This window comes from Lygodium microphyllum, chromosome 8, assembly GCF_053477565.2.
Source record: "Lygodium microphyllum isolate KBCC chromosome 8, Lygodium_microphyllum_v1.1.10, whole genome shotgun sequence".
In the NCBI taxonomy this organism is placed as follows: domain Eukaryota; kingdom Viridiplantae; phylum Streptophyta; class Polypodiopsida; order Schizaeales; family Lygodiaceae; genus Lygodium; species Lygodium microphyllum.
Window position 1 is genome coordinate 122123794 of NC_141142.1, and position 144179 is coordinate 122267972.

Below are 144179 nucleotides of genomic sequence, written 5' to 3' on the forward strand. Positions count from 1 at the left end.
AAATTACATGGCACAACATATAGAATTTGAGCAAGGAGTAGAGAACACACAACAAATATGAGAAGAACCACATTTGCTTTAATTTCAAATGAATTGATACAAAGATGGCTTTGTCCACCCATGTGCTTATACTCTGAAACTTAGATGGTGATTCAGGTAGATAATAGGTGAAGAGCTTAGGGGTAGTTGGAAGAACTCTAATTAGGTAAAAGATAAATTGATGATGGCTTTAGAGGGGTCTCCCTTTTATAGCCCGAGAAGGCAATCTAGTTAGTGTGTCCAACCATATTATGAATCTTCCCTAGTTAACAAAGGAATATTCCCTTTACCATTAGGTTGAGGGTACTGCCTCTATACCCCTCTCAGGGGGTTCCTTGGTCCCCTCTCAAACCCCTTAGCTAGGGACCACTTCTGCAACCCTTGGACCCCAAAATAGCAGTCCTTGATAACTCCCACACCTTGCAACTCAATGCATTGTGCCTTGATTTTCTACCAACATAATTTCTCTATCTAACCCAAAGGCTAGATCTACAAAGGTCACCTTTTTGCCATCCACTCACATAGATCTCATCTAACATAAAAGCCATGACCCACCCAATGTCTATGCTCACACATGGCTTCTCCTCATAATGGGTTCCTTACAATTTAGAGCACCATGGATCATTGGTGGTGCGTTACGATGGTGAGTATTGAACATATCTAATAGCCCCCTCAATGTCCACCCATAGGTGAGTGAGCTACATTCTTGGCCAAATGCCCAATCTCTCTAAAGATGAATTCAAAGGAGATCCCTCATAAGAGATTTTTTGAAGATTTTTACTCATTGTCCTTTGTTGTCGGCTCTACTATCCCATCCTTGATCAAGTATACACTGGGTCTCAATGTTTTTGATGTATACATGAAAATTTGGATTTTTGGCAATGGCAATTCAACTCTGATTGTTACATCTTAGAATTGTTGGATCTTCATCTTGTAGTCCCATATGCCATAAGATCCTCCTTAACCATATTGCTTCACATGTAGCAAAGCAAGCTACCTTGTACTCTGCTTCAGTAGAAGAAAATGCCACATTTGGTTGCTTCTTATTGATCAAAGAGAATATTCCTAAACCTAAAGGGAAACAATATCCATAAATTGATTTCCTAGAATTACTGTTGCCTACCCAATCCAACAAGTTTGGAATTTCAAACTCAGAGCTCAAAGCCTTTCGAGTCTAATAGATCATATCTTTATAGTCACTTGTAATAACAGGGTTATCCATATATATGACAATTACTATAGACTTTTCACCATCCTTGTAAATGTACAAGCTAGCATGTGAGGCACATCTTTTGAAATTCAAGCATAAAATAAAATTATATATCTATTGGTTCCTTGCTCTAGGGTCTTATTTTATCCCATACAATGTCTTCTTTGGCTTACAAAATTTGTTCCCATATTGGGGACCATAAACACTGGTGGCTGAGCCATGTACACCTCCTCTTTGAGTTCACCATTCAAGAACACTAATTTAACATCCATTCGGTAAACTAGCCACTTCTTATGAGAAGCCACTCCAAGTACTATGCAAATAGTAGTCGTTCTAATAGTTGGAGCAAATGATTCTTGAAAATCAAGTCCTTCAACTTGTGAAAATCCTTGTGCAACTATTCTAGCTTTGTACTTTTCTAATTTTCCATGAGCATTATAGTTTACCTTCTAGACCCACTTGATGCCAATAATCTTCCTCTTTTCTAGCCAATCCACTAGCTCCCAAGTATCATTCTTTATTATGCTACCATACTCAGCTTGCATAGTTGCTCTCCATGCTACATCAGCAAGTGCTTCTTCAAGTTTGTTGGTCCCTTTACTTATTTCATAATCTTAACCATCAAGGCCATATTGACTATGTGAGCAAAAGCCTTTCTTTGCTTCTCTATTCTCAGAGACCTCCTTATTCCATTTCCCTTTTTCTCAACTATGGTAGGTATAGATCTACTACGATCTTAGAGCTGCTTTACCCATCACAGCAATAGATTTTCTAGTGGTGTGATTGTAGGTTGATGAATGTGGGAGCTTACGCTCAACTACTAAGACCCACAAACTATTTATTATTCAAGTGATTTAAGCCAAGTGCAATGGCTATCTCTCACGTAATTGTACACACTGTCACACATATGAGTGTAGTGAGCTTACCTCCATGCCAATCGAGTTGCCTCATCCCTCAAGTACTCCAGTAGCTTCGCAATCCAAGTGCAAGCTTCAAGTAAGCTCGATCCTCAAGCTCCAAGCTCCATGCTCCATTTCCACGTGTGTGAGATAAGAAAAGGGAATAGAAGAAGAAGAAGAAGAAGAGAGGAGAAGATGGAGAGCTTCTCCACCACCATACCTCACCCTCACACACTCACTCCCTCATGCTTCCTCTCTCAAGTAGAAGCTAAAGCAAGCAAGAACAAGAAGAAGAAGAGAAGAGGAGAGCTAGTTTTGCCACACACAAGAATGAAATTCTCTATTCACTTTTGGCTTTTATACATCTCTTTTAAGCACCCACCTCTTTTCTACATGACCGGCCATTTTAGCCTAGGTCATCTTTTTCTATTCCCTTCTATTTACATTATGGCTTCACCCATGCCCGTCTACTCTTTATAAATTGCATAAGAGGGAGGGTGGCACTCTTTTACAAAGTTTTAGGAACACCTTTGCTTTTTCAAATGCGTCTCTTCCATTTTTGCACTTGCTTTGGGTTTTTAAGGTGTCTTTGTGCTTTTGGCCCTTTTCCCTTTTATTTTTGCTGTCATGCTGTCACAACACGTAGGGTTGAAGGTCACCACATGGGTTTGGTAAGAGAAGAATGTATGGGGGATCTAGAGCTTAGACTCTAGAGATGGTAGAGATAAGAGAAGGGTTGAAGGTTTCAAGCCAAGTTCTTGAAGATAAGTGACAGCAAGGTGAAGGTAGATTCAAGGAGAGGAGTAGACGGAAGAGAAGGGATTCGAAGAGATTGAAGATGTAGAAGAATACTTCAAAAAAGAATTAGAAAATATAAAAGAATACTAATAGAAATAAAGCCTGCTAGTTTCTTTCAGCATTATGAGAAAATATAACTCTAATAGACAAAAAAGTGTACAAAATAATACCTTCTACTCAGATCACCAATCTGATCCTTTCAATGGCTCCAAAAGGGGTGTTAAACACCAGGACACCTGGTAGAATCCTGCTAGATCACTCATTCTTCATCTCCCACTTTCGGAGTGCTGTTCATTGCTTGAAAACGGTAATCGTGTGTCGCACGATTTCGCTAATCTCTGTTTACATAAAATCCTCTCAAATTAGCTAAAAGCTACATGCTTTCTTTTACATGTCATCCTAATCTAAAAGTTGTCTATAGTTTTGTAGATTTTTTTACAAGAGATAATATCTAGAATATTAAAAATTGACTAAAATCTAATATTTTTGAACCATGGACACTAACACAAATGTCTAAAATGGCATTGGCTCTCTAAATCTAAAAGGAACCCACACTCTAGATTTTTTTACATGGTGTGCATGTAGTGGCACAACAACACCATCCTTTTCCGCTTTGCCTTGTATTTTAAAGTTTTATTTTTCTTCCTTATTTTATTTTTTGTCTTTCTTGCACTAGGGTTAACATTACCCCATGCTCGTAGTTGACTATCAGTCCCATGGTAGCACTTGTGGGCTTTGTTGATGAGGGCTCGAGTGGTTGAAGGATTGTCATGGAGGTCGATGATGGGGCCTCATGGGGGTTGGACATGGAGAAGAAGCATATCAAAATGTTTGAGGTTGTGGAGGCTGAGAGTGGATTAAGTGGGTGATAGGGCCTTCGAGGTCAATGGATTGTCGTGGTTGGTCAAATTTTCCTGAAAAGGAAGAGAATGTGCAATGTTGCTTAGGGGGTGTGTTTAACTTGCTGTGTAGTACATTGTGTCTATACCACTAGAGCTCGGAGTTGGTTCTCAAACCACAAGCAAGTCTAGGGTATTGTTCCAACCTTGAGGACCCAATTCTTGTAAAGGGGAGATATAGTGGGCACAACTTAAGGAGCCATGTCTAACCATAGGTGAGTGTAACCTCCCTAGGTGTGTCCTGCCCTTGATGACCCCTAAGTGTGGAGTGGGGGAAAAAAGGGCTAGGGGGTTAGGCATGGAGCAAGTTGCCCAAGGCCATCAGATGCACCTAACTTGAGAGTCCCTAGGTACAGTGATTGTAGCATTCTGATGTTATAGTGGACCCCATTCATTCTTTCCCTTTTTCTTCATTTTCTCTTTTCTTTTCCTTTTATTTTATTTTCTTCTTCTTCTCTTTTTTTTGTTTTCTTTTTCCTTTTCTGTTTTTTTCTTTTTCTTTTGGTACAAGTAGGAGGAGACAAGCTAGATGTCATCCTCATGTTCTTAAGGAGCTTCACGTTGTAGGGACCTAGGGGATTTGCTAAGGAATGTAGGGCTTAGCATGTAGCCCTTCTTATTAATCCTTACATTGAGTGGGGTAGTAGGAAGGAAAGGATGATTACATTTCGAGAACCTACTATCACTCATATATTCCAAGAGACTCATGCAAAATGCTGACAAGAGAGCAACCCTTAACATTTAGGTAAGTAATTGCACAATTGTCTATCCCTAAATTGATGTCAAAATAGAGTGGTGGCATGCACTCTTCTTGTGGTGCTAGCTTCTATTTTAATAGGATTCACAAGAGACAAAGATAATTACAAGTGGTAAGGAAGACATGATCAGGGTATACTATGAACTCATCTAGGAAGAGGGTGATGGAAGGTCGGAGGTCTTGAGCTCCAAAAACAAGGCACTCTTCAAAGCTAGAGGCATTGACGTTACAGATCAAAGGGAAGTTGTACCTTCCATGCTTTCCTTGGTCAAAATCCACATCATGGTGGCTCGAGTAAGCCATGTAGATGGGGTCATCTCTTTTGTATGCTAGCATGCTGGCAAAAGAGGATCCATGCCTCAGATCTTCTTCTTGGCCTTATACTTCTATTGATGGAGGTGGGGATGGGGCTCTATTTAGCAAATCGATTTTTGGGGTCATCCAAGGGCTCCAAATTTAGGGCATTTCTCTGTTGATGGTTCCTCTTGGGTGGTCGTGATCGGTTGTTCTTGTTGTTCTTGGCCTCTAACTCCCAACTGCTCCAATTCTTCTCTAGAGAGCCCTTCTTGCAAAAGAATTTACATTTGTTGCTCCAAGCTTGGGCTTGAGCTAGTTTTGGGGGTGTGATCTTGGAGCCCATACTTTAAGGCTCTTTGTGTGATTTCTAGCTTCTTCTTTAGGCATTCTATGTTTTCCTCATCTCATGTATGAGTCACATGAAGCACCATGTTTAGGAAGGCTTGTTGTTGGACTTCTAGCCCCACCTCCATTGCCTCATCCCTTGCCTCTACCATGATCCTTCCACTTTCTACTAGCACGATGCATTCTGCCAGGTCTTTGACCCTTCCAATATTTTTCTCTTCCTAAGCTTTGGCCTTCTCCTCCATCCTTCCTTGATTGTCTCCTAGCTCTCTTGATAGCATTGCCATTACTTGTTCTTGTTCTTTGCAGGTGTCAAGCATTTTTTCTTTGTCCTTTTTATGGCGGGCCAACTCTTTTTGTAGTCTTTCCTGCCCTTGGAGAGCTTCAAGAAGCTGATTCTCTACCTCTATCATATTTTTGGTTGACTTCTTATCCTTTTGGGCCTTAATCTCCTACAATTCCTTGAGCAGTAGTTCTTTTGGCTCCTCTCTCTGTGGTATTGTGCATGAGCTTGAGTTTTCACTATTTTCAGCTCCTTTGTGAGCTCATCTGTGGTTGTCTTCAGTTGCTCAATGACCTCTTCCATGTCCTTTTGTCCCTGCATGAGAGTGGAGAATTATGTTTCCAAGTTGGTTTCGTCCTCTATCTTCTCCAAGCGGGGGCTTCTCAACCTATGCCCTAATCAAAGTTCCTATGTTCCTTGTTATTCTTTTCTCACCTCCATCTCCTTCTTTGCTTCTAATCTTTCTTCAGGTCATTCAGCTACCTCTGATATATAATCATATATTTAGTCTTTTTTAGTTGATAGGCAGTGAACTTGGGGGGGGGGGGGGGTTACTCATAAATATATGTATATATAATGTGAGTTCAAAATAAGGGATTTTTAAAACACCATTTTTATATATTTTTTACACACAGAAGGGTGTCACATAAAGGGGTTACTTACAGATTGAATAGAAAAGGGTTGTGCTTTATTCAAGAGAAAATTATAGATTAGGATATTTATAAATAGTCCTTGAATGCATGTTATATAAAGGATATATATATATAGTGAACCCCTCGAGGCAGCGAATGCCTCTTTTTTTAAATCTCTAGCTCTGCTATGGTGGCCTTTCTTTCCTCTTTCATCTTCTCTAGCTATCCTTGGAGATTGTGTACATATGCATCATACTGAGTTGATAATGGAAAGGCTAGCAACATGGACATCGTTGATGTGTCCACCTTGGGTTTCTTGGGGTCCTTCCATGACTTAGTGTCCCCTCCCCTATAGCTAGCCTCTTTGTCCCTAACACAATATCTTCACCATTGGTGGTCACTAGGCCTAACTGCATTGAGCTCAGCAAGTACTGCACCCACGCCATCACGTTGCTTTGGTCCACTTGGACTCTTGAGGTCTCTTAAATGGCGGCAGGTCACCATTTCTAGGCCCTCAAGCTCTGTTACTATGTAGTTTCTTTCTAGATAAGAGTTTCGACTAGAAAAAGGAAAGCATCAGGGAGGTCCAGGTTATCATGCTCCTTATCATCGCTCTAAGAGATTTGAATAGATGATTCTCCAGGACATGGGAGCAACTAGGCTTGGTAACTAGTTTGAAATCAGACTCTTGAAATAGAGGGAGCCATCTCATCATTCCCTTCATATCTGCTTTGTTCATCAAGAAGATGACAAGGCCTCATGATCCACATAGAATTTAAAATGCGTCAACAATAGGCAGTGTTAAAACTTCTCCAAGGCAAACACCATTGCTAGGCACTCAAACTCTGTTAACTATAGGTATTTCCTTTCTCGATCAGTTACTTTTTGGCTTGCATAATAGATAGGTTGACCCAACTTTGAGGAGATTTTCTGGCATAAGATTGTACCTAGGCCTTCGACTGATGCATCAATGTGCACATGGAACTCCTTCTTTCAATCAGGTGATTGCAGGATAGGTGCTTCAATAAGACACTGCTTTCGAGTATTGAATGCTTTGTCACAATCATCTATCCACAAAAACTCTACATCTTTGCTCAAAAGCTTATGCAAGTGGGCTAGCTTTGCTGCAAAGTGTGCAACCAACCTTCTATAATAGCCCACATGGCCAAGGAATCCCCTCAGTTGTTTGAGGTTGGTTGGCATTGTTAGAGCTGCAGTCTTCTCAATCTTAGTAGAATCTATTGCTATCCCTTGTGCAAAGACAATGTTGCCTAGAGTAACTCCCGATGAGACTCCAAAGATGCATTTGTCAAGGTTGAGAGAGATCCCATACTCTCGACATCCTTCAAAGCACTGCTCCAGATGTCCCCAATGCTCACGGCTTCGACTATAGATACAGATTTCATCTAGGTATACCTCAATGAAATCATGCAAATGGTTTTGGAATATGCAGTTATCATCACTCGTTGGAAGGTAGTAGAAGCATTACAGAGCCCAAACAACATCACTCTATAAGCATAGGCTCCCCATTCTGTTGTAAAAGTTGTTTTGGATTGATCGTCCTCTGGGATCTCGACTTGGTTGTATCCACTAAATCCATCCAAGAGGGAATATAGTTCATGACCAACCAATGTGTCCAATAGTTGGTTTGTGAAAGGGATAGAGAAATGATCCTTCTTTGTCTTGGAGTTCATATTTTGGAAGTCCACACATATTCCTAGCTTTCCATTCTTCTTGGGTATTACCACGATGGGCAAAACCCATTCACTATTGGCCACTGGATAGATAAACTCAACTTCAAGGAGATTCAACAATTCGACTTTTACAAAGGCAGAATAATTTGGATTCATACATCTTTGACTTTGCCTCACAAGCTTGGAATCAGGCTCTAGGTAGATGTAGTATTAACATATCGTGGGATCAATCCCCTTCAGATCTTTGTAAGACCATGCAAACATGTCCAAATTCTCTTTTAGAAGGTCATGCAAGACCAACAGTTCTTCTTCTCAAAGATCAATACCCACCTTCAGGTGACATTTAGTACTATCTGTATCCACAAATGTTAATTGCTTTTCACCTTCCACTTCACAGATGAAGGTCCCAAGGACTACTTCTGGGGGTATAAATCCGCTCCTTCAAGGGAGTGCTCTCCTCTTCTGATGCTCCACTGGAATTGACTTTTTCTTTTAGTGGGGATTGATCCTACTCCTCAGGAAGATGAAAGGATATTAGGGTTGTTTTGGATTTGGTTTGGAAATTAGTTGCCTGTAGCTTGAGGATTCATCTTCTGAAGATGCATCTAGGAACGTCACACAACAGGAACCTTCAGAGTCCTACTTGGACTGCAAGAATGGTAGATGTTAGCAAGGTGCATTGTCATAAGATTTGTTTTTCTTAATACATTTCTTATTATATTTTGCATATGTTGTGCTTCATTCACTAGTCCAAAGGGGTACCTAAGTCACTTTTTCTAACAGCATGGGAACTTCTACTTCTGAGGCTTCTGGAACTTCTTCCTCATCTGTGCCTTCTGCAAGTAGGATAGATTCTTCCAATACACTATTATAATCTTCTTCTGCAATGTCATCATCGTCCTCCCTAGACTGTGTCTCCACCTCTGTAGGAGCTTTGTAAAAAAAGAACAAATTATATGGGGTATCCTCTACCTCTTCTTCTACATTTGTCTCTATTTTGTCTCTGGCTCTGGCTTTGACCTTACATCTATCTCTATCTCTGCTACAACCATGTAACAGGGAGAACAAAATATCCATGCCTCTATCTCACTGCTAGAGGTGATTTCAAAAGTCATTTTGAGTTCAAGTAGGAGTTATTCACCCATTGAAAAAGACTTTGCTTCTTGTGGGAATTGACTTACAGTGCCCACTGTCAGGGATTGTGCCTCTCTTTTCTTAGAAAAGATCTGTTTAACAACTTCTTTGTCTCCTAATGTTCCATTCATTATTTTGTTGAAAGAATCTATTAAGACCTCAATGGAAGTGGACCCATTGCCTTTTTGTGATCCATACAACTTCAGCACCACTTTGTCGTTGAGATGGCAAGCTCAACACGTGCAGACATTGATGATGGATCGCCTGGTTAGATGGGTCCGCACGTTTACACTTAGCACATTGGTGGTCATTATGACACTCACATGGCCACTGACTTATCACTTATTATATTTTGGTTGTTACACCTACCTACAGAGCTGGTAAAGATGTAGTACCAGTCGATTAGTGTAGCCAATTATGCATTGTTTGACTTAGAAGGCCACTTTCCTTTATGTTGTATCTTATCTATACTTTGTGTACAATGTATAGTATGTGGAAGAAGAAGAAAAATCAGGAAGAATACGTTTTGGCCTCCATCTCTCTTCTTGTGTTCTTGGGTGAGCTCCCTCGTGTGTATACAGTGTGTGTTTGGCATAGCAGCTCAAGCAAGTCTCCCACCACACGATTCTTGACATGATATCAGAGCCGCACCACTAAGAGAATCTGATTTTGAAGGCTGAAGTGAAGGAGAAGAAGCAAGGTTTGAGCAAGCAAGCAACGGGTAAGAAGCTCTCCCATTCTTCCATTCTCTCTCTTGGATAGTGACTAGGGAGGCTTGTAATTTGGTGTGCAAGCATAGCAATATATATTCTGTAGATAAACCCCTTTAGCAGGGTAGAGTGAAAATATCAGATTGCTGTGAGATTTGGTGTGCAAGCATAGCACTATATATTCTATAGATAAACCCCTTTAGCACTTATCGCAGTTATTTTGGGCGTTTGAGGCCATTTTGGGCCCCATTTTAAAGGTTGCAGACATCAGTTTTAGGCTACACTATGATTTTGGCTATGTTGACCGAAAGTGGGTGTACAAGTTATAGATTTTGAATCTGTAATTTTTGAGGTGTTTGCAGGAAGCAAACATAAGTTCTATCTGCAAACAAGTTGCATATTACATGAACTATTGAGCAATCAGTGAAAAAGGTTGCTTGGTGTATTGCTGTGCACGTGTTGTGAAAGATTGGAGAAGACTAGCTTGCTGTGTTGTATCCTTGTTTGTGATAATGGCAAAGAACAGTGAAAATCCCATTATTGAGAAGCTCGACAAGAACAACTACCCTTCATGGAAGTTCCGTGTGACGAACTTCCTCATTGGAAAGGGCCTTTATAAGTTTCTTTCAGGTGAAGTAAAGGAGCCAGAGCTAGCTATCCCTCCAATTGCAGATGAATTAAAAGCATGGAATGTGAAAGACAAAAAGGTGATGTACTGGTTATCTACAGTCATTGATAATACAATGTTGGAACATATCAGGAATGCAGAGACTTCACATGCAGCTTAGACAATTTTTGATAACATGTTTTCAATAAATACAAAGGCATGAAAGATTCAACTCAAGCAAGAGTTGAATGCCTTGAAGAAAGGAAAAATGTATGTCAATGAGTATGTGTTGAAGGTGAGGAGCATTGCAGATGCTTTAGCAGCGACGATTGATGTAATGCTTGATGATGATGATTTGATTTCATCCACTTTGAGTGGCCTTAACAATGAGAAGGCATGGAAATCATTTGTTACTTCAGTATATGTATGAAGCCATTTTCAGATTTTGATGAGATGATCTCTCTCATGATTACCGAAGAGATCAATATGCAGGGTGATTCGTCTGAAAGAAATGTTGAACAGGTCCAAGCATTTTACTCAGGTTCAAGAAGGGGACATGGTACATCCTCTTTGAGAGGCCATGGTATGGGACGTGCTCCTGATAACCAACAAAACAAGTTCAATCAGCAATTTGGTAACATGCAAGTTTCAGGAGGCCAAGGAAACTTTAGAGGCAAGGGGAACTCTAGAGAAAGAGGTGGATGGCAGAATACAGGTTTTGGAAATTTTGCTATTGTTTGCCATTATTGTGGCAAAATAGGTCATATTGTAGCCAATTGTTATGCTAAGAAGGATGATATTCACAGTGGTAAATTGCAGCAAGGAAACTATGCATTGTCTTTACGACAGAATGAAGACAAAAATGAGTGTCTGTTTGTTATGCAACATATGATGAATGTAGTTATAGGAAAAGGGACACATGATTATGTATGGTATGTCGATTCAGGTGCATCTAATCATATGACTAGTCATGTTGAATGGTTTGGAGAGATACAGGACTTACAAAATCCAGGTTATGTGCAGGCAGGTGATGATTCATACCACCCAATTTCACACATTAAAAAGGTTCCCTTGTCCTTGTATGATGGCCAGACAAAGACAGATGTATTTGTAATGTCCCCGTGCCCATAGGAACCCCCCCTTTCTTTTCTTTTTTTTCAAAAATTTTTTCCCTCTCCCTCCCCCCCGACAGTCGTCGGGGAGAGAGAGAGAGGGAGTGAAGTAGGGAAAGGGGGGTGCATGCCACCCAGGTGGCGGCGTATAGCTGCGCCCCCCCTTTAAAAGGCCACCCTCCTCCTCCTCGTCGACAAAGTCCCCCCCCGGTCAAAGACAGGCACTCCGTTTGCATGGTGATCGCGGCCCCTATGCGTCTGTTAGAAAGAGTCCCCCCTATTCATTGTCAGCTACGCCCTTTTCCCCCGTGAGCAGTGTGAAGGGAAGGAGGAGGGAGAGAGAGGAGGAGAAGAGGGAGAAGAGGAGGAGAAGAGAATAAGTGAAGAAGAAGGAGAGAGGAAGAAGGAGTGGGAGAGAGAAGGGAAGAAGAGTGAGAAGGAGAGAAGGAGGAAAGGGAAAAAGAAAGAAGAGAAAGAAGAAGAGAGAGAAGAGGGAAGAGAGAGAAGAGTGAGAGAGAAGAGAAGAAGAAGAGGAGGGAGAAGAGAAGGAGAAAAGAAGAAGAAGAGAAGTAGTGAGAGAGAAGGAGAAGAAGAAGAGAAGATGGAGAAGAGGAGGAAAAGAGGTAGAAGAGTAGGAGAAGAGGAAGAGAAGAGGAAGAAGAATAGGAAGAGAGAGAGTAGGAGAAGAAGGGAAAAGAAGAAGAAGAGGAAGGAGAGAAGGAGAGAGAAGAAGAGAAGAAGAAGAAGAATAGGAAGAGAGAGAGTAGGAGAAGAAAAGAAGAAAGGAAGAAGAAGAGAGAGTTAGAGATTATCTCCAGCCAAGGCGATTTTCAAAGTCACAAACACTATCGGACTTTCATCTCCCTCATCGGATTGGTGACCACTTGCGAGTCGCCCTTGAACAAAGCCACCACATCAACGACCCAGAGTGAAGGATCGTGTATGCAAGATGGCTCCAGAGAGAAATCTTACTAAGAGTACTAGCGCGGAAGCCAGGCCGAAGATAGAAATGCAAGTGGAGTTGCAATCAACCCTAACATCTCGTCACCGTCTCCACATCCAAGTGAACCGTAAAACTCGAAAGGAACTTCTATCCTCCATTGTACGCATAATTTAGTCTATAAGAATGATTTATTACATGAAATGAAAGGAATTTCTAATCTATTCCCGCATAGGATATGCAAATTTATTAAGGCTTAGTACGAGTCATATAAGGTTCAATTGAGGTTATGACATAGATTGCATCCTAAATAAGTTTATAATCAATATCAAAACTACTCTATTAAATATCTAAGTTGTCCTACACTATGATGTATCCATTTAGGAATCTAATACATACTTAAGAAATTTCCTATGACACAATAGTTGTTGTGATATGTGTTTACCTTTGCAAACACCCGCACAAGGTGGATACACTAGGGTCTAGAGGTTATCAATGCATTAACTTCTCATTGCATATCACTTTAATGGGGCTAATAGAGTGGAAAGGTGATAAGAGTGGCTATTGCATTGGTATGATCCAAGTGCATGAGGAGTGAATTTGACTAGAAAAATTCTGCATAGTAGCACACTTAAAGATAAAAGGTTAGAAGATGTTGCATTTACTTAAAGTTGATGTCCAACTGATGACCAACAAGGAGGGTTTATTGCCATACCTTGAAAACTTAAGATCCCAACTCCAAGGACTTAGTCGTTTCTTTCCAACAAAGGGTTGTCCATTAAAGGCTCTATGGTTGTGAAACTCAATGAACTAAACAATTGTCAAGTAAGTCGCAACTGTCGAGGGCCGTGTAAGACAAAAGGACCTAGAAGGAACTTGTTAAATGGACCCTACAATGCCCTAACCCAAGGGGGAGAGCGAACTTTAGGATAGTTGATTTATGCTAAGCATGTTGCTCAGAACTGTTGAAATGGTTTTAACAAAGGTTGGTCTTGTTCGAGATGGATTGTTGACCCAAGTTATGCTTGGTTGTTTGGAAAGGTTGTAAAAGTGTTTTGATACATCCAAGTTAAATTCTGATTGTGCATGCAATGGGATTGTGATGCCTTGAAATAAGAGGTTGTGCATTCAATTGTTTGTTGATGTGGTTTTGGATGCTAAACCAAGTTGTTTGTGATTGATGATTGCATGATCAGGTCTGAGATGACTGATTTCCATGGAAATAAAAGGGATGTTTTCCCTAGTAATGGTTATTAAGCTGGTTGCTTCAACTGTGGTTGATTTCCTAAAGGGATAATTAAGGAAGGATGGTGCTCGCTACCCCCTGCAAACCACTAAACCCTAACCGATGGGGGTTATGAATCCGCGTCAGGAATGTGGATCAAACCCGTTGCGAGAGGTCTCTCCGTGGAAATCACTTGGCGTAGGAGGATGCTTGGGTGCCAGTGGGGGCTCTGGCTGTAAATCCCAATGCCTCCGGGCCCTACAAAAGTGTTCAATGTGACTCGAGATGGGAACTCGAGGTCTTGATACTAGTTACAAGGCAGAATCTTGGAAGGATAAACCTTCGGGTTTTATTGCCAGAAGACGGAAGGATTTTTCTGCGGAGGCAAAAAGGAGCACTTAATTCTCCTATATGAGCAGGAGACACACATTAATTCAAAGATAAGTTAAGAAAGTGTTTGATCTTGTTTTATCTTGTCTTCATGTCTGTGGCCTAAATTACGTAAAGGAACCTGTGACTAACGAGTTAATTAAGAAAGTTGCTTTTATGTGTCAAGCATAACGTGGTAGGTAATTAGATAACTAAAACAACCCTCGAGGGAAGCGTGGTGGATGTGACCAATGGGCCTATCCTATGGAAGGGTGGTCTCGGTTAGCCGAGAGCTTTCGTCGAAGGAGATGTTAATAGTAAATGTTAGGAAAAAGTCGTTCTATGACCTTAGACAATGTTGACTAGGAAACCGGACGTTAGGTCGATCCTAGTGGGAATAGCTGGATAAGTTCCATTGCGGGGCAAACTCGAGAGACCCTAGTTGGCAAACCTTGTGTCATTCCTTGGTAGTGCCGGGCAGCGTCTTCTAGATATATCTCTTGATGGATTGCTAAGACGTGTCCCGCGATTTGAGGAGCATGCACATTATAGTATTACATGTGCCATCAACCACAAAGAATCTAGTGTCTGTTGGCCAAATGGTAGAGCAAGGGTTGCTGGTCTAATTCAATGCAAAAGGTTGTTTTGTAGAAGACTTTAGCGATAAGTGCAGGTTGGTCACAAAAGGAAGTAGAGTTGGCTGCATGTTCACTTTAGATGCTGGAATTCCTGCAATGGATAGTGCAATGTATGCTAAAGGAAAAGGAGTAGTTGCAAATATTGAAATATGGCATAAATGTATTGGACATGCAAATGTGCAAAGGTTGAAATTAATGCAGACTTGAGGATTGGTTACAGGGTTGCCTTCTTTTAGAGTTGCAGAATTGCATAAAGTCTGTGAAGCATGCCAATTTGGTAAGTAGGCAAGACAACCCTTCTCGCATGACAGAGAAGTTAATAGAAAAATACTTGATGTAGTACATACAAATGTTTGGGGGCCTACACAGAATGTATCTCTTGGTGGCAGCAAATACTTTGTCACATTTATTGATGACTGTTCAAGGAAGTTATGGATATACTTCATGAAGGAAAAGAGTGATGTGTTTGAGCACTTCAAATCTTTTAAGACAGCTGTTGAAACAGAAATAAGCTTAAAAGTAAAGTGCTTGAGATCAAATGGAGGGGGAGAGTACCTCTCTAATGAGTTTAGTGGCTTCTTGAGGACCCATGGGATAAAGAGGCAATTTACTTGCAGGTATACTCCACAGCAAAATGGGGTTGCAGAAAGAAAAAATAGGCATATTACAAAAGTTGCACGGGCATTAATGGCTGAAAAGAATATACCCAAACATTTTTTGTATGAGGCTGCCCATACTGCTGTCTATATTATGAACAGAACTCCCACAGCCAACAGTTCATGGGATGACTCCTGAAGAGTGCTTTACTAGCAAGAAGCCCGATGTATCGCACTTGAAGGTATTTGGATGTGTTGCATATGTTCATGTGCCAAATGAGTTACGGAAGAAGCTTGATCCAAAGGTTAAAAAATGTATTTTTATTGGATACTTTTTAAAGCAGAAAAGGTATCGTTGTTATAACCCTCTCACAGGTGAGTTCAGAGTGAGCAGGGATGTTATCTTTGATGAGATGGGTAGCTGGTATGCACCTGATGGTGATGTATTAGATGATGATAATGATCAGGATAGCTATATGCAGAAAGAAAAATAAGAATTACGGAGTCTTGGTGGACCAGAAACATCATCCGGTACTATACCTATAGTGAGCCCTTGGTCTAGGAGACTAAGGAGTACCCCCTCATCTTCAGGTGGATCTATAAGTATTGCAGGGAAGGACAAAGAAAAGAAGAAAGTGTTGGATGGTAATGATGCATCTACCAGTCATTTGGGATTTGATAGAGATTCCAATGGTTCAAAGAGTTTGGATGATGAGCTTGGTATTCCTTTAGTCAGGACACCAGGTGTACAGAGAGCTCATAGTAATATAAAGGCTCCATTGAGTGATCCAGTGGTACGCAGATCTAGTAGGGTCAGATACCCTATTAAAAGATTTGGTTTTAAAGGTTATGCAGCTTACCATTATGCTTATATGGTGAAACTAGTTGCAGATGTTGAGCCCACTTGTTTTGAGGATGTTGTTGATCATGCTCATTGGGATGCAGCAATGAATGAGGAGATGGCTGCATTAGAAGCCAATAAGACTTGGGATTTGGTACCCTAAGGGTAAGAAAGCTATTGGCTATAAGTAGGTTTACAAAGTCAAGCATAATGCAGATGGTTCAATTAGCAAGTATAAAGCTAGGCTGGTTGTTGCAAAAGGCTATATTCAAACATATGGCATAGATTATAAAGAGACATTTAGTCCAGTTGCTAGGATGGCAACTGTTAGATGTGTGATTTCTTTGGCAGTAGCCAAAGGTTGGAGTTTGCAACAAATGGATGTTAAGAATGCCTTCTTGTATGGTAAATTGCAAAGAAGAAGTGTATATGGAGCAGTTAGCAGGTTATGAGGATTTAGAGCATTCCACATATGTGTGCAGGTTAAAAAAAGGCACTCTACGGGCTAAAGCAAGCACCTAGAGCATGGTCTGACAAGATTGGAGAGTATCTTGTCAATATTGGATTTTGTATTTTTTATGCTGATCACTCACTTTATGTGAGAAAGGGAGATACAAGTTTGGTCATCATAGTCATCTATGTGGATGACTTGATTATTACAGGTGACAATGACAATGGGATTGCTGAAGTTAAGGACTTCTTGAAGAAGAAGTTTGAGATGAAAGATTTGGGTGAGCTGAGATACTTTCTTAATATTGAGGTGATCAGATGTGATGATGGTATATGGCTATCCCAAAGGCAGTATGGCTTGGATATGTTATCCAAGTATGGTATGACAGCATATAAGCGTGTTTCAGTACCATTGGAGCAAAATGTGAAGTTGAGCGCCGACGTTGGGGATGAGATAGAAGACCCTACTATATTCAAGATGATAGTAGGGAGTTTGATTTACATGACTATCACAAGACCAGACTTGAGCTATGATGTTGGCCTTGTCAGTCAGTTTATGCAGATGCCTAGAAAGCCTTATTTGGATGTAGTTAGACGTATATTGAGGTATGTGAAGTCCACTTTACATTATGGAATTTTTTTATGAGGCACGTAAGGACATGCAGGTCTTTGGATACACAGATACAAATTGGGCTAGTAGTATGCTAGGAATCCAATGTTCCATGCTAGGACAAAACACATTGAGGTGCAATACCACTTTGTGAGAGAGAAGGTACTTGTAGGAGAGATTGACTTGGTATATGTCAACACATAGGATCAGATAGCTGACATTTTCACAAAGGCATTGGGTGCAGAGAAGCTTCGAAAGTTCTAAAGTTTACTTGGAGTTGCAGAGATAGAATTGAGCTTGAGAGGGAGTGTTGAGATGGCAATCTCAATACGTGCGGACATTGATGATGGACCACCTGGCTAGATGGGTCCTCACGTCTACACTTAGCACATTGGTGGTCATTATGATACTCTCATGGCCACTCACTTGTCACTTATTATATTTAGGTTGTTACACCTACCTACAGCTAGCAAAGATATAGTGCTAGTTGATTAGTGTAGTTGGTTATGCACTAATTGACTTAGAAGGCCACTTTTCTTTATATCGTATCTTATCTATACTTTGTATACATTGTATAGTGTGTGGAAGAAGAAGAAAAATCAGCAAGAAAACGTTTTGGCCTCCATCTCTCTTCTTGTGTTCTTGGGTGAGCTTCCTCTTGTGTATACAGTGTGTGTTTGGCACAGCAGCTCAAGCAAGTCCCCCATCACGCAATTCTTGATATTTGTTGGGCCCTCTGCCTAGGGTTAGGGTTCCTTTGAACCAATCTTTCTGTACCCTTGCTTCAGAAAGCCATGGTCTTCCTAGCAATAGAGGGTATGAGGTCCTATAGGAATTTGGTTTTACCACCAAATAGGTCATCCCAATAGTCTCTTCCTAGCTGTAAGGGTTGTCTTCTTCACATATGAGAGAATGCCTAAAGGCTTAATTTTGCTTTGGTCTGCCCATCTGATAAGCCACTACATAGGCTGTATTCCTTGCAAGCATAAATCCTTCATTGTCACATCCATCATTATATTCACTGATGAACCTCCATCAATCAATGTGTCTACTATAAAGCATCCTTCAATACACACATCAATCTCTAGGATCCAAGAAGAATTAGCCACATCCACCTCTTTCACAAGCTCTGGGGCTTTGTGTGACTTATGGAGAGTGGTAGGAGAAATCATTAGGTCTCTTCTTCTGGTTAGTATGCTTTTGAATTTCTTTCAACAGCTGGGAGACAACATCAACAACTGCCTAAATGTTGTCAAGATTGTGGGAGAGAAGCAAGGAGTCTCACTTGTAGCTTTCTTGCTTGCACAATGGGGGAATACACACAGAGGTGGAGGCTGAAAATAGTTTTCCTCTTCTTAGTTGTGTAAGCCAAAAGAACTCTATTACAAAGAAATAAAAGAACCCTATATATGGGTCTCAAACCAAACTCAACTAACTAAGGTGGCATACTAACTGAGCCACGAACTAGAGTAGATAAGGATAGCTATCATGTAGCTATTATTCATGGGCGGTGTACCAACCGCGTCTGCAACTGACAAGTTAGTGACATAAATGCACAACGGTCACCCTGGCATATCACAAGTGAAGCTCGATATCTCAACACTCCCCCTCGAGCTCAATCCCAATTCCTGCACACCAAGCAGGTCTCTAAACTTGCGCAGCTTCTCTCCGCCCAATGCCTTCGTGAATATGTCAGCTACCTGATCCTCTGTATTGACATAAACTAGATCAATAAGACCTAGTAAAACCCTCTCCCGCACATAAGCACTGTTTGATTTATGAATTACAAATTAAATAAATATTTATACTTCAGGTTGAAGGCCTGAAGGGAGAGGCAGCTTCGGTTACCCCCGACTGCCTGCCTGACCCTAACCAAGGGGGTTGTTGACCGCTGTCGAAGGGTTTTCGAAAGCAAAGTCGCGACAACAGAGGTTCTTGAGAAATTCCAAGATAGAAGATTAATCAAGTGAGATCAACCTATGTAACAATAAACTCCAAACTCTTCATATTGAATGCAAAGATTGTTGATTTAATATGCATCTATTCAATAAACTTGTTGTTCTTAGCCTGAAGAGCTATTGAATCCAAGCACCACTCGTTCCAGTAATCAAAGGCCAGTTTCTGAGCAGCAGTTATTTGACTCTGCACAAGTATGACATTCACTATGGTACTACTTTATTGCTGGATTCCATGACTCTGCTGAAGATGTGGACTTTATTACCATGGGCAACTAGTAATATAAAGGCTTCTTTAATCCCAAGTGTTTTTCTTGCCTTGTAGAACTCTTCAGATGTAAGAATTTCTCTCTACTGTCTAGATACCATTCGGAAACAAGGATCGTACTTAATAAATGAAACCCGCATGAGACATAGCTATGCTAAATCATTTGGAAGGCCTGGAATCAAAACTCCAGATTGAGTTGTTTCTTCTATGCACAAAGACTCTGATGAAGAAAACCAATTCCACTGACAATTGGAAGGATCATACGGGTATGGTTAATCCCAATTTGTAGCTCTTGTAGACGAGTTCCACTCTAGATTAAGAGGGGTAATTGGACACTCCTCACATGGAACAGAATCAGTTGAGGGAAATCTAGACCAGGCATCCTGGGGAAGATAGCCAGGAATGGACTCTGAAAGAGAAGGACTACAGGGAGATATTGAGCCGTCTCCAAATGAAGCACCAGATCCTGTCATATAAGACTTCTCAGAATCAAAGGATTGTCCCACTAAGTTTGATGGAAACCTTTCCAGAACTGGGGTACATGGAGAGACATCAGATAAGATGGCAGAATTTTCTCACAAATTTCAAAAAAGGAGGTTATTGTGCTTATAACTTCACTAAAACCAGAACTTGTAGGTGTAATAACCGTAATTTCTCCTTGTTCTGAGCCAAAGCTTGAATAGCTTCTATCTAGCTTGGCAAAGTTAAACCCTTCATTTTCATCGTCTGACGCATCTGAATTGAGGTCTGGCATAGTGTTCTTGCACCACAAGCTCGTGCATTCTGGCCTCAGTTTGTCAGTTTTTTTAATTCTATGCTCGATTCGACAAGCAACAGCTGTGATGTCACTAGGCGAGGGGTACGCAAGGGTATGCTTGAGTGCTACATGGCCATTCCCAGGCTCCACAGTCCCTGCGCTTCTGCTTCCCAATCTACAGGGCTTCCCAAGTTCCCAGTATCTTCCAATAAAATCATCAGCATCAACATGATAGTTTCTATATTTGTCGTTGTTTGCCTCACATGATCATGATTGTTATTCATCTGAATGTAGACGTTTGCCTTGTGGGCTGCATGTTAAGACCAGAGAAGCTTCATATGGAGCTGGATGTGTACAGGAAGAGCACTTGAACAAGTCCTTCTTGTGAATGGGCTGCAAGAGATCAGAGAAGCCTTATATGGGCTCGTTGTCTGTAGGAAGAGCCCTCCTACGAGACCAACTACTGTTTGCCGCCATAGCTGAGCTCTTTAGATGCATGGATTCCTACACTGGTATGACAGGCTCATCCGACCCCCACTGATGGTCACTAGTAGTAAAAGTATCAGCCCCATCAAACAAAAGGAAAGTGATCCTCCTATTCCTCCTCTGCTTGAAACTCCTAGCTTTTTTTTCTCCCTTCATCTCAATTAAGCCTCTTTCCCCCCAAAAATCCCCTTTCAAAAATAGTCCTTCCTCAATAGCATCTAAGCAAATTAAAGGGTGCTGTATATATATATATATATATATATATATATATATATATATTTGCTCTCTTTTCTACTTGTTGTCTTATAAACTTCAAAGTTTGTCGTGCCTCACCAAAGGGCTCTAGTTTGTCAGTTCTATGAAGAGAAATACTCCATGCCCTGTGAAAATTTGCAATATCTAAAGCCCACTTTTTGGCGTAGTCAAGGAGCTCTTCTGATGGCACAATGGCATCGATAAGGCCCAATTCAAGAGCCTCTTCAGTAGAGATAGACTTTGAGGTCAGGATCATATCCATGGCTTTTGACAAAACCAACTAATCAGGGTAGACGTTGAGTGCCTCCAGCACCTGGAATGACCCCAAGTTGAAGTTCAGGCAAGGCAAGCTGTGACTTGGGAGCTGCAATTCGCCCATGGCAGGACATGGCTAGCTCTAAGCCTCCACCAAGCAAAATAAAGATGCAAACATAACAACTAAGTATGTACAAAAAATCAACTCCCACACACACAACTTTTGGGTGGATTTCACACCTCGAATGCACAGCAATATGACATCCACCCCCTCTAACATTAGGGCCAAAAACGCTTCAAAAATGGCACTTGTAAGAAAGTGATTAAGTTGCTAATTAGTTGAGGTTTAGGAAGAATAAAACCTCTAAATTTGGTTGTCCAGATGTGATTAATGAGAGAATATTTGGTTCATTGAAGAGGTCGGCCATTAATTGCCCTCATCTTTTAATCCAGGTCAGGGGTCACCTTTTCGGCCGTTTATTGTCTTGGAACTCGAGAGATTTTGTATTTTCGAGATTTTCGTACGAACTTCGCATTTGTTTGCTCCCGCGTTTTCTTTCTATACACTATTCTCTTTTACCATTCCTTTTGCTGCACTTGCTTTCTATCACTGTGAGATTCTTGCTCGGTTCATTTGCTAGAATGTCTAGCAATACTACTTCAAATAACACAGGCGCAAGCACACATAAATACAAGCTATCTATTCAGCTAGATCCGACTTACACATCTTGGAGAAGTATACATCATCGAGTATTGATAGATGAGATTGAAGCCAACAGGTTGCGAACACAAGGAATGAAGCATATAGATTTGTGGGTGGATGGAAATATCTATCCCAGGGATCCTTCTACAGGTAAACCACCTCCTTTTTGAATGTCCATGACTATATAAGATATGCTGGAGAAGGTTATAATGGAATGCTTGGCTACTGTATGAGGTTATACTCTGCATCTTACACATATATAGCCCAAGTGCACGAAATGAAAAAAGCACTAGAAACTACACAAACAAAAATTTTAGAGTTGACAAGTCAGATTGATATTTTGAAAAATGTTAATAATTCATTGCAGAATAAGCTAATACGCTTGAGAGAAACTCCAGTAGGATTTAGAGAGAGGAAGAGACCGTTAAAAAATATAACCAGCTTGTGTGAGAGAGCAAAGAAAAGGAGACTAAATCTTACAAAGAAATATGTCTCTAACATATTAGGCATAAATATCCGAGAGAATGAGGAAAGAATCAAACTTTTGAAGGAAACCATGAATAAGAAAGACATTTTGAGGATTCTTAAGTCACCAGAAAATGTGGATTTGAGAGGTCCAACTCTGAGAGAGTTAGTGAAGGATTTAAAAGGCACAGTGAAAGCAAATGAAATCGTAGAGACATGCGATACTGTGGGTATAAGTCGAAAAGGTTACCGTGCTATCTCTGGATTATGGTTTAAAAATCTTAAACGCAATAGGGTAACTATATTTGGATTGCCCCGAGCCCTTGCAGTTTCCACTGCAAGAATTTCCATGAATCGCAAGATTCCACATGTTTTTGGAGATTACTTTCACATCGAAAGGTCTATGTCCTATGAAAAACAAAAAAAACAGGCAATTTTTTATTACAATGAGTTTAACAATATATGGGTTGATCTAAAAAAGGTGCAAATTGCAATGGTTCACATGTATAAAATCACAGTAGAAGAAAGTTATGGTGTTCTAAAGTTTGCCTTGAAGTTGGATGAAGCACAGATTCAAAAGGGACAGAAGATGGAAAGAATTAGCATTTGCCTCATGAACATGGCATTGGACCATGGCAATGGCGAGGGCAAAGCTCCATTGCATAAGATCCAATCCGAGATGGAGATTTGGTGGATTGGTGCAGCCCAGGTACCAATTGAAAATCATCAAACGTTGAAATGGTTGTTCAACCATACAGGTATTCCAAATATCATTAAGTCTCAAAGTGAAGGCGAAATGTTGGTAGTTGATGGGGTTGGTAAATTTAATGTGGAATGGCATATGAGTGCTGATTTGAAAACTATCAAATGTATGCTTGGAATATGTAATGGTGCAAATGCAAAATATCCTTGCATTTATTGCATGGAAAGTATTGGATCCAAAGATTGGAGTAGTTTGCGACCAATAAGAAGAGCCCCAAATAGAGACTCTATAGATTTGAGTAAATTTAAAAACATAGAAGACATCTGGGATCCCATTCTTTCCATCTCTCTTAAGAATGTTCATATTTGTACTTTGCATGCAGAGATTAGAATAATCGATAAGCTTCTCAGGTTGCATCTCGACTACGTATATTCCATTAAGCCATTATCTTTATCAGATGAGTGTATTGATAAATGCGAGGCATTGCTATCGAAAATGGGATTTCATGGGGGCCAAGTTCACTTAAGAAAGGATCCAATACTTTCAAGAAAAACAAGAGATATCTTGGCTGATGTCTCTATGGGAGGCTCAAAAGCTAGACGATTCTTAGGAAATCATTCAGGAAAGCAGGTGAATGTGGCTTGGGAGTGTTGGAGAGAGCTATGTGAGATCACAACAAATGTTGCAAGCACGCCGAGGCTTGCGTTTCTTAGAATGGAGGTCTGGATACACCTTGATGTTTTTCTGAAACTCCTCAGGCAACATAAGATAACATATACATATGCGGAAGAGTTCAAAAGATCAATCACAAAGCTTGTTCAGGCGATAAAAGAGGCATGGGGAGAAAAAGATATCACTTTTTATCTGGTAAAGTAATAATTATTTAATATCGGCTTATTTTGACAGGTTTTTCAATTGGTATAAAATTTGTGTTACTTTGTATTGCAGCATATTCTTCATATTCATGGACCTTTCTTTGTGGAGGAGCATGGCCCCTTAGCAACTTATAGCAACCAAGGCATGGAAAAATCCCACTATCAAGCACGCACAAGTTATTTTCGAAGCACGAGGCATGGGGGAGGAGTTACAAAAAGCAATGCTTTGGAGGAGCTATTCAACTGGTTTTTTCGACGACAACTTCAAAGAATGCAAATAAAAGACGGCAATGACACATGAGCAATCGCACTTTTATATATAAGAAAGAATATATACAAAGCTAGTTTTCCAAAACTCTCACATTCTCTTCCTCCTCAGGAATCTTTCCTCTATAACGTAGAAATTTTTTTCTCTTGTAGCCAGCTATAGATTTTACATCAGTTCTGTCTGCAGCTAAGGCGTAGGATGAAAACGCCAAAAAGTATCCTGCTCTAGAAGCAGAGTAACCTGGACCGTAGCCAAAAATCCTAATTGCTGCAGTCTTTTCCAAAAACATTATTTTGTGGGCATTATATTGTAATCCTGAGAAACCTAGAAGCCTTGTAAGAGCTTTAATACAAAGTATCGGCCATGCTGCGTCCTCTGAGAAACTACTATGAAGTACAAAAAAGGATTCAGGGTCAATCCTAGCCAAGTAGTGGCCGAGTGCAATGTCTTTGGTGGTGTTACTAGCAGCTCTCGATCCTTTGCCACGCCCCAAGAAGTTATCTGTATCGGCAATCTCCAACTGCAAATAAAAGCCATACTGAATGAGCATGAAATGTAAACCTACCAATGTGTAAAAGCAAATTCAAAATTATCTTACCACTTGATTTTCATCGTACTCCAATTTAAACGGATTCCATAAATTAATTGATGATGCTGTCTCATTGGTGTTAGTCAATTCTTTAACATATTCAGACTCTTCTCTTCCAAAATTGGAAATGCCGAGCTCGCTTTGAATGCGATCGAAGTCCTCATCAGTAATACTCAACTCCTTTTCAGCTTCTTTGGCCTTTTCAAAACAAAGAGAGAATGCCTCACCAGCATCAATAAACTTATCATCTAGAGTTTCTTTATCAAGTTTCAGAATCTCTTCCTTTGATTCATTTTCTATGTCAATTATCCCATTAGCAGCATCAGATGCCTCTGCAATAATTGCAAGACAATAATCTTCCCTGAGATTAAAAAGTTTTTGAATATCTGATAGTAAAATGTACTCCTTGTCCTTGAAAGGTATACATGGCAGGGAAGGAACAATATGGTGAAAACTCTCATCAGGTTGAGGGTTTGTATCTCCTTGGCTCTCCTCAATGATAGTCTCAGCTTTGAAGTGAGCAACATCCAAATTCTCAGCAATGGAAGCCTCAAAATCTGTATCTACAACCTCCTCTGTTTCCCTTTCATCTGCCAGATCATCCAACATGCAAAAGCTGGCACTCTTTGCTCCTTCCAACTGTTGCTCCTCAGCTTTCATAGGGTATTTGACAAGGATGAATATAATAAAAGCAGCAGATTTTCTCATCATCTTGCAGTTTTTGGAATGAGTGCAGCAAAATATGTCTGTTGAATGAAACCTCTCCATAGAGTGGGCCCTGGACTTCCTAGTAAATACTGCCTTTTCATTTCCTGTTGACCCAATGGGAATATGGACATAGTCAATTGTGCCAACTTCAACAGAAGGACCTGCAAGAGTTTCAAACTCCAAAAAGTCCTCCATAATATATTTTTCACAAGATTTCAGAACTTTGTCAAGTTCCCAATCAGGATTAAAAATATTTTTCACAACTCCATAGAATGAGAGATCCATTCCATTCTGAAGCATAAAATCAAGTAGCCTCTCTGATGGAGTGATATCAATGAGCTCTGATACTCCTTGACCTCTCACTACTGACGTTCGCTTCCCTGGAGATGTACTTGGCTTTCTCACACTGGTGGCAGAGGATGGAGAGGAAAAAGAATGCACAGGCTGATCAGCTGTTGATGCACTTGAGCCTTTTGAAAGCCTTCTTCTTTTACCAGTTCCTGAAGAAACCTTGGATTGTATGGGTTCAGACATGTTTCCAACTTCTGACGATACGGCGCGATAAGAGAGAAACGATTCAGACGGAAAGGCCCCCTCGCGCCGTATCGGTGATCCCAGTAAGAAGCGCAAGAGCCACAACAAAGGTGGTCACACAAGCTTCAGGAACGCTGAAAAAAGACTAGATCTACAAAACCTCCAAAACGAAGCGAAGAGAGGAAAGCGAAGAAAACCAACAGTCGCCCTCGCGCCGTATCAGCAATAGAAACAAAGGTCAGAAATCGAAAAAAGCCGTACAGATAAGAAACACACCCTTATGTAGGCGCGGATTATGCCACCTGGCAGTATCCGTTAGTGTCATACACGTGGCAGTAGCCGTTGGGCAACACGTGGCCGAAAACCACGTGGCGAACAAGTGGACCGGTCATTACTTGACACGTAGCATATGGACCATAAATGCAGATACGTGGCACAATCAGTATCGGACACGTGTCATGATTTACCTGGGTATATAAGTGGTCATTTGTCCGACGTGTACACTTTTCAATTCTCGAGCTCTTCGCTAGCAAAAAGAGGTGTGCCGATACGGAGCGAGGGCGTCCAAACGGTGAGCTCGTTTTCTCCTAATCACGCCGTATCGTCTTTTCATCTCCGATACGGAGCGAGGGCGTGCAAACGTGGTGGTTGTTTTCTCCTAATCGCGCCGTATCGTCTTCTCATCTCCGATACGGAGCGAGGGCGTGCAAACGGTGAGCTCGTTTTCTCCTAATCGCGCCGTATCGTCTTCTCATCTCCGATACGGAGCGAGGGCGTGCAAACGTGGTGGTCGTTTTCTCCTAATCGCGCCGTATCGTCTTCTCATCTCCGATACGGAGTGAGGGCGTGCAAACGTGGTAGTCGTTTTCTCCTAATCGCGCCGTATCGTCTTCTCATCTCCGATACGGAGCGAGGGCGTGCAAACGTTGTGGTCGTTTTCTCCTAATCGCGCCGTATCGGCTTGTCATCTCCAATACGGAGTGAGGGCGTCCAAACGGTGTGGTCGTTTTCTCCTTATCGCGCCGTATCGGCTTCTCATCTCCAATACGGAGCGAGGGCGTTGTTCCATTCTGCTCGCTTTGTTCATATCGCGCCATATCGGAATTGCTCATTTCGTCACTTTCCTCGCCAGTTTGTCTTTCAGTTTTTGTCCTTCTGGTTGTTATTTTACCTTTTCTGGATGGCAAGGACAAAGCAAACTGCAAGAAGAGTGTATATAGATGGGAAGGACAGTGGGGGTAGAAGAAAGTTAAAATTTGATGAATCTAAGGGGTTAGAAGAAGCTGGTCCATCACAGGCTCCAGAGCATTTTACAACAGAAATCCCTCCTACACCAGGTGTTGTCCTTACATCTTCCATAAATGTTTCTTCACCTGAAGTTGAGGAAGCAAAGGATGAGGCTAACCCTGTGAAAGATTCATTCCCTACAATGGTACCTGAGCCCACATCTACTGAAGCCACTGAACACCCCAAGCCACAGAAGAGGAAGAGGAAGTCCAGGTTCTTCTATATGCAAAGATGTTTCAGTGAGATCAGGAAAGCCCAGAGAGCTACACAGCATGTCATTCCAAAAGCTGCTTTTATAAGGGTGGTTAAAGAGATCTCTGATAGATTGTCTCAAGTGGCAACTGTCTCTGGTCTAAATAAGAAGTGGCAACTCTCAGCCATTCTTGCCCTGCAAGAGGCCGCAGAAGATTTTGTTATTGATTTCATGAACGACGCTTACATTGCTGCCGCCCATGCTCATAGGATCACCCTTATGAATAAAGATTTCAGCATCATTAGCAGAGTGAGGTATAGGTTTGACAAAGTCCTGAGGCCCTTGCCTTCCAATGATCAAAAAGCCTTTGAAATCCTTAACATTCCCCCAAAATTGTCTAGGAAAGAGAAAAAGCTAAATGTTGAAGATGTTAGTGACCTTTACCCTACAAGGGGTGCCACCCAGCAAGAGGCTTTCTTGAGTGAAAAAAATCAGGAGGTGTTTGAAACTGAAGACGATGTTTACAAGAGGAAAGCCGCATCACTTGCTCCCGTCAACAGCGAGAGGATGGGCAAAGTGGATGGGCAGATTCTTGTGAATGTTGCTGGGGAATCTGAGGAGGAATATCTTAGTATATCTCCCGAGGACAAGCCCATGTTGGAAAAAAGGGATCTCCAACTATCTGACTCCGTGGTATTTTGTTGCATAAGGTAAGGTTTTTTGTTGCATAAGTTAAGTCTTTTCAATTATATTTTGGATGAAATTGGTATTGAATAGCTTTTGCTATTATCTGCAGGGCATTGGTGTCCTCTCTCACTCTCGATATCCGAAGAACCATATACATTGTTGATCCACTTCTCTCTGTGGGTCTTTTTGCAAAATCTAGTTCTAATATTTCACCATTTTTTCGTAGCTTCGATAGTGTGAGAAATTACCACATCTTTTTCCCTTATGTAGAAAGGTATTTTTCTTTTACTGTAGAGGAGAATTTATGTTCATTTGCTTTCACCCTTCTACTCACCTCTTTTATGAATTTGCAGAGGGCATTGGAGTCTCATCTACATTAATTGTCTTTCAAGGAAAGTTATCTTTATGAATTCTCTCAGCGGTGTTCACGGTCAAGCACGAATGTATGTTGGAAGAAAATTACTTACTTTGATTTCTTTTATAAATAATATTTTGAACTTACAAAGCTTCCTTTTGCAGTCCTGGTAGACTCGTTTCTACATTTTTAGATACAACATACGAGGATCTTGCTGATCCTCAAAGGCCGTATACTTTTCTTCTACAAGAAGTTCCATTGCAAAGCGATGCGCATTCTTGTGGATGGAGAGTTATCTCAAACATTTGTAGAACAGTGGATTCAAAGCTGTTACAAATAGAAGGAGTGAATGTAAGTTTATTTCATTTGATGTTTGTGTAACCCTTATCATGATGTCTTTTCACTAACTTATAACATTTATTCTTACAGTGTAGAGACTATCCTGAATCATATGTTTGGTGGATAAGGGAGAGATGCATCGAGCTGATTCTAGACAAAGCAATCACACCGTATGATCCTGACTCCCCTCTTCCTCCCAAAACTTCAATGGCAAAGGGCACAAGCAAGGGAAAGGTCAAGGGAAAGGGTAAGGACAATGGCAATGGTAAAGACAAGGGCAAGGGAAAAGGCAATGGGACCACTGCTGCAGAGTCTAAGAAAAAAGGAATGCCAGTGCTCTTTCCTCTTAAATTTGATCCATCCCCTCTTAAGCCCCAAGAAAGGAGACTACCTGTAAAGGTCAAATTTTTTCAACAATCAAAGAAAGGCCCTGTGAGGAAAAATATCTTTGAAGAAATCGATAAAGAATGAAAATAGCAAACATAAGCATACACGAGCCATTTTATTTTGGCTTTGTACATTTTTATGCAATTTTTGTACCTCATTGTGTAATGAAAATTTTCACTTGTAAATCGAATGTAATGTACATTTTATACACGAGCCTTATTATTTTGGCCTTGTACATTTTAATGCAATTTTTATACCTCATTGTGTAATGAAAATTTTCACTTGTAAATCGGATGCAATGTACATTTTATTTATACACATTCGAAAGGCGACTTGCTTCACGATAGCTTATGAAGTTCCCATTAAAAAATATCTTAAGGACAGTCTGTTAAGATAAATTCCTGCCAAGTTTTCATTCTTAAGGTCCCAAACTCACAATTGTGGGAGACAAACAACTCGTACAAAAGAAAGAGCGCTCGGCTCTTTTACCAATTGTTACACCATTCACTTTGAACTTATATCTAGGGGATGTATTGTCTAGCAATTCCAAGGTATCCCTCACATCTTTCAGACTCCAATTGGAAGTAACACTCACCTTCTTTACTTCTTCATGCGGAAAAACGTGCACCACAAGTTTATATGTTGTGTTCTCTGTATCAGAATCCAAGGGAACCCAAATACCCAATCTTCGTTTGTATCGCCTGTAATCAAAGGCCAAAGCAAGATTTTGGCGAGGGATACTATAAGCCAAAGCCAAGGATTGAGGGCATGCACTGCACCTCAAGATATCACCTTTATGATCGCACTCTCTAGATTTCCAATGCGTCCCTATAGTGTTGTCCAAATCCTCTTTCAAAAAGTTTCTACTTAACCAGGATACCTTCGTTCTTTGTAAATTTGCTGTTTTGAAGCAAGCCACGAAGATATGGAGGGGTACAAACCATGATAAACGTATTCTTCGTGAGATCCTTCCAGCTGTCATGGACTTTTTAATATCCTGAGATATTTTGAATTTGAAACTCTGCACTGTTACCTTGTCAGGAATCTCCCAATTTAGAGATGAAAGACTTGGCAATGGCAAATCTTCGATATTCCCATACCTATCCACTTTAGAGGGAACCACATACTGTGCATAATATATAAAAACCTTGCATTCACTATAAAAAGACACAGTTTGATCGGCATAAATAATGTCTGCCAATACCTTATGAATGGCATGGAAAGTCCCACTTAGGCTTTCCGCAGGTTGCCATTCAATACTTGTTGACGGAAAGATATCTACAATGGCGAACTGTTTGTTAGAACTTGCATAAATGGAAAAGAATTATATACGTTATTCAACTTATAACTTACAATGTGTTTGTTGGGGAACACGTTCGTTTGGAGGCAAGTGCATATCCTTGGCCATGTAAACATGTTGCACCTTGACAAACCAGCCTTCGGGCATAATTTTGAAGGCAATGATACGCCCCTTCCAGTGATGTTTTATATCTTCTCGTTTTCTTCTTTTCACCTTATGGGAGCCCTTGCAAGATGGCAGCATGGTAACCCAATCATTTACAGCAAAGGTTTTGGGCTCAAAATTTCCATCTACTCCCTGGCTATAGACTGTGCAAGAGTGTATTAAACGAGAAGGGCGCCTGGAGGAAGCCATGAAAAGAATGAAAGCGCAGAGAAAGAAGCTCAAAGAGGGGTGAATGAACTAAAAAGTAGTGCCAAGGACCCAAATGAGTATGTATTGGGCGCCAAAAACAATATTGAAAGATCTCCCGACTTTCAAAAAACTCATTATTAATTTCATCACATCTCTGTCATGTATTTTGTCAGATTTGTAAGTAAATAACGTCTTTGGGACTCCAAAACATGTCAGACTTTAGGGGTTTTGGCTAAAAAAGAAGAGAGAATCACGAAATGGACTCCACTATCTCTAAAAAAGAGGAGACAAGAATACCATATTCTTGCACACGTGGCGAACTCTCTTTGGCCCTTTCCTTAATCCCGTGATTAACAAAAGTGCATTTTTTGAAGCGTTTTTGGCCCTAATGATCCTGCGCATCCTCCGGATGGGCCAACTACCCATGATCGTTATCATCAAGATCCACAAACAGATCAATCTCTTCATTGTGCATTCCCGGTATATCAACAAGATTATCTGTCATATCATCTGTCTCTTCCATTGGAGTTTCTTCTCGTTGCTCTTCTCTTGCAAATTCTTCCAATGCATAATGTTCATCATCTCTTTTCTTGAAAATCTTGATTCTTTTTCTTGCAATAGGCACTCTAAGCACTGTCCCATCCAATTCTTTCAACTCATATGTTGCATTATCAAAGACATGTCTGACTATGTACTGACTATGTACGGCCCAAACCATCTTTTCACCATCTTTCGAAGTGCAGTATACTGATTTTCAAGGCTGCTATCAAAGACTAATACCCAGTCTCCCTCTTCTATTGCTCTAGGCCGCAAGCGATGCCTGCTGTCAAACCTGTTCTTATTTCTTAGTCTAGCAACCTTCAACCTGTCAATAGCTAGCTGAATATCCTCTGGTCTTCTCTCCAACTGCCGAATTCGAAGAGCTAAAAGCTCCTCTCTTGTCAAATCCTCCTGCCAAGGTAAAACTGACCAAGCCAAAGCACAAGTCTCAGTCGACATAATCGATTTCTGACCATACATCAACTCTGCGGGCATATATCTTATGGTGACACTGTGAGTCGTACGATCAGCCCACAAAGCAAATGGTAGAAGTCTCGACCATTCTCCAATCCATCCTCTACATGCTTTGGCTAATGCTTTCACTATCAGCGGATGCCCTCTTTCACTCTTCCCATTTCCCTCTGGATTGTATGCTGTAGTTAGAGCCAAGTTGATTCCTAGTTGAGAGAAAAACTCCCTAGCTTCATCTGCATCCAATTCATCGCGATCCGCAGTGATCTTACCCACACAGCCATACCTGCAGAAAATTTCTTCCAATAAGAACTTACACACTGCACTAGTGGTCTTCGTTCTCAAAGATCTACCCTCAACATGATTGGTAAGATCCTCTCTAGCCAAAACAATATATCTCATCTGCCATAGACCCATAGGCATAGTAACCAAGTCAACTACCCACTTATAATGAATGCATAGCGAATAGGTCGGATGAAGCTCATCTCGATGACGCACTACCGAATACATCTGGTAGTCCCTGCAAGTCTCTACAAAGTGAGAAACATCTCTATACATGCTTTTCCACCAATATTTCTCCTTGATTTTCTCATAAGTAGCCCACACTCCTCTATGACCAGCCCAAGGACTCTCATGAAACTCCCTCATCACTTGTAAATGTGTCTCTCTATCGCAGACAACCCGCAAAGGTAATCCACCTCTTTTCTTCGGATGCTTCCAAAGAAATCCGTCCTTGAGAAAATAACCATAGGCTTTTCTTCTGATCTTCTTGAACTCTTCATCTGTCCATTCATCTCTTTTGCTTAGTGTACTAAGGTACTTGCCAATCTGCAACCAATCTCCAACATAGAGTTCTTCTATGAAAGCCACAATATCATAGACATGACAAACATGATCAACCATAGCGGCTGAAATTTCTGCATCATCCTCTTCTGCAAGTAGTATTTCCTCATCATCATATCTGGCTCTAGACAGCATATCTGCCACTAGATTATCCTTCCCAGCTATGTGTTTAAATTCTAGATTTAATGACTTGATGTATGCAATCCATCTCAGCATAGCTATATCCGGAGTAGAGCAACTCGTAATCATACCTATCAATGGCAAGCAATCTGTCTCCACCACAACTGAAGCTCCAATAAAGTACTCCTTGTCACATTTTAGAGCCGCAACAATCCCCAGTAACTCCCTCTTGATTTGCGAATATCTCCTCTGTCTCTCATTTAGGACTTTCGCCCCAAACCGAATAGCATACATGTTTCCATCTTCATCATCTTGACCCACAGCCCAACCTATGCCAATTGGACTAGTGTCAACTGTCAATACAATAGGCCTTTCGCAATTATAATCCGCTTTCCTAAGAGTAGGAGCAATCTGCAATAACTTCTTCAATTTCCCCATGGCTCTAGTGTGGCTCTCATCCCAATAGAATTAATGCCCCTTTCGAAGCAGCTGATATAAACAATCTACTATGTGTGCAAAATGAGGTATCCAAATCATATAAAACACACAAGCTCCAATGAATCTCCGTACCTCTGAAGTGGTAGAACAATACTCCGTAATCTTACTTATAGTATCCACCTTATCAGGTGAGGGTTTCCTGCCATAATATCCACACATATGTCCAACAATGACAACCTCATTCACTCCAAAAATAGATTTTTGGCCTGATAGTGTCAAGTTCACCTCTTCTAACTTGGCCAAAATCTTCTAACAGGCTGAAATATGATCAGCCACAAAGTATCTGCATCCTTGCTCATTTAGACTCTCATTCTTCTCTTCTTCTGCACACCCCTTAATGGGCACATCATCCAAGAAAGGCATGGTAAGCTGAGGTATGTAATCATGAAGGACCTTATGCATGGCATTCATCATATGCGCAACAGAATTAGTGGCACCTTGAGGCAAGGTACACATCCTGACAAGCCCAATAGGAGTTCTCATGGTGGTTATGTCCCTGCTTTCCAAAGCGAGCTGAAACTGATCATATCCCGAATACAAATCACCTAAAGAATAGATGGCACGTCCAGCAAATGCTTCTACAAACTCATCCACAACTGGACCTATACCAACATTCTTGATAGTAACTCTGTTTACTGGCTACATGTCCTGTATAATTGGAGAGTACCATTCTTCTTTGGAACCGTAAACCACTGTTTGAGTATGGTGTAGATGAAGGCTCAAGAATTCCCATCCTGATTTTCTCATTCAATAAATCAATCAGCTTTGGCAGGTGTGCCTTAGGCATTAGAATAGGTTGGAGGTTCCATGGAATATGAGGAATAGTAAATATCACCATAGGAGCAACAATATCCAGATTCACACATCTAATCTCATGCGAGAAAAAAGCAAACCCTCTTCCATGTCGCTCAAGCATCTCCTGAAAGCATTGCTTCTCTGTAGGTAGCAAGAAATGACCATTTCCAATTTTCAATTCAACAAGAGTCTCTACTGAAAATTTATGGCCTATATGCTCCGGATTCCTCAAAATTGGCTGTTTGGCAGCCCTCTCTATTTGCTGATCACTGTCAGGTGGAAGCGGTACAGCTACCGGCTTCACCTTCTTATCCACAGTCTTGTATTTCGTGTCAACCCTGGCTTCATTATGATCCTCTGGATTACTCAAATCTTGTTGTAAATCAGCAATTCTGCACTCCAATGGCTAAATATCCTCAGCCCTCTGCTCTATGGACTGCATAGGAATAGCCCTAAACTCTGGATGCTGAAATATTTCAGCAGTAAACTCTGTTGGCTGAAAGTTTTCAGCCCTCTATGTCTCTATAAGCTGATCATAATCAGCCGAAAACTCTATTTGCTGAATTTCTTCAGCACTCAATACTTTTTGCTGAATCACCTCAGTCTCTGACTCAATCTGTGACACAAAATCTGCAATTTCATGAAACATGTCCAGGGATTGCACTAATACATTACTGTGACAACTATGCATATCAGCTTTCAGCATATCTTCCATCTCTGTCGTCGTATCTGCACAAATCATACTGTCATACATCCCATCTATGTGCTCATCATCCTCCAAAATTCTTGCATTTTTCAAATTTTTCTCCTTCCTGCATATGTACTGCCTGGCAGCTCTAGGCAACTTAGAAGTCTTTTGATAGCTCATCGAACTGTTTGCTGAAATCCCAACAAAACTGGAGGAGAAAACACTGCTGCCAAGAGGCGAGAACTCCAATCTCCTCTACTCTGTACCACCGTCGTCTCGCGAAACAACGGTACCTAATGAAAACCCGAATCCCTCACAGTGGGCAAAGGTGCATCTCTAAGAGTATCCCTGTTTCTAACATGGTTCACCATGCCATCTTTACTACGAATCCGTGCATAAGCAGATCCATCATCCATTACCATTCCATGCACATCTCCATGATGAATGGTTGTCTAAGAATTATGGGATAAGAGCATGCATCTTGCACAAAGAAATGGAAATCCTCCTCTACATCTCCAATAGAAACCCTGACACTGGGACAGGCAGCATACAAATCACCTGCAGTGTTGTTGGCGGCTCTCATACGCCACCCATGCTCTACATCCATAGGCCATTTGTTACTTTCATAAACTCCACGAACTATGAGATTAATCTCTGAACCATGATCCACCAAAGCAACATAAGGCACCTGTTTCTCTCCAATTTTTACCATCGTTTCTGTAGTTTCCCTAGCCCAATGACTCCGCGAAAAGTGACTACGCGGTATTAAGACAGGTTCATCAGTTTCAACATAATGCATAGGCTGAACCCTCTTCTCTATATGTGGAAAAATAGAAGCATTCTCAACCATAACCTCATCCTCATCCTCATCCAACTCCCCAATCAAAACTCCCTGTGTATCAGTAGTAGGCAATGCATGTCTTTTCCTCTTCAGGACCTCTTAAAACTGATCTTGAAACTCTCTTTTCGAGATGCCCAAAACCTCAGAAATAGTAAAAGTCATGTCACTGCCAAGTATCTTATCATTAAAGATTTTCTTCATGTCTATTGATGTCTCAATATCGGACATCAATCTAAACCCTGGCTGCTTTCTCTTTCTAGGCTCTTGCCTTTTTTCTATCTTTCGAGCATCTTCCATCTGTCGTTCTGGCCCTGGTCTCAAAGACGGTCTTGCAGTAGGTGGAGTAACAAACTCACCCCCTCTAGTCTTTTTAGTTGCACTTGGATTTTCTTCATCCCTCTTATGCTTCTCCTCAACAAGTACATCTGCTCCATGAGACTTAGCCAAGTAGGCATAAATAGAGTACTTGTCAACAGGCGAATCCCAACCTGTCTCAGATCTGATGCTAGAGCCTGCACTAGTCAAAATAGTTTGCTGAATTTTTCCCTTGTTTGCTGTCTCCATAGCATAAGTCCATAATGCTGACTGATTCTCTAATCCCTTCTCAATCTAGACTCCATATGCAGAAGCATCTCCTCTAGCTGTCACATAAGAAGTACGTGCAGCCATGTCATCCACTAACTTCTTCATTCCACCTTTCCCAAAGTTGGTAGCAAGCGGAGCTCCTGTTTCAGTCAACCAAATCTTACCATCTTGTCCCCAAAATACCAAATTCTTCCTCCTTGCATCCTGAAAAGATTCACAATCCCTGCAATGCTGATGGTCTGTACTATCACACCAAATACATCTTCGATCTCTCCTAGGTGCACTAGGAGCACTCCTAGGTGCAGTAGGAGCACTAGAAGAAATAGTAGGTGCAGTCGAAGCAAACTGCTCTTTCAATTTTCCCACCAACTCCACTTTAACTGACTCTAGTGTCAAATCCGTTATGCCTTTGATTATGTCATCAAGAGAGGAAGACACCGATGGAGTGGATGGTTTTGGAGCAGAAGGAACTGGCATCGGTCGTGGAACAGGAGAAAAGGAGGAGTGGAAACAGTAGGCACTGGCATAGGCCAAGAAACTGGCTGAGGAGGAGAAGAAATAACAGGGATAGAAGCAGACATAGGAGCAGAAGACGGTGTCGGTGTCATAGAACCATTCTGTAGGCGGATCTTCCATATCCTCCTCTTGGTCAAAGTCGAGACTGCATCCTGGGCATCTTGCCAATCTGTTTTAAGTCCCATAGGCTTCGTGCAATCCTCAAGAAGCTCTCCCAATTCTTCCTGAAGAGCAGGATCTGTAACTTGCAAGAAAAGCTCAACTTTCTCAACATCCATTGCTCTTTGTTCAATGGCATCAAGCTGACTATACCTCTCTTCAAATTCTCGAATCAACTCTGAAGCAGCTAGACCTTTGTTTGACATGTAGACCCAGTCTCGGAATGACTGTCGTGTAGCCATCCCAAAGTCCTCAAGGAAATACTCTTCTTTCAGGGCCTTCTTAAAATCTTGCCAATGCGAATTTTGAATAAAAAGATCAGTCACTTTTGCCCTCAAGGCGGGTGTGACAAGACGAAGGAAATACTTACTCATAAGTCCAGCTGGAACTCCAAAAAACCCCATCTTGATCTCATATGTCTTCAAATATGCTGAAACATTACGGCCATCAAATAGTTTCTTCTCATTCTCAACTGCTTCAATCGCCTTAGTCGCACTAATTGCATTCTCCTGCTCCGAATATAGTTGCCTTTGCTGAGACAACTATTGTTGATGCAATTGCTGCTGCTGCTGCATATACAATTGTGTCTACTGATTTTGAAGCTGCGTATACATGGACATATTCTGCAAAATTTGTTTTAGATCATCCATTGAAGTACTTGAAGTAGCAGCTGAAGTAGAGGACGCAGCAAGAATCATAGAAGAGGCTGAAAATGATGTTGAAGTATCTCCCATCCTAAAATTTCTGCGACGCTTTCACGTCGGGTTCACCAAAGATGTCGAAGGGTTTTCGAAAGCAAAGTCGCAACCACAGAGGTTCTTGAGAAATTCCAAGATAGAAGATTAATCAAGGGAGATCAACCTATGCAACAGTAAACTCCAAACTCTTCATATTGAATGCAAAGATTGTTGATTTAATATGCATCTATTCAATAAACTTGCTGTTCTCAGCCTTAAGAGCTATTGAATCCAAGCACCACTGGTTCCAATAATCAAAGGCCAGTTTCTGAGCAGCAGTTATTTGACTCTACACAAGTATGACATTCACTATGGTACTACTTTATTGCTGGATTCCATGACTCTGCTGAAGATGTGGACTTTATTACCATGGACAACCAGTAATATAAAGGCTTCTTTAATCCCAAGTGTTTTTCTTGCCTTGTAGAACTCTTCAGATGTAAGAACTGCTCTCTACTGTCTAGATACCATTCGAAAACAAGGATCGTACTTAATAAATGAAACCCGCATGAGACATAGCTGTGCTAAATCATTTGGAAGGCCTGGAATCAAACCTCCTGATTGAGTTGTTTCTTCTGTGCACAAAGAATCTGATGAAGAAAACCAATTCCACTGACAATTGGAAGGATCATACGGGTATGGTTGATCCCAATTTGTAGCTCTTGTAGATGAGTTCCACTGTAGATTAAGAGGGGTAATTGGAAACTCCTCACATGGAACAGAATTAGTTGAGGGAAATCTAGACCAGGCATCCTGGGGAAGATAGCCAAGAATGGACTCTGAAAGAGAAGGACTACTGGGAGATATTGAGCCATCTCCAAATGAAGCACGAGATCCTGTCATATAAAACTTCTCAGAGTCAAAGGATTGTCCCACTGAGTTTGATAAAAACCTTTCCAGAACTGGGGTACATGGAGAGACATCAGATGAGATGGCAGAATTTTCTCACAAATTTCAGAAAAGGATGTTACTGTGCTTATAACTTCACTGAAACCAAAACTTGCAGGTGTAATAACCGTAATTTCTCCTTGTTCTGAGCCAAAGCTTGAATAGCTTCTATCTAGCTTGGCAAAGTTAAACCCTTCATTTTCATCGTCTCACGCATCTGAATTGAGGTCTGCGAGAGTGTTCTTGCACCACAAGCTCGTGCGTTCTGGCCTCTGTTTGTCAGTTTTTTTAATTCTCTGCTCGATTCAACATGCAGCAGCTGTGATGTCACTAGGCGAGGGGTACGCAAGGGTATGCTTGATTGCTACATGGCCATTCCCAGGCTCCATAGTCCCTGCGCTTCTGCTTCCCAATCTACAGGGCTTCCCAAGTTCCCAGTATCTTCTGATAAAACCATCAGCATCAACATGATAGTTTCTATATTTGTCACTGTTTGCCTCACATGATCATGATTGTTATTCATCTGAATATAGACGTTTGCCTTGTGGGCTGCATGTTAAGACCAGAGTGTTAGATATGATCAATGCCCCACCCTCATTAGGTGCTACCAATGATCCATGGTGCTCAAAGTTGTAAGGCCCCCATTATGAGGAGAAGCCAAGTGTGAGCCCGGACATTGGTGGAGTCCTGACTTGTATATCAGATGAGGTCTATGTGACCAGATGGCAAAAAGGTGACCATTGTGGGTCTAATCTTTGGGTTAGACAGAGTGGTTAAGTTGGTAGCAACTCGAGGCGCATTGCATCGAGTTACGGTGTAAGGGAGTTAAAAGGGGCCCCTATTGTGGGGTCCGAGGGCCGCGGGAGTTTAAAGGGGCCCGATGGTAAAGGGAATATTCCCTGGAATATTCCCTGGCCGACTAGTGGAGGCTCATATGATAGGTCGGTCGGCAGGCCGACCTAATGACCTTCGCAGGTTATAAAAGCTAAACCCCTTCGCAGCCATCACTCACGCATCTTTCACCCAGTCAGAGTTGTTGTTTGAGCTAGCCTTAAGCTCTTCACCTATCTTCTGTCTAGATCGCCATCTAAGCTTCACACAGTGGAAGCGCACGGGTGGACAGAGCCATCTTTGTATCAGTTGTTTGGAGTTAAAGAATTTACTGATTCTCCTCTTATCTGTTGTGTACTCTCTATCTCTTTCTCAGATTCTGTTTGCTGCGCCGTGTAATATTTTACATGGTATCAGAGCCCAGGGGGCTCTAGAGATCGGAGAGCGTGCAAGAGGCAAAGGCTTCAACAGCAAAGAGAAACTATGTCGACTCCGGGAAGCGGTTCTAGCGCATCAGGAAGCGGTGCAGGAGGTGGTGCTGCTATACCGGCTATTCAAACACTGAGGATTCGTCCACCAACCTTCAGCGAAGGCAAGTTAGATGGTACAAACTACACCTTGTGAAAGTTTAAAATTACAACTATCCTTGATTCTTATGAGCTTCTGGAGACTGTGCTGGGGACTGACGCAGAACCACAGCCTACTCTCGACCCATCAAATCCTAGTGTGACGATTCCTCCGAATGCAGATCTTCTACGAGCTTGGAAACGAAGGAATGCAGATGCATTGTGTGCCTTAGTTACAAGCTGTTTTGATAGTGTTTTGACTTTGATTCAGCATACAACCAAAGCGTCAGAAGCTTGGAATGTACTAAGGAGTCAGTATGAAACACGAAACCAAACAAGGATTCAAAACTTGGAGAATCAACTAGCAGCGGAGAAGTTTGCTGAAGGAGAGACGGTTGAAGCATTCATCACTCAGATTAAGAATCTGCGCGACCAGATGGCTGGTGTTGGGATACAAAAGACTAGCGAAGAGCTAGCTCGGAGGTGTCTTCGTATTTGTCCACAAAAGTTTGATGGACTAGTAACTGCCCTTAATACTCAGGTGAGACCTCAAGCTTTGACTTTTGAGGAGTTTTGTGCATTATTAATGGAGGAGGAGTTGAGGCTGAAAGCTCGAGAAGGAAGCAACAATGGAGATGCTACATTCTCTGCCAATGCAAAAGGCAAAGGTGTTTCCTCCACCAAAAATGATGGTGACAAAAAGAAGAAGGGCGGCAAGAAGAAGTTTCAAGGAGAGTGCTTCTACTGTAAGAAGAAAGGACATGCAATTGCAGATTGTCGTGTCAAGAAGGCAGATGAAAAGAATGGTACCCTTAAAAGTAAAGGGAATGAGACAGCGAATACGGCTGAAGCAGAGTTGGAATTATTCATGGCGATCATTGAGGAAGTGTGCTCCTCGACGCAAGAAGAATCTACCACTAACTCTTGGGTGTTGGATAGTGGCGCCTCCCGTCACATGACCAACAAGAAAGGTCTATACAGTTCTATGCAGCCTCTACAAGAATCCATCACTGTGACGATTGGAAATGATGCTAAATGCCCTGCTGCGGGCACAGGTACTATTTCTTTTGTTGCTGCAAATGGTGAAGTCAAAAAGCTTTCAAATGTGTTGTATGTTCCCGAAATTAGGAGAAATCTCTTATCAGTTTTGCTGCCATAACTGATCTTGGTCATGAAGTGAGGTTCAAGAAGACAGGTGCAGAAATTATTGATAGTGCTGGCACAATTGTTGGCAAAGGAGAAAGAAGGAACAACCTGTATGAGCTAAGTGCTCATACAGCCACCGCTGGAGTGGGCACAAGTAAGCTTTGGCATGAAAGGTTTGGACACATCGGATTTGCAGTATTGAAGGAGATGCAAAAGCAAGGTATGGTTGCTCACCTACCTACAATAACTGAATTGAAGGAACCATGTGAAGCTTGTATGATGGGCAAGCAACAGAGAAAGGCATTTCCACAAGAAAGCAAGAATAGAGCACAGGCTCCTCTAGAGTTGGTGCATGCTGACTTGTGTGGTAAGATGCCTACACAAGCCTTGGGGGGATCTTCTTATTTTATGTTGATTGTCGACGACTACAGTAGGAAGATGTGGGTGTACTTCCTTCGTGATAAGGCTCAAGCTTTTGGTAAGTTTAAAGAATGGCTAATACTTGTTGAGAATGAAACAGGGAAAAGTGTGAAGAAATTTAGAACAGATGGTGGTGGTGAGTTCAACTCAAAGGAGTTTGAAGGCTTTTGCAAGAGCAAAGGGATCAAGCGTTAATTGACGACGCCTCACACACCTCAGCAGAACGGTGTTGTGGAACGCAGGAATCGCACCATTGTGGAGATGGCAAGATGCATGCTAAAGGGCAAGGGATTGCCTAACCATTTTTGGGCTGAAGCTGTTAATACTGCAGTCTACATTCTAAATCGGAGCTATACAAAGGCTCTCAAGGGAAAAACACCTCATGAGGCTTACACTGGTAAGAAACCATCTGTCTCACATTTCAGAATTTTTGGATGTGAATGTTATGCACATGTTCCAGATGAGAAGAGAAACAAGTTACAACCAAAAAGCAGAAAATGTATCTTCTTGGGTTATAGTGATGAGCAGAAGGCTTACAAATTATATGACCAAGAGGCAAAGAAGATCATCGCGAGCCGTGATGTGGTGTTCAAGGAGGAGCTGCATACAGTGGAGGAGGAGAAGGCAAGTTCTTCCACTTTATCATCAAGCAAAGAAGTAGTCCACTATGAACCTGTCCCGAGAGCTATCCCTATCCTTAAGGAGGAGGAAGCATCATCTTTAGATGATGAGGAAAAAGTTCACCAACCTAACATCACCCCACCGGAAAAGCCATTGCTGCGCTGGGTGAAGCAGCTCTATGACCACAATAATCCTATGCCTGCATCTGTTGAGGAGAAGGCAGACGGATCAAGGAGGTCTCAGAGAATAGAGGAGCAAAGGAGGGCTTCTGCTCACATAGTCAATATGGCCTTGATGGTTGAGATTATGAGAGAAGTAAAGGAGCCAACTGACTTAGAAGAAGCACTTGCAGATCCATCATGGAAGGCTGCTATGCAGGCAGAGTATGAGCATAATGAATAATGACACTTGGGAGCTAGTGGATCGACCATCAAAGCGGAAGGTTATTGGCACCAAGTGGATCTGGAAGGTAAAGTACAAGGCTGACGGTACCTTAGAAAAGTACAAAGCTAGACTGGTTGCCCAAGGATTTTCACAAGTTGAAGGGTTTGATTTTCAAGAGTCATTTGCCCCAACTGCCAGAATGACCACTATTCGCACGGTACTTGCAGTGGCTGCCCATGAGAAGTGGCCAGTATACCAAATAGATGTTAAGTCAGCGTTCTTAAATGGTGACCTCAAGGAGGAGGTGTACGTGGCTCAGCCACCAGGGTTTGAGGCCCCCCATTCTGAGAACAAAGTGTATAAACTGAAGAAGGCATTGTATGGGCTGAAACAAGCCCCCAGAGCATGGTACCAGCGGATAGATAGGTTCTTTTTAAACCTAAACTTCAAAAGATGTGCCTCAGATGCTAACTTGTATGTTTACAGGGATGGTAAAAAGTCTGTAGTGATTGTCCTATATGTGGACGACCTTCTTATTACAGGTGACTATGAAGATATGATCAACCAAACTCGAAAGGCTTTGAGTTCTGAGTTTGAAATGACAGACTTGGGCTTGCTGCACTATTGTTTGGGGATTGAAGTCTGGCAAGAGCCAGGAAAGATCTTCATCTCTCAGAAGAAGTATGAATGGGAGATCTTGAAGGCATTTGGCATGACCGAGTGCAAGGAGATAGCTACACCTATGGAGGTGAATGCAAAGTTATCCGTCGAGGATACATCAGCACTAGCAGACATTGGGAGGTATAGGAGGTTGGTCGGCAGTCTGATCTACTTGTGTAACACCAGACCAGATATCAATTTTGCTGTTGGTGTTTTGAGCAGGCTCTCAAACAAACCTCATGAGAGTCATTGGAAGGCTGGGATGCGGGTGCTCAGATACCTGAAGAAAACTCTTGACTATGGTATCACATATAGTTTCGAAACTTCTCTTGTGGGGAACTGTGACTCAGATTGGGAAGGAGACATTGATTCGAGGAAGTCAGTTTCTGGTTATTGTTTCTCTTTGGGTTCAGGAATTTTCTCTTGGATTAGTAAGAAGCAACCAACAGTGGCATTGTCTTCTACCGAAGCAGAGTACAAGGCAGCTTGTTTTGCTGCATGTGAGGCTGTATGGTTGAGAAGAATTCTATGGCATATGGGAGTGTAGGATGAAGAACCAACTGTGATGAGATGTGACAATCAGAGTTGCATCGCCATTGCCAAAAATCCAGTGTTTCATGCATGCACCAAACATATAGAGATCTAGTATCACTATGTGCGTGATTTGATGGAGGATGGGATAGTGGAATTGGTCTACTGTCCAACAGAGGAGAATGGAGCAGATATCTTCACCAAAGCACTTACGAAGGATTTGCTTCAAGTTCATCTTCAGAGGCTCGGCATTGGGCCAAGGAGATAGTTCACCTATGGGTGGACATTGAGGGGGGGTGTTAGATATGATCAATGCCCCACCCTCATTAGGTGCTACCAATGATCCATGGTGCTCAAAGTTGTAAGGCCCCCATTATGAGGAGAAGCCAAGTGTGAGCCCGGACATTGGTGGAGTCTTGACTTGTATATCAGATGAGGTCTATGTGACCGGATGGCAAACAGGTGACCATTGTGGGTCTAATCTTTGGGTTAGACAGAGTGGTTAAGCTGGTAGCAACTCGAGGCGCATTGCATCGAGTTGCGGTGTAAGGGAGTTAAAAGGGGCCCCTATTGTGGGGTCCGAGGGCCGCGGAAGCGGCCCCTGGCTGGGGGGTCCCAGGGGGGCTAGCGGCCCCCCTGGCGGGGGGTCCGGGGACAGCGCCCCCGGCCCGATGGTAAAGGGAATATTCCCTGGAATATTCCCTGGCCGACTAGTGGAGGCTCATATGGTAGGTCGGTCAGCAGGCCGACCTAACGACCTTCGCAGGTTATAAAAGCTAAACCCCTTCGCAGCCATCACTCACTCATCTTTCACCCAGTCAGAGTTGTTGTTCCAGCTAGCCTTAAGCTCTTCACCTATCTTTTGTCTAGATCGCCATCTAAGCTTCACACAGTGGAAGTGCACGGGTGGACAGAGCCATCTTTGTATCAGTTGTTTGGAGTTAAAGAATTTACTGATTCTCCTCTTATCTGTTGTGTACTCTCTATCTCTTTCTCAGATTCTGTTCGCTGCGCCGTGTAATATTTTACACAGAGAAGCTTCATATGGAGCTGGATGTGTACAGGAAGAGCACTCGAACAAGTCCTTCTTGTGAATGGACTGCAAGAGATCGGAGAAGCCTTATATGGGCTCGTTGTCTGCAGGAAGAGCCCTCCTACGTGAAAGTTGGATTTTAGGCCTTGAAACGTGCCTAAAAATAGGAGAAAAATGTGGAAATGCAGGGAAAAATACCGGATCTCGAAGGCGGCGGGTCGATCTAGGACGATTTTAAGCGTCAAGCAATCGACGGGCGCCCAAGTGGCAAGTCCGGATTTTTAGTAATTTTTCTATCAGTTGGGATGGGATACGGGAGTTGCAGGCCTGTCCGGGATGCCGAGACGGATGCCCAAAATTTTACAGTACGTCAATCGGAGCTCGGACGAGGAAGATAGCCAAAAACCGGCCGAGACCCCCAAGAGAGTGGCTAAATTTGAGAAATCAAAAGGCATGACTAGTGGGAAGGGTTGCCCTTTGGCTTCCCCACCCCCAATTTTTTTGTCGCAGTCCAGGAAGTGCCGTGAATTGAACGACGGCGGAAAAAGAAACGCCCCCCCCCCCCCCCCCCCCAAATCGATGTGCAGGCTGCAAGTAAGCCATAGATCTAATCACAGAAGGCCACTGCACTTGATTCCCGCTCCGCATCGCCGCCCCTCGTGCGAGATATGGTGGCCCAGATCGAAACCTGCAATTTCAGTCGTTCTCTCTCCTCCTCCTCTCTCATCTTAAACCCCGTTCGTGCGTAGAAGAATAGAATGGAAATGGACGGCCGGATGGATGCCGATTCTTGAAGAGATTGAAGGGCAATGCCAAATCATTGTATATTGCTGATTCCAAGCACAATTCATGGCTAGAAATCAGTCGTGGGACGTGCCAAATTAAATACCAAAACCTGCAAATCACGGTAATAGTAGTTTTTATTTTTTTTAAATGTCTTTGGATGCAATTTTGGTTTATGAAAATGTGTTCATATGGAATGAGATTTGAGTATATCATTGTTTGAGTTGTTTTCTGTCCGTCTATCATTTAAAAATTAGAAACACATGTGTCGGATGGTGGAAAACGGTAAACCAAAACACGTAAAATGCTAAAAAATAAAGGAAAATGGGGTTTTTGGAGAGAAAAATGATGAAATAATTAATCCACATCAACTAAATTTTATTTTTTTTGGCTGAAAGGAACTAAGGACCATAGCCCATAAACTGATCTCAATTTTCGGTGATTAAAAAACGAAGGAAAATAGGGGAAAACCCTTTAAAAATAGGGAAAAATACATTTCGGGCTTCGAAAAAATAATGATAAATAAGAGCAATGTCCGTGGATGGATAGTAGGGCTAAGGCATGAGGATTTGCTTCAGATCAGCCCTATTTTCGTGTTTTGGTGCGTTTTTCCCGGTTTCTTATATACAAAATAATGGCAAAATACCCTATAAATCTATGCAACGATGCAATATTTAAACGGGGGAGGGTAGGGTAGTTGAAATATGTCTAAATGCCATGTGAGATGATGGAAAAGTTGTTGATTTCTATGCATAGCATTTAGGATGGAAAATAATTAAAATTAAGAGCCTAGTAGTACGAGGATCACCTCGGTGCTAGGCCCATGCAACGAAGCACGAATGCTAGAGAAAAGAAACCATTAAAAGAACGTTTTTGCACTTGTGCACGATACTGTTTTGCTAAATGTTTGAGCATTAGGCATCCACCAAATGCATAGAGCATGAAAAGAATTTAAAGGTATCAGAGACGAGCTCCTGGACATGCATTGCAATTGGTTTACTAGGACATGACCTACGTTGAGAGGCAGTGAGGTACCCATGCTGTAGGTAGACGCAGGCCCCAAAGGGGAAAGCAAGCGAGGAAGAAATGGTACACTCCTCGACATGCTTATTTGGTACCTTGAGCGACTTTTGTGCGATGTGTCTATTTGTTGAGCGACTCACTGAGGGGCCAATCCCCAAAGTGTAGGAGAGTCGCAGAGGGTTGACGGCATTCAGTCGTAGGAGGAACCCCATGTGTATGCGATTCGAGCCTTTTGGCTATGTGTAAGGGACTCCCTCTAAGGAGTAGTGAGTGAGAGAAGAGTGGACTACAAACGACGTAATATAAACGCAATATATCTAGGAAGGCAATGTATGTGTCATCAACGCTCCTGGCCGTGAGGTCGTGGGATTGTTGAGCGCGTGAGATAGAGGTCTGGCTATTGCATGAGCCAGTGCCGGCCCATTCTAGGTTCCATCACTACGAGACCAACTACTGTTTGCCGCCATAGCCGAGCTCTTTAGATGCATCGATTCCTACACTGGTATGACAGGCTCATCCGACCCCCACTGATGGTCATTAGCAGTAAAAGTATCAGCCATCAAACAAAAGGAAAGCGATCCTCCTATTCCTCCTCTACTTGAAACTCCTAGCTTTTTTTTCTCCCTTCATCTCAATTAAGCCTCTTTCCCCCCAAAAAGCCCCTTTCAAAAATAGTCCTTCCTCAATAGCATCTAAGCAAATTAAAGGGTGCTGTATTTTTTTATTTTTTTTGCCCTCTTTTCTACTTGTTGTCTTATAAACTTCAAAGTTTGTCATGCCTCACCAAAGGGCTCTAGTTTGTCAGTTCTATGAAGAGAAATACTCCATGCCCTGCGAAAATTTGCAATATCTAAAGCCCACTTTTTGGCGTAGTCAAGGAGCTCTTATGATGGCACAATGGCATCGATAAGGTCCAATTCAAGAGCCTCTTCAGCAGAGATAGACTTTGATGTCAGGATCATATCCATGGCTTTTGACAAACCAACTAATCAGGGTAGAGGTTGAGTGCCTCCAGCACCTGGAATGACCCCAAGTTGAAGTTCAGGTAAGGCAAGCTATGACTTGGGAGCTGCAATTCGCCCATGGCAGGACATGGCTAACTCTAAGCCTCCACCAAGCAGAATAAAGATGCAAACATAACAACTAAGTATGTACAAAAAATTAACTCCCACACACACAACTTTTGGGTGGATTTCACACCTCGAATGTGCAGCAATACGACACTGCACCGGGAACGTGGACCGAACCCACCATGAGAGGTCTCTCCGTTGAGCTCTACTTGGAGCAGGAGGACGCTTGGGTGCCAAGGGGGGCTCTGGTCGTAAATCCCTCGCCTTTCGGGTCCTGCACAAGAGGCTAACGTGACTCGGTATTGGATCTCGAGGCCCGCATACTAGTCTACAGGCAGAAGCTTGGATTAGTGATCCCTATGGATTACTGGATAGCCTTCGGGCGGATTATGGACAAAGCCTACGGGCGGAACTCCTTGTATTTCAAAGATAAAAATGATGATATGTTAATAAAGAACTTGTTTGATATTGTTTTTCTATGTCACGTGATAAGATTACGTGAAGGAACCAGTGCTTAATGGATTAATTAAAGAAGCTGATTGTTACATGTCAAATTAATGTGTTAGGTAATTACATAACTAAAACAAACCGAGGAAAGTGCGGAGGATGGGCCATGGGTTCGTCCTACAGTTGGGTGGTCCCGGTTGGCTGGGAACTTTTCTCAAATCTCAAAGAACAGCGGGATGATTGTCAAAGGACACGAACAACGAAAGCGATGACCTAGAGTTATGTCTTACCCGATTTACGCTGTTTTAGGGGAACGGAATGGGACTATGCCTTATGGCAGAGAGGTTGAGCTTTGCATCCCTCTCATTTCCTATTCTCCTTGAACCAAGTGCAGCATGAATCCGCCTCGGACCTGGCGTTTCTACGTAAAGTAGTTCGCTTGGGTCCAACGCTAGTTGCTGTTAGGTAAGGACCAATCAGAAAAACCCTAATTTAGGTCGATCCTAAGTGGGAACGGCTAGGATACTTCCGCTACGTGGCAGACGCGGGAAGACCTAGTTTGCAAATCCCATAACATTCCATGGGAGTGCCAGGTGGAGCTTTCTAGACATCCTTTCCGATGGACTGCTAAGACGTGTCCTGGATGATACTAGTGGACACGTTACAGTAGGTATCAAAGCCGACCAACAACGGAATTATTTTATGAAATCTCAATAAAATGAAGTAAAGAAATTGTTGCTGTCCAAACATTTCCTTACCTTCAACATTGTCTTGCAGAATTACGAAGCGTGGAACAATTTTTTGGTATTTCGGGTCATGTTTATGACTGCAATGCATTCTCCGCTTTATAGACAAAGGATTGGGATGATGAACATCCTGGAGCAGATTTATAATCCATCACCTTTGTACATAGAACGAAGATGGACGGGTGCTTCAGGAATCTACTATATAGCCGCCCACCACCGGTTTGCTTATCTACAGACCAACCTAAAGAGGATCAAGTGGTTGAAAGTCGTGAAGCTGTTAGTTTTTGTGGAAGCTCACGTAAATTTGACTTTACATATTCGAGGTCGAAGTATGGATTCCAATGGAAAGGATATCCTGAACTTTCAATGACTTATCAATTCCTGAAGATCCATGACCCAAAACACTACTATTACATAGTTCCTGTAGATAAATGCAATACAACGTTGTTCTCCCCAAACTAAATGTAACAATTGACTTATCATCACATGGAACGTTGTATTTGAAAGGGCTATGCCCATGTAAATACAAATAAAGGCTTCTTTTTATCAATGTCTGGCTGTGCATAAGAGTTGATAAAAAGCTAAGTAGTTACATTGTTTATGAGATAGCTGAATTAAAGATAAGCTAACGTCGATTATCGTATAATAACATTAAGAAAACTTTTATTCAGGCACAACCCTAGGTACAGGTTCCAAATTTGCCTCCTACATCAAGTACTGCTGTGATCCAGGAGAAGAAGTTCCTTCTCAAGCAGATTAAGCCACCCGAGTTTGATGAGAGAGGCAGACTCATCCAGGCTGATGCTGAAATTTGGATTGAATCCATGGAGGATTACTTCGAAGCAGCTGGTATACTGCACCCACCAATCAGGCTATGCTCGCCAAGTTAAAACTCACCGGCAAAGCTAGACTTTGGTGGAAGCAATGGTGCAGGGATTGAGGGATTGCACAAGGATCCGTTACCTGGGAGAAGCTGAAGAAAGCCGTGCAGGGTAGATACTTACCACCTACATATCGCACGCAGAAAATGAACGAGTTCTACGAGTTAAAACAGCTAGGACTCACTCTTGATGCATACTACTCCAAATTCGTCTCACTTTTAAAGTATGCACCACAGATGGACATGACACAACAAGTGTCTAAATTTTGTGCAGGTTTAAATCCACCAATAAATACCCGTCTCGAATCTATGCATCCATCAGATCTTCAGGATGCACTCATTTGAGCGGCACCTATAATTCAGGAGGTGCAAGCTAGACCAAGGGATAACGAAACTTGGTCTTGTAATGACCCGAACAGAGGAGCATTCAGACCTCAAATGAAGAGAGCTCAAGGTTATAATCAGGGCCAAAGAAAGAAAGCAAGGACGAATAACATCAACAACTTTGTTCCTACTCAAAGTAATGACCAAAACCTCCATTGTTTCCACTGCAACGAACCCAATCACTTCAAGAGGCAATGTCCCAAGCTCAACAGAGGACATCGCCAAGCGCCTTTCCAAGGAGCAGGCCGTGGTCAAGGAGCCGCTACGCAAGGAAGAAGAAGAACCGCCTGCATTGCCAATAGGCAAGGATGCGAAGAAGAAGAAGAAGAAGATCTGACCATGGAAGCAGAATTCGAAAGAGTGACAGTCCATGCCGCTTTACACAACAAAAGGGCTGAATCGCCAGTTCTCGGTGATTCAGACACCATCGGACTATCAAGGTAAAGGTTTCAAAACCTTGATTGATTGTGGCAGTACACATTCCTTTATCTCACCAGCATGTGCAAAAAGATTAGGAATAGCCACAGTAGAAGCACCTACCCTGCTTGTGGAATTGGCAAATGGTCGTGAAGTAACTTGTACTAGGTAAACTGCTAAGGTGGAATTCTTTCTGGAAGGAAAGAAGACTTCGGTTAAATTCAGAGTCATGAATTTAGGTATCCATGAGTGTCTACTCGGAATGGATTGGCTTAAGCCCAACGACGCCCACATTCACTGTGGAAAGGGTCAAGTTTCCTTTCGAAACTCTGAAAGGGAATTAGTCACAACTCAAGGTGAGGCAAGAGTGCCAAGAATCCAATTGGCCAAAGTATCTCGGATCATAAAAGGAGTCAGAAAAGGATTACATGTTTACTTGATCAAACTCAACAAGTTAGATCAAAAGCAAGAGTCTCATGAAGGACCTTCTTGGCTAAAGGAATACGCGGATGTATTCCCTGAAGAGTTGACTAAACTTCCGCCTCAAAGAGAAGTGGATCATGAGATTAGGTTAGTTCCTGGAGCGGCACCAATTGCCAAGAGACCTTATAGAATGTCCATACCAGAAGCAATTGAGCTAAAGGAACAACTCAAGCAACTGTTAGATCAGGGCTACATCCGGCCTAGCAATTCACCGTGGGGAGCTCCAGTATTATTTCAGAAAAAGAAAGATGGGACACTTCAACTATGTATTGATTACCGAGGGTTGAATCAATCGACAGTCAAGAACAAGTATCCTATTCCTAGAATAGATGAGCTTCTTGATCATCTTCAGAGTGCAAAGATCTTTTCCAAGATTGATCTCAGGTCAGGTTACTATCAGATAAGGATCAAGGAAGAAGATATCCCAAAGACGGCCTTCAATACAAGATATGGGCACTTTGAGTTCCTGGTTATGTCATTCGGGCTTACGAATGCACCTGCCACCTTCAATAGAATAATGTAGGATATCTTTAGGCCATATCTTGATGATTTTGTGCTTGTCTTCTTCGATGACACTTTAGTCTATTCTAAACAGGAAGAAGATCATGAACCTCAATTGCGGATTGTCCTTGAGACAATGAGGTCACATAAGCTGTATGCAAAAATGAAAAAGTGTGCATTCTTCGAGCTTCAGATTGAATATATGGGATTCATAGTATCATCAAAAGGAATATCAGTGGACCCATCCAAGGTCAAAGATGTGCTTGAATGGCCAACACCGGTATCTGTCAAAGAAATACGCAGCTTTCTTGGATTGACAGGATGATATAGGGTCTTCATCAAAAACTATGCTTTGATTGCAGTACCTCTGATGGACTTACTAAAGAAGCAGACTTCCATTACATGGTCAACTCCCAAACAAAATAGCTTCAATAGATTGAAGCAAAGTTTGGTATCAGCACCTATTTTAAAACTTCCAAACCTCAATAAAGAGTTTGAGGTAGTAACTGATGCTAGCATTCTTGCCTTGGGGTGTGTACTTATGCAGGAAGGTCATCCGGTAGTATACTCTTTAAGGAAATTGAAGAGCCATGAAAAGAATTATGCTACGCATGATCTGGAATTGCTAGATGTCATCCATGCTCTAAAGCTTTGGAGACACCACCTGTTGGGTAACAAGTTTACTCTAGTAACCGATCATAAGAGTCTCAAATGGATCTTTACCCAGAATGAGCTCAACATGAGGCAACGTCGGTGGATTGAAGTATTTGAGGAATATGACTTTGAAATCAAGTACCAACCAGGGAAAGAGAATGTAGTTGCCAATGCACTTAGTCGCAAGGCATTCCTAAATTCCCTGATCTTGCAAAATCCATCAACAGCTAGGTCTCTAGCTACAAAAGTATCTATGCCAAACAACCCTATACTTGAGTTAGCTAGAGAGGAAGCATGCCATGATTTGGCTTACCAAACAATGCTAAAGGGAATCTCTACCAAGGAGCAGAATCAAAAGTTGCAAGCTAAGTATCAGGAATTTTCCATTGATAATGGACTTGTCTACTACAGAACAAGGCTATGTATACTAGCAAGCCAGTCACTTAAGTAGAAGATAATGTGGGAAGCTCATGATTCTCCTTTCGCAGGACATCCTGGCTATGCTAAGACTCTTAATGCAATTAGGAAGAGCTACCATTGGGAGAGGCTCAAAGGTGACGTTCTCAAATATGTCACTGAGTGTTTGTCTTGCCAACGTATCAAAGCCGAACATGTCATGATGCCAGGGAAACTACAACCGCTTGACATTCCCCAAATGAAATGGGAATTCATCAGTATGGATTTTGTTGTAGGCATACCTCAAGTCTAGGGAGGATACAACTCCATCATGGTTGTGGTTGACATGCTTACCAAGGTTGCACACCTTATTCCAGTAAAGACAAACTATAAAGCCTCCGACATTGCAAGATTTTTTATCAAGGAGATATTCAAGTTACATGGTTTACCTAGAAGAATCATTAGTGATCGAGATTCTCTCTTCACATCACACTTCTGGAGAGCTATCTTTGAAGCTATTGGGACTCAACTCTGTTTTAGTACCGCCTACGATCCCCAAACGGATGGCCAAACAGAGCGAGTAAATCAAGTCATCGAGGATATGCTTAGGGCATACTGCTGTCAAGAGCTGAAGAGGTGGATTCAATACTTACCATTGGTTGAATTTGCCTACAATGCTTCGTACCAGTAGAGCATTCAGATGACCCCTTTTCAAGCATTATATGGTCATGATTGTCGAAGTCCCCTAAACTTTTCCGATCCAACTCTAAGGGTTGAAGCATCAAAGCAGATGTTGGAAGAGATGGATGACCAAATAAATTCAATAAGATAGGACATCCAAGCGGCCAAGGATAGATAGAAGGCATACACAGATTTGAAGCATCATGAAAGAGTCTTCGAAGAAGGAGACATGGTCTTCATTCGTGTACGCCCTAAAAAGAGTTCTCTATCACTAGGAGATTGCAAGAAACTAAGTCCAAGGTATTGTGGGCCATACAAAATCCTCAAATTCCTAGGACTCAATGCTTATAGATTGCAACTCCCTGAGAACCTAAAGGTTCACAATGTATTCCATATCAGCCTATTAAAAAAATATGTACCCAACCCTAACCATATACTTGATGACCAAAAAATTGTAATGCCTAGTCAAGGAGTCCTTGAACTAAGGCCTGATAGGATCTTAGATGTTAGGGAGAGACAGTTAAGATCCACAACCTTGAGAGAATGCCTCGTCCAGTGGAAAGATTATCCCGAAGAGGATGCCACTTGGATAGAAGAAGGTACTCCCAACCATCAATATCCCCAGTTTATCTCGAGATGAGGACATCTCGATTCCTCTAAGGGGGAGAGAGTGTAACAAATCTAAATCTTATTACATGTGAATAGGGCTTTGGGAAAAATTCTTGTTTTTAGAATTAAGGCAAATTTTTTTTTTACTCCCTCCTTCCCCCAGCCGAATGTCGAGCTGCGGGAGAGGGAGGGAAGCATGGGACACCAAGCTCCTTGCTGGAACTTGGATCAAGGAAGTATCCATGCAAATTGACACATAGCAGGGGGGAGGATTCCCTCCCCTCCCCTATATAGATGTGGGAGTATCGTGAGAGGACGGGGGACACTGCTGAGGTATCGTGAGAGGACGGGGAAGATGTTGCTGCTGCCTGACATTCGTCTATCTGCCGTGAGAGAGGAGGACGAAGCCATGGCTGGGTTGGTGTTGCTGCCGAGCTTTAGGAGGGAGGACCATGACGAGAAGGACATTGCCTAATTGCTGCTGAGCTACCGCTGCCGCCTGCCGCCTCTATCCTCTCTCCCCACGTGCGCCATCACCGCCGCCTGCAGATTGCCCCCCCATAGTCGCGTTAAATTCCCCCCCCCCCCCACGTGGCTCCTGTGATTCCACAGAAGCTTCAAGAAGCTTCTTGAAGCTTCTAAGGGGAGGCTCCTTAAGCCCCCCTTCCTATACTTTTACCTTTCACCCCCCATATCCCTTTCTACACTAAACCCCCCCCCCCCCCTCCCTGGTTTTTCTTAGAACCCTTTCACCCTCTCCCAGTTTTACCCCATTAGAAATCCTTCCACCTCGCCCTGGTCTTAAGTCCTTAACCCTTTCCGTGGGCCATTAAACCCCACACCCCTTGGCCTCATAACCCACAAATCCCCCCCCCCCCCTGTTCCTATATCTATAAGTCCCTTCTTATGTTGAAACCCTGTGTTTCAACCCCCCCCCCCCCTTCATATTCCTTTTTTCTTAACACACCCCCTAAGCCCTTTCTAACCCCCGTGTCCCCTTTTTCCTTATCCACCCTTTTCCTCCCCCATACTATAAGCCTTCACCCTTCACCTTTCCCTTTCACCCTGGTTTAAATCCCTAAAACCTTTACTGCTCCGTGTCCTAAAACCTCTCTAAAAATCCCCATTCCTATACCTTTTACCCCAAGCCCAAAGTACTCCCAAGGTTCATATGGTTGCGAAGCCACACTTACCCATAAACTTTTTGCCGTGTATATATCCTATAGGGCCTTCTTAGGCTTTATAAACCTTTCCCTCTCCGAAGAAGCTAAGAACCTAAAGGTCTTATTATCCCTTCTCGTGGTCAATCCTTTAAACGGCTCCTTGCCTCGAAAGAGAGATGATGGAAATTCGAAAAGGAGAGTAAAAGATGCCTTCACGTTTGAAGGATTACAACTACGATGCCACCTAAGAAAGTCCAAGAAGTAGCTGCGGGAGGGTTATCTCCCGGCATCCATGTGGATATCTCGCCCCAAAACCAGGTTTTTCCTTCTTGGTTTTATATCGGTTTTAATTTAATCATGCAAGATGAATTGTTAGGGATAAGATATATTTTGTCCTAGTTATTTACGATAAAGGTATTTAGTTTAGTTGAACATGCAAAATGGATAAAGTATAAAACATAGTTTTCCTTCAAATAGCCTTATGCACTGAAACGAATTATGAGCAAGATTATTTACCCACTAAAGTAGTTAAATTTTGAAGGAATAAAAATTGCATCTTGCACCATTAACCCCTATTCTTTTTTTGCAATGAATCATCATAGAAGATGAAATTCATGAAAGGTTTCTTACATTGCTTGAACTCTAGGAAGTTATCATTGCTAACTGCATATCTTAGTAAGAAAAAGATTGTTATTTGGCATGAGTTTCGTTTGCAAGGAAAAAGGCAGTCCCATAATCAAGGCTTTATACTCCGCCATATTGTTAGTGAATCCTACCCCGAGATAAGCAGCTAACTTCATTGTAACTCTACGTAGGGGATCTCGGATTACTACTCCAACATTCCTTTTTTATTAGGGCCCCTGGACACTCCGTCAAAATATAATGTATACGTCCACAATGGGTTTACATAGCTGGCCATCACAAACTCCTCTATTCGTAATTATGGTAATCAAAGTTTAGCATGTTTAGAGGATGAATTGACGGCTCCATCCCACCTTCTTCATTGAACTCAACAGGGATACTCATCAACAGTCGCAAGCAGTGATGGCAGAAGACTTTAATATCCCATACAAAGGTTCCATCTTCTTGCTCAATCACTTTATATCCCTTGCTCCACCAGATGAGCTTCCCCTAATGGTATCTCTGCTCCAGATATGGATGCTCCAAATAAGGGACTAACCGATCCATCAACCAACTTTAAGCTCTTTAAGCTTAACTTTCTCATGTAGCAGCAAAGTAATTAGCTCATCCCAATCAGGGGATTCAACTCTCACAGAAATAGACATATCAAATGCTTTATACTCTTTGCCGAGTCCATTCAATGTCATTGCAATCATATCATCCTCAGACACTGGAGATCCAATGGTGGCAAGCTAAGCCGCTATGTTCTTGATATCTATAGTGTAGGCTTGAATGCTTCTACCATTCCTAGACATGTTATTGAACTATTGCTTGAGTTGAATCTTTCTTGCATGTGTTACATTTCCATAATTCTTCATGAGTATGTCCCATGTATCCTTCGAAGAACTGCATCCAGTAATCTGTATAACCATAGTATTTGATATCCATCGTGGTCTCACGGAATCCACCGTGGAATATGCCTCCTGGCATCAAGTTTATCATATTTGTGTGTAACATTTATTTATCCAAAGGCATGTAAGGATAACTTAAATAAACAAATAAAACAAATAACATATGACTAAATAAAAATAAGATGCACCAATTTCTTTTATTCATATTCATAACAATTTACAGGATCCAATACAGGTAAAGTTTTACAAAATCATTTTAGAAGCTAGATTCCATAGATGTTTCACTAGTAGACCCCTATTTTTGCTACTCTTTGCTAGGATTGTCCCTCATCATTGCCGAAAGAATCTCACTATTCATAGATCTCTATTAGTGGTAACCCTCCTTGCATGCACTGCTGCATAGAGATCGAGTCTCCAAAAACAAGTCAATGAGGAAGGCTTCAATAGCTTCTTGAAGTCCAAGGAGGGTCTAGGCAATCCATCAATTATGTCAATCCACACTTGAACTATCGAAAAAGTTTCTCCTGCTATTTCTAATCAGTATGTTATGCAGCATTGTCTCCCATACCACCTTTTCGAATGTAGCCTTTGTTATCAAGAGGTGCATGGTCTTCTGATAATGACATATCTTTCAAAGGGCCACTATGCCTAGCTTCCATCGACACTTGTGATGGTGGCATAATGGTGGTGATGCAAGGGAAGGTTGCCTCTATGTGGGAGTTTTTGGGGAAAATCTTTGAGCCACATGCTTGGTGCGTACCATATTTTCCAGGAGTGAGAACTTGAAACCGAGAACTAAAATGTGTAAAATGAGGTGAGCTTTCAACTTATAGCCAATTTTTTTAGAAATCCATAAACTTGAATTAATGTATCTATATTTTAGAAAAAATATGACTAGTGATAAAATTGACTTGAAATTTTACCAGTGGACTCTTCTAGGACACATCAACTACCATTAAAAATTTTAGCCCCATCAAAAGTCTCCTCTAGGACACCTAGCCCTAGAGGCTCATATGTGGGGCCATAAATCCGCTTTGGGACACCGGGCCAAAGGCTCGCGAGTGGGGCCCTGATTTTGGGAATTTAGGACCCCACACGCAAGCCTCCGGCCAGGTGTCCTAGAGGCTTCTAATGGGTCCAATTTTTTAGTTTTCATGAGTTCTTATGATGCTCAGCACATGGATGAAGTTTCACTAGATTCCAATTTATAAAAATGATAATTAAATATTTTTTAAAATAAATTTATTGGATTATACTTCATTGAGAACAAAAAATAATCATCGAGTGTGTGTACTTGTGTATTAAATGTATTCTCATCAACCAAACTATGTGGTGTGACATTGGAAACATAAAAATTTACAAAATACAAATCATGGGTGAAATTGAATATCATATATCAGATATAGTATTGTCAAATCATAAAATATAGTAAAGATATAGTGCATCGGCCCAAGTACAATTGTCACCAATGTGTGCGTGATTGCACATAAAATTTATCCTCAATGAAACTGCTTATAAAATTGGAAACTTAAAAATTCACACAATGCAAGTCATGGGCAAAATAGAATATCACATATCGGATATAGCTTTATGAAACCACAAATACACGATAGATAGTACATCACACCAAGTACAACTAGAGCCAAGAAAAATTTAGCTCTATTTTGAAGGCTACTACGATTAAATACTTGAAGTTTTATTGGAAGGATAACCAAAAACTAAGCTCCATAAAATCTAGAACCAGACTTGAGCTAAACATAGATCCATTTACAAGGTAGCTTCTCAAAGCATGCTATTAATATTAAGATTAAATGCATCCTTGTTGTTGCGAATCTGACAAACAAGAATCAAATATATGGGCTTAATAGTGATACATCAGGCATGAATGGCTAGAAGTTGACTATCACTCATGAGATCAATCAAGTAGCTTTGAAATTCTTCTTGGAGAGCAAGCAAGGCTTGACCATCGGCTCACATTCCTAGCATGGTTCCTTGAAAAGAACTTGTGATGATACCCTGACTGCAGATCTTATAGTATTTCTCGCACTAACCTAGAGAATGGTGCCTTAGGAATAATTTTAGTTGGCAGTCTTTTGGAATTTCCTTATTTCATGTAGAGCAAATGTGCATGGTCTCCATCTTTGCTTCTTATGTGTTGGAGGACATGTATTACCAGCTAGAGTAGTAGTAGGAGTTGGAGCAACTGGAGCACGTGGACCGCAATATCTAGACAATGGTGGGCCATTATTCTTGATAGACGTGCCTTCATTATTGACCATACTAGGGCCACCATTGTTGGCCACAATAATACTACCATTATTAGTTGTAGTAGGGCCACTATTGTCAGCCACACCAAGGGGCTATTATCACTCATAGTACCCTCACTAGATTCAAAAGAGTGTTGAGCTCTCACTCTTACATGCGTCTTCTTGATAGGAAGCTTGGAACGTGCCATGGTTGTGATGACATAGGATAGAAAAGTGGAGGGTAGAGTGAAGAATAATGGGAAAAAATAAGAGGAGGGACTTGACTTAAATATGAAACTTTTAAACTTAATGTAGTTTAAGTGAAATTTAAAATTACTTTAGTATAAATGAACTTTCAAACTTTAGTATAAATAAACTTTCGAACTTACTTTAGTATAAATGAACTTTCAAACTTATTGTAGTATAAATGAACTTAGTCCCACCTTGTCACACAATTCTTGAGCATCTGTAGTTGTAAACAAGTTACTTACATCCCTAAGACGTTCACTTGTGACACCATCCACAATATCCCTAAATTTACGATTTTTCAATGTCTATGATATTGTCCACTTCCTTTGGTTAATTGGTGAATTGGTTTAACTAATTAGATACAATGATGTGCTTCTTTGGTTTTAAAGTGGGCCTAATCTCCAAAGTTTTAATAATAAGGTTTAATCTTATTAAGATTAACCTTATTGTTAAATTCCACTCCTTGTAGATAATCTAATAGAACTGTGGACTTATTTTTACCTATCCGAACTATCTTGTAAGGGCCATCCCATCAAGGTTTCAACTTTCCTGGAAAGAGCTCCCTACGCGCATCATAATATAGAACTAACTACTCTTTTTTAAAAGTATATTTCTTTGCATTCAGATCATGCAACCGCTTCATCTGCCATTTAGCTACCTCCTGGTGCAATAAACTCTGAAATTTGAGCTATAGTCATAAACCGCTCAAATAGGGCATCTTCATCACCAAGAGAATGATGGATTGCGAATCTAATGGTCAAAAACTCAATTTCTAAGGGCAAGCACAAACAAACACTACAAATTATGTAAGCCCATTAAATTGTGGTGGCCTTTGAGTTAGTGGATCAGGTGGATAAATGTACATATCAACCCAAAGATCTACATTATTTTCCCTACATTTCTTTCTTGTTGCATCCTGTATCTTATTGCATCATCCCTTTCAACAATTCTTCTGAATAGTGGTTCATATTCAACCTCCAATTGGAAGTGAATATCTCTCTTTTTCTTAGTACATCTTGCACCTCCATTTTGCAAAGAAAAATGTTTGACAATTTTAAGTTGAATTAACATTCAAATCACATAATTATGCCCCTTTGATTTATATATGTATTCCTTTTTACCCAATTGGATCTTGAGTCTTCCACTTGATTTCAATCATGATAGACCCTAATCAACTCGTAATTAGTCTCTAGTCTTATCTTGGAATCAACTTCTAATTAGGCTCTAATCTTATATTTTGTTCTATCTAATATACTCTCTCTCTCTCTCTCTCTCAACAAGAATTGTCAAAGATTATTAAACATATTTATACAAAATTTTGGATAGTGAAGAATAATAACATCATATTATCTTTTGCCCAAATGTACTCTTTGACACTCTATCACTTATTTTCTAAGTTCATCTCAGACAGTCGCATTATATATATATATATATATATATATATATATATATATATATATATATATATATATATATATATATATATATATATATATATATATCTCTCTCTCTCTCTCTCTCTCTACATGAGTTGTTGCTTAAGGATTAAACAATAATTGTGGAGAATAATAGCATCACAGAGATTAAAAAATAAAGATACCTCCATTATCACTTGGTTGCTTGTAATATAGACTATTGAAGAGGGAGATTGCTTATAGTATAGTTTTGAAGAGGGAGTTTGCTTGTAGTAGTGTAGAGAGTATTGTAGATGGAGGTTATTTGATATCAGTAAATAGTATCAAAACCACTCCTCAATGTTGCTTCAGAAGATTTTTAATGCAAAAAACCATAGTGTAGAGGGTAAGATAAGAGCACACAAAATTTGGGATAAAACTAGAGCTTTTAGAGAGAAGGAAAAAAGCCCAAAAATGGACATATACTTGTCCGAAAGTGATAAAATTTACAAGGAAACTCTCAAATCAAAAAGGTGTATTTGGGTTTTTTTAAAATCTTAAAATATGATGTGTATGCCAAGTTATACTATTTTTTAACTTCTGTCCTTTTAAGAAGCAAGAATGAGAATGATTCTAATATATTTCAATGTGGAAAAGTCATGAGGGTATTAAAGAGTCGTTTGTCAATGATTGGATCCATTTTTTGAGATAATAGAATTGTATTTTTTAACTTGTGAGGATTTCGAGAAAAAGTGACCTTAGCCTTCAGTTTGGGGATAAAATAATAGGTGAATTCTATTAAAGATACAAATACAAGATTTACTTGATTATAGAAGATCTCTTATTATAACATTATTTTAGAATCTCTTCTTAGAGAGAGAGAGAGAGAGAGAGAGAGGTGAGAGAAACCCCTTAAGGGGCATAAAAGAGAGTCCATATTTCTCCTAATATTCACTTCATCCTAGCTCTTCTACTCCTAGGAGTGGTCATAGCTGAACCAAAACTCCTTTAATATAATCCTATTTAGGTTTGTTAATGTGGATCCACTTTACAACCAAAGCTTCTTTCTTGACCTTCTAATTTCATCATGACTGTCTCAAAGTAACAAGGTTCATCTCAAAGTACAAGACCTTGTTAGCCAACATCTAATTTCAAACTGCAACATAAAATAGGTAGCTCCAAAAACATTATCCTATATAGTCCATACAAAGAAATTTCATCATTTATACAAAACTACCACCTTAGTCACATATTTCTTCTTTAGATTAAGCTATGTCAAGACCTTTATCACAATTTTTCCAATTGAAGCATCCGTACATTAGAGCAACCACCCTTTACATATAGAAGTTTGGCTTTCAAATCCAAAACTTGACTTACATACAAAATTATAAAAGTAACCTTGCAAATACCATTTGCTTTACTTTTTTTAAAAAAATCTCCCTCTTCAATGTCTTTTCAAAGGATCTTGAACCATCACCTTCAAACAAGATACACAATCTCTTAAAATATCAACCAAGCAAGTTGCTTTCTCCAACAAGTAGCCACAAGTCAACCAAACATATTGCAATGAAATTGCAGTTTATCAGAGAGCTGGTCTAGAAAGGGAGCATTGTACTGAAGCATGTTTGCACAGAGTATCAATGGGCTGATTTCCTAACTAAACCTCTTGCCAAAGCAAAGCATGTGGAGAGATCCAAGTCTTGTCAGGCCTCGAGCTTCTGTGTAAATACATGGTAATTGAGCCATATGAGTGATTCATTCCTTTGGTCATCATATTCTGATCACCCATGAGGGCTAGTGAGGCTTTGAATCCCCTTTTACCTTAGTCCATAAGGCTATCCTTGTTGTGGATGAGTGGGTTCCATTTACACGATATATTATGGTTTCTTTGCTTGCAAACAATAGGCTAACTACTAGTTCAAACCCATCCCCCACACCCCACACAAGCTTGGGGGTTGTATATAGTACAATAATAGCTTGCTCAATACTAGAAGCTATAATAGATGGCTTCAAGATAATGTAAATATCTTTGTTATATGTTTCTATATATTTAGAGTAATAGTGTAATGTGTCCGCTCGTCTACTTGGGGGACACGTCTTAGCAGTCCATCGGGAAGAGAGTCTAGAAAGCTCCGCCTCGCACTTGCAAGGAATGTCATAGGGTTTGCGATCCAGGTCTTCCCGAGTCTTCCCCAAGCAGAAGTATTCGGCCGTTCCCACTTAGGACCGACCTGAAGTCAGGGTTTCTTTCCTATCAGCAAAGTCTCTACGAAGTAGCTAGCGTCGAGCTCCAGATGACCCACTTTGTGTAGGAGCATCAGATTTGAAGCGGATTTATGTTGCACTTGCTTCATGGAGAATGGGAAACGAGAGGGATGTGAAGCTCAACCTCTCTGCCCATAAGGCATAGTCCCATTCCGCACCCCTAAAACAGCATAAATCGGGGTTCTAACTCTACTGACTCTAGGGTCTTCACAGTATTGTTTTCACGTCTTTTGAGAAAAGTTCCTAGCTAACCGAGACCACCCTTCCATAGGATGGACCCAAGTCACGTCCACCGCACTTTCCTCGGGTTTCTTAGTTATCTAATTACCTACCACATTATGTTTGACATGCAAAACAATCTTCCTTAATTAATCAATTTAAACACAGGTTCCTTCATGTAACTTAAGCACTGACACAAAAACAATGTTAAGCAAGTTCCTTTTTCAAATATATCTGATCTTATCTTAGTCCCAAAATACATCAAGTATCATGCCCGAAGGCTATGCTAGCAATCAACAGGATTGCTGCTCCAAGTTCCGCCCATAGACTAGTACACGGGCCTCAAGATCCCATCTCGAGTCACGTCGGCCTCTTGTGTGGGATCCGGAGGCAAGGAATTTATAGCCAGAGCCTCCCTTGGCACCCAAGCTTCCTCCCTCTCCAAGCAACACCCACAGAGAGATCTCTCACGATGGGTTCGATCCATATACCCGGCGCAACTAACAACCCCCTTGGATAGGGTCAGACAGATAGTTGAAGGTAACTGAACCTGCCTCTCCTTACAGGCTTTTAACCTAAAGCATTAAGTGTTTTGCCTTGAATTAGTTCCTTGAGCAAAGAAGTTCAAACAATGTACCTAAGTGTACAATCATAATCAATTCTGTGGTCATTCGTATGATTAACTACTAAGGTGTTATTCCTTTTTCCCGGATGCTCCCATCATTCGATCTTGGATCGTTTGTGACTTGGCGAGATCCCAAGGGCTTGGCAAGCTAGGTTGCTCATTTCCCCTTTATCTTCGGGTTAGGGTTTGTACCCTTTATCTTCGGGTTAGGGTTTGTACCCTACTGATCCTAATTATCCTTACGTTAGGTCTCCTTGCAAGATAGATCATGGACAACCCTGTTGTCCTTGATTGGTCAACTTGCTGGTTATCTCCTAGATCCCTTGTAGTACCTATGTACCTTTATCTTTGATCTTAATTGATCAAGATTGTCTATTCCCTTGACCGTGATTGGTCAATATGGTTCTGTTTAGAACAGTTCCTACTCCGTCTTAAGTGTAATCTTCTTAAGTCCTCTTAATAATGCTCATAGGTGCTTAAGCTTTTACCTATCCCTCTTGAAGTCACCAAGGACTTTGACATGGGATTCATGGATCTCAGTCCCATTTGGTAAATTACGAACAATGTTGAATTTTCCCAACAACTTTAATGCACGCAACGTAAAGCCATGCCTTCATTTCAATGCTTACAATTTTGATATAATCCATACGATATTTTGTGCCACACATGTGAAGGTACTTTCTATGCATGCAATCTTAACATTACCCTCTATGTAATTATTTACACGATCTATGACCTTCTTGAATGATCTAACTTTATGTGGTCATTGTATGAGCCTAGCTGCACTTTAATCATTTTAGCAGATTATTACATGTACATCATTTTAGCAGATTATTACATGTACCTTAGAATCCTTCTTGTGATACGGACATGCACTTTGCTTCTTTCAATGTCCTTTAAAATGCATTTTAAGCAAGAACTTGTGCAAGGATCAATGCACTTTATGCAAGAATTTTTGGCAATTTACGATGCAATTTCTAATCAATTCTACCTATTATGATGACATCTTATGACATAAATTATCTTGCTTGTTACATACATCATAACTAAGTTCATACCTAGGAAATTATCAAACACGCAATTAATATGATGCATGTGAATATGATTTTTCACCATGATAATTATAAGCTATGATTTAATAATAGAGCAACCTGGTTTTGGAGTGATGTATTGATTCCAATGGTATTGATGCCTGACAAACTGTTCGCGATCGCGGTGCCACCTTGTTTCGAATCTCCATCCACACTTGTAGGGTTTCCGGACATCTTTGTGGAACTAGGCTTCGGAGCCATACTCGAAGACGCATATACGAGAGATAGAATTTCTGCACTCTCCTATGTAAAATTCTCACTGCCTCTCCTTGAGTAGAAAAAAATTAATGAAGGGGGAGGGGCATATTTTTGACCATTCTAATTATTCTTCTTCTCTTCTTCTCCTCTCTCTCTCTCTCCTTCTTCTTCTTCTTCTTCTTCTTCTTCTTCTTCTTCTTCTTCTTCTTCTTCTTCTTCTTCTTCTTCTTCTTCTTCTCCTCTCTCTCTCTCTCTCTTCTTCTTCTTCTTCTTCTTCTTCTTCTCTTCCTCTCCTTCTCTCTCTCCCTCTTCTTCTTCTTCTTCTTCTTCTTCTTCTTCTTCTTCTTTCCCTCTTCTTCTTCTTCTTCTTCTTCTTCTCTCCCTCTTCTTCTTCTTCTTTTTCTTCTTCTTCTTCTTCTTCTTCTTCTTCTTCTTCTTCTTCTTCTTCTTCTTCTTCTTCTTCTTCTTCTTCTTCTCTCTCTCCCTCTTCTCTGTGCATGTGTGTGCCTAGGTGGTGTTTCCTGATCACGGGGGGGAGGGGGGGCATTGTTCACGAGGGAGGGGAGGGCTGCGGGCTATAGGCGATAAGGGAGGGGGCCTACCCTCCTGTAGGAGGGAGGGTAGGCTCCCCTTTTAAAGAGGGGGGAGGAGGGTGGGGGGGGAGATTTCACAGCTCCCACCCTCCCCACCTAGGGGGTTGCATGCCCCCCTCTCTATCCTTACTCATTTCAAATTTTTTTTATTTTTTTTAACACACAAGAAATATGATCAACCATTAATTTATGGAGAATCCAGTATATTCATGTATACAATAATGCTATCAAGTTGGCCAATTCACAAGACAAAAGTGTCCAAGCTAGATTTAATATTATGGCCTACTACCAAACTAGTAGTATAAGCTTGCTTATCTAGTTTTAGATATAGGCCTTAGTAAGAGTAGAGGGTGAACTTTCAATGCACCTCCTAGCATTGGCATTACATACTTTTTGACTAATGCATGCATTTTATATCACCATTTTTCACACCTATTAAATCTCATGAGCCCTTTAGTATCAAATTTTGAGCATATTTTATTAGCTCTTCTTCCTTTCACATACTCCTACTTTGATGTAGTCTCTTTGTCATGTGACTTTTGAGCAATATAATGATAAGTACTTTGAGTTGCAATAACTATGTGTTGCTTTAGTCGAGGTCAACTACAGAAGTAATTATCTAGAGGATTATCAATCTTGGGTTGCATGTGCATGGGTAAGTGTCTATTCACACATATTAAATGAGTCAAGCCCTTTTGCATCAATCTCTGAGAATTTTTTAAAGCTTGTCTTCCTTTCACTTATTCCCACTTTGATGTAGCATATTTGTCATGAGGATTTTGAGCAATACAAGGACCAATACTTTGAGTTGCAATGCCTATGTATTGTTTCAATCGCGATAGAACTAGAGGATTCTCAATGTTGGGTTGCATGTACAAGGGTAAGTGTTGTAGATTATTATTGTATACAATAAGCTAATGTATACATATGTCTTTTTTAATGGTTTGAGTTATATGGTTCATCCTTGAGATAGTTGGAGTACCTCTTAGGAAGTGTTAATTTGGAAATATATGCACACCATTCAGCACATGGTAAGGATTGCATACATGATCTCCTATGTGTTATATAGAGATATCGAAGGATCCCTTATTTTTGCTTGTGTTCTTTAGGTTTTGAGCATCTATGCATGCCATATTGGATTGTAAGTAGTGCAGCAAATAGAACTATAGAGTGTTAGTTGGATTTGAGTTGCAAGGTATGGTGATCATGCATATAGGGACCTCACATGGGTGATGCAAGATTTGTAAGTCTCTTAGTTTTTATCTAAAGTTTGATTGGAGGGATTGATAGTCTAACACAAATGTAATAAGTATATGCAATAATAAAGCTCTCCATTGACATGTAAAATATATGCCTTTTTTGTAGGCCAAGGATCATTGGAGGTACCTTAGAGGATTTTGCATCTATAAATGTTGGAGCTATAGGAGGAGAAGCCGTCTACCAATTTCTTAGATAAGATGAGGCCCATTTGCAAATAGATCTCTAGTAGGAAAAACAATAATTGCATGAAGACAAGGTTTTTTGTTTGAGCACTGAGAGTGTTTGCGAGAGGATAGTACCTCGTCTTGGTTGTGGGTGAGGTCCTAATCAATCTTTAGCCCTAATGAACACTTTTGAGATATCATACACCTCCAATATAGGATTTCTCAAGAAAGATCACGAAAGTTCATTTAAGACCAAATACTCAATAACATTGAAGGTTTTATCCACATTGGATTCTTTGAAAGTGGATTGTGTGCCTTTGAATTTGTAATGAGTGTATGACAGTGGGGGTTAATGTAGATTTTTCCCCTCAATAATATGAGAGGTGAGTTATCTTAACCCAGAGGTAATCTAATTAATGCACATATTGTTTAATGAGTTATGTATTATATCTAGGTGGACTTATACCTACCAATTATGTCCTAAAAACCCATCTAAGGAATTGTAAGCTTGTTTCCTTGCTATCCATTTGATCATATGATAAATGTATGGCAATAGATAGTGATCTCTCTTAGTGACACCATTTAATTACTTGTAATTGATGCATATGAATTTTCTCATTCTTCTTGTGAGTACCACAATGATCGATGACACCTAGTAGATATGCTCTATTTCATAGATGAATCCCAATTTGTGTAGCTTATCCATCTCCTCTCAAGCATGATGGAGATATCAAGAATTCATAGGATAGGATTACTCCTTAACAAGCTTGGCACAATCTTCTAGAGGAATCATGTGGGTGAGAACTTGTGGCAGTATACCCTTAATATCATAATAGTTCTAGATGAAAATGTCTCAATATTCATTTAGCACGTTAATCAATTATTTTGCATCCTCAGCATTGAGGTCTTAAGCAATATAAATAGGCTTAGGCAACTGGCAATGTCTTCCTCGACCCCAGCGGCCACCACATATTGCCACGTGGGTTCTCCACGACACCCCCCTCAAAAGAAGCTTCTTGGGAAGCTTCCAAGGACCTTAGGGAAGCCCCCTTTTATATGAGCTTTCCATAAGCCCCCTTTTTCTCCCAAATTGCCTAAAAGGGTCTTCATATGGTATCCTTAAACCTTTTTCCCCCTCCCCTATAAAATTCCTTATAGGCCTTTAAGATTACCCCTGGAGTTTCCCCCTTAAGGCTCTATAAGCCTTTTTCCCCCATCAAAATTCTCCTTGCTACCCCCCCCCCCCCCCCTCGGGTTTTAATCCCCCTAAGCCCCCTTGTTTCTCCCCCCCCCCCCCCCCGGTTTTAATTTCCCTAAGTCCTTTTTCACCCCCTTATAACCTTTTAACCCTTTTTTCAAACCCCCTCATAACTCTTATTTTCCCACAATCCCTAAGCTTTCTTCTTAATACCCCCCCCATATCCCCATTATTATTTTCCCCCGAACCTAAAAATCCAAACCATCATCATGGCCTCGGATGGTATCCCGTAGAGAGAAATAGTCGTGAAATAAAAGATAGGGAGGGAAAGTGGAGGGAGTGAAAAGAAGGAGTGAAGGAGGAAGAGTGGGAAAAAAATAAAAGAAAGGGAAGGAAGGAGAATAAGTACTTTCTATTTTTTCTACCCCAAGTCAAAATCCTACAAAGGTTCCGTGGTTGCAAAACCACACTCCCCCATAAACTTCTTTCTGGATCCAAAGAGACGGTGGAAGTCCAGAAGAAAGAGAAAAAGGCTACCTCACATTCAAACTACGATGCCGCCGAAGAAAGTCCAAGGTGTAGCTGCGGGAGGGTCATCTCCCGGTATCCATGTGGATATCTCACCTCAAAGCCAGGTTTTCTTCTTGGCGTTAATTCGGTTTTAAGTCAATCATGCAAAGAAAAATTGTTAAGGATAGGATATATTTGTTCGAGTTATTAGTAACGAAGGATTTTAGCTTATGATTGACAATGTATACAACTTACTTTCTTCAAATTGCATCAAGCATTATAAATTACGAGCAAGATTAACCATTTACTATAGTAATATATTCCTAAGGTGTAGAAATTATATCTTGCACCATTAGTCTTATTCCTTTCGCAACAAATCGTTGTAAATGGTTAAATTCATGAAAGGTCTCTTTCGATGCTCAAATTACTAGGAAGTTATCTTGAATATTTGCACATATTAGCAAGGCAAGTGTTGTTAGTTGGCATGAGCTCATCTTTTAGGAAAATGGAAGTTAAATTAAACTGTATTGATTGGGAAGTAAATTGTCACAAGGATAGCAAAACCGTGACAAGACGATTAATATTACCTTCCAAAAGATAACTGAACCAATCTAAACATAGAAACATTCATTCCCTAAACACTTGACTACTTTCCTTACTGTAGGTACAATCAATTCGTAAAGATAAGGAACTAGGGTTTGTCCCTAAGGTTCTTAAAAGAAGAAACCCTAGGCATGACATACGTCAACTTAAAGAATCTAAACAGATTATTCCATCGCAGGACTTGCGCAACAAGTATGAAATCATTTAATCTTATGATTGATTCACAAGGAAAAAGGGTTTTAAAAAAAACCCTCATCAAGGACGGTAGATCCCTACGCAAGTTATCTTGCAAAAAGACATATTTTTGGATATCCTTCTAAATAAGGAAAGTTGTAAACCGGAAACTAGCATATCTAAAGCACTTTAGGGTTAACCAAGTTGGGTATACTTTAACACCAGAATGTAAAAGGATCTTGCCAATTTACAAGACACCTTGGGAACGAGTGCCGATACACTCAAAAAGGAAAGAACACTTCCTTAGCAATTTGCCATACAACTGGGTTGATTAATGGAAATGTTTGTGCTTGCTAGAGATTTTTAGGGCTCTATTTGAATTATGAATTACAAATTAAATGAGTACCTACACTTCAGGTTAAAAAGGCCTGAAGGGAGAGGCAGCTTCAGTTACCCCCGACTGCCTACCTGACCCTAACCAAGGGGGTTGTTGACCGCACCGAGAACGTGGACCGAACCTGCCGCGAGAGGTCTCTCCGTTAAGCTCTACTTGGAGTAGGAGGACGCTTGGGTGCCAGGGGGGGCTCTGCTGTAAATCCCTCGCCTTCCGGGTCCTGCATAAGAGGCTAACGTGACTCGGGATTGGATCTCGAGGCCCGCATACTAGTTGACAGGCGGAAGCTTGGAATAGTGATCCCTGGAGATTACTGGATAGCCTTTGGGCAGATTATGGACAAGCCTATGGGCGAAACTCCTTGTATTTTAAAGATAAAATGATGAAATGTTAAAATAACTTGCTTGATATTGTTTTTCTATGTCATGTGATAAGATTACGTGAAAGAACCAGTGCTTAAAGGGATTAATTAAAGAAGCTGACTGTTATATGTCAAATTAATGTGTTAGATAATTACATAACTAAAACAAACTGAGGAAAGTGCGGAGGATGGGCCATGGGTCCGTCCTACGGTTGGGTGGTCCCGGTTAGCCGGGAACTTTTCTCAAAAATCTCAAAGAACAACGGAATGATCATCATCATCAAAAAGAATAACGATGACCTAGAGTTACGTCTTACCCGATTTACGATGTTTTAGGGGAACAGAATGGGACTATGCCTTATGGCAGAGAGGTTGAGCTTTGCATCCCTCTCGTTTCCCATTCTCCTTGAACCAAGTGTAGCATGAATCCGCTTCGGACCTGGCGTTTCTACATAAAGTAGTTCGCTCGGGTCTGACGCTAGTTGTTGTTAGCTAATGACCCAACAGGAAAACCCTAATTTCGGTCGATCCTAAGTGGGAAATGGCCAGGATACTTCCGCTACATGGCAAACGCGGGAAGACTTAGATTGCAAAACCCATAACATTCCTTGGGAGTGTCGGGCGGAGTTTTCTAGACATCCTTTCCGATGGACTGCTAAGACGTGTCCTGGATGATACAAATGGGCACGTTACATAGTGGGACTCACTTTTCAACACTCGCAAATTTCCATAATTGTGGCATATTAAATATGCTTTTTACTCTCCAACTTGGGTGTTTCTATTTCAAATTGTGATCCACATGGTGAATTGTAGTTCAATCGTGTTTGTTAGGACTACAAGTTGGCCTTCAATGTTTTCAATCATATGATTTTATAAAGAAATTTGAAGACCTTGATAGCCCACATGCCTAAAAAGAAACATTTTTTATTTTAAAAAACACTTATCTTTTGGAAGAAACCACCCTACCTTTTACTAAATTTGATAAAATATGCATACCATCCCCTCTCCCATTAATGCACCTCAAATCCTTTGAGGTTAAAAAGTGATTAAATGCTAAGCTAAAGGGCCCCTTTGGATTCCATATTTCCCTTAATGGTTTTAAGTGTTTTTGCCTCAAATGGACTAAAAGTTTGGTCTTAGACTTAGCAAATTAGGTTTGTTGGGGAATTCTTGGGTCAAAATCACTACTTTTATATGTGTCAAAGTAAAAAATTGTATTGGTGTTCTCCAACACTTTAACGAGGTCTTCTTCAACTATGAGCACCTCACAATTTGGACAATGATTGTTGAGTTGGTGCACTATTTGTTCATAGTCAAGTACCTTGAGGTATCTTAGCCATTCCAATTCTAATTTCAATCTCAGAGCATCCACATCAATAAGAAAGCTCTTAGTCTAGGATGGTTTGGGGTCCATACAAATTTTGTCAATGGTACAGCTATCAATGTCATAATCTACTATGTTAAAATCAAAATCATCATTGTCTTGACGTGACTAATAGTCCTTAGAGTCAATCACTTCCTTAGCATCTACATATTGTTCCTTCATCAAACAAGGAAAAGAGGTTGTTATATCAAACAATACTTGATGTAGATTGGTCCATTGCCATGTGGAGCTATTTAACAAATCTTCAAAGATGGTTAGATTAATATTACAGAAACATGGCAACCATTGGCTGAGGATCTTGCATAACATAAGCATATTTGCCAAGGTAGGACATCCCTAGAAAGTAACAATTGTTGAGTTAAGGGCTATCATAAAGAATGAAAACAGGATTGGTTCTACATGAGGCTCTACCATGAGGATCAAAATATCCTGTGTATCTTTCTATCTTGAGCATTTAGAGATGATTCATATTCTAGCTCTTTTCTAAACAATGACAATGAGATTGGTTCTACATGAGGTTCTACCACGAGGATCAAATTATCATGTGTATCACATGAGGTTCTAGCATGATGATCAAAGTATCATGTGTATCTTTCTATCTTGAGCATTTAGAAATTGATTGATATTCTAGTTCTTTTCTAAATGGTAGTTCTAAGGTAGTGAGAATGTGCATCCAATTGTGCTCATTCTCAAGAGAGAAAATAGTGCTCATCCTCAGGAGAGAAATTTTATCTAGGCTTAGCCAACAAACTAGTCTTTCTAAGAAATAGGAAGGATCTTGATCAGCTATGACTTGTCATGAAAGGAATACATTTCCTCTTCTTAAAGAATTAGACTAAATGTAGGTGGCTAGCTTGTGTTATGCCCTCAAAAGGCCAATACGGAAAAGCTAAAAATTTTGAAAATGGAGGATAGTTCCAAGGCAAGAGAAAAATGAAAGAGGAATGCACACTCAAAAAAACAAAACTGAAGACATGAAGTGTAGGAAAAAGCCTCGAATGTAAAAGGAAGCACATAATAGTAAGCACACTATGATATGCTAGCAAGAAAAGTGTTGGGTGCATTGCAATTCATTTTGTTAAAGAGCGTCGAGCTCTCTGCCATGCAAATTGTAAAGAATGAGAAGCATGGTTTGAGGCCTATGCTAATAAGAAGGAGAAAAAAGTAGAGTAGAGGAATGGACAAAGGCCAAAAGAAAAAGAGGATGGCTACCTAAGGAAGGGATAAGTGCATGTATATATGTCAAGAAATGAATAAAAAATCTCATTCTTGTGTGTAGCTAAGCTTGCTCTCATCTTGCTTCTTGCTCTTGCTTCCTTCTTGGGCATGAGAGAGGGAGAGTGTGTGTGTGAGGAAGTGAGGGACCATGCAGAAGCTCTTTTTCTCTTCTCTTCACCTTTTTCATTTTCTTTTTCTCCTTCTTGCATGTCGGGCTATGGAGATCAAAGCTTAGAGCTTGGAGATGGAGCTTGCTTAGTGAGGGTGTATCTTGAATCTTGGAGCCATAGACGAATTCGTGGGAGAAGGTACTTGATTGGATTAAAAGGCAAGCTCACGATATTGGTGTGTGAAAGAGTGCACATGGCTATGTGAGAGGTAGCCATAGTTCTCAGCTTGAAATGCTTGAAAAAATAAGTGGTTGGTAGTCGCCCGCAAGGGAAGTGACATTTTGGTTCCATTGCCGGGACTAATAGATTCAAGCTTGTGTACTTGCGCACTTCAAATTGAGTGATGAAGTAAGAGCTCATCTCTCTGAAATGACACTTGGTTTTAGGATGGAAGGAAGGGATTTCCAAAGGTTATTCAATCCCTTTTGTTCATTAGTTTATGTTTAGGAAGCTTTCTTTTTGCATTGGTTAGAGTAAGAGTTGTGCATTTTGATCATATTTGAGACACTAATGTTTGGGAAATAAGGAAAGACAAAGAAAATATGACTCTCTAGATAACTAGGAAACTAGGGAATTGAGGAAGAAAGGAAATGTATATTTTATATCCAAGAAGGAAGACAGAGTATGAGGTGAGAAGGCGAGGACACAAAAGGAGAAAAAGAGAAAGTGTGAGCTCATTTTCACTCAATGAGATTGAGAGAGAACTTTCATGTCCAGGAAGGAAGACAAAGTATGAGGAGAGAACACAAAAGGGGAAAAAGGAAAAGAGAAAGCTCATTTGCACTCACTAAAATTGAGAGAGAGACAAGGAATGACTGGTCTATAGGGAGCAACACCTATGATCCTAGCCATTGACATTCTCAGCCCTTCCAAGTAATACTCTAAATCCTTGTTGTTGTTGATTGTTGCATTGTTTTGGAATCTTGGGTGCATTGGATAGAGAGTAGTAAGACATTAAAAAGGATATTTGTGCCATTTAGCAAGTTTTCTTGCACTGCTTAGATGATGACCATAGGTAGATGGCCGATGACCTATCTTAGATGTCTAAGTCACTTAAGCTTGACCCACTTGGACGTCTGACTCAAAACATGGGCTAACCACTTGGGCCTCGGAGGATCACTCAAACGCTCAAACAGGTACCCCTTTTCAAGTCCGAGTGTAATTACTTAGACAACCAGATACCTTGAGGAGTCCACTCAAATGGTTGAGTCTAGGACTTGGATAAGTTGTCTAGAACCATATTTTTGACTAATTTTTGGCCACTCTAGTACCTGTTAGGGCCTATTGCCAGCTAATCGACAACAAGGATGAAGTCCAAACTAGTAGATGAAACCATAGAACTTTTTGCACTTGAAAACCTTAACTTAGCAATCCAAGGGGATTGAAAGGACTGGCCATTGGCTGTTACCATGGATAGAGTCCCAAGTTGACCCACTTCACAACAAGGATAGAAAATTGATTGGATGCAATTGACTTATCAAAGCTCACACTAGGCATTGTGGGCATTTAAGCACATGTAAAATCTAGAAAGCCCGATTTCACACAACACACATAGAGTTGGACTGTTGGTGTCTAAGTGTTGCACATTTGCAAATTGTTGGATTGACAAGGAACACACTAATGGAGATTAAGCTAAAAATGAATCCATCAGTAGGAGTGCAACCCTCAAAGTTAGGCAAGTGACCCAAGACACCAAAAACAAATGCCTAGAGGAGACAAACCCATCAGACCACTGAGGGGAGAAAAGGCTAGCCAAGATTAGGAATACATCTTTAGCCGACTTGGTTGACCTCATAGATGTAGTAGTGGGTCAAGAGGAAACTACTATGGCAAGCACTAGCTTAAATGAGAATAATCTCGACCTTGACCTTGACCTCAACATGGCAAAGCACCTCAATGACATCTAGTGTCTCATTACACAATACGACCAAAACAATAGACAAGGATAGTGCGGCATGGAAGTCTAGTGGGTGATATCATAATCAACCTTGAGAAAGTGAGGAGATTGGCAAGGACAACATTGCAGCTCATTGTGAGTTATAGTCAAAATCAAAGGGCTCAAAGATTGCGTTAGGAGAGAGAGCTCAACAACATTCATCGGATCCTAGCCATATCAACTAGGAACAGAATGGGAGGCAATTTTGATATAGGGAGAGAGCACTAGAAGCCAACCTTATAGTGAGTGAGCTACTCACAAAAATATTGATAGATAGTATCAATGCGCGAAGCAAAGTGGGGTAGCCTTGATCTCATCATTCCTAGCCAGGTTGGGAGTTACCCCAAATGCTAAGAGACAAACCAAAATACCCATAGTTGCAAAGCAACTCAATAAATACCAAACAAGCAATGCCTGCTATAGCTTTTTTGAGTAGTTAGCGCAAGTGTGAAAAACTAAAAATCTATGGACCCTGCTCAACAAGCACAAGTATTTGGTATTTTCTTGGGAGACAAAGGATGGACATAGTTTACCAGTCTTGACAATGTTGAATGCAATAACTTCATTGAAGGATCTCTTCATCAAGAGATTTTGGACACATGATACTTTGATAACCTCATTGTTAAGTTGATGAATATCAACAAAAAAGACAAAGAGGTTATATGAGACTATGTCAAACATGTGAGGAGCCTCTACAAGAGGATACTTGTGGCATAGCAACCCAATGTGAGAGTGGTCTCTACCAGCAAGCACTATCAATTCCCAAGATGGTTGCCCTACTAGCAACCTTATACTCAACCATGCTATCCAAGAGTTAGGTAATTATACTTCAAAAGGGGAGGCCCATTGGCTCTACATGCACCTAACAATTCAAAGCCAACTGCCTCTAAGAACAGATATCAACCCAACAAGAATCCCTAGACCACCAGGACCTATCATGACCCATTCATCTAGTGATTCTCCATTGAACTTTGTGGAGGAACCACTCAAGGAATATTCTTAATTTAACACTTATGTCTATTATGATGAAGAGGGTAATCCCATATTGATGGACTATAGACCTGTGTCAGTCATTCCCTTAGGCAAGGCAAGAAGTAGAGACTAGGAGGAGCTCAGAAGGAGGAATCCATAGCATGTTGGACATGTGGCCATCTAGGGCATATCTCATCTCACTGCCCTAAAAGAAAGCAAGAAAATAGAGAGAAGGCCAACTTGAGATGCCCAAATGTGGAGTCACACACACTTGTGTCAATTGCCCTAGGAGAAAACCCATCACTAGCTTGGCAATTGTACAATCTATGCCACTGCCTAGAACTCTTTTGTGTCAAGTCACCTGAAAACAATGCCACACCTATCCCCATAAATGTCATGACACGGCCTTAAACAAAGTAGGCCGGTATCTCATTACCTAGACCTAGCAACCTCGATGTATCCTCTATAGAGAAGAAGAATCAACAATGGAGAAAAAAGAGAATTGAGGAAAAAATAATGATCAAGACTGAGAGTAAGACCACGTCAACAAAGGGAAAATAGGTCATTGATGCTAAAGCAAAGACATCTACTTCTAAGACAAGAGAGAAGGGAAGCACTAAGGTTTGTACCCTAACCCCAATAGCAGCTAATGGATGTGGATAAAGTCAATGAATGGATAAAAGAAACACAAGCTCACCTTCAAGATGCATAACCTATCGTTGAGGGAAAGATTAGCAAACTCTCAACCGTGACCCCATAGTCTCTCCCACATATCTGAGAGTAGAAGAGATAACACCACCATGTGGGCAACTACATGGGTAGAATGAGGGGATCAAAATATGCAAACCACTCAATAGCATTGGTAGGGAGCCCATGAAGTTGAGGATGGAAAGAGGGATGACAAATAGGTAGCCACACAAATAACAAGTCCTATGACATTGTTGTTGGGAGAATTGCTTAGGAAAAACTTCGTAGTTTGGCAAGAATTGAAGCAATCGATAAAATGTAGTAATGAACATAAATTGCAAGACTTCCTAGACTATGATGCCCTGACGCACATACCAAGCCTAACACTGAATCTAATGTCTAAGTACCCACAAGTGAATACCTTTTGGAAGGTCTCTAAGATGTTTAAAGTCTTACATGTTGTTGCCTTAGGAGATACATGAAAGGGGATAGTAGACATCGGAGCAAGGGTTAGCATACTTAGTCATGGAGTCTTATAAGCATGGAAAAACCCACCGGTGGGAAACCGCACGTTTATATTCACTCTAGTGAATGGGATGAAGGTTAGACCTTTTTTATTCTTAAAGGATTGGCCTCTAAAGATAGTGGAAATCCAATTCTCTGTGAACCAAATTCATAGTTATGAAGGGAGTGAATTAGGATATCCGGTTAGGCAGGCCTTGGATGAGGAATGTCAGAGTGATAGAGGATTGGGATAATGCCCTCATAATGTTGGGTGATAGATTATAATCATTCTAAGTAGAGATGGACACTTGGAAAACCTCACCACTGAGCTTAGATGCTATTTCTACCCTTCTAAAGGGAGAAATTATGGACCTCTAACAAAGTGTATTCCTTGCTCTCAAGATGAGCAGACTAGATGCACATATTGGTAAGTATTGATCTTCCATTCTTGGAGAATGAGGATAAATACATGTAAGCTATAGACTCATTTAGCTACCCTAACAATGCCACTACTTCTAACCTAATGGTGGTACCCTTGTACATGATGATGGAGAGTTCTAACCTATCGCACCCTAGCAAAAAATTTAGAAACTTCACAAAATCCTTGAGTACCTATCAAGTCAGCTCGAGTGTAACCCAATTTCCAATTTAAAGCCCCTCAAGGATCTTATGGATAGAAAAGATTGGCAATGGAAGAAGGTGCACAACTTAAACTTATCATATAATTGGACTCTCATGACAAGTGTGGCAGAACTCAAAGGTCAAAACCATGCAAGTGATACATAGTCCCGGTGTGAGGATTCTGACGATAAGTACAAAGATTGTTGTTCCATTAATCAAGAGAATGAAGAGGAAGTAGAAACCATAGACTATGACATGGATGAAAGAGTGATTGAGAAAATCAGAGCAGATCCTTAATCCTAAGAGGTCAAAGCATTTCAAGTAAGCAAAGGAGTTGCCAAGGTAGATTGCAATTGATCTTGGCTGGAATGCTTAGACATTAGGGGAGTTTTGAGGTCTCGAAAATGCCTTTTAGGATGCGGAGAGAGAGTGCTCTAGACCAATAAGAGCAAAGCCTCCATAACGGAAAAAAATTTAAAAAATCATTTTACAAAAAAATATAAATATAATAATATTACGAATTTTTATTTTTATTATCTATTTTTAGTCTCTTATATTCATGATTATGACATCTTTTGCATTAATGGCATAGAGTCTCGGCTACTTTTATTTAATGATATTTCTAGATTAATGATAATTACTAATGTAATCAAAATTCAAATTAGTGAAAAGCATGGCGCTCAGTTTTTTCCCTCCTTTCTTTTATTCCTCTATTGTTTTTCCCTCCGTTATGGTAGCCTAGTCCTTTCTCTCCCTCTCTCTCTATGCATGTCTCTCTCTCTCTCTCTCTCTGTGCATGTCTCTCTCTCTTCTACCATGGATACAGAAATTCGACCTTCAACAAGGCGTCCAAGCTCCCAAATCACATCCATATCAGTGTTTAACTCATTCCAAACTGATGGAAGATGGATTCCTACTATCATTAGCAAAGGTAGTTGGATCACCATGCAACACGCAAAATGTGGAAAAAGGCAAAGACATGAGAGCTCGTTTATCTTTGCTTGGAAGGGCAGAATCCGAGATTTTAAGCTTGGAGCAAATAAGAATAGCATCAAAGAGGTACTAGTGCAACATGTTTTCATGTATAGAGAGTGTGTTTGAAACCTGGATCTTCAAAGCTTCCAATGTATAGACCAAATTGTAAGAATTTGATTCTTAAAGTTTTTCCTGTCTTAAACATGGTTTAGGTTTTTCCATTATAATATTTGTTTGTCTTGTAGATGTCTATTCCTCTAATCTTGAGGAATGTCAACCAGTGGAGTCTATTATTGATGTTATTGATGTTATACATGGTTCAATTGGAGAAGAAATGTATAGAGGCAGAAAGAAGACAGAGCTTGCAGAGAATGGAATATTCTTTTATGACCATTCTTATGTTATTCCTATGCGGTGTTGCCAATGGGGATCAATAAACCTCCTTCCTTTGCCAGATTTTTCAAGCTTTGAGTGGCCTTTGCCAAGTCCAGCTACTAGTGAGGGCTATAGATGTAAGATATTTTCTGAGATCCAGAAAGCACTAAAATCTAATATCTCAAGTAGGCTAAGCAAAGTTACTTTGTTTATGCCTATTAATATATTTATTGATTTCTTCTCTAATATGGAGATAATAATAACAAAAACCATGCTTTCAGTGAAGAGACTAATATATGATCATATCATACAATTTGTTGATGAAGGATGGGATACAAGGACAGAAGGAAAAATTATATGTAAGATAGATCAAGACTCTATAGCTTGTAAATATATGATTGCTACTGAAAATTTTATCCTTAGCTTTTACTATAGTCGATGGCATTTTGTTGGTAGTAGTCTAGTTGCTTTAGACGAGAATCTTAATGATTTCAGCAAAGATCCTATAGTGGATCTTGATATTTGGTTCAACGAGGATATTATTGCAATCTTAAAGATCAGAAAATCATGTATGCTACATCAAGTGAGGATGGATTTACAAAATGAAGACATTGAACTACCATGCTCCTTTGTATTCCAACTTGACAAGAAACGAGTAAGTTTTCACATCATATTATATCTACTTAGATGTATATCAAGATGTCACTTCCTAACTAACAAACACTTGTAATTTATTTTTTGCAGATATCGAAAAGGAGAGAAAATAATATACATTGCAAGGACATTCAAGAAAAGATATCTTTACTATCAATATAAAATATATGTACATATTTTGTAGCAGATGTCTATCTACCATCTCTATGAGATATACAAGGGCTGAAGGGCAAATTTCTATATATGAAGGCTTACAAGGCGATATGGCAAAGCTATTTCTTTTTTGGAGAACTATCCTTTCTAGGAGTCCTTTTTCCTTTCTTTGATGTCTTGGGTATAGAAGGTGTGGGTAAAGGTGTTGAAGTTGTGGCTTCACCTTCCGTGGTTATAGGCATCGCATATCCTTCATGGTGCAAATCCCCACTAATCTCTGTTGTTGGTTGTATACAATTGACCATTATGTACTTCAAGAGCTTTGCTCTGATGTACCAAACATGGTCAGATGCATAGCAATCCTTTGAAATTTGTCACACATTTATAGAAAAAAGAGTTTTTGTTCATTATTGTTCTTACAATAGACTATATTTTTATCATCAATGGACTATTTGCAACTAATATCTATCTTAAAGTTTAGCATCTTTCATATTACTTTTACATGTTTATCATCATTAAGATAAACAAAGTTAACCATTCTTCTAGCATTTGCAATCACCCTCCAGCCACCCACAAGAATGGCTATCATCCTGATGGGGACACTGCAACCACCAACACAAAGTAAACCTATAAAGAGGACGAATGGTAGTTCATAGAATAAACTTATGTTTCAATTATTTTAATCAATAACTTACCGCAACTTGTCTATATTGCATTGTTGCAAGGAAATCAGACGGCATAGGGGGTCTTTTCTCTAGCTCTTCAATTAATCTTTTTGCACCTCTCTATATAAAATATATTGAAATTTAGAGTATTTACAAAAAAAAAGAATTGAAATATCAAGGAGCCCTTGGATAATATAACTTACAATTTAGCATTTCCATGGCTTCCTTTCATAGAGTTGATTAAAAAACATTGCTTATCCACACAGTCTATTGCAATCAAGCTCCAATGAGAACTAAAAGCAATCATATCTCAACAAATTAGTAGGATAAAATCTCAAAAACTCTAATAGAATATTGAATCACTTACTTTTCATTATATGGAATTATAAGGAGCTCCAAAGTATCAAAGTCAATCAGATTGAACCTCTGCTCAACAAAACTTGTATCAAACTCGTTCCTCATAAAGAATGAGATAGATGGATCAAGAACCTCAACTTTTTGTTGCATATCCAAAGGAAACTCATGCATTACACACCTAGAAAAGGCATAGAAATAGTGAGTATAAAGAAGAAAAATCTTATTGTTGAAAAAATATCAAAAAGTAGAAGTAATTATAGGTGGATATACCTTAGGCCAACAAGAATAATACTGTCATTTATTTCTCTTCTTTTATACATAAGAATTTGAACACATTCAGCATCAGAGGAGATAATCTCAGTTCTTTTGCCTAAGTCACCAGGTAAGAAACAAAACACACTGAATCCTTTTGGATTAGCTGCTTCAAGAAGGGTCGACAGTTCATTTTCAAAGGACTCTAGTTGCTCTGCTTCCCTTTCTTCAGCCCTTTTCCTCCTATACTCTCTCCATTTATCTGCATGTTCCTCTTTAGCTTTCTCCTCTTTTTCATGTTGCCTTGTATCCCTCTCATTGGTGACATCCTCAACCTTGGGACCCGAATCATCTTTCTTTCTCCTAGCTGGTGGCACATTAAGGATATTAAATGTCTTCTCATCAGTGAGGGGAATTGGCTCAATGACATTTGAAAATCTATATATTAGCCTCCTAAGAATTACCATGTCCTTGTCCATGAGTGTGAGCCTATGAGCATGAGCAGCACAAACATAGGCATCTTGAAAAAACTCAACTAAAAAATCCTCTGTGGCTTATTGTATACAATTAAGGGATGTTCTTGTCCATATGAAACTATCCAAACTATATTTGTCACAGATCTCCCTGACAAGCCTCTGAAAAGACAACTTTGGAATTGCATTGTCAAGAGCCTTTATTGCCTTCCTAATCTCCCTTAGGCACTTGACATTTTGAGAAAACTTTCTCTTTGGATTTGACTTTCTAGAGAGCTTTTGAGGCTTTGAAGATTGATGAATCTTTGATGTTAAGCCCCTAGGATTAATCTTCTCATTCCTTGCTGTTGCTTTAGTCCTAGCCATTTGCCAAAAAAAGACATGTTACTTATTGTCCAGTATGTCTAGCGAAACGCAAGTTTCAGACAAGAGGCATCCGTGCTACATGTTGTTTTCGCGTTTCAGCTGTTTTCGCGTTTCAGCTGACTTTTTGTCTAGTGTGTCCAGTGAAATGCAAGTTTCAGGCAAGGCACCTCCTTGTAGCATGTTGTTTTCGTGTTTCACCGGACTTCTTGTCCAGTATGTCCAATGAAACACGAATTTCAGACAGGAGGCCTCCTTGCAGCATGTTGTTTTCGCGTTTCACCAGGCAACTCATAAATAGCAAAGTAATCAATAAAACGAAGAAAAATAAAGTTTTGATCTAAGGAATGCTTTTAAAATTACCTAAAATATCCACAGCATTAAGGAAAAAGTTTAAAAATTTGTCTTAAATCTCCACAACATTAAGGAATGCTCACACTATGGAAAAAATTCGTTTATAGTGCTCATAAGCTCATAATAATATAAAAAATTAAGGAAAAGTATCAAAAAAATGCATTGAATGGACGCCTGGGCATTGAGAAGGAGGATGCAGAAAACCATACCTTCTTTGGTGCTTTCCTGGGAAAAATCCCTTTAGAACCAAATTTGTCAAGAGGTCTAGTGAAACGCGAATACGTTCTTCACAGCCACAGCATGACCACGAGAATGTGCTCGAATGCCTTACTGCATGACCACGACAATGTGCTCCATGATCATAAAAATATGAAATAAATTTAGCCATTGCTTCCCTTTATTGGGGGATTTCGATGGTACAAGCATTACTTGGCAAAGTGTTAAGTAAAACACGTGCGACGTATTCTCGAAAAAAGGGAGTGCGTACGTCTTCTGAGAAATTTGATACGGTGTGTTAAGTGAGACACGTGTGCAAGTATTCTGAGGTATTTCGTACGTGCAAAAATATTGGAAATTTCGTCCAAATTTGAGATCGTGTTTATTTTTCCATCGTTACGCAAACTTTTATCGTTGGAACTATCACAACACGCTTGACAGTCAATATAAAAGCTTTTCGAAGCCATTCTCTCCAATATTGTATTCCTTTCTCCCGAAATTTTGTTTCGACTTCCCTTCAAGGTCCTTGCTTTCTATTTGAAGAGCAATTCAATATTTTTTTATAGGTAATAACATTTTTTTATTACAAGTATTTGAACAAATCAATTTGATTAATATAGAAAGAATTTTTAATAGCACTTGAAAAATTACAGATGTTATGTGCTTTGTATCTTTTAAAAGGAGCATAGCTTTTCCAGAAAGGATTTTATCATAAATTTCTGTTTTAATAGAATTAATTCATAGTTCATGTTTCTCTTCTTGTTTTGCATTTTTTGACCGGTGAAACGCGAAATAATATCTCTGTTAGTGGTATTTTGCTAACTATCGTGTTTCACCAGTGAGATATTCAAATAACTTTCGTCTTCAAGTAGTGTCCGGTGAAACACGATTTCTTCACCGACATTTGCCTTGAACACCTTGTTTTCGCGTTTCACCAATCAATTAAAAAAATTTCTCCTTTTTTGAATTTTTGTCTTGAAAAATGCAATTTTGGGGCCTCTTTCCATGGTTCCATCTTGTTTTATTGGACATTGTTGCCATTCTGCTTTGTTTTCAGGGATAAATCTTTTGCTGGTCAAGATGACAAAGAGAAAGCTATCTCTGGAAGGAATGGATGAGGAGGAGCTAATGGAGACTTCTGATGATAGGCTCTTTGATTTCTTACATACCACTGGAAATTCTTCCAAGTTTAGCTATATCAGGGAAATTTTCAATGTTCCTTTTGATTTGAAGGAGTTATTGGAGGATCTTGAAGATAAACTTAAGGAGTACAGATGTTTTTATGATAGACATGTGCAAGGTTTGGAAGTCAATGGATTTGTTCATTATAGTGATGTCATGGGAGCTACTAGTACATCCAAGTCAACTTTGCTAGGCAGGTCTAACCTCATTGATGAGACATTCAGAAAGAGAGAAACATGTTGCCATTTCCACAGGTATCAACACCAATGCCTTCTGATCCACAAGGACGTTGAATTTATTGTGTATCTTCAGTACATGGAAAATTCTTCTCCAAATATAGACCAACAGGGAAAGCTAGAGGATATTGCAAGTATGGATAAGGAGGTCAAAGAGAAGGAGGAGATGTTCCAAGAAGATGTTGAGAATCAACTTGTCCAAGGTTTTGATGTAGGTTTGTTCAAGAGTGACAATATCACAATGGTGGAAGAAAAGGAGATCGAGCCAAGTGCACAGGTTGATGAAGAATGTCCTCTTGCATGTGTTCCAACATTTCCCACTTATCTTATCAACAAGAAGAGATATGTGTTGCTAAATGATATTCAACATCTTTTTGATCTTAGAGAAGATTATTGCTTAGCAATCCTTGCAGGTTGGGGCAAAAATGACATGAATTTTATAGATTATGAACAAGAACCACTAGCAAGTCTTGATGTTGAGGGAGAGAATTTCCAAGATAGCTCTATTGCCTTACATACATGTATTAATCAGATTGTAGAATACGAAAAGGGGGGGCTACCTACAGAAGAAAAGTTCTTGCAGGTCCAGAAGAAACTTCATATTGATGATGTAGGATATGAAGAGAGATTGAAGTCTCCATCAGATGATAAGCCCAAGAGTTCAATAAATCTTTATGATGATAGTCTTCTTGAAGAAGACGAACACCCTAAGGTATGAAATATAATTCGAAGTTACCCATTGAGTTTATGTTAGACTTTATTATGAATTATAGATAAATATCTTATATCTTATACTGTTGTGGTTTGTTGTATAGATTGAGATCGAAGATCTGGACAACTTTCTTGGAAGGGCCAAGGGCTCTAGGCCAATGAAGCTTGGAAAAAATCAAAGCCTTGGCCATTATATTGGAAACTTAAACAATCAAACAATTGTAATATATCATAGTAGATTGTCAAGCTCTCCAAGTCTACCAATGATGGCTTTGAGAGCTATCTCAAAGGTAATTTGATCTCAAGTTTTCAGCAGAGGTTTGGACAAGATCATTTTAGTGGAGAAGGAAGAAGCCATAAGAGTTTTTGGCTTCATGCCTGGATACAATGGATCTAGAGCTAGATATTTTGGAGTTCTTGGCTCCTATTTGCTCTCTTATATAGGAGATAGTAAGAATTTGAAGCTTCTTCCAAGCTATCAGAAACAAGAGTTTTTGAAATAGAGAGGTCTTATTGAGTGGGATGAAACAAAAGATTCCTCTAGAGGCCCTGTCAAGCTACCTAAAACCAAGGACTCCTCTGAAGGCCCTATTGAGGTGCCTGAAACTAAGGACTCCTCTGGAGGCCCTGTCGAGGTGCTTGAAACTAAGGACTCTTTTGCAACACAATCAAACTAGAAGATGCCAAATATTAAGGGTTTGTAACCATTCTGTAAATCTTTGCTTTGCGCAAGAATTTAAATATCTATCTTTTCTTCTTTGGGTAACAATTTGTAGTCCTTGCTAAAGATGACATATTGCTTGACGTGGTTGTATCTTTAAGCTTGAATTTATGCCAGATTTGTCGATAGAACCATTGAAAGACCTCTAATAAACTGTTGGCTTTGTATCTTTCACCTCCATGTCTTCTATATTTGAAATATTTTTTTCTTGCTTGATAATGTGATTTTTCCATACCTTGGGTTGACCAGATAGATAGAGATCCGTATTGTTTAATAAAGTATGGAGCATGGTTGTATAGAATATGCTGCATAGTCAACAAATAAAGAAAGTTATTAAAAAACATTATATGAGTTCGACAATGAAGAAACAAACATAAACAAACTTCTTACCATATAGTGAGTAAAGTGTTGATCACCCCAAGCTTTTTTCATCGCCTTTTTGAAAAGGTTCAATTGGTTTTTAAAGTCTTTGAGATCATCATCATTCCATTTAGTCTTATCACAATAAAAAAACATTTTGTCTAGTGTTTCCCAAACTTTAGCTTTTCTATTTCGAGCTTGTCCATTATCAGTGTGATCCTTAACTGCATTATGTAGGGATTTCCACTTATTAAATTTAATAGTTGAGCCACCATTTCTTGAGTTTATCTTGCCAAGTATCCCATGAAAGCCTAGAAACCTTCTAGCCTTCACTCCACCAATAGATTGTTTTTTTGGGACACAATTACCATCCTTAGACTTCTGAAGATCTGGTTCAATAACAACATTGCCACCACGCAAACCAATTGCAGAGAGAACTTTTTCAACCTTTGTTATAGCATCTGTTCTAGTTGATCATGGCTTCAGCTTCCATGCAAATCCTATATAGAGATGAACAAGCTTTTCAATTATCCTGCAAAGTGCATGAAGTGTACAAATATGGGCATTCACTAAAGGAATGTCCAAGACTGGTTTAAACTGTGGATCCTTATTGTGCCTAGAGGGAGCTCTATTCCAATTGCTTGAGTTTAACTTTGCAGTTGGTGACATGCAGCATAAGCAAGGAGATCTCGAGTTGGCTCCCTTTGATACATTATACATACATTTGAGTGTCTTTAGGTCACCAGCTATGTGCCACTCAATCCTGTAGTTCTCAAATCCTTCAACAAATAGCTTTTCTCCTGCTTGTTGCCTTTCAATAACATTAGGTATTGATGTTTGATGAAAAACCCAATATAGTATATCAAAATTCTCAGTATCTACCTCAAATGCTCCTAACCACCAGATGTTATATTCAAATTAAACACTAAATGATGTTGAGTGATTGCAATGACCTGACGAAAGTGCTCTATTCATCAAGGTGATAGAGATTATCTCCAATTTTTTACATTTCAAAATCTCACTTTCATCAAGTTTAATCACAAATCTAGCCACTCCCTATGCCTTTGCTTTACTGACAAGTCATAAAATTTCATCATTAAGCATTGTAGGGTGGGCAAGTCAAGGAAAATATTATTAAATTCATTGAATGTAACCTCCTTTTTCTTGCTCTTGAAGCTAGCCTTGATATGAAAAGGCTCACCTAGAATCCCCATCACTTTGTTATTAACTCTCTGTCTGATAGTCCTAACCACAAATGGCTTTGGAAGTATGCAATTGCATACCTGTCCTTGCTTCATATTTGATTGTAAAAGCTGGAAAAGTTGCATATAAGCATCTCGACTGATACCAATACTATCCAGTGTCTTCTGTACTAACTCAGAATCCAAAGAATTATCCTTTACAAATGACTCCAAGCATTGTTTCTTTGCCTTTTAAAATTTCTTCTTCTCCAAAATATCCTTTGAAACTACTGAAGGAAGAAGATGATAATAAAACTGAGCTGCTTTTAAAGAATCTCTTTCACTTGCATTTGGTTGTAGAAGAGATAACATCACAAATCAATGCAAGTAATTTAAATAAAGCCATATTTAAGATTTTTCAAGTGAAAAAAAATATACATTACTGCTTGGATTCTTTTACCACAGCCTCCTCCTCCTCGTTTGAGATTCTCAATATTTTTAAGAGCTCTTTGTCGATTTCGAAGGCCTAATAAAGTTTGCTTTCGTTGATAAACTTTGATATGCTTTTCCAATGAATGAATTTTTTGTTGACAATCCTTTAGTTTTTGCAACAACTCTATATTGTGTTTCATCAAAAGATGATTCTATAGTTCAAGGATATCCTTTTCTGCAACAAGGTTAAGTGTATAACCTAAAAATCCATTGTAGCCATCACCAATAAACCTCATTAATGATGAGCTATTATAGAAAGGAGGAGTGCTATTTCTGCTAGGATCTTTGGGATATAGCTTTCCATCTAACCAAAGATCAATATTCTTCTTTCCTTCAAACCTCAGTATATGTTTCATAGACTCTTAACAGTGATAGATTTTGTTCTCTTTCTTATTGGTTCATACTCACTATCCAACTCAATATAAAGATGATAGAGAGGTCTTTTATGAGAGCTACAGAGATCATTGGATGATTTATCCGCATCTGAGTTACAGAGATCATTCGGTGATTGATCCATAGCTAAGGATATGATTAGAAGTAAGAACGAAAACAAAGAAGAGACTACTAAAGAAGAGAAAAAAAGAAGAGAGAAACGATGGAGGGAGGCAATCGAGTATCCACCAAAATTCAAATTGAATATTACTTTTCACTTTAATGAGGAGAGGTAAGATCTTCATTATGACAACCTTGCCAACTTTATGGCAACCTAGATTTCTGGGTTTGATGTGACTACGAGAATATCATGACTATGACTTATTAACAAATTTTGATATTTTAACTTACCAAAATATAAACATTTTAAAAATTCTATAAAATAATTTTATTTCTTAATTTTTTTTCTCTCTAGGATCTCTTACAGGGCATTTTCGAGGCCTCAAAACTGCCCTAATGGATGGGATACTATGAGCAAGCACAATTAGTTCATCCTTACGCCACACGATTGTGTGGAGTAGAGTCATCTTTAGACTTGCGAGAACCAGAAGGAAGGACCTCAAGGACGTTACTATATGTATAATCTCTACATCACGTGCGTTCAAGGCCTATTTATAAATATCCTTATTTGTGAATTTTTCTTGAATAAAACATAACCCTTTTCTATTCAATTTGTAAATAACCCCTTTATATTACACCCTTCTGTATGTAAAAATTTGTATAAAAATGGTATTTTAAAAATACCTTATTTTGAATCCATGTGATGCACATATATATTCATGAGTAACTTACCCAAGGCGAGGACAACATCTTCTAGTGACGATGATGAGTGCAATTCTAAGTTAAAGGAAAGCTCTGATATGACCTCAAAATACATTGACCACCTGGGACCAAAGACACTAGAGGGGACCTTCCAGTCCACCTAAGGTGCAAGAGGCTAAAGGAGTAGAAAAATAAATAGTCAAAGTCATTGAAAGTTGAACAGAAGAGGAAGCCCCAAGACTTGCCCAAGTGCTTCACGAAGTACAAAAAGGATTATAGAATAGTGGTGTTAATTGGAGACAAATGGAAAAGGTAAGCAAGTGAACCCATTGAAGGACCATCCAAGGTTGAGGAGATCAACTTGGCAAGAGAGGAGGGCCTGACCCATGTATATAGCAAATGACTAACTGAGGAGAAAGAGAATGGTCTCATTAATCTCTTAAGGGAGTTTGATGATGTCTTTACATGGTCCTTGGACGAGAGCTGATGGGAAGAGATCCAAGCATAGTGACTCACAATATTCCCATGACTCCCAAAGTAGTACTAGTCAATCAACAACCATACACAATGAACCTTGAGCATGAACATGCAATAAAGAAGGAGATTGATAAGCTATCGAGGGAAAAAATCTTTTACGAGATAGAGCACACAAACAAGGTGTTACCCATAGTCATAGTCATGAAAAAGAATTAGAAGATTGCAGTGTGTGTAAACTATAAGAAGGTCAATGCAACCACCAAGAGAGACAATTACCCATTTCTATACATAGAGCACATGCTAGAGAGAGTGGCAAGAAAGGAAACCTATAGTTTTCTAGATGGCTGCTCAGGCTAGAGAGTGTGGCAAGAAAGGAATCCTATAGTTTTCTGGATGGCTTCTTAGGCTATAACCAAGTGCAAGTCCATTTGGACTATAGGCATAAGATTGCATTCACCACCATATGGAGGGTGTTTTCCTACAGAGTCATGCCACTTGGATGACTGACTAATGCTCCTCCTACCTTCCAACACCTCGTGTGTGCCATCTTCAAGGACATGCTCAGAAAATGGTTGGAAGTCTTTGTCAATGATCTGTGCATTCAAACCAATTGGGAAGAGCACTTAAAAAGTTGTGAATAGTCTTTAAATGGTGTTGACAATATGGTCTCTCACTAAACCCCTTAATGTGTCAGTTTTGGGTGAAGCACAGTTGTATTTTGGGACATGTTGTGTTGAGGAATAGAATAGCCACAGAATTATCTAAAGTCAAGGTGATTCTAGATCTTTCCACTCTGACCAACTTCAAGGGAGTTCAATGTTTCTTAGGTCACACTGGATACTACCAGCAGTTTATACTAAAATATGTGTTGATTACTAGACCTTTGTACAAGGTATTGATAGTATTCAAGTGGACCAAAGAGTGTCAACAGGCCTATGAAAGGCTTAAACATGCTCTAACTTTGGCTCCTATCTTAAAAGCCCCAGATTGGTCCATTATTTCCCACATGCACATTGATGCATCAATATCTACTATGGGGGTGTTGTTATGCCAACCTAGTAGCATAACCTAGACTATTTAGTGAGCTTTGCTAGCAGACAAGTCACTGAGGTAGAAATGAACTATTCCACAATAAAGAGGAAAGGTTTAGCCATCATGTTTACCATAAAGAAGTTTAGACACTATCTTCTAGCAATACCCTTTACCTTCTTTTTGGATCATCAAGCATTGCCTTATCTTGTAAACAAACCTTCTATAATAGGATGTATTGCTTGATAGTTACTTATGCTTTTGGAATTTGATTTCTTTTTGGTCGTACGTAAGGGAAAACCTTATAGTATATGGTGAATCATATGTCTCACATATCCACAAGAGAAGCTGCGGGACATGGAATCAGTGATTATCTACCAGATGTGCATCTTTTTAGAATGTCCAACAAATGAGATTTGTCTAGAACATACCTCACAACATATCAAGTGGATGACATAGTCCACATCCTTGAGAATGGATTGTCAGAATGAGCCATATAAAAAGCTAGGTTAAAAAGACAAAACTTGAAGGTCCAACCTTATCAATTGATTCCAAGTCAATTGTATCAGTTAGGATAGGATGAAATATCAAGCAAATATATCTGCAAGAACATAAAATGTATTATGTACTCAAAGAAGCACATGGTGGGATTGCTAGAGGGCACTTCAATGGAGACACTATAGCATGCAAGGTGCTCCAGTCTCAACTATGATATCCAATGCTATTCTTTTGTGATGCAACTATGCTCGTGAAGCATTGTGATGAGTGCCAACAGACCAAAGTCCCTACTTGTAAGGGAAAAATAAATTTGACCTTGGTGATCGCATCCCAACCATTTGAGAAGCGGGGAATCAACTTCATTGGTTTAATCAACTAGGCATGCACCACAATACTCCCAAGATGTAATATCCCCCCCCCCAACAAAATTTTAATTTAAAGCAAAAAAATTTAACTCCCTCTCTCTCTCTCCCCACCGACAAGACGTCGGGGAGAGAGAGAGAGGGAGTGAAGTCAAGTGACAAGGAGGCATGCAGCCCCAGGTGGGAGGGGTGGCGGCCATCTCCCCCCCCCCCTCCACCATGTAAGGGAGGCTCCCTCCTCCCTATGTAAGAATAGCAGGTCCTCCCTCCCCCCCTCGTGCTTCGCTACCTTCCCCCCCCCCCCCCCCCGTTGCGGCAATAGCAGGAGACCCCCCTTGGGCTTTCATCAAGACCCCCCCAGCTTCACAGTGGATAGCAGTGCTGCTCTGGGGGATTTCATCAAAAATCTCCCCCCCCCCCTCGTTTGTCAGGCAGAAGAAACCCCCCTTGAAGAGAGAGAGTGAAGAAGAGAAGGAGGGAGAGAGGGAAGAAGGGAGAGAGAGAAGAAGAGAAAAAGAAGAAGAAGAGGAAGAAGAGAGAGAGAGAAGAAGAGAAGGAGAGGGAGAGAGAGAGGAGGAGAAGAAGAGAAGGAGAGGGAGAGAGAGGAGGAGAAGAAGAGAAGAAAAGAAGAAGAAGAGGAGAGAGAGAGAAGGAGAAGAAGGGAAGAAAAGAAGAAGAAGAGGGAGAGAGAGAGAGAAGGAGAAGAAGAGGATAAAAAAAGAAGAAGAGGAAGAGAGAGAGAAGGAGAAGAGGAGAAGGAGAAGAAGAGGGAGAGAGAGAGAGAGAGAGAGAGAGATTTGGAGTGTAGAGAAGGTGTCGAGGGCCGTGTTGAGGAGCCGCGTTCGAGAAGCCATTTTTTTTCAAGCCACCCCTCCTCATCGACGAAGGTCACCTTCTCATGACCTTTCCTTCCCAAGCATGTCATCTTGAAGGCCCGTTAAGGTTAGGACTATCCAAACTCTGCGTGGTAAATGGCTCCCAAAAAGAGAGTTGTGGGAAGTGTAAGTGCCAAAGCTACCAATGGTATCGGTAATGCGGGAGAGGCGAGGAGAGCAACCAATGCAACAAATGCCCCTACGATCACGAATCAAACCCACGCTTTTTTGATATCCTAGGTTTTATAATTAATGTTGGTTAAGCATATTCTGTATTATTTCAAGAAGAAGAAATAAAGGGGTAGTTACATGCATGGAACAAGAACGAGCCTTATGACTTCTTCTTTTTTTTACTCCAAGCGATAGGTTGCATGCATGAAATGGTAGAGCATGGAGTTTGCATAAGTTTATATGCATAGAATGATTGCTTTTACACACATGGAATGATAAGGTTTTCACATTATTTCATATAAAATAATAGTTTTTAATCCAGTTCAGTGCATGAATAGTCATCTAGAATTCATGCTTCACAATCATGATTAAAATAAACACATGAAATGTTAGTTTCCATTCATAGGATGCAATTGCATCGATGGATAGAAACCTAGACTTTCATATATGCAAGTCACATGAGATCCGGTGCATTAGGATTAAGTATTCGTTACTAGGTATGAAGTGAGTTAAAGGTCATTTAGGATGTACTAATATATTAAACGCACCTTGTGCATGATGGGAAGGTTTGATTGGAAAATTCTTCATAGTACTGCACTAGGGATGGAAGGGACGCATGCATCTAGACTGTATCCTGAAGGCCTAAATGAAGAGTCTTGCATTGCCAAGTGTGTTAACTGAACTTGGTTGGAGGGAGATGAGTAAAGAACTGGATGAATAAAAGACCCTTGGTTGGGTTGCGAATAAGGCATGTCCGTTGCCTTGGTTGACCAGTTAATGCTTTGAATTAGGGTTAAGATACCATAAGGTAAAACCCAAGGGGAAGAGGAAGTCAAGAACTAGTACGTCTCAAAGCAAAGACACTATTCTTTACTCTATCCAGTGTGGTAGAGGCGGCAGAGGGTATGGCTCTTTTCAAGGTCGAGGAGACACTCGAAATACTTATGGAAAACATCATCAGAATGCCTGGCATGGCCCAAATACACAGGGTTAGCATGGACTTGGTGGCTTGAGAGGCAGGAAGAGATCACCCCATGGTAGAGGTGGTGGATCTGGTTCATGGCAGTCAAATGATCAGTCAAACAAAGATAAGGACTGGCATGACTGCGGTAGATATGGGCACATTGCAAAGGATTGTTACAAGAAGCAGGGAGATATGAAGGCAAAGGGAAAACAGCATGGGCACTATGCATCTTTTAGCGGTGCTCATAATGAGCAGGTTGACAGATTGTTTGCCATGAAACATGTGTCTAAGAATGCATCTAGGCAGAACAGAGATGAGAGATGGTGATCCAAGAAAATTTAAAAAAAATTGTCTAACACTTTGTTGATTTTTTGTACATTTGGAGGTTTGAAATAAAGAAGAGGGTGGGAACAACATCTTGGGAAATCCAATAAATCACTGGATGGAAATATTTCATGGACTGGTTTACCAAGGGGAGGTGAAGAGTAAAGATCAATGGAGGAAGGTGAAGGGAAAATGTGTAATGAGAAAAGAATAGACATGAAATGGATTTGGCGCCATCCAAAGGGCATGTGAGGCTCATAATGTCATGGCTTTGGAGCCTTATGATAATTCAAATAAATGGGACCCTTCTTGGAAGCATTAGTGGAAGAAAAATCGGGCACACGATTTTGTAATATTTTTAAAAAATACTTCCACTCCAATCAAAAAACTTTTCAGTATGAAAGTTATAGCACTTGAGCTGAAGTTTTGGCTGGTATTTTTTCATAATTTTTTGGAGCTACGAGTCAGGAGATAAAGTCAAAATGATGGACGCCAACTTTTTCCAACTGTGGTGGAGGCCACCTCCCAATTTTATACACACCTATACTTTCTTCCCCACACTTAACACTTCTATAAAACATCATTCATTAGATGCCCAACCCTTTCCCCTCTCTTCTCCTCTCTCTCAAGCTAATAAACCATTAGAATTCCCCTCCTAAATCACCCTCAAATCATCCTTAATTATAGTATTAATGTATGAATTCTCACTACTCTCTCTCCATTATTGCTAGATATGATCTTATTTTATGAATATTCTCTATTTTTTTTATAGGAGAGATCTTGGACTCAAGCTATGGGGGGAAGAATGGAGACAACTCACCTATGATGAAACTTGATTAAGTACAAAATTGGTCAACAAAACATAGCTTCCACATTGGTGGAACTACCTTAATATAGCTTTGGTGGTATTAATTTATATTCTATCTAAACCTCCTCCCTAAACACCCTCAAGGCCTATATAAAGAGGCCTTCTCCTTTGTAATTTGCAAGAGAGAGCCAAGAGGCCTTCTTCAGTCCTATTGAGCCTTCCCCATTCTCTCTCATGAGCTTATGCAATTCATTCCCTTACTATAGCCTATGCATGCTCTACAGTGTAATAAGCCCATGCTATTGGTGTCCATATTGTGTATATTGGTTATGTCTTGAGGATTCTCCATCTCTTGTGCCCTCTTAAGTTTTATTGATTCATCTATTTTTTGTAGTTCTCTCTCTCTCTCTCTCTCTCTCTCTCTCTCTCTCTCTCTCTCTCTCTCTCTCTCTCTCTCTCTCTCTCTCTCTCTCTCTCTCTGTTTTTCTCTCTTCTCCTCCTCTTCCTCTTGCATAGCATCCTAGTCCTCTCTTCCATGACTAGGTGGTGCCCTTACCTCATTCACTTTGTGGCAAAAGGGAGTTTGGCATAGTATAGAGGCTGCCATACCAAATTTCCTTTATCAATGGTACATTGATTCATTGATTCAAGGGCTTCAAATTATATGACACCCCATGGAGAATGGTTTGATGAGATTGTTGCAGGTTCACATCATTATGCGTGTACTGGGAATGACACCCAACATGACATTCGGCACACAGAATTGTTCCGTTGTTGATGCTGCCTGATGGCAAGAAAAATAGCATGCATTATGTACTACATGTACCTACAATAACCAAGAATCTTTTGTCAATTGGACAAATGGCAGAACAGAATCTATAGGTGAGATTTAATAGAGATGGATGCTTTGTTGAAGAATATGGTAATGGCTGCAAATTGATTGCTAGAGGCCGAAGAGGTGGCATAATGTTTACTCTTGATGTGTCAATTCCAAATTTGAAAGCAGCCATGTTTGCACATGATGATGGTGCTATATGGGATGTTAAGATATGGCATAAGCGGATTGGCCATGTGAATGTATAAAAGTTGAAATCTATGCAGCAGAAGGAGATTGTGCTTGGACTACCTAATTTCAAGTATCATGGCTTTAGACATGTATGTGATGCATGTCAGTTTGGAAAGTAGACAAGGTTTCCATTTATGATATATGTACAGAATAGCTCATGACCCTTGTAGTTGGTACATTCAGATGTATGGGGGCCATCTCATAATGCTTTGTTTGGTGGTGCTTGTTACTATGTATTCTTCATTAATGATTTCAGTAAGTACACTTGGCTTTACATACTTAAACATAAGGATGATGTGTTTGATGCATTCAATGACTTCAAGAAGCATACTAAAAATGAGTTGAGCTATAAAATTTCATGTCTTAGATCAGATGGAGGTGGAGAATATGTCTCTAATTACTTTGAGGGGTACCTTGCTAAACATGGGATTAGAAGACAGTTAACTTGAAGCTATACACCGCAGCAAAATGGTGTGGCAAAAAGGAAAAATAGGGTATTGATGGAATCGACAAGAGCTATGCTAAATGAGAAGAGTTTTCCAAATGGTTATTAGGCTGAAGCAGTAGTGACTACTGCTGTCTATGTGCTGAATAGAACCCCTACAGCAAGGATTCATGATGTAACTCCATTTGAGAGGTTGTATGGTCATAAGCCTGACACTTTACACTTGAAAGTATTTGGCAGCATTGCATATGCGCATGTTCTTGATGAAAAGAGGAAGAAATTGGATCCTAAAGCTTTCAAGAGTGTGTTCCTTGGTTATGCACAAGGCTGAAAAGCTTACAAGTGCTATGTATCGTCTACACATGAGACATTGATTAGTAGAGATGTTGTTTTTGATGAGCTGGCATCATGGTATGGTAATCCAGTTGCAGTGGCTACTGATGGATCAGCCAACACTAGTAATTCTAAATATACACCTACAGTGAGTACATCTATGAGTGGTCCTACTACAATAAGTCCTTGGTCACGACGCTTACGGAGTCGTACTCCTACATCCACTGACATTGATATGTTAGTGAGGGGGAGATTGGATAAGGAAAAAGAAAATATGCTTGAGGATGTGACAGGTCCACTTACAGCAGGCTATGGTTCATCCAACAGTGACAGTTTGGATAGTGAGTTGGACATTCCATCTATTATGACACCTGGAGCAAGGTAGAGTCGTTATCTACCACCTCATGAGAGGCAAGCTCAGAGTGAGCCACAGTTATGAAGATCTAAGAGAGTTAAAAAACCAATTGGTAGGTTTACATACACTAGCTATTCAACCCACCATTATGCATATATGGCTAGTGTGATAGGTTACAAAGAACCTACAAAGTTTGATGATGCAATTATAGATGATAACTGGTGTGCTACCATGGATGAGGTGTATGCATCCCTGGCTGAAAATGAGACATGGAAAAAGGTTGAGTTGCTTGAAAGCAAAGTCCCCATTGGCTGCAAATGGGTGTTTAAGGTTAAGTGCCAGTCAGATGGTTCGTTAGAATGTTATAAGGCCAGGATGGTTGCAAAAGGGTATGCACAGCAATATGGCCTTGACTATGAGGAGACTTTCAATCCGATGGCTAAAATGGCAATAGTCAGAACTGTCATTGCTTTGGCAGCATGCAAAGGCTGGAAATTATGGAAAATGGACATCAAGGATGATTTCTTGAATGGTGATTTGATTAAGTATATATGGAGCAACCTGAAGGCTATGTTCACTCGGAATTTCTTACGCATGTATGTAAGCTGAAAAAAGCTTTATATGGACCAAAATAGGCACCTATAGTATGGAATGCTCGGATCAATAGTTATTTACAGCAACATGGATTTAGATTGGGTGATGCAGATCATAGTCTATTCATGAAGAATATAGATCATGGATATGTGTTTCTAGTGTTTTATGTAGATGATCTTATCATCACTGGAGATGATGAAGAGGGCATTCCTAAAATTAAATCATGTTTACATGCTGAATTCAAAGTCAAAGACCTTGGTGAACTAAAGTATTTTCTTGGGATTGAGGTAGTCTCTATGCCTCAAGGTATATGGCCACTACAGAAGCAATGTGCTCATGACATGTTACAAAAGTATGGTATGGCTAAATGCAAGCCTATGGAGACACCTCTTGATCAAAATGTCAAGCTACATATTGATGTTGGGAATGACATAGAGAATGTGACCATATATCGACAGATGGTGGGTAGCTTGATATACTTGACTATTACCCATCCTAACTTGTGTTATGTAGTGGGGCTGATTAGTCAATTCATGCAGAAGCCTTGCAAACCAGATTTAGATGTAGTCATGAGGATCATGAGATACGTAAAAGGTACTATAGATTATGGGTTGTTTTATGCATATGGAAAATCCCTTGACTTGACAAGGTTTACTGATGCTGATTGGGTTGGTTGTGCCTATGACAGGAGGTCAACCAGTGGTTATGCATTTGGATTGGGCAGCAATATGATTAGTTGGCAGAGTAAGAAATAGCCTACTATTGCATTGTCTAGTACAGAAGCTGAGTACAAAGGAGCTGCCTTAGCGGCTTGCGAAGTAGTTTGGTTGATAAAACTGTTGAAAGACTTGGGAATACAGCTAGAAAGCAGAGTGAGATTGCATTGTAATAAGCTCACTAGTGTTATGTTGGCTAGCAATCTTGTCTACCATGATAGGTCCAAATATATTGAGGTTCACTACCATTTCATCAGAGAACTTATAGGGCAGATTGACTTGATTCATGTGAAGACTAAAGACCAGGTAGTAGATATATTTACCAAGTCTCTTGATAAAGAAAAGTTCATATACTTTAGACAACTACTTGGAGTTTATTAGATGGTTTGAGCTTGAGGGGGAGTGTTAGAATATCAAGCTCCCATTACTATTCAGCTAATCTAACTTTATGTGTATGACCGACATTAGCTGGATACAGTTATACACATGTGTGACATTCAATAAGTTGGTGTACTCAATGACTTAACCACAGTTAGTATTGGTTAGTCATACCTATGTGTGTAAGTCTCTTTCAGTTTGTATGATGGAAGAATAATGGAAAAAGAACAACAATGAGCTATGGCTCATCTTCTGCTCCAGTGTGTCTTCGTCCCTCTCTTCCAACAACTAGCACTAGCATTGGCATTGGCACTAGCACTGGCAATTGGCACATGCACTCGTGCACATGAACTTGAGTATCCTTGATTGCACTAGGCACTCACATTCTAACCCACTTTAGGACCATTGCAACAAACCTTGCATCTTGTCTTGCTTAGTTTTATGAGGTGCACAATGTGCATTTAGGTGCACTTAGATGCACTTGCACTGGCATGCATTGACATGAACACATGCACATACACACATGTGCATAGGTGACACACTTGTGCTAATACCCCTAGGAACCTTGACCTAATGCACTTGTGTGCACATGAATATGCTCAAGAGTATTCATGTGCGCTTGTGCACACTCGAGATATCTTGAGTGCACTTAGGCACACGTGTACTAGGACACACTTACACTCTAACCTAGAAGCACTTGCACTTATGTATATTAGCACTTAGGCACGTTCTCGCTCACACAAACTTGTGTGCACTCATGTGTGTATTATTCTACCCTTTTACATTGCCTTGCTTAACCTTTGGCATGAACCTCTCGCACATTGAGTGCAGTCACTGTTAACTTGAGCTCATTAAACATCCCCTAGTGCCCAATATGTGCACAAGACCAAGCTACTTTACATGCAAGTGTGAGGTGCTCTACCCTTGCACCTGCACTTATACTTAAGAAACACATCTAGTGCATACCTAACACATGCAATACATTCCATCACAACACACATACTCATAGCATAACCTCTTGCAAAAAGTATCCTTCTATCAAGCACCTTGAGTCTCACCATATTGTCAAGGAGAGAGTTATAGGGTGTTGAGGTGGAAGAGGCATCTTGCAGGAGCACATTATATCACATCTTAGTACACTACCCTCCTTGAGAACTATAGTGCACAAATTGTGTCCACACCACCTATAGGAGTGTGCCCAATCCACTCGTATAATAGATGAGTGCCTTGCTCACCCACTAGCACACTATTGTAGTCCACCATTGTATTGCACTAGTGGACTCCACCCTTGAGCAATCACCTTGCATACAAAGCAAGACATACAACCTTACAACATTGCACTATCCACAAGCCATGCTAGTGCCACATTAATGCAAATGCAATCATTGGTGCACCTAAGCACACATCCACAAGCACTCGACATAGAGCATTGTGCACCTAACATACCCACACCACACCAACCTATTGCATCATCTAGACACCAACCGATTGCATCATCTAAACACCAACCTTGTCCACCCACATTGCATAAACCTCAATTTAAGACTCTTTTCATGTGCACTAGCCTAGTGACATTGTGCTTTAGTGCACCAAGGGTACATGTGCCCACATGAACTAAGGACTCATTCCCACTACAACACCACCCACATCCTACACCAATGCATGCACATGTACTAGTGCACTCACTATGCACAAGCCACACCTCTACACTAGCCCTTAGGACCTGTCACACTCATGCCACATGCAGTAACCACACTAATGTACCACCTAGTGAACCAAGCCATTACAACCAGTGCACACTGACATTAAAGCACCCACCCCAACCATCATAGTGCACTCATTTTGACACACCACATAGACTACACTTAGGGCACATCAATTCACACTAATCCACTAGTGTACATACTATGCACCATAGTTCATAGGGCACATGTGCACAAGTGCATCTTGTGTCCCTTGTGCACTTTATAGTGCACCACCCTATACCTAACCTAGCATAAGTACCATTGAGCATAACCTTGCACTTTAGCCTGCACTCTTGCATTCATAGCCCATTGTACACTTAACCATAACACAACACCTATATCACCACATCTTAGTGCCCTTGTGCACCAAGGCATCATCTTTGCATACCTTACTTGGTGCACAACCATCCCAAGTGCTCCTAACACTCATACACACCATAGCACCTATGTCATTCCACCTAAGCACACACATAGTGCACTACCTACACAAGGCACCCTATTTACACCCACTCAACTCTGATGCACAATAGTGCAATTGTGCACTCATTAGGGCACACGTGCACTAGTGCACTTGGTGCCATAGCATCTAGCACACACAACCATTAGTGCATTGCCCAAGTACATGTGCACTGGAGCTCACACTAATACCCTTTGTGCACATACCTCTCACACACTAACTAGTACACTTAGATACATCTCACCCTTAATTTTGCATAGTGTCAAGAAATCTATTTCTATAAAGACCCTTGACTCTCATCTTGGTGGTTGGAAGGGGGAAGTTCATTGAGTGTAGTGAGGATGAAAGGGTAACTTACTAAGTGCACTTGACACTCTACTCTAATGCAATTGCACACACTTGTGATACTCTGTGCTTGTGTACAATCATCCCACCTTAGTGCACACAGGCACCAAGGCCACTTGTCACCCATAGCTTTCTAGGATTAACACTCGTAGAGGAACAACTCACTATCATACATATTGATTTTTGGAGACATGTAAGACTTGGATGTCACTTTCAATTTATATGTACTCATTCTTCATTCCATGAATGCTTCACCACATTTTGGAGTTAGTAAAGTACCCATGACACACAAAGAATTCTTATTATACAATTTGAGTATTGGGCCCAACGCCATACAAATTGTATGAACTTGTAGGTAAAACTAAAATATCTAGCAAGCATGTGCGGATAGAAACATCCCCCATGATAAATAATAATCCCATGCATACATTAGAAAAATCCACATGCAAGCTGAGTTGTCTAAAGATAGCTTCTCATGCCCATCACCATATGGAGAGCTTATGGTAGCCATCACACACACACACACACACACAGAGTGTGCGTATGTGTGTGCACCAGCAACATCACATGTTCCATGCAAGCAAAAAAGATAAAACCATAATGAACCCACTTTCAAGATATTAAATTAATGTATTAGAAAGTACAAAGAAGGATTTACAAACATGTTCTAAAGTATCTCAAACACTAATAGACCATAATTCAAGTACTATCTTACAAAAAACCTTGTTATTTATGAAATCTATGCTAGTTGAAAGTTTTTTTGGTAACATTAGCATATTAGGACTAGTAAACACTGTTGATGGTCTTTTCTAATAGTACAATTTGGAACAACCATATATAGTTTGGATTGAACTTACAAACCTAAAAATTGCTATTGCAAAAAATGAACGAAGAATTTCCAAAATAAAACCAATAATGTTAATTTAATCGCTCAACTACCTAGACAACTAGTCACACTTGAAACAAATACAAAAGAAAACAAAGTAAATGAAGTGAAATAGGCAATGATAGAGGAATGTTGGGCAAGATGGAGGGTTCAACAATCTTCTTTTTCTTCTTCATTCTTCATTGCTTCATTCTCTCTATCTTCTCAAACAATAGCATGAGATTAACAACTAGATAATATCTCCAAAAAAGTTTCAAACATCTCACTTTTGAACTATAAGAAGTATACCCATGGTGTTTATTCAAATGATCCATAATAATAATAATGTAGTATTTTGCATGACCACTCAAATAATATCTTGACAAGGACCCTAAATACATTTTTATTTGGTAACTAGAATAAATAATTGATAGAGACACTACTAGATAATTGATAGAGACACTACTAGCAAAGATCCATGTAACGAAGTTGTGTAACTCAATGATATCATGTTTACATGCATTGCTAACTAGTGTGGGAAAGCTAATAATCTTCTTTCTGACTATGACTTTCTTACACCAGTCATTGCTTTCTTTTTAGTGACTTTGGATATAAGCTGTTGATTGGCAAATGTAGACTCTTTCAAATGAACCCATTCCTTTGGAAGATTTACAATAATCTATTTGATAAGGAAACATGAACACTTATCATCTAGAGTACCTACCTATCCAAGTGTTTTGTGGTTTAAAAAACCTTGGTTTTAGTACAAATAGTGGATCATAATACTTGACTTGATCCCTTTTTTTTGGGAATGTCTAAATGCCCCATTTCTAATGGATATATATTGATTCTCCCCCTCTTTGGAAATGGTAACCTTCATTGCTTCTTAAATTTGCTTGCCTTTACAAATATAATCAAAGTTTACATGTCCAAGCTATGGTAGTTTGCAAATAATATGTCTAGTTTGCATTTTCTTTAACATTTGCAAATCAAGTTCAATCCTCAAATGCTATATCTCTATATTCTTAGTTCAATCCATAGCCTTGCTCCACATATATATTGTTTTGCACAATAGGGATTCTAACATCCAAGGTAAAAAGTGCACTTTTCTTATGATATCTAGTAATCAACTTACCTCCTCCTCCATTATGGAACTCCCCTACAAAGCATCCAAACTTGTTAAAGTGAACCTATTAGCCTTGATTAGAAATAATGTTAGGTCTTTAGTGAACCTATTAGCCTTGATTAGAAATAATGTAAGGTCTTTAGTGATAGTGGACACATAAAGCACATCCCCAAGCTTGTTCTCAATTCTATCCTTAGTAAGTAATGGTACACTTCCAATGTATATTATTTTATGCATAGATATCATTTGTTAGAGCCACATACTACATGATGCAACATATGGTTTGTAGCATATGTGTCCAAAAACTAGTTATCATCATGTGATGTTTGTGCTATGCTACTAATAAGTATATGCTCCATAACAAAGAGGTGTCCCCTAGAAGATTATCCACATCTTTGTATATGACTGCCATTGTTGTATCCACCTACATAGTGACCATATTGCATTCTTCCTCTTGCTCTAAAAGCATTACCTTGCTTTTGAAAGCATACTCTCCCAAAACGTCAAAATTGCTTATGATAGTAATAAGCATTATCTCTTTATGGGTGGGTAGCATGTCCACAATCACAGAATTGTGCTCTCCCCTACCTCTAGGCATATACTAACCTCGTCCAATAGATTCATATCCGCAAGAATAATAATGACCTTTGTCACATATATGTGAGTCTCCATCTCTAGATGCATTCCCATAGCCATCTAATAATAAAAAAACTACATTTCTTAACTATTTGTCACTAGAGGTGTTCAATCCAAGCTTTTGTTCTTTTGTCAATGAGAGAGAATTCAACTCCTCAAAGTCTGGCATCTAGGCACTACGAACTGAAATGGATGTGTATATGCAAGACCTAAGCCATTCAAGGCCATTAAAATAAGATCATTATATTCCATTGGTACATTAATAAATGATAAGTACTATGCCAGCTATTTGATTTCACCAACATACTCATTCATACTCCTATTGCTCTCCAAGCTCAATGCAAACTTTGTTTAAGTGGAATTTTTTGTGCCTCAATGTATGTACCATACATTTTCTCTATTCTCTCGGCTTCCTCCTTACATGTACTTGCCTTCTTTATGTGTAGAATCAACGTCTCTAATATGCATATAGAAATCCAATGCAAGATCATTCTAGTCTTTCCAATCCAATCATTATATGCTTTCTTTTGGTATTCCATAGGTTTCTCTTTTGGTAGCTTTGGACAAGCATCCTCTCCTATAATGTCCATTGTAAGTACATAATGGAGCACCCAAGTTTTTATGATAAAAATTAGCCTAATTTGCAACTAGAGGTTGCCTCAAAACATGCCAAAATGATATATATCAATGCCTATTAAAAAATATTATAAACTACGTACTTCAATAATGCTCTAGTAATCACAATAATATGCATAAACTAAGCCAAAAATCCTTCAAAAATCATGCCCACCCAAAATCATGCCAAAAAGCCAAGTTTCTTCTTTGCAAAAAATTTCCAATAAAAATATCCTCCTTACAATATGAATTCATACCATTTGAACTAGTTCATTGAGATAACTAGTTCAATAATAAATGAACCAAATAACGAATGGGTTATACCTAGAGCAGGGATTGGGACTTGACTAATTTTCTACAAAGTATGAAAAGGATTCTCTATCAGTAGCTTAAAAAAACAACTCAATTCTCCCTAATGTGAATACAATTGGTTCAACTCAATCTAGTTAGCGAGCCTCAACATCGAAAAACGTGCATCATAATGAGCGGTTTTATGAGAAAAAGATAGATTTTATCATTTTATGGGGATGAATTCTTGTTTGAAATAGTTAGTAATGCTTGGATTTGATTGCCAATCCTCTATTTGATGAGTCACATTGAAAGAATCATAAAAAATTAGTCAATTGTATGCAAGACACATAAAACTCGAGACTAGATGGTTTAAAGGGAAATATGTGGTTTTTGGGTTTTTGGTGTGCATTTACTAGTCCTACGGAATGAAACATGCTAAACAAATTATTTTGTATAAGAGGAATGAGTCCACATCTAAAAAATGGCAATTATCCATAATTTTTTATAAATAAATATAAAAAATTAAACAAAAATAGAAAAAAAAATAAGTTTTTTAATCATAAAAATAAGAAAAAATAAGATTAATGTGTGTGGACATATGATGGAGCTAAAGCATGAGGTTTAGTCTCAATTCAATCCCATTTCTTTGTTAGAGTGAGTTTTATGACTTTTAAGAAAAATACATTAAAAACCATACCTTACACTTATCAACGTATGCAAAATTTTAAATGATAGGGAGTAGGGGGATTGTTAAGTGATGAAATACATTAAATTCTGATGTTTCATGATGCATTTTATATAGAGTTAGCAGTTGTTAAAAATTAAAAGGGACTAGTAGCACATGGAAACTTGGTGCTAGCCCTAAGCAATGAAGCCACTTTTGTAGGAAAAGAAAATCATGAAAAGAATTGACTTTACACTTTCACATTGCTGATTTTCAATGAATATTTTTTTGAGAACAATGGTCATATTCCCACTTGTATTGATGCACCACATGGTATCAAATCCTAGATGCATAGCACCTATTTGTATAAGAGATGGCATGACACTAAGAGTGTGAGAGGTATCCCAAGCCATAGGGCTAGATATATGGTTCCTTAGGAGTTCTTTGGTGAGGTTTATCTATCATCTCTTGGATCTTTTATCAAAAGAGTGGACTTTGTTTCAAATGTGTTTTATGTTCACAGTGCATCATCTTGGGGCCAATCCTCGAGGTGTAGAAGAGCCGTAGTGGAGCCGCAGTGATCAATCGAGGGATGCTCCTTATGTGTGTGCTACGTAGTGTATAAAGACTAGCATGTTAAGGGACTCCCTTTGAGGAGTGGGGAAAGAATTATTTGTTGAACTATGAAAAATGTATAAACACAAAGTTCTTAGACGCTCTTGACCATGAGGCCATGTGGGGTGGTGTTAGATGAGTGGTAGAGGCCTGCGGCTATTGCCAGAGCCAGTGTCAGGCCCACTTTAGGTTCTGACACCATTTCACACTACTTTTCCACTGCCACTAACAATCCATCCAACTTTGAGTCACATCTCTTTTCACTCTCACATCATCGTTTGACCAAAAACATCCATCTCAGCCCATCCCCCTCTCTTTTACCTTGATCCATGAGAACAATCCACAAGAGGAGAGATGATAGAGAAAGACTAAAATCAGATCTCTTTGTATAATGTTTCATTTTCGTTTATTATTGGAGTGATGACAGGCGAGGAAATGGAGCATCTCACAACCAAGATCATTCCCTTGATGATTGCAGTAGCCAAAAATGATTAAAATTGAGGAATTTGGGGGCGATGAAAAAAATGGTGCCCCCCCCCCCCCCCCCCCGCATTTCAAGAAAAGTTGTGATTCTTCATTTATGCTTCTAACTAAAGCTTAAAACTTAACCCTAAAAATAATTGGTTCAGTTTGGAGGTTTCACACTATAGAGGAAGTGGTTTCTTTGATTTCTAGGGGGCAAACACGCTCAAATTTGAGATTTGTGTAATGATTAGCTTTGTGATTGACATCGAAATCTATAAACTTGGCCATCGTCACGCACTTTTCAACTCTTAGATCATGTAGCTACTTCATAACACCAAGCCTTACGCAGATTAAATTCGGGGTCAAACAAACTCCAATCGACGAACCGAGACTTGAGTTGGGTTCATGGCATCAAATTCCATCTAGAAAAACCCTAGCTCATCAATTCGTAACCATTTCATCTTGCATGAAAATTTGGTTTTTTACAGTCTCCCGAACTCTTTTCCCCTTCAAAAATTGTCTTTAAAATCCACTCATTGGCGACCACCGAATAGGGCGACTCAGCCCGTTGAATCCTATGAACTAATTTGCACAAACAACAATGATAAAAAACATCAGGATGCCACAAAAAATATACCACAACAAAGCACAAGAACAGCTCTCACCCTACCCCCTGACTAAATCAAGGCATGAGGATCCACAAGGGATAGGCCCAGCATAATCTGATAGAAATCCAGAGTGAGTCGCTAACCAACTAGTCCAGCAAAAATTGGCTAAAAGAACCATCAAAGAGATCATCCTCGTGGTAGCTTGAACTACCTACCAAACTAAGGACAACTAGACCAAGAACTCCTACTAGACAAGGAGTCCTATAGCTTGGTCATCAAAAATTTTCTTTGAACACTTTTTTCTTGCAAAATTTCCATACTTGAGTGTGTAAAAGGGAGGAAGCCGAGCGTAGAGTGACCCAAGGAGAATAGGGCATTGGCCTTACGTTTATCTTGATTCGGTATCCAAGCTCTCACAAGGCGACACTTAATCCTTTTGTTTCACCCCCTTTTATTTTCGCTCCAACCTTCCTTATTTCTTTATTTTGGCTAGCTATTACCCCTAGGAAGACAAGGCATCAGCCCTAGGCCAGCTGAATCATCCCCAAGAACCTACTAGGCCTCTACAAGAAGGTGATAATCAACTACTTTTAGGATTTTTCTTCGTTTTCTTTTCTTTTCTAGGTTAAGAGGTTAGAACCCCTTTTTACACACCTCTATATTTCTATCTTTAGATATAGTTAGAACTTTCTCTTCTTTTCTATTTTGATCAACTTCTCTAACTACCTCACACTAGCTAAGACTCCTAGAACAGTTGCCTAGCAGGCTATGAAAACAAGGTCACTAGGATTGCCTTCTAAAATAGGTCTTTAATGCGTGACAATGTCTTGACAGGAGGTAGACAACTACTCGAATCTCCCTAGATATACCTAACCAAACCCTAGGACTTCATGCCTTGATTATCGGTCCCCACAAATGAAAAGAAAATAACCCCTATATACACATATAACATTATCAACTTAAGGGAAAAAATCGAAAAGGTAACGACACTACTTGGAATGGCCACAAGAAGCTCTCTGCGTAGCAAAGACTCCTTCCAAGCACTTCATCAAACTATTTGATGCAATCACTGAAATAGAAAACCATTAGATGTACCTGCACCAAATAGACACATGGCCCTCTTGGTGGCTATTTGCAATAAAGCATGAGAATCTAACTGAAACAACCCCAACAAAATAATACACTCCACTACCATTCAAAAGCATACTACTGAAACAATCCCTTGGTCCTAGCATAACTCTACTAAGCACAAAATCAAATGAAGATAAGGGCTCCCTAGGCCCTACACTAAGTGCATTAGGTTATTAACTAGCCCCATACATAGATAGCAAGGGGTGTTCGACAAATATGACAATACATAATCCTCTGTGTCCATGACAAAGTAGAAAGGTGATCACTTGCTACCTAACTCATAACCCAAACTAACCATCAGCAACCAAAATAGGGCATGTCAGCAAGAAGATCCCAAAGTAGTCCATGGCTAATGCTAGTAGGTAATTATAAGGGCTCCCTTGGACCACAATTGAAAAATACATCTTCAACAAAAGCACAATTAGCCAAGGAATCCGCAAAGCAATTCCACTATTGATGAACTAACTAACAAGTCAATGATATCCAAGGCTACACAATAGTACATTTGTAGAATGGGATCCCGCACACTGTAGGTCCCATTCAACTAATTGATTACTAAATGTGAGTCATCTTTAACCAATAATTGGTGAATACCACCACATCGGGCTACAGTCAGTCCCATGATTAAGGCCTTGTATTATGCCATATTATTAGTGAAAGAGGGTCCTAAATAGACTCCCATCTTCATGACAACCCTACATCGGGGGTCTTTAATGACCACATCATGTTGAGATATCCAGCTCCACTCGTGATATGCCAGGGTGACCGTTGTGCATTTATGTCACCGACTTGTCAGTTGTGCAGATGCGGTTGGTACACCGCCCATGAATAATAGCTAGATGACAGGTATCCTTATCTACTCTAGTTCATGGCTCAGTTAGTATGCCACCTTAGTTAGTTGAGTTTGGTTTGAGACCCATATATAGGGTTCTTCTATTTCTATGTACTAGAGTTCTTTTGGCTTACACAACTAAGAAGAGGAAAACTGTTTTCAGCCTCCACCCTTGTGTGTATTCCCCCATTGTGCAAGCAAGAAAGCTACAAGTGAGACTCCTTCCTTCTCTCCCACAATCTTGACATGGTATCAGAGCATGTTCGTGGTAAGGAGCTCAAGAAAGCAAGCCAAGTTTGCGGTGTTCTGGTAAGAGGACCAGTGTTGCTTTCATTCTTATGTTTTGGGAGCAAGTCTCTGTAGCAAGTAGCACAGCCGGAAAGTGCAAGAGTGCATTGTCTCAGGTTGAGACGCCCTTTGCGGTGAAGCAAGAGGGCAGTATATGCTGCGGGAAAGGGCTTTAGACCTTTGTGACCCTCTTTTTTTTATTTGAGGCCATTTCAGGGCCTGTTTTGGAGGCGGAAGTTTTTTGCACGCACTCAGGAAAAGGCTCAGTTTTATGCTGTGCGACCACTGTTCTACAGGTCAGTGAAAAGTTACTGTAGAAATTGCATCGTATGCCTGTGTGCAGAGACATTGGGAGTTACAGAATCACCCTTGTTGCCTGTTGATGCAAAATCGTCACTGGGAAGTGACTATGTGGTCAAATACCACTTTCGTCAGTTTTGCAGATTTGCCCTTGTGAGGCTGAAGTTGTGTTCTTTGCAGTGACAGAATTTTTTACAGTGTTTTGTAATGGCATCTGATTCTCTTTCACAGATTGTCACTGAAAAGCTTGACAAGAACAACTTCCAAGCATGGAAGTTTAGAATGACGAATTTCCTTATGGGAAAAGAATATTGGGAATTTGTTGCAGGAAATGAAGAAAAACCAGTTCTTCCTGATGTTCCCAATCAATAGCAAATGCAGGCATTTAAAGCATGGCATGAGAGAGCCAGGAAAGTTATGTACTGGTTGTCTATCAGCATTTCAGACTCTATGATTGTGCATATTCAAGATGCAAGTACACCAAAGGAGGCATGGGATACTTTGTCAAAAATGTATAGCACAAATACGCAAGCCAGGAAAATGCAGCTCAAGCAAGAGTTGCATAATGTGCAAAGAGAAAATATGAGCATCAATGACTACCACATGAAGGTGAAGAAGATTGCAGATGCACTTGCTTCCATTGGGTCACCAGTGGAAGATGATGATTTTGTTTCTGTGACCTTGAATGGTCTAGGAAAGGATTATGCACAGTTCCAAACATCCATTTCCGTCCGTGAAAGATTTCCTGATTTTGAGGAGTTGATTGCTCTTCTAATTTCTGAGGAGCAGAGAAATAGTGGTGCATCTTCTTCAAGAGGAACTTCAAAAGAAGCTATCTTCTACTCAAATGCTGGAAGAGGTAGAGGCACAGGTAGAGGAGGCCGATCTGGAGGCCGTGGTAGAAATCAGAATATGCAGCAAACTCAAGAAAACCAGTCCTATGGAGGAGGACATGGTAACTCTAGAGGTAGGGGGAGCCAAAGAGGTCGTGGTGGATGGCAAAGAGGCCAAAATGCAAACAGTAATGTTGAATGCTACTACTGTGGTAAAATGGGTCATATGGCTAAGGACTGCTATAAAAAGTAGAATGACATCATGAATGGAAAATTGCAACAAGGGAATTATGCATCTTCTAGTAGACAGGGTGATGACAGAAATGAGCATTTGTTTATGGTACAGCACATGACCAATTCTGTGACAAGTGCAGAAGAAAGAAACGATGTATGGCATGTTGACTCAGGTGCATCAAACCACATGATAGGTCATGCAGAATGGGTGCAGGATGCAAGGAAAATGGAAAAACCAGGATTTGTGGAGACTGGTGATGATACTGCACATCCTATCGTGCAGATTGGAAAAATTCCTTTGTCTATGCAGGATGGGAAAAAGAAATACCTATCGGATGTATTTCATGTCCCGAATATCACCAAGAACCTAGTTTCTGTTGGTCAAATGGTTGAGCAGGGCTTGCAGGTCATATTTAACTCTCATGGATGCTTTGTTGAGGATATGAAAAATAAAGATCGCTTGATAGCAAAAGGAAAGAAGAAGGGCAGAATGTTTACGTTGGATGCAGACATGTCTGAATTGAGTGCAGCAATGTTTGCACATGGGACCGGTGTAGTTATAGATATTGATATCTGGCATAAACGCATTGGTCATGTTAATGTACAGTGACTTAAATCAATGCAGGCCCAAAATATTGTTGCAGGATTGCCTAAATTCAAGGTTGCAGAAATGCATAAGGTATGTGAAGCCTGCCAATTTGGAAAACAGGCAAGGAAACCATTTCCTAGACATGTTCAAGAGAGTAAGAAGCCATTGGAATTAATCCACTCTTATGTGTGGACTACTAAAGCTACATCTCTTGGAGGCTGTCATTATTTTGTCACTTTTATTGATGACTATAGTAGAAAAGTTTGGGTGTATTTTATGAAAAAGAAAAGTGAAGTGTTTGGGCATTTCAAAACTCTTAAAGCTATGGTTGAAAAAGAAACAGGCCTGCAAATAAAATGCCTAAGGTCAGATGGAGAGGGAGAGTACCTCTCAAATGAGTTTGCAAGGTTCTTGCAGGAGCATGCCATAAAGCAGCAATATTCATGTAGTCATACCCCACAACAAAATGGAATTGCAGAAAGAAAAAACATGCATATTGGAGAGGTATCTCGTGCCATGCTCAATGAAAAAGACCTGCCAGATTTTTATTGGACTGAGGTAGTTGCTACAGTAGTCTACATAATGAACAGGACTTCCACTGCAGCAATACATGGGATGACTCCAGAGGAGAGGTATACTGGTAGGAAACCAGATATTTCTCATTTGAAAATTTTTTGCTGCATTGCCTATGTTTATGTGCCAAATGAGTTGAGATCTAAGTTGGATCCAAAAGCTGAGAAGTGCATCTTTATTGGTTACTCTCTGCACAGCAGAAAGGGTATAGATGCTATAACCCTTCTACTTGTAAGTTTACAGTGAGCAGAGATGTTGTTTTTGATGAGATGAGTAGCTGGTATAAACTAGTAAATGTGATTGATAATGTAGATGCACAAAATGGTAATACTGCACAGAATTCACAACAGAGCAGTCACAAGATATTAGTGGACCTGGAGCGTCCTCTAGCAGTGGTTCATATTCTTCGCCATGGATAGGCAGATTGAGATCAGGAGAATCTTCTCAAAGCAATGCAGATAATGGTGTGCAGGTATCACGAAAAGGAAAAGAGAAGGTAGATCAGCCCATGTTTGATGTGAATGCAAGTCACTCTTATGTGGATGGTGAATCCAATGGCTCAGAAAAGAGCATTGATGATGAGTTGGGTATTCCTTCTATTGTTACACCTGGAGTAAGGAAGACCAGGGATGTTTTGAGAGCACCTGGGAGTGAGCCTACTTTGCGCAGGTCTACCAGAGCTAGGTATCCTGTGGATAGGCTGAAATATGATGGATTTATAGCTATTCACTATGCATATATGGTCAAAGTGATACAGGAACCAGAACCCACTTCTTTTGAGCAAGCCATGGGAAAAGAAAAATGGGAGAAAGCCATGGATGAAGAAATGGATACCTTGGAAGCAAATGCTACATGGGAATTGGTACCTTTGCCTAAAGGTAAGAATGCAACTGGGTGTAAGTGGGTTTATAAGGTGAAGCACAATGCAGATGGTTCTGTGAACAGATACAAGGCTAGATTAGTAGTCAAGGGGTATACACAAACATATGGCATTGATTATGAAGAAACATTCAGTCCCGTTGCAAGGATGGCAACCGTAAGAGCAGTCATTGCTATGGCTGCATCAAAGGAATGGTCTTTACATCAGATGGATGTAAAGAATGCCTTCTTGCATGATGATTTGCAAGAAGAGGTATATATGGAGCAGTCACCAGGTTATGTGCATGCTGTTCATCCTGAGTTTGTTTGCAGGTTGAAGAAAGCATTGTATGGCTTGAAGCAAGCACCTAGAGCATGGTCTGACAAGATAGGACAGTATCTTGTCACTATTGGCTTTCAGATTTCCAAGGTAGATTTCTCACTTTATGTGAGAAAAACAGAGAAAGGTATTATGCTGCTTGTCATTTATGTTGATGATTTGATTATCACAGGTGATAGTGATGAAGATATCCTTCATGTGAAAATGCTATTGAAGCGGAAGTTTGAGATAAAGGATTTGGGAGAGCTGTGTTATTTCTTGGGCATTGAGATGATTAGATCACCAAGTGGGATATGGCTCTTGCAGAGGCAGTATGGATTGGACATGCTATCCAAATATGGGATGACAGGCTGTAAGCCTATTTCAGTTCCTTTGGAGCAGAATGTGAAGCTGAGCGCAGATGCAGGTGAGCTTCTGGAAGACCCTACTATGTACAGACGCATAGTAGGAAGTTTGATTTATATGACTATTACCAAGCCAGATTTGAGCTATGCTGTTGGATTGGTAAGTCAGTTTATGCAAGCTCCAAGGAAACCGCATTTAGATGCGGCTAGACGCATACTCAGGTATGTGAAGTCCACATTGCAGTATGGACTACTTTATGAGACTGGGGTTCAGATATAGTTGTATGGATACACTGATGCTGATTGGGCTTGTAGTATTTCTGATAGACGATCTACCTGTGGATATGTGTTCTCTTTTGGGAGTGCTGCAGTCACTTGGAGCAGCAAGAAACAGCCTACAGTTGCTTTGTCGAGCACAGAGGCTGAGTACAGGGGTGCAACAATGGCTGCATGTGAGGTAGCTTGGTTGCATAAGCTACTTTATGATATGCATCAGCCTACAGATGGGCCAGTTGTCATTTATTGTGACAACATGAGCAGTATACACTTGGCAAATAACCCAATCTATCATGCTAGAACAAAGCACATTGAGGTGCATTATCACTATGTGCGGGAGAGGGTTTTACTAGGTCTTATTGATCTAGTTTATGTCAGCATAGAGGATCAGGTAGCTGACATATTTACGAAGGCATTGGGCGTAGAGAAGCTGCGCAAGTTCAGAGACCTGCTTGGTGTGCAGGAATTGGGATTGAGCTCGAGGGGGAGTGTTGAGATATCGAGCTCCACTCGTGATATGCCAGGGTGACCGTTGTGCATTTATGTCACCGACTTGTCAGTTGCAGATGCAGTTGGTACACCACCCATGAATAATAGCTAGATGATAGCTATCCTTATATACTCTAGTTCATGGCTCAATTAGTATGCCACCTTAGTTAGTTGAGTTTGGTTTGAGACCCATATATAGGGTTCTTCTATTTCTATGTACTAGAGTTCTTTTGGCTTACACAACTAAGAAGAGGAAAATTGTTTTCAGCCTCCACCCTTGTGTGTATTCCCCCATTGTGCAAGCAAGAAAGCTACAAGTGAGACTCCTTCCTTCTCTCCCACAATCTTGACACATCAATGCTCGCATATTTAGTGGGCCCTCTAGAAGCTCCATCAAAATACAAGATATAAACCCAGTCTTCAGTGATAGGCCATGCCATAGTAATCAACTCACTTGTACTTATGATAATCAAAATCAAGCTGAGAGAGAGGATGTATAATAGGTACAATCCCTCCCTCACTGAACTCAATAGGAACACTCGTCAAATTTCATTGACAATGGTGGCAATAGACCTTAATCTCCCATGTAAAAGATCTGTCTCACCACTCAAGAACCTGATAACCTTTACTCTACCAGATCACTCGACCTTGGTGGTAACATTGCTCTAGATATAGATGCTCAAGATAGGGAATAATTTGTCCCATTCCCTTGTATTGGTACCTACTACAAGTTAAAGCTAAATCATGAAGGACTTGCATAGGCACCAAGCCCAATGTCAGTCCTTACACATAGTAAGGCTTCAACTTATTAAAATTAAATTTATTCTTAAACTCTACCCCCATGCAAATTTTCTAGAAGGGTCATAGAGCCATTCTTTTCTAAACGTACAATTTTATATGGTCCATCCCACTTGGGTTCCAATTTACCTAGGAATAGCTCTCATGATGAGCATAATAATACATCACAAAGTGACCTTTCACAAATTTGTACTTCTTAGCCTGAAGGTCATGAAGGGCTTTCATTCTCTGCTTCTCTACTTCTTGATGTAATAAAGCCTGCAACCGAATCTCATCAAGATGTGCAAGAGAAGTATAGCGTTCTTGTAATGCTTCTGCCTCTTCCAATGAATGATTGAGAGCCAATTGCATAGTGGGCAGCTCTATTTCCACCACAAAATGCACTCCTCTCCTCATACACTAGCTTGAATGGGGTGTGGCATGTGGCTCTCTTGAATGTAGTGTTATAAGCCCACAATACCACATCTAATTTCTTATCCCAATCGCACCTACTTTCCGATATTGTATTGGATAAGATTCCCACCAACTGTTTATTTGTACTCTCAACCTGACCATTAGCTTGAGGATTATACGAGGTAGTCTTATTGTGCTTAATTTTCAAAGCTTTAGTCAAAGCTACTATAACTTTACTCAAGAAGTGTGTCCCTTGATTAGACACTATCTCCTTGGGTGGACCAAAACGGCAAACAATTTTCTCCATGATGAAATTGGTCATCTCCTTAGCATTATCCTTCATTGTTGTTCGAGCTTCAGACAACTTTGTAAAGCAGTCTGTCACTACGATAATATACCACTTCTTGGCGCGTAGCTGATGAAGGGTATATTGGTCCCACAAAATCAATACCCCATTTTTCAAAGGGTAACGTAACCAAAATAGGGTTTAGAGGCCACCTATGATTCTCCCTCACATTGTGTCTTTGATAGAAATCATAGCGCTTAACATAACTAAAAGCATCTTGGAAAATCGATGGCCACCAATATCCAGCACAAAGAGCTTTTTGGATAGTAAGAGGGCCATCAAAATGTCTCCCACATGTTGAATCATGGCATTCCTCTAGAATGAATGGTACCTCATCGGGTACTACACAACGGTGATAAATGTCATCTACTCCTCTCTAATACAAGGCGCCCGTGATAATCTAAAAGCGCAATGCTTTTTGCTTGATCTTCCTCTTTTTAGACTTCAATAAAGCAGCCCCAAATTCTCCTGTAGATAAATAATATGTTATAACTACATACCAGGAAGGGATGGGATTTTTATCGATCTTGAATAGGCCTTCAATGTCACTTCCTTTAGCCAAACTTTCCTTTGGCTCCCCAAAATCCACAAGACGTTCCATAATACCCTGCAGCTTCGATGGATTACTCCTAATCTCATAGTCGAACTCTTGCAAGGTGATTAACCACTTTGCTACTTCACCTCTTTTGGGTGCTTTTAGGATTGGCACTTTTGCTAATTCTTTCTTCACATCCTCAAAGGATACTTAACAGGCTTCACTCCGCTCAAACATACAGTTAGAAGAGAGGAGATTTGTCAATGGCAATGCTCTTTCTGCCCAGTGCATTGATAAATCGCCGATAATATCCCACTGATGATAGAAAGTTATGCACCTCTTTTGGAGTATGTGGTGGGCTCATAGCAACTATAACCTTTACGTTTTTCGAGTCAATTGCAATACCAACCAAACTAACCACATGGCCTAGTAAAAACCCATAGGGCACCCCAAAGATGTGTAAAATATTACATGGCGTAGCGAACAGAATCTGAGAAAGAGATAGAGAGTACACAACAGATAAGGGGAGAATCAGTAAATTCTTTAACTCCAAACAACTAATACAAAGATGGCTCTGTCCACCCGTGCGCTTCCACTGTGTGAAGCTTAGATGGCGATCTAGACAGAAGATAGGTGAAGAGCTTAAGGCTAGCTGGAACAACAACTCTAACTGGGTGAAAGATGAGTGAGAGATGGCTACGAAGGGGTTTAGCTTTTATAGCCCGCGAAGGTCGTTAGATCGGCCTGACCTACCATATGAGCCTCCACTAGTCGGCCAGGGAATATTCTAGGGAATATTCCCTTTACCATCGGGCCGGGGGCACTGGCCCCGGACCCCCGCCAGGGGGGCTGCTGGCCCCCCTGGGACCCCCCAGCCAAGACCGCAACTCGATGCAATGCGCCTCGAGTTGCTACCAGCTTAACCACTCTGTCTAACCCAAAGATTAGACCCACAACAGTCACCTTTTTGCCATCCGGTCACATAGACCTCATCTGAAATACAAGTTAGGACTCAACCAATGTCCGGGCTCACATTTGGCTTCTCCTCCTAATGGGGGCCTTACAACTTTGAGCACCATGGATCATTGGTAGCACATAATGAGGGTGGGGCATTGATCATATCTAACCCCCCTCCCTCAATGTCCACCCATAGGTGAACTATCTCCTCGGCCCAATGTCGAGTCTCTGAAGATGAACTTGAAGTAGATCCTTCGTAAGTGCTTTGGTGAAGGTATCTGCTCCATTCTCCTCTATTGGACAGTAGACCAGTTCCACTGTCCCATCCTCCATCAAATCACGCACATAGTGATACTGGATCTCTATATGTTTGGTGCTTGCATGAAACATTGGATTTTTGGCAATGGCAATGCAACTCTGATTATCACATCTCAGCACAGTTGGTTCTTTATCATGCACTCCCATATGCCATAAAATCCTTCTCAACCATACGGCTTCACATGCAGCAAAACAAGCTGCCTTGTACTCTGCTTCGGTAGAAGACAATGCCACTGTTGGTTGCTTCTTACTAATCCAAGAGAAAATTCCTGAACCCAAAGAGAAACAATAACCAGAAACTAACTTCCTGGAATCAATGTCTCCTGCCCAATCTGAGTCACAGTTCCCCACAAGAGAAGTTCTGAAACTGTATAAGATACCATAGTCAAGAGTTTCCTTCAAGTATCTAAGTGTCAAGATTGTGGGAGAGAAGGAAGGAGTCTCACTTGAAGCTTTCTTGCTTGCATAATGGGGGAATACACACAAGGGTGGAGGCTGAAAACAATTTTCCTCTTCTTAGTTGTGTAAGCCAAAAGAACTCAAGTACAAAGAAATAGAATAACCCTATATATGGGTCTCAAACCAAACTCAACTAACTAAGGTGGCATACTAACTGAGCCACGAACTAGAGTAGATAAGGATAGCTGTCATGTAGCTATTATTCATGGGCGGTGTACCAACCGCGTCTGCAACTGACAAGTCGGTGACATAAATACACAACGGTCACCCTGGCGTATCACGAGTGGAGCTCGATATCTCAACACTCCCCCTCGAGCTCAATCCCAATTCCTGCACACCAAGCAGGTCTCTGAACTTGCGCAGCTTCTCTGCGCCCAATGCCTTCGTGAATATGTCAGCTACCTGATCCTCTGTGCTGACATAAACTAGATCAATAAGACCTAGTAAAACCCTCTCTCGCACATAGTGATAATGCACCTCAATGTGCTTTGTTCTAGCCTGATAGACTGGGTTATTTGCCAAGTGTATACTACTCATGTTGTCACAATAAATGACAACTGGCCCATCCGTAGACTGATGCATATCATAAAGTAGCTTATGCAACCAAGCTACCTCACATGCAGCCATTGCTGCACCCCTGTACTCAGCCTCTGTGGCCGACAAGGCAACTGTAGGCTGTTTCTTGCTGCTCCAAGTGACTGCAACACTCCCAAAACAGAACACATATCCACTCGTAGATTGTCTATCAGAAATACTACCAGCCCAATCAGCATCAGTGTATCCATGCAACTGTATCTGAACCCCAATCTCATAAAATAGTCTATACTGCAATGTGGACTTCACATACCTGAGTATGCGTCTAGCCGCATCCAAATGTGGTTTCCTTGGAGCCTGCATAAACTGACTTACCAATCCAACAGCAGAGCTCAAATCTGGCCTGGTAATAGTCATATAAATCAAACTTCCTACTATGCGTCTGTACATAGTAGGGTCTTCTAGAAGCTCACCTGCATCTGTGCTCAGCTTCACATTCTGCTCCAAAGGAACTGAAATAGGCTTACAGCCTGTCATCCCATATTTGGACATCATGTCCAATCCATACTGCCTCTGCAAGAGCTATATCCCACTTGGTGATCTAATCATCTCAATGCCCAAGAAATAATACAGCTCTCCCAAATCCTTCATCTCAAACTTCTGCTTCAATAGCATTTTCACATGAAGGATATCTTTATCACTGTCACCTGTCATAATCAAATCATCAACATAAATGACAAGTAGCATAATGCCTTTCTCTATTTTTCTCACATAACGTGAGAAATCTGCCTTGGAAATCTGAAAGCCAATAGTGACAAGATACTGTCCTATCTTGTCAGACCATGCTCTAGGTGCTTGCTTCAAGCCATACAAGGCTTTCTTCAACCTGCAAACAAACTGAGGATGAACAGCATACACATAACCTGGTGGCTGCTCCATATAGACCTCTTCTTGCAAATCACCATGCAAGAAGGCATTCTTTACATCCATCTGATGTAAAGACCATCCCTTTGATGTAGCCATAGCAATGACTGCTCTTACGGTTGCCATCCTTGCAACCGGACTGAATGTTTCTTCATAGTCAATTCCATATGTTTGTGCATACCCCTTGACTACTAATCTTGCCTTGTATCTATTCACAGAACTATCTGCATTGTGCTTCAGCTTATAAACCCACTTACACCCAATTGCATTTTTACCTTTAGGCAAAGGTACCAATTCCCATGTAGCATTTGCTTCCAAGGCATCCATTTCTTCATCCATGGCTTTCTCCCATTTTTCTTTTCCCATGGCTTGCTCAAAAGAAGTGGATTCTGGTTCCTGTATCACTTTGACCATATATGCATAGTGAATGACTATAAATCCATCATATTTCAGCCTATCCACAGGTTACCTAGCTCTCGTAGACCTGCGCAAAGTAAGTTCACTCCCAGGTGCTCTCAAAACATCCCTGGTCTTCCTTACTCCAGGTGTAACAATAGAAGGAATACCCAACTCATCATCAATGCTCTGTTCTGAGCCACTGGATTCACCATCCACATAAGAGTGACCTGCATTCACATCAAACATGGGCTGATCAACCTTCTCTTTTCCTTTTCGTGATACCTGCATACCACTATCTACATTGCTTTGAGAAGATTCTCCTGATCTCAATCTGCCTGTCCATGGCGAAGAATGTGAACCACTACTAGAGGACGCTCCAGGTCCACTAATATTTTGTGACTGCTGCTGTGAATTCTGTGCAGCATTACCATTTTGTGCATCTACATCATCAATCACATTTACTGGTTTATACCAGCTACTCATCTCATAAAAAACAACATATCTGCTCACTGTAAACTTATGAGTAGAAGGGTTATAGCATCTATACCCTTTTTGCTGCAAAGAGTAACCAATAAAGATGCACTTCTCAGCTTTTGGATCCAATTTGGATCTCAACTCATCTGGCACATGTACATAGGCAATGCAACCAAAAATTTTCAAATGAGAAATATCTGGTTTCCTACCAGTATACCTCTTCTCTAGAGTCATTCCATGTATTGCTGCAGTGGGAGTCCTGTTCATTATATAGACTGATGTAGCAACTGCTTCAGCCCAATAAAAATCTGGCAAGTCTTTTTCATTGAGCATGGCACGAGATACCTCTCCAATATGCCTGTTTTTCCTTTCTGCAATTCCATTTTGTTGTGGGGTATGACTGCATGAATATTGCTGCCTGATGCCATGCTCCTGTAGGAACCTTGTAAACTCATTTGAGAGGTACTCTCCCCCTCCATCTGACCTTAGGCATTTTATTTGCAGGCCTGTTTCTTTTTCAACCATAGCTTTAAGAGTTTTGAAATGCCCAAACACTTCTTTTTTCTTTTTCATAAAATACACCCAAACTTTTCTGCTATAGTCATCAATAAAAGTGACAAAATAATGACAGCCTTCAAGAGATGCAGCTTTAGTAGTCCACACATCAGAGTGGATTAATTTCAATGGCTTCTTACTCTCTTGAACATGTCTAGGAAATGGTTTCCTTGCCTGTTTTCCAAACTGACAGGCTTCACATACCTTATGCATTTCTATAACCTTGAATTTGGGCAATCCTGCAACAATATTTTGGGCCTGCATTGATTTAAGTCGTTGTACATTAACATGACCAATGCGTTTATGCCAAATATCAATATCTGCAACTACACCAGTCCCATGTGCAAACATTGCTGCACTCAATTCAGGCATGTCTGCATCCAATGTAAACATTCTGCCCTTCTTCTTTCCTTTTGCTATCAAGCGACCTTTATTTTTCATATCCTCAACAAAGCATCCATGAGGATTAAATCTGACCTGCAAGCCCTGCTCAACCATTTGACCAACAGAAACCAGATTCTTGGTGATATTGGGAACATGAAAAACATCGGACAGGTATTTCTTTTTCCCATCCTACATAGACAAATGAATTTTTCCAATCTGCACAATAGGATGTGCAGTATCATCACCAGTCTCCCTAAATCCTGGTTTTTCCATTTTCCTTGCATCCTCCATCCATTCTGCATGACCTGTCATGTGGTTTGATGCACCTGAGTCATTATACCATACATCGTTGCTTTCTTCTGCACTTGTCACAGAATTGTTCATGTGCTACACCATAAACAGATGCTCATTTCTGTCATCACCCTGTCTACTAGAGGATACATAATTTCCTTGTTGCAGTTTTCCATTCATGATGTCATTCTACTTTTTATAGCAGTCTTTAGCCATATGACCCATTTTACCACAATAGTAGCATTCAACATTACTGTTTGCATTTTGACCTCTTTGCCATCCACCACGACCTCTTTGGCTCCCCCTGCCTCTAGAGTTACCACGTCCTCCTCCATAGGACTGGTTTTCTTGAGTTTGCTGCATATTCTGATTTCTACCACGGCCTCCAAATCGGCCTCCTCTACCTCTGCCTCTACCTCTTCCAGCATTTGAGTAGAAGACAGCTTCTTTTAAAGTTCCTCCTGAAGAAGATGCACCACCATTTCTCTGCTCCTCAGAAATTAGAAGAGCAATCAACTTCTCAAAATCAGGAAATCTTTCACGGACAGAAATGGATGTTCGGAACTGTGCATAATCCTTTCCTAGACCATTCAAGGTCACAGAAACTAAGTCATCATCTTCCACTGGCGACCCAATGGAAGCAAGTGCATCTGCAATTTTCTTCACTTTCATGTGGTAGTCATTGATGCTCATATTTTCTCTTTGCACATTATGCAACTCTTACTTGAGCTGCATTTTCCCAGCTTGCATATTTGTGCTATACATTTTTGACAAAGTATCCCATGCCTCCTTTGGCGTACTTGCATCTTGAATATGCACAATCATAGAGTCTGAAATGCTGATAGACAGCCAGTACATAACTTTCATGGCTCTCTCATGCCATGCTTTAAATGCCTGCATTTGCTGTTGATTGGGAACATCAGGAAGAACTAGTTCTTCTTCATTTCCTGCAACAAATTCCCAATATCCTTTTCCCATGAGGAAGTTCGTCATTCTAAACTTCTATGCTTGGAAGTTGTTCTTGTTAAGCTTTTCAGTGACAATCTGTGAAAGAGAATCAGACACCATTACAGAACACTGCAAAAAATTATGTCAGTGCAAAAAACACAGCTTCACCCTCACAAGGGCAAATCTGCAAAACTGGCGAAAGTGGTATTTGACCACACAGTCACTTCCCAGTGATGATTTGCATCAACAGGCAACGGGGATGATTATGTAACTCCCAATGTCTCTGCGCACAAGCATGCGATGCAATTTCTACAGTAACTTTTCACCGACCTGTAGAACAGTGGTCGCACAGCATAAAATTGGGCCTTTTCCTGAGTGCGTGCAGAAAACTTCCACCTCCAAAACAGGCCCCAAAATGGCCTCAAATCAAAAAAACAAGGTCGCCGCGGGCTAAAGCCCTCGCACGCAACATATACTGCCCTCTTCCTTCACCGCGAAGGGCGTCTCAATCTGAGACAATGCACTCCTACACTTTCCAGCTGTGCTACCTGCAGAGATCTGCTCCCAAAATAGAAAATGAAAGCAACACTGCTCCTCTTACCAGAACACCGCGAGCTTGGCTTGCTTTCTTGAGCTCCTTACCACGAACAAGGCTCTGATACCATGTCAAGATTGTGGGAGAGAAGGAAGGAGTCTCACTTGAAGCTTTCTTGCTTGCACAATGGGGGAATACACACAAGGGTGGAGGCTGAAAACAGTTTTCCTCTTCTTAGTTGTGTAAGCCAAAAGAACTCAAGTACAAAGAAATAGAAGAACCCTATATATGGGTCTCAAACCAAACTCAACTAACTAAGGTGGCATACTAACTGAGCCACGAACTAGAGTAGATAAGGATAGCTGTCATGTAGCTATTATTCATGGGCAGTGTACCAACCACATCTACAACTGACAAGTCAGTGACATAAATACACAACGGTCACCCTGGCGTATCACGAGTGGAGCTCGATATCTCAACACTAAGCACCCACATCCCAACCTTCCAATGACTCTCATGAGGTTTGTTTGAGAACCTGCTCAAAACACCAACAGCAAAACTGATATCTGGTCTGGTGTTATACAAGTAGATCAGATTGCCAACCAACCTCCTATACCTCCCAATGTCTACTAGTGCTGATGTATCCTCGACGAATAACTTTGCATTCACCTCCATATGTGTAGCTATCTCCTTGCACTCGATCATGCCAAATGCCTTCAAGATCTCCCATGCATACTTCTTCTGAGAGATGAAGATCTCTCCTGGCTCTTGCCAAACTTCAATCCCCAAACAATAGTGCAGCAAGCCTAAGTCTATCATTTCAAACTCAGAACTCAAAGCCTTTTGAGTTTGGTTGATCATATCTTCATAGTCACCTGTAATAAGAAGGTCGTCCACATATAGGACAATCACTACAGACTTTTTACCATCCCTATAAACATACAAGTTAGCATCTGAGGCACATATTTTGAAGTTTAGGTTTAAAAAGAACCTATCTATCATCTGGTACCATGCTCTAGGGGCTTGTTTCAGCCCATACAATGCCTTCTTCAGCTTATACACTTTGTTCTCGGAATGGGGGGCCTCAAACCCTGGTGGCTGAGCCACGTACACCTCCTCCTTGAGGTCACCATTTAAGAACGCTAACTTAACATCCATTTGGTACACTGGCCACTTCTTGTGGGTAGCCACTGCAAGTACCGTGTGAATAGTGGTCATTCTGGCAGTTGGAGAAAATGACTCTTGAAAATCAAACCCTTCAACTTGTGAAAATCCTTGGGCAACCAGTTTAGCTTTGTACTTTTCTAAGGTACCATCAGCCTTGTACTTTACCTTCTAGATCCACTTGGTGCCAATAACCTTTCACTTTGCTGGTCGATCCACTAGCTCCCAAGTGTCATTCTTCATTATGCTGTCATACTCCGCCTACATAGCAGCCTTCCATGATGGATCTGCAAGTGCTTCTTCTAAGTAAGTTGGCTCCTTTACTTCTCTTATAATCTCAACCATCAAGGCCATATTGACTATTGAGCAGAAGCCCTCCTTTGCTCCTCTATTCTTTGAGACCTCCTTGGTCCGTCTGCCTTCTCCTCAACAGATGCAGGCATAGGATTATTGTGGTCATAGAGCTGCTTCACCCAACGCGGCAATGGCTTTACCGGTGGGGTGATGTCAGGTTGGTGAACCTTTTTCCTCATCATCTGAAGATGATGCTTCCTCCTCCTTAAGGATAGGGATAGCTCTCAGGACAGGTTCATAGTGGACTACTTCTTCGCTTGATGATAAAGTGGAAGAACTTGCCTTCTCCTCCTCCACTGTATGTGGCTCCTCCTTGAACACCACATCACGGCTCGCGATGATCTTCTTTGCCTCTTGGTCATATAATTTGTAAGCCTTCTCCTCATCACTATAACCCAAGAAGATACATTTTCTGCTTTTTGGTTGTAACTTGTTTCTCTTCTCATCTGGAACATGTGCATAACATTCACATCCAAAAATTCTAAAATGTGAGATAGATGGTTTCTTACCAGTGTAAGCCTCATGAGGTGTTTTTCCCTTCAAAGCCTTTGTATAGCTCCGATTTAGAATGTAGACTGCAGTATTAACAGCTTCTGCCCAAAAATGGTTAGCCCTTTAGCATGCATCTTGCCATCTCCACAATGGTGCGATTCCTGCGTTCCACAACACTGTTCTGCTGAGGTGTGTGAGGCGTCATCAATTGACGCATGATCCCTTTGCTCTTGCAAAAGCCTTCAAACTCCTTTGAGTTGAACTCACCACCACCATCTGTTCTAAATTTCTTCACACTTTTCCTTGTTTCATTATCAACAAGTATTAGCCATTCTTTAAACTTACCAAAAGCTTGAGCCTTATCACGAAGGAAGTACACCCACATCTTCCGACTGTAGTCGTCGACAATCAACATAAAATAAGAAGATCCCCCCAAGGACTATGTAGGCATCTTACCACACAAGTCAGCATGCACCAACTCTAGAGGAGACTGTGCTCTATTCTTGCTTTCTTGTGGAAACGCCTTTCTCTGTTGCTTGCTCATCATACAAGCTTCACATGGTTCCTTCAATTCAGTTATTGTAGGTAGGTGAGCAACCATACCTTGCTTTTGCATCTCCTTCAATACTGCAAATCCGATGTGTCCAAACCTTTCATGCCAAAGCTTACTTGTGCCCACTCCAGTGGTGGCTGTAAGAGCACTTAGCTCATACAGGTTGTTCCTTCTTTCTCCTTTGCCAACAATTGTGCTAGCACTATCAATAATTTCTGCACCTGTCTTCTTGAACCTCACTTCATGACCAAGATCAGTTATGGCAGCAACTCATAATAGATTTCTCCTGATTTTGGAAACATACAACACATTTGAAATCTTTTTTACTTCACCATTTGCAGCAACAAAAGAAATAGTACCTGTGCCCGTAGCAGGGCATTTAGCATCATTTCCAACTGTCACAGTGATGGATTCTTGTAGAGGCTGCATAGAACTGTATAGACCTTTCTTGTTGGTCATGTCACGGGAGGCCCCACTATCCAATACCCATGAGTCAGTGATAGATTCTTCTTGTGATGAGGAGCACACTTCCTCAATGGTCGCCATGAATAATTCCAGCTCTGCTTCAGCCGTATTGGCTGTCTCTTTTCCTTTACTTTTAAGGATACCATTCTTTTCATCTGCCTTCTTGACACGACAATCTGCAATTGCATGTCCTTTCTTCTTGCAGTAGAAGCACTCTCCTTGAAACTTCTTCTTTCCGCCCTTCTTCTTTTTGTCACCATCATTTTTGGTGAAGGAACCACCTTTGCCTTTTGCATTGGCAAACAATGCAGCATCTCCATTGTTGCTTCCTTCTCAGGCTTTCGGCCTCAACTCCTCCTCTATTAATAATGCACAAAACTCCTCAAAAGTCAAAGCTTGAGGTTTCACCTGAGTATTAAGGGTAGTTACTAGTCCATTAAACTTTTGTGGACAAATCCGAAGACACCTTGAGCTAGCTCTTCGCTAGTCTTTTGTATCCCAACACCAGCCATCTGGTCGCGCAGATTCTTAATCCAAGTGATGAATGCTTCAACCGTCTCTCCTTCAACAAACTTCTTCGCTGCTAGTTGATTCTCCAAGTTTTGAATCCTCGTTTGGTTTCATGTTTCATACTGACTCCTTAGTACATTCCAAGCCTCTGACGCTTTGGTTGTATGCTGAATCAAAGTCAGAACATTGTCAGAACAGCTTCTAACTAAGGCACACAATGCATCTGCATTCCTTCGTTTCCAAGCTCGTAGAAGATCTGCATTCGGAGGAATCATCACACTAGGATTTGATGGGTCGGAGGTAGGCTGTGGTTCTGCGTCAGTCCCCAGCACAGTCTCCAAAAGCTCATAAGAATCAAGGATAGTTGTAATTTTGAACTTCCACAAGGTGTAGTTTGTACCATCTAACTTGCCTTCGCTGAAGGTTGGTGGACGAATCCTCAGTGTTTGAATAGCCCGTACAGCAACACCACCTCCTGCACCACTTCCTGATGCGCCACAACCGCTTCCGAAAGTCGACATAGTTTCTCTTTGCTGTTGAAGCATTTGCCTCTTGCACACTCTCCGATCTCTAGAGCCCCCTGGGCTCTGATACCATGTAAAATATTACACAGTGCAGCGAACAGAATCTAAGAAAGAGATAGAGAGTACACAACAGATAAGAGGAGAATCAGTAAATTCTTTAACTCCAAACAACTGATACAAAGATGGCTCTGTCCACCCGTGCACTTCCACTGTGTGAAGCTTAGATGGCGATCTAGACAGAAGATAGGTGAAGAGCTTAAGGCTAGCCGGAACAACTCTGACTGGGTGAAAGATGAGTGAGAGATGGCTACGAAGGGATTTAGCTTTTATAGCCCGCGAAGTTCGTTAGGTCGGCCTGCTGATCTCGACCTACCATATGAGCCTCCACTAGTCCACCACGGAATATTTCCTTTACCATCAGGCCGGGGGCGCTGCCTCCGGACCCCCACCAGGGGGGCCACTGGCCCCCCTGGGACCCCCCAGCCAAGGGCTGCTTCCGCGGCCCCTGGACCCCACAATAGGGTCCCCTTTTAACTCCCTTACACCGCAACTTGATGCAATGCGCCTCGAGTTGCTACCAGCTTAACCACTCCGTCTAACCCAAAGATTAGACCCACAACAATCACCTTTTTGCCATCCGGTCACATAGACCTCATCTGATATACAAGTCATGACTCACGAGCTCACATTTTGGCTTCTCCTCCTAATGGGGGCCTTACAACTTTGAGCACCATGGATCATTGGTAGCACATAATGAGGGTGGGGCATTGATAATATCTAACAAGATGCACTTTCATGGGTTAAGAGCAATGCAGAACTGTCTACAATGTTCAAAACATATCCTTATAATAATTAATTGTCTTTTCCTCAAGGTGATTGCCCATAGATCATCAATAAAGATTATTAACTCCTTTGGAGAGATATCACCAAAAGTCTTATCAGTTGTTCGTTGCCAAGAACTAGGCAATGTCGAAGGATTTTCGAAAACAAAGTTGCGTCCACAAAGGACCTTGACGAATTTGGTGCGCAGATCGGTCGCAGATAGCTCACGTGGTGAATCCCGGAAGGTCCCCAAGAACAAAGAACTCTACCTTTTTGCACAAAAACCCATGTAAAAGCATGCACGACAAGAGGCAAGAGACAAATTGGATTCAATCTCCCCCATGCCTTGTGTGAGCGCTTCACAAAGCATGTATTTTATGTATATTTCCAATCTTCATGCTCAATAATAGCCCAATTACAAAAATATGACAAGCTTTTAGCTTTTGAGTTTGCTTTCTACAAAAATAGGAAAATAAAGCTAATGGACGGTGCCCATAGAGTCAGGCACGCCCAATCTCAATGTCCAAATAGAAATAACATATCCGGGCGCATAAGCGCATACAAAATAATAATCGATAATCAATGTCTCAATAGACATAACAAAATATAGGCGTGGTGCCTATCAAAATATAGTCCAAATGTCGAATACCCGCTAGACTCCAATGCTTTCCTCCGCCACTGCTGCTATCTCTACACATCAACTGAAGCATTCACAATCGTTAGTAAAATAATACAATTAAACCGACAAAAGTGAATACCTAGCAGTCTTCAGCTACATAAATAAATCAATTGGTTAGAAATAAATCCTAACCTTAATTTATTACGAGTGCGCACTCTAAACTCATAAACGTTTATTAATTTAATATACATTTTGCGGAATCACCCGCTATGGAATCACCCATGTACACACTAAATTAATGAAACGCCCGAAAAGGACAGGCGTCCCCATCAACTTCTCGCACAAAGAATCCTCTTTGTGTATGAGCCCCGGTTATCTAAGTTTACGGAATCCACCGTAAAACCTCACGGAATCCACCGTGGAATATGCCTCCTGGCATCAGAATTTCAAGATAGAAGATCAATTAAGCAAATAAGAAAGACAAGAAAATGATGCCAAGACTCTATTTTATTTCTGCCAATAACAAATACAAGGTATAAGAAGAAGAAACTCGAGCGGCCTCTGGGCTTAGGTCACCCATATATAGTTGTCTTCATACTTTTCTTTGTCAGCGTAATGTAGTCCAGACTTAAAAAGGATATGCAGACTGTGGGGACTTAACATTTTTGAAGAGGTAGTCTATGAGATAATGAAAAATCCATGAGAATCATCATTCAAATTGCTTCATAATCAACCATAAAGAGGTCTGGGATTACTATCCTGCTGCTCTGCATCAAAAGAGCAATCTAATCCGCAATTGTTGAGCTTTGTTGTCATGATTTGATCATGAATAGCCTCAGTATGTTCTTTAAGACGTCGATTCAGACATAAACATGCTCGTCTCTACTGCGAGTAACATAATTCATCCTTCTTTCAAAGCTTAAGGAAAGCTTGCTTTAAGTCTTTAAAGCTTTAACTTTTTTTTAAAAATGAAGCTCTACTTCACTGCAATCTTTGTTCGTAATCATCTCCGCATGCAAATCATCCTTGTCTTTAAATTTTTTCGTTGCAACGCTGTAGCCCCTTAAGAAACTTAAAAGCTTCTTATCCTCACGAACTTAAATTAAAGCATTCTACCTCCGTCTGATTTGCAAAGGACAAGAGTATGCTACCAATCTATTCATCGCAACTACTAACATAGTCTGAGATTAGTCTTTCAAAATGGCGCCTTCCAGTTTAGCATATGCTGAAGTTTTTTTTTTAATTGTAAGACTTTAATCTCTTAATTTAAGCTTCTTCTTCAACACATAGCATATCTGGGACATCACAACTCCTTACTGTCAGCAGCAAGACACGAGTGTGTTCTTGGATCCGTCGTTGTAGCAGCTTCAGTCCAACACACTGCCTCTGTCATTAACTTCAGCTTAGCAACAACATCACTAATTATTCGATCGTCTTCTTCTGTTCTCCCTACATACCACCTATGGAGCTTTTTTGGCGACCTCCTTCTTGCCCTCTAATGGCCTGATTTCATGCTTTTTTTCCCAAAAGCTTTACATAGCTAAGGTTTTTCCTTAGCTTTCACTAAATATTCAGATTTAATGGCGCCCGCTTTTGCCAAAATAGCTTTAGCAACAGATCCAATAACATAAGGGTCATGATCGCACTTTTTCAAAGCATCCACACTTTTAGTCTTTTCTTTGAGGCCTGGGGCCATTTTGATTGCAGCAGCCCATAGTCGTCCACTTGTAGGGCATTCTTGTATTTCTTCTTATCTTAGATCCGGGATTTCTTATACCGCTTTGACAGCTTCAGCAATCTTCCTTGGAATCAGTCTTTTTTTAATATTTTTGACACGCACACATGCACAAGAATTCATTCACACACACGTAGAGATAAATACACACAGATAATATTATTTACAATGGAACGAAGTCCCAGCACACACACGGGTTTGAGATGATAACTGGAAACACACTTACGGGAAAGCTAGGGTTCATACACACACAAACATGCAAGCCATATGTAGAACAAAATGCAAACACAATGACTAGGTATACACAAAACACGAATGTCAGACACACAAACTTTTTGGTAGATTCCACACCTCGGATGCGCAGCAACACGACAGTGCATTACATAGAGCAAAGGTCATTACGTGATACAAAAAGGTACCAAAGGGCATAAATGTCATTTTCAGCTTATCTTCCTCCACAATAGCCATTTGATTGTATCCAGCAAAGCAATCCATAAACGAATAAATTTCCTTATCCACTAATTGATCCAAACTTTGATCAATGAATGGTAACAAATAGTAATCCTTAATTGTATGCTTATTAAGCTCTCTAAAGTCTACGCAAAGCTGAATCTGATTATTCTTCTTTTTCTTAGCAAACACCATTCTATTTTTTGAACTGGAAATATCGGGCCAGTTTTTCATAGTTTTGTTAATTCTTCGAATAGCCTATCCCTTAATTTGAAAGGCATACACCTTACTTTCTAAAGCACAAGAAAACTACCCTCCTTTAAGGGGATAGTATGAACAGCCTGGTTGGGATGAATGCCTCTCAGCTCATCATAACTCCAAGCAAAGATGTCACAGAATTCTTGAATCAAGAACACATAGTCCTTCCTTTCTTCCAAACTGAGCATGGACACTAATTTGATTGGCCGTGAATCCTTTAGCATGCCAAGGTCTAATTCAATTACATCTGCATCCCTTATCCTCTCCTGAGCTTCTATTGGCTCATTCAAAGTTACTTGGTAGATATCCTCTGTCGTGGACTCCTCATTGGATTTATCACTTGATGACGACTCACTACCAGATGGAGCATCTAATGTATCTAACTCTAATGAGGACAAAGGAACTCTCTCACTTCGAGGAGTTTCTAGATAGGCATCTACTACTACACGTTTGGCACCTCTACCAAAGATCAACTAACTAGCACGTATATCAACTTGACAGTCTACTTGTAAAATCCATGGCTTGGCCTAGCAATACTTGATAGTTAGGTCACCCTACAAACCTAATGACCTTAAAGTCCAAAATGCATTCCACATTAGCAACACTCACATGGACTTTAGTAATGCAACCTTCAGGTTGTCTCAAACTGTGATCAGCCATTTGGAGAATTGTGGAGGCATCTTTTTTTATTTCTAATCCTAACCTCTCCATCAATTCCGAACTCATAATGTTGATAGAGGATCGTGTGTCCACAATGGCATGATCCACTAATATTCCATCAACATATGATACTACCCTTGGACAATGCTTTTCAGCATGTTCAAACCAATGGTCTCCTACTTGCATTATTCCCAAGGGCTCAACGATATACCCAGTGCAAAGAATCTTTTTAAGTTCTTTATGCACTTCTGGAGATAACTTAATCAATTGCAGGAGGTTTACATCCGGCTTAACTTCATAAAGAGAACTCACTATATCAAATTCATGATAGCTAGCGAGAGCTCACTTTTCTCACCAAACCATTCTCTCCTTTGGTCTTTGGATTGGCTTTGGTGCCTCTTTCTTGGATTTTTCCTTTTTCTTTGGCAACTCCTTATCCTTATTAGGGTCCGCTTTACCATCTTCTATGGCTTTTAGAGATCTCCCTTCCATATTGGGTAAGGACTTACATCCCCTTATCGTCTTGCTTAGGGTTTTCCTCGATAGGTTTTACCTTGTCTTTGCCAACTTCTTCTAGTGCCATTGACACAAACAACTTCTATAAGGCTAACTCCACTGCCACTAGGTAGCTCCTCTACCATAGCTTTTACTATTTGTAGTATTTGTTTCAGTCCCTCATCTTGTTGGAGATTGTTTCCTTGTGCCTGATGATTAACTAGACCTGGATGTTTACTTCCTTGCTAGAGAGAACTAATCTTGCTCCAATAGGTACTAGCTAAATGGCCGGACTTCCTGTCAAGATTGTGGGAGAGAAGGAAGGAGTCTCACTTGTAGCTTTCTTGCTTGCACAATGGGGGAATACACACAAGGGTGGAGGCTGAAAACAGTTTTCCTCTTCTTAGTTGTGTAAGCCAAAAAGAACTCTAGTACATAGAAAATAGAAAAACCCTATATATGGGTCTCAAACCAAACTCAACTAACTAAGGTGGCATACTAACTGAGCCACGAACTAGAGTAGATAAGGATAGCTGTCATCTAGCTATTATTCATGGGTGGTGTACCAACCGCATCTACAACTGACAAGTCGGTGATATAAATACACAACGGTCACCCTGGCGTATCACGAGTGGAGCTCGATATCTCAACACTCCCCCTTGAGCTCAATCCCAATTCCTGCATACCAAGCAGGTCTTCGAACTTGCGCAGCTTCTCTACGCCCAATGCCTTCGTGAATATGTCAGCTACCTGATCCTCTATGCTGACATAAACTAGATCAATAAGACCTAGTAAAACCCTCTCCCGCACATAGTGATAATGCACCTCAATGTGCTTTGTTCTAGCATGATAGACTGGGTTATTTGCCAAGTGTATACTACTCATGTTGTCACAATAAATGACAACTGGCCCATCTGTAGGCTAATGCATATCATACAGTAGCTTATACGACCAAGCTACCTCACATACAGCCATTGCTGCACCCCTGTACTCAGTTTTTGTGCTCGACAAGGCAACTGTAGGCTGTTTCTTGCTGCTCCAAGTGACTACAGCACTCCCAAAACAGAACACATATCCACTGGTAGATCGTCTATCAGAAATACTACCAGCCCAATCAGCATCAGTGTATCCATGCAACTGTATCTGAACCCTAGTCTCATAAAATAGTCCATACTGCAATGTGGACTTCACATACCTGAGTATGCGTCTAGCCGCATCCAAATGCGGTTTCCTTGGAGCCTGCATAAACTGACTTACCAATCCAACAGCATAGCTCAAATCTGGCCTGGTAATAGTCATATAAATCAAACTTCCTACTATGCGTCTATACATAGTAGGGTCTTCCAGAAGCTCACCTGCATCTGCGCTCAGCTTCACATTCTGCTCCAAAGGAACTGAAATAGGCTTATAGCCTGTCATCCCATATTTGGACAGCATGTCCAATCCATACTGCCTCTGCAAGAGCTGTATCCCACTTGGTGATCTAATCACCTTAATGCCCAAGAAATAACGCAGCTCTCCCAAATCCTTCATCTCAAACTTCTGCTTCAATAGAATTTTCACATGAAGGATATCTTCATCACTGTCACCTGTCATAATCAAATCATCAACATAAATGACAAGTAGCATAATACCTTTCTTTGTTTTTCTCACATAAAGTGAGAAATCTGCCTTGGAAATCTGAAAGCCAAAAGTGACAAGATAGTATCCTATCTTATCAGACCATGCTCTAGGTGCTTGCTTCAAGCCATACAATGCTTTCTTCAACCTGCAAACAAACTCAAGATGAACAACATGCACATAACCTAGTGGCTGCTCCATATATACCTCTTCTTGCAAATCACCATGCAAGAAGGCATTCTTTACATCCATCTGATGTAAAGACCATCCCTTTAATGAAGCCATAGCAATGACTGCTCTTACGGTTGCCATCCTTGCAATCGGACTGAATGTTTCTTCATAGTCAATGCCATATGTTTGTGCATACCCCTTGACTACTAATCTTGCCTTGTATCTGTTCAAAGAACCATCTACATTGTGCTTCACCTTATAAACCCAGTTACAGCCAATTGCATTCTTACCTTTAGGCAAAGGTACCAATTCCCATGTAGCATTTGCTTCCAAGGCATCCATTTCTTCATCCATGGCTTTCTCCCATTTTTCTTTTTCCATGGCTTGCTCAAAAGAAGTGGGTTCTGGTTCCTGTATCACTTTGACCATATATGCATAGTGAATGGCTGTAAATCCATCATATTTCAGCCTATCCCCAGGATACCTAGCTCTCATAGACCTGCGCAAAATAGGTTCACTCCCAGGTGCTCTCAAAACATCCCTGGTCTTCCTTACTCCAGGTGTAACAATAGAAGGAATACCCAGCTCATCATCAATGCTCTGTTCTGAGCCACTAGATTCACCATCCACATAAGAGTGACCTGCATTCACATCAAACATGGGCTGATCAACCTTCTCTTCTCCTTTTCGTGATACCTGCATACCACTATCTACATTGCTTTGAGAAGATTCTCCTGATCTCAATCTGCCTGTCCATTGCGAAGAATGTGAACCAGTGCTAGAGGACGCTCCAAGTCCACTAATATTTTGTGACTGCTGCTGTGAATTATGTGCAGCATTACCATTTTGTGCATGTACATTATCAAACACATTTACTGGTTTATACCAGCTACTCATCTCATTAAAAAAAACATCTCTGCTCACTGTAGACTTACGAGTAGAAGGGTTATAGCATCTATACCCTTTTTGCTGCAGAGAGTAACCAATAAAGATGCACTTCTCAGCTTTTGGATCCAACTTGGATCTCAACTCATCTGGCACATGTACATAGGCAATGCAACCAAAAATTTTCTAAACATTAACTTTTGGAATTCATTGATATGAAGTTTCGCATCTTCCTCTACTAATCAATTAAAAATGGGTAGAGGAAACCCTAAGGATGGCAAGTCTAGCATCCCTATTGGGATTGCAATGGGTTGCGCCATGGTGACAACCAAATTCACTAAAGGAGTTTGAACGATCTGAACAATTATTCCACTTGAAGTGGACAGACCGATTGGGAGAGGGGAAGTATTAGAACTTCCTTCTCCTAACAAACTATGTGTTGAGCTAGGGTCACTAAGACCCTGCCCTTGTAGGGCTATTGGATCACTCCTTTAGAGAGAATATCTTCTAAAAATTTCAGCATGTCATCTAACCCATTCACCTCTTTCTTGCCTCTGAAGTTTGGGTTGACGGCCTTTTGAATCTATTTCATTGCCTTTCGGCATAAACTAATAAATTGGTCTCTATTGACCGAGATTCGAAAACTGCCACTTATTGGTGGCTTTAAGGTACTAGCTGGGCCTCTACCACTCACCTAACACCACCTCACATGGCCTCGCAACCAAGAGTGTCTAATAACTTTGCATTTATACATTTTTCATAGTCCAACAAATAATTATTTTCCCACTTCTCAAAGGGAGTTCCTAAACATGCTACTGTTATACACCATGTAGCACACACATAGGGAGTACCCCTTGGTTGACCACCGTGGCTCCCCTATGACTCTTCTACACCTCGAGGATTGGCCCTAAGATGCATTGTGAACATAAAATACATTCAAAACAAAGTCTACTCTTTTGATAAATGATCCAGGAGATGATAGATAAATCTCACCAAATAACTCCCAAGGAACCGAATATCTAGCACTATTGCTTGGAATACCTCACACTCTCAACATCGGGTCATCTTTTATACAAATAGGTGCTATGCATCCACAATTCGATACCATGTGGTGCATCAATGCAAATGTGAGTATGACCATCGTACTCAAATAAATATTCATTGAAAATCAGCAATGTTAAAGTGTGAAGACAATTATTTTCATGGTTTTCTTTTCCTACAATAGTGATTTGTTGCTTAAGGGCTAGCATCGAGTTTCCTTATGCTACTAGTCCCTTTTAATTTTTAACAACCATAAACTCTATATGAAAATTTTAACATCACTCAACACCCCTACTCCCTACTATTTAAAATTTGCATGCGTTGATAGGTGTAAGATATGGTTTTTTATGTAGTTGTATTTATTGAAAGCCATAAAAACACACTCTAATAAAGAAATGGGACTGAGCTGAGGCTAAACCTCATGCTTCAGCTCCATCATATGTCCACACACATTAACATTATTTTTCTTATTTTTATGACTCAAAAAATCTAATTTTATAAAATTTTAAAATTTCTTTATTTATTTATAGCCAAAAACCCATAGGAACGTTAAATGCATACCAAAAACCCAAAAAAGCATATATTTTCCTTTAAACCGTCTAGTCTCAGGTTTTGCATGTTTTGCATACAACTATTATATAATTGATTTTTTATGATTCTTTCAGCACGACTGATTAGACAGAGGATTGACAATCAAATCCAAGCATTACTAACGATTTCAAACAATAATTCATCATAAAACGATAAAATAATTATTTTTCTTATAAAATCGCTTATTATGATATATGTTTTTCGACGTTGGAGACCCACTGGTGCTCTTCCACGGTTAGTGACAATCTGTCCAACTCTAATTCACGTCTCTTTTCACTTCCACATCATCGTTTGACAAAAAAAGTGTTAGGGGTAAAGGCACCTCTGCCTAGCCGCCCGTGTATTACTACACTGACAGTACCCACCACTGCACACTGCAAGTGGCGGGTGTCTGTCACCGTCACTTTATTCTTTATTCTTTTAGTGATATTTTGAATAAAGGAAGGCCCGGTCATACATTGTGACTGTTGGAGTTCCCATTTGTGTCTCTCTCTCTTCTTGCTCTTGCTCTCCGCTATAGCTCACTTCCAAGCAAGCTTCGATCCTTCTCACCTTTCAACTGGTATCAGAGCTATGGATTAAGCTTGATCATGGAGCTTGGCCCAACATTAATTTAGCCCGGATTAAAGACCTAGAGCTTGGAGCTTCAATGCCAGCCATGGCTTCTTCCCCCCAAGGTAAGATTTCATCTCTCACCTCTCCTCGGTCCTCGTAGGCTCTTTGCAAGTGTTCCTTGGCTTCATTTTCCCCCTTATCCTCGGCATAACCAGCAGGTCCCACAGTCAACTCACATTTTTTTTTTTGCGCCTGTTTCAAATTCTGGCTCAAAATTTCCATTTTTTATCATATCTCAGGCATTCAGAACCCGATTTAGGCAAGGTAAGAGTCTAATTTGGGGTTTTAGTACACTCCGGACACAATGACGATGTCAGATTTGTCGAATTCTGATCACATCATTTTCTACAATAAATCTAAGTTGATTTACAACAAGAAAATGTCATGCTCTTAGCTTATGTGATGCTTCAGAGGCTTGGTATTTGATGCCTAGATACTTTGGGGATGTTTGCCCAATGTTTTGAGATGCTTTGGGACTTGGTTTGAGCTTCCATAGCTCGATTTATGCAAGGATTTACTTTTGTACATTGTTTGGGCACAGCAAGATTTTATCAGAGACGACTTATGCATAATGCTCTTTGTTGACATTTGGGTGTCATGTTGGATGTATTGATGCTTGTTCATCATGGTTTATGCATGGATATGCTATTTGAGAGCTATTGAGCCTTGATTTGGATGCGAACACTTCGTTGTTGGTTGGGATTTATGCTACCTTGGTTGACATGTTATTTTACCTCTAGTTTGGTTATGCCTATTGGTTTTGGGCTATGTCTTTGGGATATGCAATGAAGTATTGACCTTCCGGGTACGACATAAAGCTTGTCTTTGGTTCCAGATCTTCATTTGAGCTTGAGCTCAGCTTTGGAATGAATTTGATGCTCCATCTTGGATGTACATTTGGCATGTATGCTACCTATGTCTAACCGATGTTGTACCGCTGTGCATCCGAGGTGTGGAATCCACCAAAAAGTTGTGTGTGTGACATTTGTTACTTTGTACATACTTAGTCGTTGTGTTTGCATTTTGTTCTGCGTGGGTAGTGTAGGGAGAGAGAGCTCTCCATTTGTATGATAAAATGCAACGGTCAGGTTTGAGAATTGGCAAATATTCCTATGTTGCTACACTAAAAGCATGTGCCTCGACATCAAACATTGATCGGGGAAGGCACATCCATAAGCAGATCATGGAGAGTGGGATACAATCAAACATTATATTGGGGCAGAGATGTTTTTTTTTTTGGGGGAATCGAATGCTAGGGGAGTCACGAGAATTCACTACTAACAATCCGTCATAGGATCAAATCAAATCACTGGGAAATACTGTTCGTGTGAGGTTGCACAAAGATTATTCTCTGCGGAGGCAGGAATGTCCACTCCTGTGAAGTTCCCTGTTGTAAGATCTTCCAATCCAACGAACTGTCCTGCGCCGCTAACTAGAGGAGGTGGCCGTCACTTAAAATAGGCAATAGAGGAGGAGCGTTATCAGGCAAAAGGTTGGAGATTCAACCAAAGACAATGAAGAGGGAAATTCCGCATTGCCTTATGTGCTCCTGCTACAATTTTGAACTTGCCTAATGTAGAGAGTGCTCTTCTGCAGGAAGAGATCAACCGTAAGAACTTGGATGCCTCTCGTGCGTCACATGCTTTGACTGTTAGAGACAAAGATGGTAGTGGCAAGAATGACCGTGGGAATGGCCGTGGTAGAGACTCGCAGACGTCTAGGTCTAAGTCGTGGTAAGTCGCACAACAAATCTCGTGGGAGAAATGCTAATGTGACATGTCATCATTGCAGCAAAAAGGGTCATATACGCCCACAATGTCATGAGTTGCACAAAGAGAAGGAAAAAGACAAAATACAGGAAAGGTTCTCTGATCGCAGCATTATGGCTGCAAAATCCAGTGTGAAAATTGAGGAAATAAATGTCATGCAGACTGATGACTCCGATGAGGAGTACATACTTGTAGCTAGTTCTTGTGATACTACGTCGTTGACTGATGTTCACTCTATGTATGCGCAATGCTGGCTTTTGGATTCTGGTGCTTCATTTCATGTTACACCATGCCTTGAGTGGTTCCACTCCTACCGCACTGCCTCTAGTTTAGTTTGCTGGGGTGATGACAGGTCACTTGCTATTGTTGGCATTGGGGATGTACGGTTGCAATTCTCTACTGGCAATACTTTTCTGTTACAGGATGTACGTCATGTATCTGTGCTTAGACGCAGTCATATGTCTACAAGGCAGCTTGATGATGCTGGGTTTCATGTTTCTTTTGGGGATTCTGCTTGGAAGATCACCCATGGCAAATTTGTGCTTGCCAGAGGTGCCAAAACTGGGAGCCTCTATCCTCTTGTAGTTGATGGGTCCTCTGTTGACCATGTTTGCTAGTGGGTTCCATCCCACATGTATCTCTTTGGCATGCCCATTTGAGCCATATGTCCTTGAAGGGAATGAAAATGCTTTTTGGTTTGCAATACTTACCGTCCTCTTGACTACGCATGCTTTGATTCATGTGAGCATTGTCTTTATAACAGACATACTAGGAATACACATAAGAAGTCTGGTAGGACATGCATGAGTGAGTCCCTGGCATTGGTACATTCGGATGTTTGTGGGCCCATGCCTTGTCAATCTATGGGTGGTGCAAAGTATTTTGTGACGTTCATTAACGATTTTTCGTGTAAAGTCTGGGCTTACCCCATTAAGCTTAAGTCCAATGTCTTGGCTATATTTCAGAGATGGCTTGCATTTGTTGAAAACTAGACTGGGCATAGGCTGAAATGCCTTAGGACTGACAATGGGGGAGAATATGTGTCACATGATTTTAAGCACCTATGTGACGAGAGGCGTATTAAGAGTCAATTGACCGCCCCCTATATCCCACCCCATAATGGTTTGACTGAGCAAATGAATAGAACCATCCAGGAGCATGTACGCAATATGCTTAGCCATACAAGCTTACCACAGAGCTTTTGGGTTGAGGCAGTCAGTACAGCTGTGCATGTCATAAATAGATCACCTTCTAGTGGTTTGGATTTCGAGGTTACAGAGGAGATATGGACTGGGAAACCTCCATCTTATGCGCATCTACGTGTCTTTGGATATGAGGCATTTTGCCATGTGCCCAAAGACAAGCATACTAAGTTGGATCCTAAGAGTGTCAAATGCATTTTCCTTGGCTATGGGAATGCATGCGAGATGGGTTACTGCCTTTGGGATCTGCAAGCGTGAAAAGTCATCTGCAACCATGATGTAGTCTTCCATGAAGACAAGATGTGTAGGCAGCCTGAGAAGGTGGTAGAGATACGCAGGATTATATTCCAAGAGGAGCCGCGTGCTCCTGCATAGCCAGTTGGACAGCCTACAGTAGCAATTGGTACACATGGCCAGGGTGTTTGACCAGCTGTAGAGCCTATCGTGAGATGATCTACTAGAGATAGACATCCACTTGATAGATTTGAGCCCTTGATGCATTATGTCTTGGTTACAGATGTAGGAGAGCCTCTCACCTATGATGAGGCTATGTGCAGGGGTGATAGTCACTCCTGGGAGAGAGCTATACAGTCTGAGATAGACTCCTTGCACAAGAATATGACTTGGGATTTGGTTGCCTTGCCTCAGGGCAAGAAGACTTTGCCATGCAAATGGGTTTAGAATCTAAAAAGTACCCCTAGAAACCCCAAGCCAGCTTATAAGGCAAGACTTGTCGCTAAGGGTTTTAAATAGGAGCATGGAGTTGACTTTGATGAAGTCAATTCTCTTGTGGTCAAGATGACCACCCTATACTTGGTTTTGGCCTTAGTCACGCAGCTTGACTTGGATATATATCAGATGGATATCAAGACTGCATTCTTGCATGGGGATTTGCATGATGAGATATACATAGAGCAGCCTAAGGGCTTTGCAGAACCTGGCAGGGAGCACCTAGTGTGCAAGTTAAAAGTCTTTATGGCTTGAAGCAGACACCTATGGAGTGGTATCATAAGTTTGATGCCTTTATGTAGTCACAGGGCTATAGCAGAAGTACTATGGATCCGTGCCTTTACATGAAGAAAGCACGTGATAGCTCATTGCTTATTTTGGTACTTTATGTGGATGATATGCCGATAGCATGGAAAGCTCATGATGAGCTGGATGCTCTTAAATCTCAGCTAAAGAAGAGCTTTGAGATGAAGGATTTGGGACATGCCTCTTACATTCTTGGTATGCACATTAAGCGCGACAGGTATCAGGGACTACTCTACCTCTCACAAAAGGAGTACATTCATAAAGTCCTTGAGCGTTTCCGCATGCAAGACGTAAAGCCTATTGGCTATCCATTACCTTCTTATGTGAAAGTTTCACAGGCCGATTGTCTGCAGACGGATGAGCAGAGGGCCGAGATGGTCAAGATCCCTTATGCATCAACCGTGGGCAGTTTGATGTATGCCATGATAGCCACTCGTCCAGATATTGCCTTTGCAGTTGGTAGTGTGGCACTCTATATGGCTACACCTAGCAAAAAGCATTGGGATGTTGTAAAGGGTATCATGAGATACCTGAAGGGCACAATAGATATGTGTATTTGCTATAGCAGCCAGGATACAGGTGTTATGGGCTATACAGATTCTGATTATATAGGACATGTAGATAGTAGGAAGTCCACTTCCAGCTATGTCTTTACCTATGCTGGAGGTGTTGTTTCTTGGATGTCCAGGGTTCATAAGTATACACCTCTCTCTACCACTGAGGTCGAGTATGTTGCGGCCACTGAGGCTTACAAGGAGGCCATATGGTTGGGCCATTTGGTTCATGACCTTGGGATTGATACTATACGTATGTTGCATTCGGATTCTATGAGTGCTATTCAGCTAGCCAAGAATCCGGTCTTCCATACGAAGACGAAACACATTGAGATGAGGTATCACTTCATACGTGGGGTCATGGAGGACAAGTTTGTTGACCTTGTCAAGATTTCCGTTGACAAAAATCATGTAGATCTGCTCACGAAAAGCCTCACTATTGAGCGCTTTGCCTTCATCAGGAGATTGATGGGCGTTGGATGAGATGACGTTTTTCTTCATCCTCTTATACATGTGTACATTGTACTATCTTTTCTTTTTCTTTTCACTCCTCACTGGGGTAGATTCACCTTTAAGTGGGAGATTATTGGGGTTAAAGGCACCTTTGCCTAGCCGCCCGTGTATTACTACACTGACAGTACCCGCCACTGCACATTGGAGGTGGCGGGCGCCTATCACCATCACTTTATTCTTTATTCTTTTAGTGACAGTTTGAATAAAGGAAGGCCCGGTCACACATTGTGACTACTGGAGTTCCCATTTGTGTGTCTCTCTCTCTTCTTGCTCTTGCTCACTTCCAAGCAAGATCAAGATCAAGCTCACTTCCAAGCAAGCTTCGATCCTTCTCACCTTTCAAAACGTTCATCTCAGCCCATCCCCTTTCCTTTTACATTGATCCATAAGAACAGTCCACAAGAGGAGAGAGGAAAGAGGAGAGAGAAAGACTATAATCAGATCTTTTTGTATAATGCATTATTTTCATTGATTTCGGGAGTGATGATGGGTGAGGAAATAGAGCATCTCACAGCCAAGATCATTTCCTTGATGATTGGAATAGCCAAAAATGATTAAAAATGAGGAATTCGGGGGTGCTAAAAAGAACGTTCCTCCCATATTTCATGAAAAGTTGTGATTCTTCATTTATCCTACAAACTAAAGCTTAAAACTTAACAATAAAAAGAACTAGTTCATTTTGGAGGTTTCACACTACAGTGGAAGTGGTTTTTTCGATTTCTAGGGGGACAAACATGCTCGAAATTTAGATTCGTGTGGATGACTAACTGATGTCAAAATCTATAAATTTGGCCACCGTCACACACTTTTCGACTCTTGGATCGTATAGCTGCTTCATAACGCCAAACCTTGCAAGGATTAAATAGGGGGTAAACAGAGACTTGTGTTGGCATCGAACTCCATCTAGAAAAATTCCAACTCATTGATCCATAGCTGTTTCATTTTGCATGAAAATTTGTTCTTTTACGGCCTCCCGAGCTCTTTTCTGATTCATAATAAAATTGCCTCTAAAATCTACTCTCAAATGGGTTATTTCCAAAGTGGCTTTAGATAAACCAAATTAGGTTGCTAATTCTGTGTACTCAGCTTGCATGTATCCAATTTGCAACTCAACCAATTTGCTAATATTGTGTGAAAGCAAGTTTTATCACCAATTGTTTTTGATCCACTTGAACCATGCAATGTGAATCCAATTTTCATGAATTGGTTTATATATATCTAAACCAATTCAGACAACTATAGATGTGAACATAAGTTCAATATAACCAATTCATGAAAATTGACCAATTGAAAAATCAAGTGATTGATCTTAACTCCTGCCTTTAATGGCTACCCAACACTCTAATTTAGGCCATGGCAATCCTCGAATTGAGCCTCAATGGCTCCCTTTGTTCGAGCACATGTTGTACTTAAATTGGAGAGATTAGTTCTCACCATGCACCTCTTTCAATCATGGACAACACAAATCAATTTTGCAATCAACCTTGACTCGTTGCTCCAACTACACTCTCATGCTTATACCAAATGAACAAATTAATGCAATGATAGAGGAATGATGGGAAGATGGAGGGCACAAGAGGGGAAGAGTACCCACAACAATACATAAACTTTTGATCACATGTAGACAAACATACAATTGGATGAAATCACAACATGAATAAACTGCTCATATGGGGCATACCATTCATCAATACATGTAACCCTATGGCAACCTACAAATTTTGAACTTTAGTGTTTCATTAGGCACTTCAAGTTCTGGGGTGATGTTTGAGAACAAAGTGAAGCATGTATTTTAGGCCTTCACAACCATTCTGATCTATTTCAAGTATTTTGACTTTGTACCCTCAAAGCAATATAGGAGGCAAGATGCAATGAGGTGTTTGCAGGCCCAGTGGGAGAGGAGTCATGGAAGGAAATCACATTTAGGAGCCAATGGTTTTTGGATCTTTGGCTAAATTAGAAAAGTCCAATAAGTCACTTATTATGAGCTATTATGAGCTGTGAACTTGAATAGTTTAAATGCAATAGCTGAATTTAAGGGCTAATGTCTCGCTACTTATATCCAATGTTGATGTAACTGTGAGATTTTTAAATATATATCAATCTATTCCAGTCTAAAAACAAAAAGGAGAAAAAGGGCAAGCCACGTGAGACAAGTGTATTATTGCATGGTGCTTTTGTAACTTTAATTCTTTTTTTATTAATTAAATCACACATTATCTGGTTATAGGCTATATTTCAAAGCACTCCTTGGTTCACAATGAGGTGGCAAGCGAGCGTCCATACCCACGAGAGAGAGAGAGAGAGAGAGAGAGCGAGCGAGCGAGATGGCATCAGTAGGTGGAGGGACTGTCATTCCATCGGCTGCGACATCGTGCTGCCACAAAGGGCTCCCTTCGCGCTCGAAAGCAGTCGTCTCCACCCCCACCTCCTTCTCCCCGGTTCATTGTCTCTATCACCTTGTTCACTACTGATTGTTTACTGCATAACTTACTAGTTGATTGGAGAGGGTTTCTAAGCTTAGTCCGCATAAAATGCTAGTAGTCTGGGGCAATCCCTCATTGAAACATAATTGGGTACTGTTATTTTGTGGATAAATGGCTAGTTGATTTGAGAAGATCGGTCCCTAATTCGGATATAAAACGCCAATTGTGTAATTGAAACATACTCGGGTATTGTTATATTAACAAGAAATTACTAGTTGATTTGAGAGAATTCTAATCCAAAACTTAGCCCATATAAATTGCTAAGAGATTGTAGCAATTCCTCTTTTAAACATCTTAGATAACTATAATTTGAAGCATTGTTAGGTTAGTATGGTTTGTACGTTATTGGAGGGTGGTGCAGGTCACCATTCCCATAATATGGATTCATTGTGTCAGATTTGAGTGTTACCAGGATTTGACCAATTTGACAGA

At 40.5% G+C, this 144179-nt stretch overlaps 1 protein-coding gene across 1 annotated transcript in view; it reads left to right on the forward strand.

Annotated features, from left to right (window-relative positions):
• The first annotated feature begins 143507 nt into the window (after positions 1-143507).
• PNSB4 (NDH dependent flow 6) overlaps positions 143508-144179 on the forward strand; it is an 11801-nt gene continuing 11129 nt past the window's right edge. Inside the window, exon 1 of the mRNA XM_087683493.1 lies at positions 143508-143702. Coding sequence (XP_087539619.1) covers positions 143589-143702 — 114 coding nt within the window. The 5' untranslated portion in view covers positions 143508-143588. The remainder of the gene's footprint in view (positions 143703-144179) is intronic.